General features: G+C 47.3%; 1 protein-coding gene across 1 annotated transcript; it reads left to right on the top strand.

The window, feature by feature from the left end:
• Window positions 1-811: 811 nt before the first annotated feature.
• LOC122394464 lies at window positions 812-101,260 on the top strand. Its single transcript, XM_043391352.1, has 3 exons — window positions 812-1,142; window positions 69,804-70,009; window positions 100,823-101,260. Exons 1-3 carry the CDS (start codon window positions 812-814, stop codon window positions 100,904-100,906), a joined length of 621 nt encoding a protein of 206 aa, XP_043247287.1. The 3' UTR covers window positions 100,907-101,260.
• Window positions 101,261-121,896: the final 20,636 nt, after the last annotated feature.

Raw genomic sequence — 121,896 nt, 5'->3', positions numbered from 1 at the left:
CAATCTCTTGATTCCGGCCTCGACTTTACTGCAGTCTACCTAGACATTTCAAAATATTTTGATAAAATCTGGCACAAGGACTATTGTTTAAATGTCAACATGAATTTGGAATCTCTGGTAAACTTCTTCAATGGCTCAACTCTTACCTGAACAACAGAACGCAACAAGTGAAAATTCAAAATGCTGTTTCTCATTCTCGCAAAATCAACGCAGGCTGTCTCCAGGGATCAGTTTTAGGACCTTTACTAGCGCTTATTTACCTGAACGACCTTTCTGACCGCACCGACAACGTTATGCTATTTTTCGTGGACGACACATCATTACACGCATCTCACTCATCAGCAACATTACAACAAACACAACTCTCGTTACAACGCGACCTGGACAAAATCTGCAAATACGGAGAAACATGGGCAATCACGTTTAACGAAACTAAAACCATACAACAGACCAGGGCCCAATCTTGCGTGTGCTAAGTGTGTGTGTGCGTGCGTGCGTGCGTGCGTGCGTGTGTGTGGTGTTTGTGTGGAACTTTGACTGCAGCCGTAACTGGGCATTGGCCTGTGGTTGTTTTTAGAGAAATAAACAAATAAACAACTGCTTATGTAAGCCTAATCCACGCTGAATTATATAATTTATATTGCCGCCCCTTTTGGAGTGAAATGGAAGTGAAGCTCAAGCCCCTGCCAGCCCACTCCCCTCTGGATCCGCCGGTAGCCGGAGGCCATAACAGGCTGTCTGCCCGTGACTCTGAGTAGGCTGACAACTTGGCTGCAGCTGTAAGCGCGGATGGAGTCTCTCCCATTGCGCAATGCGCCGCCGGCCGCACGGAGCGGTGGCCGCGGCCACCGGCTCGCACAGTCGCCACCGGGACGCCAGGCTCCTGCAGCGCTTGCTTACGTTATTGGCTGCTGCGCAGCTGGGGCGTTGCGTCGTTGACGTCTGGTTTGCGGCGGTGGGCGGTGGGCGCGCCGCGCCGCGGCAGCCGCGCGGCTCCTCTGCGTCTGCAGCTACCGGGCGGCAGTGCGACGCAGCGTGGGAGCTGAGGGAGCTGGACGGCGGCAGCGCGGCCAACGTGAGAGCTGAGGGAGCTGGACGGCCGCTGATCGCGGACATAACGCAACCGGCACGCGCCAGTTCAGGTTAGCGCACCAAGTGAAGTTCTACTAGCTGCCACGTCCATCAATTAAGCTGCAGATTGATATTCGCGAATATCCAGCTAAGAATTTGATATGGGGACGGGGAACGCAATAACTCAGAAACCGTTTTTGGCAAGTAGACACTCATTGGATCCTCCATTCCTAAATGCAGGTTAACAGGGATTTTTAGGTCACTAGGTCATGACCTTTTTAAGGTCAATGTTAACGGGAAACGCTTTATAGCCAAAAGTTTTTGTCTGATTGGCTTACAAATGGTCTCCATCGATCCCTCGACTCCGATTCTTGCCGGCAACGATCTTCAGGTCAAAAGGCCATGACCTCCAACGTCAAATTAAGGTCAAATGTAGGGGAACGCTCTACAGCCTAAAGTATCTGTCTGATTGGCTTACAAATGGTTTCAATCGATTCCCCAGCCCCGATTCCTTGAAGGTCATAATCTAGTGACTTGAAAATATTTGTAAATTGGAATCGGGGTCGGGGAATCGATTGAGACCTATTGCAAGCCAATCAGACAGTAAATTTAGGCTGTAGAGCGTTCTCCGTCCTTTGACTTTCACTTTCGCCTTGCAGTTCATAACCCAGTGACCTGAAAATCCTTGTGAACCTGCGTACGGTCCTTCCTCAGGTCCTTGTGAACCTGCGTACGGTTCTTCCTCAGGTCCTTGTGAACCTGCGTACGGTCCTTCCTCAGGTCCTTGTGAACCTGCGTACGGTCCTTCCTCAGGTCCTTGTGAACCTGCGTACGGTCCTTCCTCAGGTCCTTGTGAACCTGCGTACGGTCCTTCCTCAGGTCCTTGTGAACCTGCGTACGGTCCTTCCTCAGGTCCTTGTGAACCTGCGTACGGTCCTTCCTCAGGTCCTTGTGAACCTGCGCTGAGGAACGGGGAATGCAGTGAGCGCCTTATCATTGAAATCGGCTGATTGGTTAATGAGTTATTGCGTTCCCCGTCCGAATGTCAAATTCTTAGTTGGATATTCGTGAATATTAATATGCTACTTATAGGAACCCTCCCACCTTCAAAAAGCTAATGAATTGGCGTAAAAGTGATGTACCGTGGTTCAGAATAAGCAAAAATAAATATCAACCAATTTTGACAGAAAAAATATTCACCAGTTTTCAAGATAAAACGCTATTAACCCGCGCCCCAGTGGCGGTCTCAGCCAACTTCGCCCTAGTGTGTGTGTGTGGGGGGGGGGGGGAGGGGCATAAGTTACCACCCACTTCTAACTCAAAAACTAAGAGGGCTAGAAAGGCGTGGTAAAAAGAAGTCGATAGTTCTCAATGCGTATGTTTGAAAGTATTTCGATCATTTTTCATCTTAGAGCAATATTGGGGTCACTGGAGCTCATCAAAGGTCAAAATTTGCCAAATAACATTATATTTTTTTTTTTAGAAAACATTTATCTCATTTATCTCAGGAACTATCATAGCTAGAAAAACACATGTAAAAGTAATCGATAGCTATTGAACTCTTCTTTCGATAGGGTCATCATCAAAATTGACCTCAGGTCAATGGTTTAGCCTCCAAAGGGCAAAACTACAAAATAGCTGTTTTTTATGAAAAGTGTTTTTCAACAATAACTTTTGACCAAAAAACGCCATGACATTTCTATTGCCAGAATCATGTTCCTCTCGCTGAGACGCGTCGAATGAATTATAATTTGACCTTGAAAGGTCAACTGGAAAATTTGACCTCAGGTCTGACCTGACCGGAAAGGTCATGTTGCATATCAATCGATGCGTCTCGGCAAGACAAACACAATGAGACCGTCCCCAGCGTTCTATCTCTTTCCAATCGCGAGTTATTGGCAAAAATCTGTTTGTAGCCTCAAATGACCTCGGATGACCTTTCTAGAGGCTGATCAGCAAAAAAAAAAACACCTTGGTCGTCACGGGTGGTTCAAATCATTGTTATTCTGAAATATTTGGACTGTTCCTATGCGTACACACGGATCTAGAGGCATTTTCATTTTTCTCCATTGACATATAATGGTAAGGTCACGCCACTGGCCTGACCTTAGGTCACGGATATAAAAATTCGAGATATTCAAATTATAGGCGCCCATAACATCATGCAATCCACCAAGTTTAAAATCTTTCTGTTCTGACAAACACTGCAGGCTGAGTGGACATGATTGCATTTTTTTTTTTGCTTGGTTAGTTAACTTGACCTGGTGACCTGACCTGACATGACCTGGGGTCAAAAATTTCACACATTGTCCAAAATTGATGTACAAAAAAGCTACTCCAAGCGGCGCGGCGCTATGCGCCGCGGTTTTTTATTCACACGCAAAAAAAGCAACAGGGTGGTAACACATGCTCCCCCCACTGGGGCGAAGGTCAAGACTATTCTGTATTGTTGGGGACCTCCGCTGCTCCTATGACGTCATTTGGGAACAATAATTTGGCATCCTAAAAGTGCGGCAGGTATTGTGTGCAAAGCAGTATATACCACCACGTTTTACTAAAAGGCTTAGTAAAAGCTTTAAAAATCTTTAGATCTGCGCTGACATCACAAATTCTAAGGGAGCATTCCAATGCATTAGCCTCTCAGAGTCCGAAAACTGCAGACTTTGAACTTTAATATCTCGGAAATAAGGCATTTCTCGATGCTGTGAGTGCCCAAACCGGTAACTGCAAGCCAGGGAACCCAATTTGACGATCTCAACTCAAAACTAATGTTAACCCTCGCCCGTATTGGTGTTTTACCAAACGCAAACGTATAAGGGGGGGGGGGGGTCCGTTGGACCTCCCCTTGCTGTTTCACCCTTGATCGAGCTAGAGCTTCGCGGAAAAATCGAGCGTGCTGCCCGTGACGAGCGGAAGCAGTTGATACCCAATTTTAAGGTCCTAAGTCATTGGTTGACCTTCCAGGTCAGGTCAATGACCCAAAAGTCGGAAAAATTTAGACCCGTCAAAATGTCGTAAACCGTGGCTGTTATGGAGTTTTCCGGGGTGCTGATCACGAATGTCATGTTAGTTGCGATCACAGATTATGTCTTCATGCATTTTGGTGAGGTCGGGTCAGTTCACTGGTCAGGTGAGCCTGTGTGAGCACAAGGAGCTCCATGGCGCCTGTGTGAGCACTAGGCACACACAGGCGCCATCGAGCCCCTTGGAGCTGGCCTTGTGCTTGACCTGGCAAAAAGGTCATTTTACTGTTTTAATCTGTATGAAGTGTGAGTGAGCACTGGGTGCATGTTGCCCAAGTGCTTTACCTGGCAGATGGGTCATTTTACCATGTTTAAACTTGTGTTTGGTGTGAGTGGGCACTATTCCTTGCTTACTGGCACCATGATGCGGTATCTGACTAGGTGTGCTGTTTGGGCTACGTGTGCAACTTGCTTCTCTTAATCGGATAGGTTCACATCAAATCTACGATAAAATCCATCTATTGGGTTGCCTACATTTGTGCAATATTTAGCTATTGGAAGTTACATATGATAAGCTTGAAAGCACGCCACACAGCCATTGTTTGCTTTCCTCAACATTCATAATCTCATTTTTCTTTTTATTTTCTGTATCCTCAAATTATTTTCCTAATAAACTTTAACATTCATAGCCACTGTGCTCTCATCCTGCACCCCCTCCCCACTTCCCTGTCAGCTCGCCCTTAGATCTGATGCATAGATTGCAGTATCTATGTACCACACATGGTGACATTATGTCACTCCCACAGACACACGTGAGCAGCAGCCTTTGTCTGGCTTTGAACATTGTTGCTTCTTTTATACCTACCCCCTGGACCTGTTCAGCGGTGCTTCTGCACTTTGTTTCTGGCCGCGCTGCCGTGGCTGGTTGCGGTTGCGGTGGCTGAGTCCGGACTGGGCCCGTCCTCCGACCCTAATAGGCACCTGACTTGCCTCAGCGCCATCTACGTGAAACTCCCTAGATGTCGCTGTCCTCTCGGCCTCGCGGATTGTCTCCCATTCGTGTGGACTGTGGAGGCCTGTTGAGGCCTGTGTGTAACCGGCGATAATGACTGCATACTTGCCTACGCCCACTGCATACCTTGGTTTCTATTTCACTTATACTGAGGAGTGCCAAACGCCTTCTGGTGTTACTTGGTAACATGGTTAGCTCCCTTCATGGAAATTATCTAATGTCACCAGCTGACTACTGCACAAACCACTCCGTAATATGTGCTATGTAGTAAAAGCGTCTGGGTGAAAACAGTGCATGATATTGCGCGGGGTGCAGAATTAGGAAGGAAAATGATGTAAGTTTGGTGTCGTGTCGTGTTGGGCGGCCTTGGTGTTGGGGGAGAGAGCATGAGGGATTGAATGGCAATGCATATTTGTGGACTGAATCGAATACAGTAAAGATAACGAACGGGGTAACATATCTACCACAAGCTATTTCGGCTTTCTATGACGAGCACTACCTACTTACCTCACCATGGCGACATTTGATGTTCGGTTAGTACCCGAATTCAGCGGTGTCGATGGTGATCTGTCTGTAGCCGAGTGGTACAGTGGATCGGATAAGCGACGTGGATCTGCAAACTAAACAAAGTCACCGATCTGGCTCTTGTCATGCCTCTCCGTCTTACTGGCCATGCATATAGAATATATGACCAGCTTGAAGAAAAAGACAAGTTGGATATCGAGGCGGTCAAGCGGTCATTATTCAAAGCGTTCGAGGCAGATCCATTTAGAGCGTACGAGCGACTCCACGACCGCCGTCTTGAACGAGGAGAACCGGTGGACGCCTATCTTGCCGATCTGAAGCGCCTGGCTACGCTAGCTGGAGGCCTAAGTGTGACAGGGGCGTCAGTCTAAAATATAACGTCATGTTCATGCATGATTTACTAGGTGTTGCAAAATACGAGTATAAGAACCATTTTTCATAAAATCCAATCAATGCAATTTGCAGCCCGGTGTCTTTTTTTAATAAAAAACCTTCATCTTGGTGCAGTTTTAGCATGATATAGGAAACGAGCTCAGACTACGGACATTTTATTCTCAAAATACGCATCCATGCGAATTCGAAGCGGTAAAATATACGTTGATCGATAGGCACAATCTATATACTTTGCAAAAAAAAATATACCGGCTCACTCACTGATCCAAAGTGACCTGTGGGCTGCAGCCTGTGGTCGATCGGGGTGGCCGTGCTTAGAATCTCAAACCGCACGTATTTAGGATTCACGCTGCGACTAATTGCCTAAATTGGGATTAGGGAAAGACTTCAAACATTTAAGACTATGATATCCACCATGAGATCCCAAGTCATTGTCATACCAGCAGCGACTGCAGTCAGAGGCGACCGAACGCTGACATACGTTCTTGATTTTTTTCTCCACAAATCACCTTAACAATTCGATGTCTAGTGCGTACAGCCCGTACTTGTGGACACTGGACATGCATGAATGCCTTCAGTGACTGACTGTCACTAGCCTCCAGAGGGCAAAAACTCCAAAAAATAGCAGTTTTTATTAAAAGCATTTTTCTGCAATAACTTTTGACTCAAGACAGTGACGACATTTATTTTGCCAGCATCGTATTCCTCTCGTCAAAACGCGTCGAATGAACTATTCGTTGACCTTGAAAGGTCATTTACAAAATTTGACCTCAAGTGAGGTCAAGGCCATGACGCGTGACCTGACCGGAAAGGGTCATGCTGCATATCAGTCGATCCGTATCGTCAAGCTGAACACATCTGACGTGTTTTCACCGCTCTAGCATGTCTCTATCAAAAGTTATAGTCAAAGAACTGCTGGTGACCGTTCACGACCTGAGATGACCTCAGAGGCACACAGAAGGGTCAAAATTGCATTTTTCCGATTCAGTGTGTTATGTTTTGTTTACCTATGAACCAATGTTTCAGAGGGTTTTGAACCACATTCGTTCAAAAGAGGCGCATTTCAATTTTCTCCAATTGACTTATGATTGAGAGGTCGCAAAATTGACCTGACCTTAGGTATAGATATAATTGATCAAAAGTCCAAGATAAACATTTTCTACATATGTTTGTTCTTACCAATATCTGAAAGTTTCAAAAGTGACCGTTCAGTCGGTGTAGCTATAGCGAGGCTTTTAACTTTTTCTGAGGTAAGGTCACTTGACGTGACCTGACCTTTGACGACCCGGGTCTGAAATTTTCAGAAGATGTATTGAAAAGATATATGAACAGGTGTACCAAAAACAGCGGCGCTGCGCGACGCTGTTTTTTTAAGATATTCGCAAAAAACTGGGGGGGGGGGGGCGTAAAAACGCCCCACCCCCAGCACGGCACGGGTTAATGGGAGAAAATTGAAATGCTTTTCTTTTGAAAGAAAACACCCTCAAACATCTGGGTACAAGTAAATATGACACATTTAATCGGAAAATTTCACTCGTGATTGGACCACTTTTATGTTACTGCGGTCATATCAGGCCATGAAAGGTCTTCAGTAGTTTTTGGACAATAACTTTTGATAGAGATATGGTAGAACAATGAAACACCTTACATAATTATTTTCCTTCTCGACAATACGGATCGACTAATTGACCTGACCTTCGACCAGTTCGACCTAACCTTAACCCTCGCGGGCCCAGGGGGGCGTTTTTCGCCCCCCTAGCGAATATTTGCGATAGCTCCCGAACGCTTAGGGATAGGAAAGCGAAACTTTCAGTACCTTTTCTCCCATCAATTTCACATCTTCTGAAGTAAAAAATTTGGACCTAGCCCTCTTGATGATGTCACAAGGTCGATTTCTCTAGACCCCTGCACGGCAAACTTCGGCGTCACGGACGCGAACTTCAAATAGCTGCTAAAAACAGTTTTAGAGATAAAGACAAATTACGAGCACGGTTGTGTAGCGTTTGACCTAGAGAAAAATAGAAAAATAGTTTTGGTGACCTGAGGTCAGAGGTCAGGTCAACGACCCCGAAGTGTGGTTTTAGTTTTTTCGCAAATAACTTCGACAAAAATAGTCCTAGAGCTATGGCAGTGGTACCATCGCATTCGCCTTATCAAGCCGCGTCGAATGATATATATTTTGTTTAGAAAAGGTCAAGTTTTATGTTGACCTCATGTGACCTCGAATGACCTTTGGTTGACCTTGACACATGAAGGGTCGTTTATGATGGGTTTGTACCAGCTGATCACGAATCTGGCATCTATTTTCCTCTAAGCCTTCATTTAGAGCTTCCGGATGGCAAAATTGTCTTATTTATTATTACTAACTTGAATCAGTGAAATAGCCTAAGGATACTCTTCTGTGACCTTGACCTTTGAGCAGCTTTGTATCGTAAGATGAACCACAAATAGGGAACTGATAAGCCTCAAAACATTTCAAAACATCTTGGAAGTTAGCACGCAAGATGTACGAAAAAGTGCAAAGTTTGAGGTCATGTTTGAGCGTGACCTTGACCTTGACCTTTAATTTTGAGCACATTTTCGGAATTCTCAGATTCTCTTCTTTCGTTTGACACCCAATTTTGCCGGTTTGATGCATCTTGCCGTCCTCAAGAAGGCTTACTTTGAGATCACTACACATGTGCCGGTTTTCGCCTTTGACCTTGTCCTCTGACCTTGAAAATTGACCTAAGGTCAAAAATTTTAGGTGCTTTAGAATCGTCTCGTAAGGACCTTTCGTTTGGTATCGCTTTTGTTTCCGTAGCTCCCTTATTTACGGAGTTAGACAGGGGGGGGCGAAAAACGCCCCCCGGGCTGCGGTGGTTGGGATTACCCCCGGGCCCGGCCGGGTTAACCCGCGCATGACTGGGGTATTTTCCATAACGCGAGTGACTGAGGGGGGCTCTCCCGAGCCCCCCTCCTATCTCCGAAACTACTGGGCCGATCGTCAAAATTCAAACGGCGTCTGATAGCCCTGGAAAAACTGTCGACCGAAACCTATTTTCATTAACCTCGAGGTCAACGATGACGTCACAGGTCAAGTCAAAGTAAAAATGATCGGCATTTTTGCTTGTTTACAATTTAGGCTCTGGCCGCCGACTGACAAGTCCGATCAGGCTCATTTTTGGTTTACGCACTCCTTGATATATGTCTTAGATACCCTGAGGGTACCGAACTTCAAAAGCTTTGCTTAAATCGAGAGATGCCAAAAGGCATATGTCACCCTTGTCGAGCGAAGATCGTATTGATTCTGTCAGGGTAATGAGGGCATGATCTACCGAGTGGTGTGGTCGGAAACCAAACTGGTTGTCTGCCAACACACAACATTCATTTAAATAAGATCTAAGCTGGAGAGAAATAAGACCTTCGAGGATCTTGGACACAACACATAACAGGGATGTAGGCCTATACTTTGATGCCAATCCTTGGTCACCCTTGCCTTTATATACATATATATAGGTACAATTTCTGCGACTTTCCAGTACGAAGGTATAAATAACGCCTTCAGCTATTGAAGCGTTAAAAACATGGTGAAGTGGTCTCGCAAAACTACCAACAAATGATTTGTAAAAAGATGCAGGCAGGCCGTCCACACCAGCTGCTGTGTGACCTTTTAAAGAATAATACACTTGTCGAAGTTCAGCATATGTAGCTGCACGAAGCGTAAATTTAGTGGACAACACTCTTGAAATGCAACCATTCACGGCGTAAAGACTGGCTCTGTGATTAATATTATTCATTTGCGGTCTGTTCCCACTGAACTGAAAAACTCATTGAAGGATCGTGCCGCGCTACTACCCAAAGGCTGGCTGTTTTTGGATTTGCCTAGTGTAGAATTTACGAGACTCCATATGTCCCTGCTCGATTTTTTCATTCTAATAGATGACTCAAATTTTGAACGCCGCCCAAAAGCTATGTCACGCCGCACTTGACGCCGCATGCTTTTATATAAAGTCGGGTCGGATGAAGCTTAAGATCGTCGAAAAGTGTGCAACTGTGCAGCTGTTGAGCGAATCAAGCTTTTGGCTTCACGGGAGATTCCAAAACCCGACTTATGCCTTAGTGTTTTGGTTACAACCGGAGCATATCGGTCAATAACAGGAAGGACCAGATCTAGCCAGCTCTGCCAAGCGTCATCTGGATTCTCACTTTCTAGTACACGAGACCCAGAAATATTACACAATTCATTCCTAAATACAGAATGGTCAATACCTTCCCACCTACGAAAAGTTATTGTTTTTGTTCTTAGGTGTTGTTTTTATCCGCTGGGACTGAGAGCCTGAGATGATGTTTTTCGTACTCCAGCGTAGATGGTTAGCCATACGGCTTCCACGGTTGACAGTGATGACTAAGTGATGTCATCACTCACATCGAAATAAGCTTATTAATAACCTTCCCGTAAGCGATTAGCTATCGCTGCTGACAAAATCTTTTGCGTAGTATTCAACAGCGAGATAGGCCTCCAGTTTGCTATTTTTTCTTTGGGCTTCCCTGTCTTTGGCACAAGCACAATCGTACCTTGTCTTTGTGTTTCCGATAGAGAGCCTTTTACAAAACCTTCGTTCAATGACCGAACTAAAAAACTTCCCAGTTCATTCCAGAAAGTCTTAAAGAAAAGCTTTGAAAAACCATCAGGCCCTGGAGACTTATCATTATTCAGCTTTTCCAATGCTAGGCTGGCTTCCTGCACAGACAGAGGGCCTTCTAAACTCAACTTTTCTTCGCTATTTAGCGTAGGAAATGCATCACCTAGTAAGTGTTTTATATCATCTAGCGTTTTTGTCCTCTCACTTAAATGAAACACACCTTTAAAGTGATCATACAAACATGTCATGATTTCATCTTGGTCCCTGATAGTTTTTTCTCCTATTTCTAAGCAACCTATGTATGTACTTCTTTGTATACTGACGTTTCTCCATGCCGCAGAAGTATCGAGTTGGCCGCTCACCTTCCTCAATCCACCTACCCCTTGCTCTTACTAGTACGCCTTTCATTATATCCCTACGTCTGAGATGGAGTTCCTCTTTACACTTTGCTAGCTCTTTCGCTACGTTTTCATCTGACGTGGCTAAGTCTTCCAGCTGCTGTATTCTAGCTATTAGTTCATTTTCCTGCCTCTCCGAAGCTCTTTTCTTTCTGCTCCCATACTGTACACATATACCCCTTAAGTGGCACATCATGGTCTCAAAGAATAGCTGATGACTGATAGTGAACTGAATACGTTGATATTTTTAACAGTTATTCCGTATTTCGATGACCTTTTGTGGCAAGTGGGTACACTTTGAAGTGATGATAGCTGACACATTAAGCTGCCCGTAGCGGGGATGTGGCCACATGCATCATTCAGTCTAAAAAACCCAAAACTTTACTTGCAAGCAGTTGCCAAGTGTTTCTGGAACCTGCCCTGTTTAAGTTTAGTCGAGATTTGTCCAAGCCTTGGAAGTCGCTTTCATTTTGTCTCCGGCGTAAGTCGATGAAGCGGATACCCTCACTCTCACAGAGACACGCAAGTTGATCATTCAGATCTTTCCGTGTCGTAGCATGAAACTTTTCCAGCATGGATGGGTCTTGGGGGATTGAGCAAATGACATTCCCATACGCCGAGATATCCCTTTAGCATTATCCTAGCCGTGCGGTAAACATTTGCACGTGATCTTTCCTGCACTGTTTTCCGGCACGGGTTGATGACCTACAGTCCTGGTGATTTTTTGATAAAAATCTTAGAAAAGGTGATTTCAGTAATCAAATTGTGAGTTTCTGAATAGATATTAAACGACGTATGGGAAATATCTTATTGAACTTGCTCTGGAAAGAAAAATCGAAACCTCGGTCTTCAAAAAATCTCCGGCACTCGGCTACGCCTCGTGCCTACAATTTTTTAAAGACCTCGGTTCCATTTTTCTTTCCCAGAGCCGTTCAGTAATATATAATCTCCCTTACCTTCTTGATGAGCATCGCAGATTTGATGAGCTCTGCTATACATTCCAGGGTATACTCTTTTTTCGCTTTATTGTATGCTTTATTGTCTCACACACGATTCAGTAATCAAAACAAAACAAAAAATCATACCATACAGTCGCTACCAGCGGCAACACTACATCATGTAACGACAACACAGCGAATTATCCAGAGTCACAGACGTTCTCTGGACTCGGCGCTCCCGAGAGGAAACACTATCCCTCCCCTCCCATCAACAGCCGACATACACAATGGCTAAACAGCGGCAAGGGCAACGGCTGAACCTGCGGCGACGCCCGTACGCTCTCCCCCCCGCCCCTCCCCCCCCTCCCGCCCCCGGACCCGGGTCGACGCATGCCCCGGGCAGCTAGGCACAAACCACAAGCCGCGAGACGCGGTGCCGACGAGGCTCGATAACACGTTATTCGAACACGCGACGAAAGGCCTCAGGCGCAGCGGAGCGGCACGACGGCACGACGACGCGACGGCACCGACCGCGGGGCCGGCAGCCACCACCAGACCCGACGCAACTGTCGCGGCGGTCTTACCCGGTCTCTGGATCGACTCTAGCAGCACAGTCCCGTCAAGCCTCTGACCGGGCTCACGGCACTTCCGGCGTCCCACCGCACAGTGTGGCCAAACACCAGTTTAGCGCGAATTAAATCCCAGCGCTGCTCGGATCCGTTGAAAATGGTTCCCTGGTTTCAAAATTGACACTTAAACCTATGTGAGACCTTTTACGATGCATTATAAATGCTTGCTGACATATAATGGCATAGTTATGCCTCTTAAAGTAAGGAGAACTAGCTTACGACGGGTGATGTGCTTACCAGGCCAGGGCTGTGAAGTCGATGGAGTTACTCCGACTCCTACTACGGCTTTCAAAAGTCAATTTCAACTCTGATTCCGGGCAAAACTGTCGACTTATACGATCGACTCGGACTCTGACTCCGCAGCCATGGCAAGTCCACGCGGTCGATGGATTTTCGGTGACTCAGACTACGAGTCTTGGTCCGGATTCCAAAATCGATTCCGATTCCGACTCTGACTGCAGGGTCAGAACTGTTGACTCCGAACGACTCCGACTCTGATTACGAAATCCTGGAATTTAACCGCAAATAAGTGGCATAAAATTGTGGGTCCCAGCAATGATGGGCATGTTAGGAGGAGGAATCGGTTACGAAATTCCCATCATTTCTCTGGTAAATTCTTATGATTGTCCAAAGTTTGCTTGAAAAAAATCAACATCTAATTATGTTTCTGTGTGAATGTTCCTGGTGAAGCACATGAATCGAATAGATGGTTGCTGAAATACACGCACCGATAGGACTGAACCTCAGCAATGGGAGTAAAAACAAAGGCTTACCTACACCATAAGCACCTTCATGTCATCAACCCTCGCCCGTATTGGTGTTTTGCTAGCCGCGAACGTAGGTCGGGTTAGGTCAGGTCAGGCCAACCAGTCCTGCCGGGTATTCATAATTAATAGGTGTCAACCGCCAGTGACACCTTCTGTTCTGACCAGTGACACCAACCGCCAGCTTCGTTGCATGTTACGAAAGCACCAAAACTTCTTCCTAAATGTTCAAATGGTTACTAAATTCGAAATCAGCTCCAAAAACTAGCCTGGAAGCATGTAGAACTAAAAAAGGTGAAACGAGGTCATCAAAGGTCATTGAACTGACCTGAACCTGACCTTCAAGTGATCTTGACACCGACCATAATGCATGGGATCAACATCATAATATCACATGTTTAGACGCTTGAAACCACGAAAAGACTGCAAACGCGCGGCTAATGCAAGCAAACATACGCCCAATCGCGCTTCCGGCCAAACATGGTCTCGAGAAATAGGTCACAGGTCAAAGGTCATTGGGGTCAGGGTCGTGAAATTTAATGGGTAGGTGTAAAATTGATAAACTCGAGGGTACTGAAAGTTTCGTCGCGATCGGCCGCTTTTTACATGATCTTTTTGCGAAAAACCGAGAGGGGTCCTTTCGACCCCCACCCTCACCCCCTAAATGGGCGAGGGTTGAAAAATTATCAAGATTTATTCATTGGCGACCGTATTCTGCAATATAACAAGTCAGAAATACAGCGGTTGAGCCATCCGCGTAACGTTATACGGAGCCGCCGCCGCGCCCACCTTGTAGCCGGACCTCCCCGGGCGGGACAACCCGATACGTTCAAAGCTGAGCCAAAGGCCGGGGGGCAGGTTGGGGCAGGGTTTCTTGAATGGATCATGTCCAGAAAAGTGTGGCGAATCTTCTCATGGTAGATTTAGCGTGGAGTTTTTTGGCCATTTTCTTATATCTCTACGTTTTTAAGATGGACAGTGTTTTCAGGGGATGTTTGAAAAGGTCATTTTCAAATGAGCATAACTCATCGGTTAGTCCAAGGATACCTATAGAATTCGGGTATACTATCAAATATAGGCTCAGTAGTCATATGCCACTCCAATTATTTCCAAACCTTTCCGACAATTACGCCAGAATGTGTTGTAAACATGACGCGGGTTTTCGACGATTTCAGCACAGCCGGGACCGGCATTGCGTATGTCCACTTTAGCTAGCTTTTTGGACACCGAAAGGAAGACATTGAACCAAAGTATTGTGATATTGACATACTTTGGACAATTTCCTATCGACTGATAGTTATAAAAAGTCAAAATTCCAAAATTCGTTTTTTGATTAAATTCGCGCTAATCTGGCGTTTGGCCACACTGTGCACCGGCCCGTACGCTCGCCGCGGGGGGGGGAGGGGTTATAGGACAGGTAAATAGTCGGCTTGTGAGAATGGAGTAGGTTGTGAGTGTGTATGTGAGAGTGTTTGTAGAGGTATAGGGGGTCTCTGTGGAGGTGAAGCGTGTGTAAGTGTATTGGTGTTGATGTTATTTTTGCATTGTTCGTTGATAAACCTCGTCATTGGTGTCCATTTTTTCCAGAAAACATCTTTTTGACCTCGTAGCTGGGCAGTTTGGAATTCCACCTCAATTTCCCAGGTTAGCTTGTTTCTTAAGCTGGGCGAACTCTCGTTTATTCGTGCCTCATATATAACGACCTTCGCGAGTGTAATTATTAATGTTTCCATTGTAGTTAAATTTGTGGGGAAGAACCAACTATCTTTTTTAATTTCAAGCTTCAAAATATATTTATGAAGTAGATTGGTTCTAATACTTCGTATGAATGATTGTACTTAATTGCACTCCCAGAACAGGTGTACTAGGGTTTCTGTTTCTCGATTGCAAAATGTGCACCTATCGTCCTCCTTTATATTGATCATTTTTAAGTACTTGTCAGTTGCAATTATTCTGTTAGACAATTTGTATTGGAAGGCTTTCATTCTGTTCGATTTCGTGGCATTAATCACCGCAAATACACTGTTTTCTTCGAAAGCTCCGATATCCCTGAGCCATTTTTGTTTTAGCTTTGCATCTGATTGCATTGTCTCTTTGCTTTTATATTCTACATATGTCTTGTATAGTCTCTCTTGAAAGTATCGCGACTCTGAGGGAAGGCGCCACCTGTCCCAGCCGCGGTTGAGCGGAAAGGTTTGAGAGCCGCTGGTAGCACTGACCGAAGTCTGACACGCGGAGGCAGCCGGCGCGGCGGGGCGAGGGGAGTGGTTGCGGAATGCGGATTGCGGAGGGATAGGGGGAGGTGGCAGTCGCCATCCGGTAACTTGTGGTGGCAGCTAAGCATGTGGTCAACGGAAGCCACCCTACTCGCAGAGGATTTGTTTAGATTTGTTTCATTGCAAAGTTAGCAATTTGACTCGTCATCGGCACGACTGTCATATTTTTCTGGGGAGGGGGGGGGGGTAAAATCCGGAAACTCGTGCGCATATACCTACCCAAAAAATCATCAGTTGCACCCGCTAACAGAATGCATCCGTGCTTGCACATGCACTCGTAAGCGGTTTCAAAAACAAGAATTATCTCTCTAGCCAGTGCGCCAATTCGCTGTCTAGCCATTTAGTCCTGTATTTGAAGTTCTCTCTTTTTAATGAGCCGGTTAGTGAACGGCGACAAAAAAGAAAAGAAGTGCTGTTCAGTCATGTTCTTTTTAAAACTTATTTGATGCCAGGCTTCCCCCCCGCATGACCTGTTTACGTCATTCAGAAGGCCTCATCACAGTTAGGGTTATGGCGGAACTTCGCTTCGTTGTGATTTTACGCGTCACGCACACTGAGTGATTGGCGCCCAGTAAGGCACACCCTTGGGCACACCAATGAGCGCCCGGCTGGTGAGCCCAAGAGGCACCGGTATCCGCCTAGGGCGGTGGACGGGGTCAAAACACATTGCTCCAACAGACGGTAAATAACTTTTGAAAATACCCATCTCCAATTTTAGTGTTTTCTGAACCAAATTTTTGCGAGGAATCCGATGGTGTGGTCCCCGAAATCTGAAAAATTTCCATTTTTGAGATAGTACCTATTTTTTTGAAAAATAAATATTCGTCAGGCATAATAGTCAAATAAATTGAAAATATAATGAGTTATTTTTTGTAACAACACTAGAATGTGTCGAACATGAATTAGATATATTTTAGCTGAGATGATACTATATGAGTTGTAATGTGACGATTATTTCATAAATATGCAAGATGAAATAATAATGAATAATAAATAATAATGAAACAAGACACTAACCTTACGGACTTACTTCGGGAACTGAACTTAGTGGATCCTGCGATTCAGTTCACTGTCGAGGAGGAGGAGAACGGCCGGTTACCATTCTTAGACACTCTATTGTTACGGACGGGCGACTCACTTAAATTCACGGTCTACCGTAAGCTCACTAATAGGAATGACCTCATACATTATTTCTCGGGACACAGTCAGAAGGTAAAGTCCGGGGTCGTTATCGGATTCTTCTTGCGCGCCCTTCGAATTTGCTCACAAGACCTGCTACAGGAAGAAATTGATTACATAACCAATACATTCTCACAGCTGAGATATCCTTTGGCCAAACTCATATCCCTCAGGGACAAAGCTAAACGGATTTGGTCTCAATCTAACACTAGGGTAGCTGACGTATCTGAAAGGCACGCGCAGAATACACTGTCGGTGATAGCCCCTTATTCCCCTCTTACTGAACAGGTACAAAAGCTGGTGGGCCCGGCCCTATCCATTGTTGCAAAAGGAGGACAGAAAATAGGCGGAATTTTCAAGCGAAACAAAAGAGAGTCAAACAGAGATAGCGTAGTATATAAAATTCCTTGCGGTGGATGCCCACGCGTGTACTACGGGGAAACGGGAAGGGGTCTAAAAACGAGGGTTCGCGAGCACAAGGGAGACATGCGCAATCATAGAGTTTCGAACGCCTTTGTTGTTCACGCAGAGGAAGAAGGGCATCTGCCTAACTGGACAGGGGCTACAAGTGTCGACAGGAATTTTTCCAAAGTTCAGCGAAAAGTTGTAGAGGCGGCATTTATCGCTACTGGTCAAACTTTGAATATTTCAAATGGATTTTTTAGGCTTGCTTCTGTGGCCGCATCTTTAGTCAGGAGAGATTATGATTTGTGAATTGTTTCTTTGTGACCTGTTTGCAGACAGGAAGTGTTACTACGAAGAATTGCCCGCGCTGTTACACATCCCATGTTCTCGTAGATAAATGTGTGTCTTTTCATTACCCTTGAAAAAGTTATAATAAACGAAACGTCGGGTAATTTTTGTTGTAATATCTTGCATATTTATGAAATGATACTATATCTGCGCATACATGTACATAAACTAGTACATTAACCCTCGCCGGCCGAGAAGGGGTGGGGCGGATGCCGCCTCATAGGGTTTTTCGCGATAGCTCAAAAGACGCTGAGGGTAGACAGCTGAAACTTTGCATACCTAATATTTTATTCAAGCTGGATCTTTTGACACCAACTGTGTTTTCAGGTCAGGTCAGGTCACTGACCTATGACGTCATAAATGAACCTCTGCGCGGTCCTCAGAAGTTGCAACTTTGCAACGCCCTCATTGCCAGAGGAACTTTCACAGGAAGATGAAACTTACAGGACGTAGTATCCTCTAGAGGTCTCACAAATTGTATATCTAGGATTTTTCCCAAATGTCACATGAGGTCAGTTCGGTCACGTGACCTCACCATAATAAGTCAATGGGGGAAATATGAAAACTGTTATTTTGGCGCCGGAAATTGTCTAAAACTGTCCCAAGCACATGAAATCGTGGTTTCATGCACTCTTTGTAAGGTCCGATCATGAAACCACGATTTCATGTGCTTGGGATAGTTTTAGATCATTTCCGGCGCCAAAATAACAGTCTCAATATTTCCCCCATTGACTTATAATGGTGAGGTCACGTGACCGACCTGACCTCATGTGACATCTAGGTTAAATCCGAGATATACAAGTTGTGAGACCTCAGAAGGATACTACGTCCTGTAACTTTCATCTTCCTGTGAAAGTTCCTCTGGCACTGAGGGCGTTGCAAAGTTGCAACATCTGAGGACCTCGCAGAGGTTTATTTATGACGTCATAGGTCAGTGACCTGACCTGACCTGAAAACGCAGTTGAGGTCAAAAGATCCAGTTTGAATAAAAGATTATGTATGCCAAGTTTCAGCTGTCTACCCTAGGCGGGTTTTAAGCTATCGCAAAAGCCCTATGAGGCGGCACCCGCCCTACCCCTTCTCGGCCGACGAGGGTTAATGTACTAGTTCATGTACATGTATGCGCAGATATAGTATCATCTCAGCTAAAATATATCTTTAATTGATGTTTGACACATTCTAGTGTTGTTACAAAAATTAACTCATTATATTTTCAATTTATTTGACTATTATGCCTGACGAATATTTATTTTTCAAAAATAGTTGCTATCTCAAAAATGGAAATTTTTCAGATCTCGGGGACCACACCATCGGATTCCTCGCAAAATTTTGGTCCAGAAAACACTAAAATTGGAGATGGGTATTTTCAAAAGTTATTTACCGTCTTTTGGGGCAATGTGAAAAGAGAGCGATACGAGCATGACCTTTGGCCGGCCTCAGACTGTTTTGACCCAGTTGTCAGCCGCTGGGGCCTGCGTCATATAGCAGTTTTCCTTCTACCGCTGGCGTGAAATCGTGTTACAGCGTACTTTTTATGATACAGGCCATGACCTCCCTACTGGGGTCCTCAAATGGAATAGTTCGCTGAGCCGCCGCAGCCCAGGACGCGATGCTTTCAAGAGAGACTATACGCTAGGTGCGTAAGCTTTGCGTGATTTTGCACTAGATTCATCCGCAATGGCATGATGGGACCATGAATTTTGTTTACTGATGTGACCTTCAAACTATCGGGTAAACTCCTTACCAAGCTCATATAACAAAGAATTGTCATTTTTATATCAAATGTTTATTATTGTTTATTGAACACTTAAGAACTCATCCATACAACATGGCTATTCTTGAGTTCGTGTCATAGGAGGTGAAAAAGTAAATACAAGGGGATGGTGACGCAATCAAGCACACATAAAAAATACATAGTCCACAAGCACGCATACTTTCTAAAATTGGCCCAGACGCCGTTTCACATTCCTTTTAAAAGCGCCCGGTGGTTGCTCCCTGACAGCGAGAGGCAGGGCATTGAAAGCCGACACAGCACGGTACAAAAATCTCCTTCGGCCGGACTCGGATCTTATCCGTGGAAGAGCGAGGTCTGCGTCCTGCCGTGTGTTGCGCTCTCTCCCCTCTCCTACTGTGGAGAGCTGCTCGGCGATATCCTGAGGAGCGCCGGTCACCAACATGCGCTTGAGTAGGCACAGAGTGTGGTAAGTGACCAGTTCACGAGCCGGGAGCCAGGTGAGAGTTCTAAGTGCGTCACTCACGCGGTCATGCTTGCGCCGCCCCGTGATAACTCGTGCACCGAAGTTAATCACCTTTTGAACACGAGACATGTTTTTGGCGACCGCAGTACCATAGACACTGATACAATATCTCACGGTTGACAGAACCAATGCGTTGACAATAGTGATGAGAGTCTCTTTCGGTAGTCTATATCTGGCATGATATATGTTCTCTCTAAACTCTCTTTTGTATGCAGCTTTCCGGTGTCGGAGTCAATTAGGTCCGATAGGAAGCGTATCCCATTCTCGTCCCATCTCTTTATGATAGATAGTTTAAATTTAGTGAACTCGGAATAACATACTCCTTCTGCAAGCAATTCCTCTACTTCAGGTTGGAAGGTACTACTGAAATTTGCGAAAGCTTCCAACACGTCTTTCCAGAATAAATTGTTTACACTTTCACTCATTTTAAATATTTTCTTACTTCCATATTTCATGATTTCTTTTAGATTAGGAATTTCACTCGTGATAACTTTGTCCCACATATTGTTACTTGTAAACCTTTTGATCCATGATATTTTCATGCTTTTTACGAACGATAGCAAGTCTAGCATTTTGAGCCCACCACGAGAAAAATCTTGCACAACCTTTGCTCTCTTAACTGGGTCACGTCTACCGTCCCACAGAAAATTAAAGAATAGTTGTTCAAGCCTTTTTAAATCTTTTTGGGAAGGATTTGGAAGCGCAGTAAGTAAATGGACAAATTTCGATATGAAAAGAGACTTCATTACTGTAATGCGGCCTATAGGGGTAATGTTTCGTCTTCGCCATTGTTCCATCTCCCTCTCAATTTGTGAAATTTTCGGCTCAAAATTGTTTCGCGTGATATCGATATTATCATTTGTAAACGTTATCCCGAGTAACTTCATGCTAGATACCCATTTGATTCCTTGATTATTACTATCATGCTCCGTATTTTGTGATCCGATTTGCATGCAGGAACTTTTATCTATGTTTAGTCGAAGCCCTGACACTTCAGAAAATGTTTTTAATTCATTCAGGGCTTCTTGTAAGTTAGATGATGAGTTTTCAAGAAATAAATTGGTATCATCTGCATATTGCGATATCTTAATCTCTTCGTTTTCAGTTATGTTTATTCCTGTTACCGCTCTCGATCGTTTTATTTGTTGCGCTAGAATATTCACTGCGAGGTTTAATATGTAACCGGATGCAGGATCTCCCTGTCTGATTCCGCATTTTAATTGTATTTTTTCTCCTAGGTACCCGTTCAACATTATGCGTGCGAAGTTGTTAGAGTTAGTGTACAGCATGTTAATCATTTTCCTAAATTGTGTTCCGAATCCATAGTGATACAAGACTCTGTCTACGAAATTCCACGACAGCGAGTCGAATGCCGCCTCTATATCGACCGAAAGGATGAGTCCTTTGCTTTTTCTGTCCCTGATATGGTTAATGACGTCGTAGACTAATCTTGTATTTTCACCAATAAACCGTCCTTTCATATATGCCGTTTGACATGGATCGATCAGCTTGCTTGATACTTTTTGTAGTCTTGCCGCTAGTGCCGCTGACATTATTTTGAAATCCACATTCAGTAGAGTAATTGGCCCGCCAGCCCTTAACATTATCCTGGGGTTTACCGGCTTTCGGTATCATTGTTATTATACCTTCTCGGTGTGTCATTAACCCGCGCCCGGCTGGGGGTCCTGGATTTCCACGCCCTGCTGGGGGGGGGGGGGGTGTTTGAACACCCCCCTTCTAACTCGGCTCCTGGGCCACGTAGCGATACGCGGAAGGCGGCGTTCGAAAGAGCGTCAAAAATAATGAGGAAATCACTTTGGTCAATTTTTTGGTCAGGTCAAAGGTCAGGTCACCAGAGGTCATTTAAGGTAAAATTTCGCCGATTTCCAGGTCGAATGTCGACAATTTCCAAGAAGCCAACGCATAACTCGGGAACCAAAAGAGCTACAGCGCCGCGGAAAAGCGCACTCGATAGCCCTATTAACGCCCTTTCTGAATAATTCTCTCAGATTTGACCTAACGTCAACGGTTTTGCCTGCAGGGGGCAAAAACTGCAAAAATAGGCGATTTTTTCGGAAACAGTTTTTCTGCAATAACTTTCGACCCAAGCCTTGTACGAGCTTACTTTTACCGGCATCGTGTTCCTCTCGTCAAGACACATCGAATGAACTATAATTTGACCTTGAAAGGTCAACTTGAAAATTTGACCTCAGGTCAAGGTCATGACCTGACCGGAAAGGGTCATGTTGCATATCAGTCGATCCGTATCGTCGAGCTGAACACATCTAAGGCGTTTTCATCGCTCTAGCATGCCTCTATCAAAAGTTATTTGCGAAAAACTGTTAGATACCATTCGTGACCTAAGATGACCTCAGGGCATAAACAGGGGTCACGGACACCATTTTCATGTTCAGTGTGTCTAAAACACTTGTAATTCAGTGTTTGGGAGTGTTTATAATGTCTTTCGTCCAAAAGAGGCGCATTTCAATTTTCTCCCATTGACTTATAATGGGGAGGTCGCAAAATTGACCTGACCTTAGGTCATTGATATCAAAATTCTGAGATATACATTTTGTACATGCTATTTCTCTTAGCAATCGCTGAAAGTTTCAAAGCGATCGATCACTCGGTGTAGCTATGACAGACCTTGAAACTTTTTATGAGGTGAGGTCACTTCAAGTGACCTGGTGACCTGACCTTGAATGACCTTGGTCTTAAATTTTCACAACATGTGTAGAATTGATGTATGATAAGGTGTACCAAAAACGGCGGCGCTCCGCGCCGCCGTTTTTGAGATATTCGCCAAAAACCACAAGGGGGGGGGGTGTTCAAACACCCCCCAGCAGGGCGCGGGTTAACGACTGTTCGTTTTGCGCGCAAAACATAAATGATCTGTACAAAAAGGGACGAAGCTTTTTCCAAAACTTTCTAAAAAAAAAAACAGGCGGTAAAACCATTTGAGCCAGGTGATTTTCCTTTCTTCATTTTGAATAAGGCTTCTGTTAGTTCTTCCAACGTCACTGGTTCTTCAAGCGCATCGCGCTCGACTTTATCAAGGGTATCGTAAACGTTATTTTCAATAAATTCGTCTGCAGCTCTTTGTATGTTGTGTACTTTGCCATACTTTTTGGCTAGATCGTCTGTGAATTTTCTTAAAATCACCGGAGTTTCTGCGAATATCATACCATCATGTTTGAGGAATGTAGCTGTTTTCCGTACTGCATTCCTTTTCTCTAAACCGAGGAAATATTTCGATGATTTCTCACCATCCTCATACCACCGTACTTTTGACCGAACAATCAAACCGTCGATTATAGGTTTTCTAAGTTTTTCTAGCTCTTCCTTCAGCGCTCCTAACTGTATTCCACTTTCTTCATTCTGATTTTGTGAAAACTGCGAGTTAACCCGCGCCCAGCTGGGGGTCCTGGATTTCCACGCCCTGCTGGGGGGGGGGGGTGTTTGAACACCCCCCCTTGTAACTCGGCTCCTGGGCCACGTAGCGATACGCGGAAGGCGGCGTTCGAAAGAGCGTCAAAAATAATGACGAAATTACTTCAGTCAATTTTTTGGTCAGGTCAAAGGTCAGGTCACCAGAGGTCATTGAAGGCAAAATTTCGCCGATTTCCAGGTCGAATGTCGAAAATTTCCAAGAAGCCAACGCATAACTCGGGAACCAATAGAGCTACAGCGCCGCGGAAAAGCGCACTCAATAGCCCTATTAACGCCCTTTCTGATTAATTCTCTCAGATTTGACCTAACGTCAACGGTTTTGCCTGCAGGGGGCAAAAACTGCAAAAATAGCCGATTTTTTCGGAAACAGTTTTTCTGCAATAACTTTTGACCCAAGCCCTGTACGAGCTTACTTTTACCGGCATCGTGTTCCTCTCGTCAAGACACATCGAATGAACTATAACTTGACCTTGAAAGGTCAACTTGAAAATTTGACCTCAGGTCAAGGTCATGACCTGACCGGAAAGGGTCATGTTGCATATCAGTCGATCCGTATCGTCGAGCTGAACACATCTAAGGCGTTTTCATCGCTCTAGCACTTGGAATTCTCTAGCACTAAACCACTTGGAATTCGGTGTTTAGGAGTGTTTATAATGTCTTTCGTCCAAAAGAGGCGCATTTCAATTTTCTCCCATTGACAATTATAATGGGGAGGTCGCAAAATTGACCTGACCTTAGGTCATCGATATCAAAATTCTGAGATATACGTTTTGTACATGCTATTGCTCTTAGCAATCGCTGAAAGTTTCAAAGCGATCGGTCACTCGGTGTAGCTATGACAGACATTGAAACTTTTTATGAGGTGAGGTCACTTCAAGTGACCTGGTGACCTGACCTTGAATGACCTTGGTCTGAAATTTTCACAACATGTGTAGAATTGATGTATGATAAGGTGTACCAAAAACGGCGGCGCTCCGCGCCGCCGTTTTTGAGATATTCACGAAAAACCACAAGGGGGGTGTTCAAACACCCCCCAGCAGGGCGCGGGTTAAGACGTGCTACTTGCGCCTCAAGCTCGGTTTCTCTAGTTCTCCTTTGGCGGGCCTTATGTTTAGAATACTTGACCGTCTCCCCTCTTATAAGCATTATGAGAGTTTCGTAGAATAAACTGTCATTCGTTTGGAACTGGATGTTTAGATAATTATCATCGTTTGCTAGAAATTCTGGTGAGTAGACTGGCAAGGCGTATTCTTCTACTGTTTTAGCAATACACTTATTTACTATGTCGATATATTTGTCGTCAGTTAATAAAGATTCGTTCAATTTCCACAATCCCGGCCCTCTCTGCGATAAGCTTGTTTGTAAATGCAAAGTTATTATATTGTTGGATGATGATGTAAATAATAAACCAAATTATTACAAATGCATTCAAATATATTCAAAAAGACACACAAAGCTTTCGGTTCATGGAACCTTGATCACGAACCGAAAGCTTTGTGTGTCTTTTTGAATATATTTGAATGCATTCGTAATAATTTGGTTTATTATTTACATCATCATCCAACCTGTCATGGATACTCAACAATTATTATATTGTGATCTGTTCTGTACCCCGGAAGTATCTCAAGCTCGCTACAGCAATTGATCAAATGATTACTAACAAAAAACATATCCAAACGTGATCCTTTGTCATGTGAAGGTGTGAACCATGTACATGCTTGTTGTGTGGGGTTTTGATACCGCCAAATGTCTGTCAAGTTATGTTTATTACAAACGGCTGCGAATTTCTTATTTGCGTTAATATTATTTTCGTGTACGTACCCAAAGCTGTCTTTTTCAGCATTAATAACGAAATTAAAATCACCACCGAGCAAGACGTGATCAAACTCCGAGTTGTCTAGAATTTCCTCAAGTTGTTGATAGAACTGAGGTTCGTCCTTGTTGGGGCCGTATATGCTACCCAGCAAGTATGTTTCGGTCGCGATTCTGCAGCGCAAGATCAAATAATTTCCCTTATCGCATGAGAGCGTGTCTACGTTTTCGTGTTGCACGTTGCTGCTGAGCAGGACTGATGATCCTCTGCTACAATTCCTATAACAAGAGTGATACGCCTTTCCTCTCCATAGAGAGTTAAATGCTGATACTTTGTTTGGAATTAAATGAGTGTCTTGTAATACCCTAGCGAAAAAGTCCTATAGGACTGGCGAACTGTCCTATAGGACCAATAGGATTCCTATAGCAATTTGTCCTATAGGACACTCTTCTACAGGACTACTATAGGATTTCTATAGGATATAGGACAATATCCTGTAGGACTTAATAGGACACCTGTAGGACACTTCCCTATAGGACACTGTCCTATAAGAGTGCTATAGGAATCCTATATGGCAGTTTCCTATTGGAGACTCTCCTATAGGAGTGCTGTAGGACTCCTATATGACAGTTAGCTTTAGGATACTGCCCTATAGATAGGAGTGTTATAAGACTCATATATGATACTTTACTTTCCTATAAACACCCATCTGACAATGTCCCAAAGGATTCTAAAGGTAATCCTATAGGATATGCCTATTGGACACTTTCCTATAGGAGTCCTACAGGACACTGACTATCATATATGATTCCCATAGGACTCCTTTCGCAAGCGTAACTTGTATCATAGGGGTGGGTCTTCGCGCCAGATATACATGTGTGAGAAGCATGGGATCTTTGGAAATAAAAACGACGGATGATCACTGAGATTTTTGTTTGTGTACGTATGTTGTAGTTTGCATGTGCGTGCCCGCAATATACACTATTTCACGCTCCTGCGTGGCGCCGTTCCGGCGCAAAACACCCAGATGTGGATGACACTTTTCATTTGTTACAGACGGACCGACAACTTTTTTTATAATATGTACACTATTCTGTATTCTGTATTTGGTACAACCGTCAACAGAACATGACCAATTAATCCGGCGCAAAACACCCAGATGTGGATGACACTTTTCGTTTGTTACAGACGGACCGACAACTTTTTTTATAATATGTACACTATTCTGTATTCTGTATTTGGTACAACCGTCAACAGAACATGACCAATTAATGACGCGGAGTCATATACCGACAGTTAGCTTAGCGTACCATCAACACTTATCCTATGTACCTACCAGTAAAACGCCTTTTGGGCGAAGAACGAGCGAGCGAGATAGTGAGCCCTGCACGTGCGGAAGGGCGAGAGGGTACTTCCAACGGGCTTGTGCAAAGCACCCTTCTAACCGGTCGCTAGCGGTGTGCCAAATTTGAACGTAATCGGCCCAGCCGTTCCTGAGATCTGGAAGCGGCATTCTGCACGTGCGCACGTGCAAACGGGGTCCAAAATGACTTTTGCACGGCACCCTACTAACCGGTCCCCAACCGTGTACCAAATTTGAGCGCAATCGGCCCAGCCGTTCTCGAGATCTGGAAACGCCCCCTGCACGTGCGCACGTGCAGTAGCACCCTAACCGCAACACATGGGAATGCATTGCCTGGTGGGTGCCTACCTGTATGCCAAGTTTCAGCGAAATCGCCCCAGTAATTACCGAGTTACTGAAATGGGAACAAACTAGGGTTACCCGCGTGCTCCGCAACGCGAAGAAGGGTTATTTTTGACCAGTGGGTATTGGGTTGGTCTGTGTCGATTTGGTTGGTATCCATTTCGTTCGATTTCTTTTTGACGGCCAAGCATTTTGTAATAAAACAAAAAAGATACATCGCATCGAGGTGCCCGTGTCGTATTATCATGCGTTCTACTTTAGAATGATTCGAAAACTGACGTGAAGTCTTTTGAGGGCCATCGATGAATTCCGGTAAAAATGACAATGTAATGGTTTGGAACATTTACATTTTTAAGAATACTGTTGATCATCATGCAAAAATGAAGGCTGAGCCTTGGACAGAATTGAATGCTCTTTCCAACGGTGCCATTTTTAATTGCCAGAGATATCAGATCATTGAGCAAAACCTGTGTGATTAATAAAGTGGCACAAAATTGACAAACACCATTTTCTTCCGTGATTTGTACCACCTTGATTTGGAGCAATCAGCTTTTCACAATTTTCTCATGAGAGGCGGTACATTTCTCTTGCCAACAGGCGTTGTTCCAACTCGCTCCGTTTAACGGTCACCTAAAAATAAAATCAATTCCAAAATCCGTCCAAAACGTCAATTTTCCACATAAAAGTGCCCTCCTCGGTGCACGTGGCGCGTGCCATCCTCTACATCGTACACCATTCGATAGCCCGTTCAATTATCTACACGGTGCTGTTTTTCCCGTTCCGGTCAGACCCCTGGTCACCAAGATATTGCGCGGGAACCGGACCCGTGTCGGCCAAAATTTGCCGTTTTCGCCCGATTTCGCACGCCGATTTATACATGTAAGGTCTATGACGCGAATTTGCACTTTTTGGGCACGTGTCACACGCTCCCTATCAATCCGATCGAGCTGAGACCCCTCAAAGGCACGTCGCGCATCCTTGATCTATAAGTTGTGCAAATTTCACCGCGCTAGGTGCAACGGTCTGGCCTGTAGTCCACGCAAAGCACCACCAAGTCGGGACCTCGGTAACGGACAGACGCACCCTCCTCAAATAGTAATATAGACAAGCGGCTGCGCCACTTGCTTTGCTGCGTGGTAGGATAAATTGCGGCACCAGCCAATTTGCTTTCGAATGGTATTTGATTCATGTCGATGTGTCGTCTAGAAGCATAGATATGGACGGAAATGTAAAGAGAATTTAAAAAAGAACTGTTCTGAGGGCGTTGTTGGATGAAATTTGGGTGATACGGGGTCAATACGGGTCAAAGGGGTCAGCCCCGGTCACTTTGGGTCAGGCCAGGTCACATAGGTCACCTCTCGTCCGCTGGGATCAGCCCGGGCCACTGTTCTGCTTTTGTCTCCACCACTACCCCTTCCCCTACCACTACCCCTACCACTACCCCTACCCTACCACTACCCCTACCCCTACCCCTACCCCTACCCCTACCACTACCCCTACCACTACCCCTACCACTACTACTACCCATACTCCTACCCCTACCACTACCCCTACCCCTATTACTACTCCTACCACTACCCCTACCCCTACTAACACCGCTGGGTCATGTCAGGTCACAGAATAATTCGTGCCATTCCATTGCCCTTACTCGATTTTGTCGGAAATGGCGCTTTGTGGCAAATGTGGCGCATTGCGGCAAATGCGGCGCATCTGTACCTGTTGTTTGAGCATGCACCCTTGCACCAAATTGTACCCTTATCGGGCCATATTTGACAAAACTGTGCGAGCTGCGGCAAAAATGGCGCCCTGTGACCAATGTGACGCATTGCGGCAAACGCGGTGCATTTGTAAATTCCTTTCACAAACTGTACCCATTTAGTGACAATCAACACATTCTCTCGCCACCTTTCATTCAAATTAATAACTTGCCCATCCGCCAATGCGAGGCACCCGCCGCCGATCGGCATGCATTTAGCTCACAAAGTTTGTCGAGCCCGGCTCTCAATGAAGATCTACGAACCGATCAAAATTTCATTGGCGTACTTCCAGCGCGCCCCACGCGCGAACCGTGCACCCCAGCGAGTGGAAACCTAGAAAAGGCGCTGACCCGCTCTGTCACCTATAAGGTGTGCAAATTTCAACCCCCTACGATATACCGTCTGCCCTGTAGGCCGGCTGAATTGAACCCACTACACGGCGTGGCGGACAAACAGACAGACAGACAGATGGATCCTGTTCAAATAGTAAGATAGATTTGGCACCTCTTATTGTTGAATTTTGCACGTGCAGTGGGGGTCACTCACATAGATGAAGAGTATCCGACCTTTGGTAGAAAGGATGCAGCTACCCTATAAAAATGACCGCAAGACAATCGCTCTAGCCGCTGCTGAGATATGGGCCTCTCAAAATCATTACTTTTGCAAAACTGCTTGAACACCCTTGACTTTTCACGTGGCACGTGCCACGACGGTCACTGAGATGTATCAAAAGTAGTCAATTACGGGGTAGAAGGGATGGGGCTACCCAGCAAAAAAGACCGCAGGCCAATCGGTCCAGCGGTTGCTGAGATATAAGCCTCTCAAAAGCGTTACAGGCCGGGCCGGGCCGGGCCGGGCCGGGCCGCTCATACTGAGATTTTTCCGTTATATTGAAAAGACTTCACTTCGCTCGCTGCGCTCGCTCGCTCGTAACCAAGATACCTATGTACCTACCAAGGTACATAGGTACCATCAGGTCAACTCATGCATACATGCTAAATGTAGCTACAGCAGCTTAAAACATTAGGAGGGTACAGGTACCTACCCAGGACAAGGTTTGTGCCCACTCCACGATTCCATCACTGCGTACACCAAATGCCTTTTCAGTCGAGAACACCTAGATCTCGCTTCTCGGAGACGCGCTCTAATACTAAATGGTTGATGTAATAAGATTACATTTTCAGGCTATTGACAGGCTGGACCATTTATGCAGTCACTGTCGTTAAGAGCTATGTTATAATTCCTTTACCGTATCATAGCAACCACTAGTCCTGGTGGCGCAGTTAGTTAAGGCGTTGATCTGCTGTGCGGAGGGTCCTGGGTTCGATTCCCGTGTATGACCGGACCGCTGTTATTTACGTTTCCTATAGGATTCCTATAGGACTCCTATATAAAATTCCTATAGGACACCGAAAAATACTATAGGACAGCCACTACGTTCTATAGGATGCCTAAAGGACTATGTAAAGGTCCTATAGGATTCCTATCACACGTCCTATCGAACAACACGTCCTATAGGTATCCTATAGGTATCCTACAGGTATCCTATAGGCATCCTATAGGAATCCTATAGGATTCCTATTGATAAGTCCTACATAATTTCTAAAGGACAGTCCTATAGGACTCAATAGGACTTTTTTGCTAGGGTAGTATTATGTCACATTTTATTTTGTTCAAGTAATTCATTACGTCACGTCTCTTATGTTGGGTCCCGAGGCCCCTTGCATTAATGGACATTACTTTTAGCTTAGCCATCTTTACCAGATATATATATATATATATATATATATATATATATATATATATATATATATATATATATATATATATATATATATATATAAGAATCAGCAGGTGGCCATTAAAATTATAAAAGAAAAAGCTTCAGACGTTTCGATAAGTATTATTATCTTCGTCAGAATAAATGGCCTCATCGTTTCGCCGCACAACACAACACATACGTGGCGCACATATCAACATGAGCGTGATAAACATATTCGTGCACGTCCAATAAAATGTACGCATTAAAACAGAACAGGAAATTCAGACAATATACGTACTACGTGGTCTCCTACCAAACGAAAACGACTCAAATTTACACACGATGACATACACGCCTATTCCATAATCACCAGATCCCTCCGGCCGCGTTGCGGTTCCAAATTTTGTGAAGACATTTTAATTTAAGATTTTGTGGTAGGCTGGAACTGCAATTTCCAATAATTTGGAACCGCAACGCGGCCGGAGGGATCTGGTGATTATGGAATAGGCGTGTATGTCATCGTGTGTAAATTTGAGTCGTTTTCGTTTGGTAGGAGACCACGTAGTACGTATATTGTCTGAATTTCCTGTTCTGTTTTAATGCGTACATTTTATTGGACGTGCACGAATATGTTTATCACGCTCATGTTGATATGTGCGCCACGTATGTGTTGTGTTGTGCGGCGAAACGATGAGGCCATTTATTCTGACGAAGATAATAATACTTATCGAAACGTCTGAAGCTTTTTCTCTTATATATATATATATATATATATATATATATATATATATATATATATATATATATATATATATATATATATATATATATATATATATATATCCCATGGGCTATGACTCATTGTTCGACATGGGAGCTCGTCCATAAAGAGATGGGAAGAGTAAAACAGATTTTGACTAACAACAACTACCCTGTGCTAGCAATCGACAAACACATACGTGACGCAGTGACAGTGTACACACAAGGACGGCAGACCCCTGTACAAGACGCTAGTGTCCATAAACTTTTCTACAAGAACACAATGTCACCGGCCTACAAAGCGGACGAGCGAGTTTTGAGGTCGATAGTACGGCGACACTGTAGACCAGTGACACAAGGTGACCAACTGCAACTGATCATTTTCTACCAAAATCCCACCACCCGATCACTTCTGATGAAAAACAATCCGACGCGTGACACAGACCTCTTGAAACAGACCAACGTAATATACAGTTACAAATGCACTCTTGGAGACTGTGCGCTCCGACCAAACTGTAATTACATTGGACTGACCACAACCTCACTTAGTCGGCGCATTACGATGCATTTGCAAAGTGGAGGCCCAAAAACTCACAGTGACACTCACCACGGACATAGACTAACCAGACAGGACATGACCAAAAACACTTCCATCCTCGACAAATGCTCAGACGTTCGACGGCTACACATCCTGGAAGCCGTTTACATTCGTGATCGGGACCCGCTCATTAACCGACAAGTTAATGCAAGGGGCACCTTGGCCCTCTATGAGGGAGCACCACTAGGCGCCAGGTGATTTAGTGGTTCATATAACAGGGCTGTCAATTGCGAGGTGACGTGTTAGAAGTTCGTGTTCAATGTAAGCACGTTATGTTTTTGTTTTTTGTTTTTCGGCTTAGGTATTCTGTCTCCTTTCTTCTTGCGCGATATTCGCATTGGCCTGGGGATTTACTGTAATTTGCTGCCTGTATCTAACTGATAATGATGATTAAGTGTACCATGACCGGTGTTACTTGATTGCCTATAATTGTAATGTCATGCAACGTATTTAGTCTTGATAATGTCATTAGATATGACGAAACGTCGACATATGTAAAATACAGAAAAACCATGAAGTGTATGATACCGACAATCTTTACAATTATGAGTTTCACTTCCATTCTAAGCAGATTCTCACCCGAAAACAAACGGCTAGTTCGACACATCGAAGGTGTATCAAGGAAGATAATCAACAATGAAGCTGCTGTCACATTCAATATATATATATATATATATATATATATATATATATATATATATTACAGGGAGTATGCGATTTCAGTTAGTTTGCAACGACCCTAGGGTGGTTGTAACCTCCCTGAACGATCAGTTTGTTTGCAACGACCCTAGGGACGTTACAAAATAACTGCTCGTTCCGGGACGTTGTAACGAAACTAGGGTCGTTGCAACCTCCCTAGTTAGTATGCAACGAACCTAGGGTTGTTACAAAATAACTAGGGAGTTTAAGAATTCATAGAGTCTCGTTTCACAGGAGGTCCGTCAACAAGCTTGTCCAATGAAAATATTGTTCAAACTAGTTCAGTTTAAAAGAAAAGAAGAACAAAATTTGAACATTCAGCTCACGAGTATATGTGGTGCCCGGGACAAAGCACGTAACTGTGATAATTTTGGCTGCATTATATCGCCAGCATATGCTTACATGTAGAAGATATAGTTACTGGGGTAGGTGTGATGGATATTCGTTGCTATCCGTGTGCGGGTTATCCCTCACACATTGAGGGGTTCGGGCCGAATAAAACCAAATAAAACCCTTGTTTTTTCGTGATTTTCTCGCGCTAAAAGCGGCCGATCGTGACAAAACTTTCGAGTGTCCTCTACGTTACTGGTTACACATTCCCTATACAGTTAATGATCCCGAAACCAATGACCTTTGACCTTTGATCTGATTTCTGAGACCATGGCAGACCGAAATGATTTGCCGTTTATGTGAGCGCACATAAAATTGCGTTTCCAGACTTCTATTGTGATTACATATAAACGTGCCAACACATGTGAACTGATGGTTGACACATGCATCATGATGGGTTTCAAGTTGACTTGCCAGTTGTCGGCCAGGTCAAGGTCATTGACGTTTGGTGACTTCGGGTGACTGTTTCAAATTTTACGATTTTAAGGGATTTTTTTAAAGCTTATTTCGAATCCAGCATTCGTTGAGACAATTGAGAAGTACGTATAGTTGTGGTGCCAATGCAACTTGCTACGAAGCTGTCGCTGGTGCCTGGTGGTTTAGGTACACCTCCTATAAACAGGTGGTGCGGGTGGGACCCCTACTACTTGACCCAAACTTACCCAACTCAGCCTAGCTTAATCCTCGCCCCCCCCCCCCCTAGTTTTTTTCGCGATAGCTCCAAACATGCCAGCTACAGAGAGCTGAAACTAGGCATACCTGACCTTTGATTCAAGCCGGATCTTGTGACACCAACCAGATTTTCAGGTCAGGTCAGGTTACTGACCTATGACGTCATAAGTGGACGTTCCTCAGATGCCGCAACTTCGCAACGCCCTCAGTCCCAGAGGAGCTTTTACAGGAGGATGAACTTACAGTACGTGCATCTTCTAGAAGTCTCACAACTTGTACCTCTAGGATTTTTCCTAAAGATCACATGAGGTCAGGTCGGTCACATGACCTCACCACTATAAGCCAATGGATAAAAATGAAAACTGCTATTCTGGCGCCGGGAACGATCTCAAACTATCTCAAGCACACGGATCGTGATTTCATGCACTCCTTGCAAGGTTAGATGCTTCAATTTGGCAGCTTTTCGTTAATAACTCCCGATCAAACTGAACTAGCGAGTCGGTCAAGCCATCAATGGCCTGAGGAAGACCTGCCGAATCGAATAATATGCCACACGACCTCCTTTGACCAATTTCGCGACCTAGGGGTCTCTGACCTGACCTTGACCCGAGGTAAACACCTCAGGTTGACCTCACCCGAACAAAAAGTATAACATTCGACGCGCCTGAGCAAGGCGAGCACATTGATGCTAAAATCGTGTTCTGCGACTGTTTTTTTAAAGAAGTTGTTAATCAAAAATCGAACCCATGTCTTAGGTCACTTGACCTGACCTCAGAGGACACCGGTTGACCTGAGACCTTAAAATCGGGTACTAGTTGCTGTGTCTCCTAACGGCACACATGCTCGTTTTTTTTCTGCGACGCTCTAGCTCCATCAGGGGGCGAAGAACGACGATGGGGTCGTACGAACCCTCCCCCCGGCCGGTGCGTATGTAGAAAACCAACAGGTACTGCGGGGTCGACTCTCGTCCTTATTGGTGTTTTGCTAGCCGAAAACGCACATGGCGGGGCTAGGTTATTGGCTGACGTTCCATGTCAGGTCAGTGACTCAAAAGTCGGGAAAATCGGGACCTGTTAAAACTTTGGAGAGTTAGGTTGTTACGAGGCTTTTCGGGGCGCTGATCACGAATTTCATGTTAGTTTTGATCACCGATGATGTCTTGATGTTTTTAGGCCAGGTCGGGTCAGGTCAGGTCAGGTCAACCAGTAGGCGTCTTGCTAGCTGTCCATAGTAGATGTCAACCAACACTGACAGCTTCGTGACATGGTACGAAGGCAAGGCTCCAAAATTACTTCGTAAATGTTCAAATGGGTGCTAAATTCGAAATCAGCTCCAAAAACTAGCCTAAAAAATATATGAACCCAGAAGAAGTGAACTAAGGTCATCAAAGGTCAATGACATTGACCTGACCTTCACGTGACCTTGACACCCACCATAATGCATGGGACCACCAGTATTTCACATGTGTGAACGTTTATAATCACAAAAAGACTGGAAACGAGCGGATAATGGCCGTTTTTACGAAGGGCTTCCTGGCGAATGCCCACCTAATTTGTACAAATCTGCACCAAATGTGCACCTAATCGGCACAAAATGTGTACTAGATGGCCGTCGTGAAATACTCCTGAGCTGAATGTTCAAATGTTGTTCTCCTTTTCTTTTAAACTGAACTAGATTGAACAAGATCTTCATTGTTCAAGATTGTTGACGGCCCTCCTGTGAAACGAGACTCGATGAATTCTTAAACTCCCTAGTTATTTTGGGACGCCATTTAATTGCGTCCCAGAAAAGCTATTTCTGGCACCTAAAAGCTGACTCGCCCCAAAATTGGTCCTCAGCACCTATTTGGTGGATACCAGCACCAATCATGGAAAATGACCTTAATTAGCTGTTTCTGGCACCTATTCATCGGTACGCCTTACTCTTTTTTTCTGAATCTGGCACCTAAATGCTGAGCGTAGCACCAATCTAGTAGAAAAATGAACTACTGGCTGGTAGAATCATGTTGTTCTGGTATAATGACCCCTGGAGTCTAGCCTAAAGGTTGCCAGTGCAGCTACACTCTAAGACAGCCCCGTAGTGATCTCAGCATTGTATATGACGTTTAAGTAAGCAAATAATATTAATTTGTTTGAAAAAACAATGTCATTTAAATATGTAAAAGTATTTATTTGTAATGCTTAAAGGGAAACATTTTTGTGAGTAATTGTCTCGATTTTGACCATTAAAACGGGTATTGTATTTTTTGACGTCATCAAATAGCTCCAAAAAAGAAATTTAATGTTTTCATTCCGTTCAAGGCCGCTGAAGAAACGCGGGATCTTGCGTGGGACATTGTCCGTTGTTTGCCGCGCAGAGTTGTGCCGTGGTTGTGCCTTTTTCATCCGTTTCTTACTTATGTGTGCATGAAGCTTTGATTTTGTTTTTGGTTATTGTGTGGCCGGTCAGTCAAACGCCCCTGTAGAAACCGGACGCTGCGTTTGATCGAGATGGAGTCAGACGATGATTGCAGAAAGCCAGAAAGCTAATAATATTGAAAAGAGGGCCGGTTGCCTGGCATGTCTGTTCAGAGTTGACATTTTGCTTTACTCCAGTTTATTACCTGAGAGCCTGGCTGGAAGTGACGGATCCAAACTTGTCACGTTAAAATGGCTGAGGGTGCAATAATATCTACATAGCGGGCTGGTATAGGAGCGTCTTGCTATGCTGCACCATAGCTGGCTAGTGATTCTCTTTTGGCTAGAAATGGCATTTATCATTATCTCCACTGGCGAAAATGGCACTTGACATCACCGAATGCAACGTTCATGTTTGTTAGGATACATAAAATCAGGAAGATTACGCGAATTAGGTAGGCAAACGTGGAATAAAATAGGTGCTGGATGTTTTGGTTTTGGTGCTGAATCAGCAAACAGCAAATACGGAGTTCAACTAGACGATCTGGCAACTTTAGGCTGTGTGGGAGCAATTAGGTGCCAGATTCAGATATTAGGGTCGAATAAGCATTTTGGGGCTGATCAGCAATTAGGTGCCAGAAACAGCTTTTTAGGGACCAGAAACAAATATTCCCCGTTATTTTGTAACAACCCTAGGTTCGTTGCATACTAACTAGGGAGGTTGCAACGACCCTAGTTTCGTTACAACGTCCCGGAACGAGCAGTTATTTTGTAACGTCCCTAGGGTCGTTGCAAACAAACTGATCGTTCAGGGAGGTTACAACCACCCTAGGGTCGTTGCAAACTAACTGAAATCGCATACTCCCTGTAACATATATATATATATATATATATATATATATATATATATATATATATATATATATATATATATATATATATATATATATATATATATATATATATATATATATATATATATATATATATATATATATATATATATATATATATATATATATATATATATATATATATATATATATATATATATATATATGAACGTCTTGTTTTGTGATTGAGTTGTTAACATTTGAAGTGTGAGTGTGATTGATTCAGTGGTGGAGTGGTTACTAACCGAGCATTGAGTAAGGAGCGAGGACAGGAACCCACGACGAGCGCCGCCAGCCGGCGGAGACGTCGGCAGCCACGAAGCACCGGCGAGACGACAGGACGCACGCAGCGCCAATCCAGCGGCCGCCGCGAGAAACAGACACGCCAGATCCAGAGCAGCCGCCAGCCCCGCCGCCGCCGCCGCCGCAGTCGCCACCGCCGCCGCCGCCGCTGCCGCCAACACTCCGCCCAGCCTGTAGCACACAATCAGAAGCGGCAACAACGATCTCTGCCGAAGCGCTAGATCAAGCATTGACTCGCTGTGCATGGCAATTCAAACTAGTTCCTCTGAGTAAGAAAAGAACAAAGAAATAAAATAAAAATAAAAACTAACAAAAACAGAAAAAACACAACAAAAATAAGTTTTACAATCTGCGTGGAGCCAGTGACAGCTACACACGGCTAAGATTTTACAGAACAAAACTGCAAGCGAATGGGGAGACGATCTGGCTCAGGAACTCCGAAACACGAGCTGACGGACACAAAGACTACGTTACTTGACCCTGGAAGCAAGCGGATGTGCTTTGCAGGGCACGAAACAAAATAAAAAAGAACAGCGAGGTGAAGTTAACATACATACTAAGAGCACAGACACTAAATTGGTTATCACAGCAAGAACAGCGAGAAGTGGGTGAGCTATCTTATCCTAAATAAACCGTCAGACGGTACGCCTGAAACTCACAACAGCACACCCGCAGTTACGTCATGGTCTTGCACGAGTCTATGTAGTCCCCGCTCGCCGCGCACGATCACCAGGTCGAGCGTCACCTAGCCTTCAGCGCTCCAGGACTGTGAAGCCCAGCTCCCGTACCTTATCCAACGAATCCACTCTTGTACTTACACCGTGTTGCTTGTCTTTAAACAAGACCTGGCCGCCACGGGAGAAGACCGTGTAGATTCGCTTCTCGCGCTTCGCAGCGAGCAGCGACCGGAAGATGAGACTGCGCAGCCTGGTCAGGGACTCACTGATGAAGAGCTCCCGGCCGCGCAGTTCCAGCCGTCGGGTCCAGACTCGGTCCCGGGCGCTGCCCTGGCCGGACCTCACGAAGCGCACAATGACGCGGTTGTTTGGCCCAGGCAGCCTGTGGGCTCGATCAATCTGGTCCTCGGAGATGTTCAGACCGGGCATGTTCCGGTTGAGCGTGTCGATCACCAGCGCGTTGATGTTCTCCTCCCAGCTTCCGTCTCGCCGTCCACGACCGCTCCCGGCAGAGCCCGGCGCTCCCTCCGCTCTCTCCTCGGCAGCCGGCTGGCCGGCGGGCTGTGACGTCACACCGGCGGGACCTCGCGCGGGGTCAGCGGGCGCGGCGAAATGAGCGCCACCGCTCGCCGCCGCTGGGTGCGGCTCCAGCCGCGCTGAGTTGCGGGGCGCCATGGCTGCGCCCGACAAAACCAGGCACGGGAGACGGGAGTTGATCTCGGCGTCCTCCGCTCGAGCCTGCAGCGCCGCCACCTGCTCCCTCGACTGCTGGAGATCGTCGGACAGCTGGGCGATGGTGCAGTCCCTGTCCTGGCGCTCGAGGTCCTTCACCCTGTCACAGAGACGCTCTATTTCCTCCGACAGAGACGTACGAAATTCGTACAGGTCACGTTGCAGAGACCGTGTGAGGCGAGTCTCCAGGTCGTCAAAGGCGATCTCCATGGTCTCCTTCACAGTCCTGTCCTTCGCTGTCAGTGGACTCCGAGCAGGCACACCATCGCGGTCCCTGGCGCCACGCTTGTTGGCCGGAGCCGCGTCACCGGATTCAGATCTGTCCCGTTTCTGTCCGTCGCTGCTGTGTGAGTCGTCGTAACTTCTCACCAAGTCACTCACGGACAGGCGCTCGCTCGACGGATCGGTACCGTCTTCCCCGGCTTCGGCACCCGTGAGCCGCAGCTCGCTCAGCTCAGACATGCTGAGAGGTTCTCCTCGCACAAACACAATCCGTCACCAAACTCACTCACGGCTAGAGGCTGATCGCCGTCACAGGCTCCACGCAAAAAAAAAACGAGCTCACATCGTGCCATCACGCGGGCTCGCACAAGACGCACTTACCGGGGTTACATGAGCGATCCGTTCCAAATACGCACTACGCTAATGCGCATCAGCTCCCCACAAACGTATCTACGGCACCGGTTACATGAGACTAATTCGTTTTATCTACGTCAAACGGATCTTGTTTGGCTCACCCGGGCTGACTCCTCGAAAGTCGGTAATTCGCATCACAAACGGAATAGGATTAGCGTACAGTCATGGCGCAGTTGCGGCATTTACCGGGACGACTGAACTAATTTTAAATACTTTTATCATTTGATAGGCTCAAAAACATTTAAAATTAACATGAAATCAAAAAATGAAAACAAAGTTTTCTTGTTTTAAGTCACTGTGCACTGATTCGCCATGCAGCGACAGCAGGTTGGTCAGAAAAAAAAATTATCTATCAAAATATTTCATTCATTTTATTTTTGATCTTTATCAAATTCACCTTCAAAGACTTAACCGAAATACCAACATTTCTTTTTGCTATTTTCTACGAGGCAGCCAATAAAAAAAACGCTTAGTATTTTGCATTTTGACGCTTCCATTCAGCAAAGAATAGTTCTTGTGAAATACGGCCCGAATCGTGTGCCTCGTTACATGAGCGATCCGTTCCAAATACGCACTACGCTAATTCGCATCAGCTCCCCAAGAACGCATTCAGTGCACCGACTACATGAGCAAATTCGTATCAGTGACGTCAAACGGATCCAGTTTGCCTCTCGGCCTGACGGAAGGTAGTGCGCACTACAAACGGAATAGCATACAAATGTGGCGCACTTCCGTAGCAATAGAGGTGACTGAATTAAAAACTTAATATCTTATGTCTTTTTTGCATTTAATCTGCTCAAAACATTCTCAATTACCTTAACAAAAAAAAGTTAAACATAAAGTTGTCTTGCTTTGACTCATTGAGCACTTGCCTCTCTTGATTCGTCTGTAGTGCTGAAGTACTTTGATATTTTCTTTTTGGTTTTCACTATATTTATTTTTGAAAACTTGACAAAATACCGACATAGTTTTTTAATTATTATTTCAAAAGAAGCAAATGAAAAAATACCGATTATTTTGCATTTTAATGTTTCTTTTTGGAAAGAAATAGTTCCTGTAATGTATCGTGTCAGACATTGTGATATTTATTCACTTTCGATGATAACACAAAAGAGAATGGTTGAAAAATGTCCAGGTCATGTGTATTTTGAAAGTGTAAAAGATTATATTGATTTATTTATTAATGTATTAGTATCTCGGTATTGTCACTGACGAAGGCACCCTGTGGCCGAAACGTCTGTCTATTTAGAATATTTGCTTTTGTGTTATCATCGAAAGTGAATAAATATCACAGTTCCTGTAATACTGTTCCAGATACCGGTTGAGAGAAGTGCCTGTGTATATTTCTCTCGCGGACGGCTAACTACTAATGTAGGAAAGACTATTGGGATGGAAGGGGTGATGGCTTGAAAGTGGTGTGTGTAGTGATATATGGCCGAGAAGAAAAATGGGCATGTTTTGTGTAGATTAGCGTGTCGCTATTTTTAATTGCCGGTACAGTCTTTTGTTCATTGTGCAATAAACGTTCACTTAATTGTAACAACTGGTGTCAGAAGTGGGATTTAATGAACGTAATCCGGTTAACTAGTGGTGAAGAACAACGGCGCTAATTTCACTAGACAATCTAAGGAACTTAAAACCCAAGTACTAAATACCGGCGTAATTTTTAACGTAAGCGTACCTACCTGCATAAGTTGACAATTATATGAGTAAAGGGACAATGTCTACCGACAACGTAAGCTCTAGAACACGGTCGAAAAGTCGTCAGCGTAGAAGTGACGGAAATGAGGTCCATAATTCAAGGAATTCTGTTGTGGTGAACGTTCAAATTCCCGGACGAAGTGAGGATAACGTAGAGACTGCCACATTAGACGACTTAGAAGAGTGGAGTGATGCGAATGGTGGAATGCCGACATCCGCTGATGAAAACCTCAGAGGTCGAGATCACTGTGCGACTACGTCTTCCGATGACGCGGCTGGCCTGGCCTCAGAGACATCGAGTCAACATGACTTAGTGCAAACGATAGTAGCCATCATCACACCACTAGACAAGAAAATGGATCTAGTCCGGCAGGAAGTCTCGAACATGAAAACGTCTATCAGAATGGAGTTTCAAGAGGAGTTACAGAAGTTAGAGAGCCAGATCACCGCCACCAACGACAGAATGGATAGAATCGATGAACTACTACTGGCTCAACAACGGCATCAGCAGGATAAACAGACGGTTTTTTCCGTCGAAGCGACACCGTTCGAGCCGATGGAAACACCTACACTGTTGACTACACACGAACCGGTGAGATACCAACAGCGGGTACCAAGGTACGATGGAAGTGCTGTATGGGAAGCGTACCTCGCTCAGTTCAGCATCCTAGCGCAGGAACACCGCTGGTCTGATGAGGAAAAGGCGTTTTTCCTTAGCACCAGCCTCGACGGGAAAGCGCTCACGGTGCTGGCCAACATGACACCGCTGGACAGGAAGGTCTTTGTGAAGCTAGTGGATGCGCTAGAAAACCGTTTTGGTGCGCGCCATAAACAACAGCAGAGCAGGATGTTTCTCAGCACTAGCAAGAGGCACGAAGAACCTCTGCAAGAGTTTGCGGAAAGTCTAAAGCGACATGTCATGCTAGCCTATCCAAGCGCGGCCAGCGACATGCAGGACGCCTTAGCACTACACCATCTTACTGACGCAGTGGACGCAAGAGCGCGGTCGGAAATCATCAGGCAGAAGCCAAAAACACTCCAAGAAGCTCTTGAAATCGTAGCAACCGAGGACGCGATCAGGATTTGCTGCAGTGGATCGAACAAATCGAGCGCCAGCGCGCCAGTACGCACCATTCAGGAAGACATGGCTGAGGTCGTCGAACCAGGCGGCACAGGAGCTTCCGAGTCGGATATCAGTAAAATAGCAGGTGTAGTGAACGAAATCAAAGGAGTACTGCAGCTTCTAAAGCAGCAAGTTCCCCAAAACGCCAGTCAAGCTGGGCCCCGTCCGTACAGCTTCAGAGGGTCCTGCTGGTATTGCCAAAAGGCGGGCCACATGAAGCGAGACTGTCGCAAATGGCAGTCAGATTTGAAAAGGGGAGCTCAGCCCCGCCAGTCAGAACAGGGAAATGCGGAAAACTAAAACGAGTCGAGTTTGATGAGCGGAGCTCGACTTTTGGTGACAATCAAGCTCAGTCTTGTACGTCCACAGTGCATTCAGTCAACGGAAAGAGTGACGATGCGTTATTTATTGACGGCAAAATCGACGGGGTACCAGTGCACTTGCTCATCGACAGTGGAGCGGCTGTATCCGTGATCAGTTCCAAGACTTGTTCGAAGATTACCTCAGCCACCGGAAAAAATGTCAGTCCTACAACGTGGCAAGTAAAGTCTGCTTCTGGCGACAAACTTACTGTGTATGGTCAGCTAGAAGTGCAGCTGGCAGCTGCCCAAGAGAACTGGCCTCTCACAGCACTTGTGGTAGACGTCAGCGAAGACGGAATCCTGGGAATGGATTTCTTGGGTGAGGCCATCATTGACTGCAAACGGAAGTCCCTGAGCTTGAATAAAAAAAACGGTGCCACTAGTCGGAAAAAACGAAACCGAATTCTACAAGCCCTGCTACAAGATTTACCGGGATGAAACCGTAGAGATGAAAGAACACAGCGAGCTTTTGGTGACTGCGAAGATTCATTATGATGAGAGAATATCAGGACCAATAGTCGTAGAACAGAGCAAGTTCAAAAGTGATTTCATCGTAGAAGATGCCATAGTAGACACAGACGACGATAGAACGGTGACACTTAAACTACTGAACACACAAGATCAACCCCTGAAAGTAAAGAAAGGTACTCAAGTGGCGCATTGTGAAGAGCTAACCGACCCTGTGGTGGAAGTAAAGCTCATAAAAACGGCGGGAAAGGAGAAGAAAAATCTTCCAAACCATCTCACAGATCTGTTCGAAAAAAGCACCGAGTTTCTAGTTGACAGTGAAGCAGCAAAAGTCAGGAGAATTCTGCTTCAGTTTCAGCAAGTTTTCTCTGCCGGCCCAAGTGATCTAGGAAGAACGGAACTTGTCCAGCACAAAATTGACACAAGTGACGCTCGCCCCGTGCGCATCGCTCCGCGGAGAATTCCGTTGGCAAAACGAGCTGACGCACAACAATGTGTGGAAGAGATGAAAAAAACAGCAAATTATCGTGCCATCGAACAGCCCATGGTCGGCGCCTATCGTCTTAGTGAGGAAAAAAGACGGCACCACGCGCTTCTGCGTGGATTACAGGGGGCTAAACGAAGTTACCAAGAAAGATTCGTTCCCACTGCCCAGAATCGACGATGTGTTGGACTCTCTGGCGGGCTCTTCCTGGTTCAGCATCCTGGATTTAAAGAGCGGCTATTGGCAGGTCGGGATGGACTCCAGAGATCAAGAGAAAACGGCCTTTTCAGCCCTCAACCAGCTGTGGGAATTTTGCGTGATGCCATTTGGACTGTGCAACAGTCCTGCTACATTTTCAAGGCTGATGGAGCAGGTGCTACGGGATGTGCCACCGACTGCCTGCCTCGTTTACCTGGATGATCTAATTGTGCACGGCAGCACTTTCGATGAAATGGTTGTCCATCTTCAACAGGTGTTCGAGAAGCTGGAGAGCGCCGGACTGAAACTTAACCCTAAAAAGTGCAGCTTGTTTCAGCGGCAGGTCAGCTATCTCGGCCATACGATCAGCGCAAAGGGTGTCTCCACAGATCCGGCGAAAATCCAGGTGGTCATGCAATGGCCCCAGCCTAAGAACAAAAAAGAAGTGAAAAGCTTTTTAGGACTCTGTTCTTACTACAGGAGGTTTGTGCCAGAATTTGCGGATGTCGCGAGGCCTCTGCACGAAGTGGCTGAGGAGCGCAGCTCCTTCGTCTGGACAGAGAGATGTCAAAAGACCTTCGAAGAGCTGAAGAGCAGGCTTACTAACGCGCCGATCCTGGCACTCCCTGGAGATGGGGAATTCATGCTGGACACCGATACCAGCGATGTCGGAGTGGGGGCAGTCCTGTCCCAGTTGACAGATGGACAGGAGAGGGTGGTGGCGTACTACAGTCAGGCGCTGAACAAGGCGGAGAAAAACTACTGCGTCACCAGACGAGAACTTCTTGCAATGATAAAGGCCATAAGACATTTTCATCATTACCTGTATGGAAGGAGGTTTGTCATCAGGGTAGATCATTCAGCGCTTCAGTGGCTAATGAAGTTTAAGAACCCTGAAGGTCAAATAGCCAGATGGATCCAGGCGGTTCAAGAATATGACTTTCAGATCATCCATCGAGCTGGACAGAAACATAGCAACGCTGATGCTATGTCGAGGAGGCCATGTCCTGAAAACTGTAAGCATTGCAACCAGGCTGAGGCGAGCCAATCGACAGAATTGAAACGGAATGAGACAAAACTGCAAATCAACAGAACGGCACTGCTCCCGGAAGTGAAGTCTACTCGCTCTCTGGAAGAGTTAACCCGCGCCCTGATGGGGGGGGGCCATTTTGGCCCCCCCCCCTGTGGTTTTTCTTAAATAGCGAGAAAACGGCGGCGCGCAGCGCCGCCAAATTTTGGGTACCTTACCGGACATCAATTTGACACCTTCACACAAAATTTCAAGTCACAGGTCACCTCAGGTCAGGAGTTATTGAGGTCAAACTGAGGTCATGTTCGAGTAAAAATGAGCAAAAAACATGACATCTTGAAACGCTCACCAATTCTACAGTTCACAAGCAATTTTAAAGTTCTTTATGTGGTTGTGTAGAGAAAAGACGGCGCTACAAAACTGCTATCTCGGATTTTTGAAATTTTTGGATTTTGACCCCCAAAAATCAAAAAAATTGATTTTTTTAGAAAAACTCAAAAAATTTCCAAAATTTTTTTTCGAATTTCGAAAAAACCGGAATATATGTGATAGTCCCTGCGCTCTTCGATATACATACCAAATTTTAGATCGATACCTCTTTTTTTGGCCAAGTTATAGCGAAAAAACTGTTAAAAATTGATGACGTCAAATTTTTTAACTCAATTTTTAGCAATTCTAGACCTCGCAGCGCAAAACGGAGACCACCATTGAACTCCCCGTGACGAGCTGCATCGAATCGATACCCATTTTATGCAAAAATATCAACTTGGAAATTTGACCTAATTTGACCTGACCTTGACCTGACCTTGACCTGACCTTGACCAAAACGTGACCTAAGCTGGCCCTAAAGTCTGTCTGACCCACATAATCGCATTTGTCATGTAAAATGGACCATAAAACATGTATCACACGACACTTTCATATTGTGACCCCCCAGTGACCTGACCTCTGTGACCTGACCTGGTATCAGTGACCTCAAATAGCAAAATATGTGTTTGAAGAACATTTCCCCATCGATGATTTTCAATGAAATGCATTTTACACGATTTTACAACGCATTTCTTGAAATGCCTGTAAACGGTGAAAATTCGACCTTTGACCTGACCTGTGACGTCATCGGTTTGACCGAGGTCAATGAAATTGGGTCACAAGGTAGTTCCCTGTTGGGGCTATCCAACACCGTTTACCGCTTGTCGCTATGTTGCGTGGTTCCCGAGATCTGAGGGGGGGGGCCAAAATGCCCCCCCCCCCATCAGACCGCGTTGCTCGGCAGACCCCATCTGGGCGCGGGTTAAGAGTGCATCAGCAACAGGATCCAGCACTGAGAGCAATAATTTCATTGATTCAAGAGAGACAAGAGCGGCCGGACTGGAAGGAATTAGGACCGCAAAGTCAAGAATTGAAAAGCTATTGAAGGCTATGGAACTCATTGCAGCTGCAAGATGGAGTGCTCTTCTACCGGTGGGAGTCTGCATCTGGCACCCGTCCTGTACTGCTCCGAATTCTACCTGAAACGATGAGGCACGACGCGTGGGAGCAGCTTCACGCTGATCCTGTGGGAGGCCATCTGGGGGTCCAAAAGACGATGAGCAAACTGAGAGCTCGGTTCTTTTGGGTTGGACAGCGCCTTGACGTCAAGAAATGGTGTGAATCTTGTCAAATTTGTCAGTCAAAGAAGGGTCCGTCAATCAGGAGAAGAGCGCCAATGCAGCAGTATAATGTGGGCTTTCCCGGGGAACGCATAGCCATTGATGTGCTAGGACCCCTGCCAGAATCCAATGCAGGCAACCGATACCTGTTGGTTTTGATGGATTATTTCACTAAATGGCCCGAGGCCTATGCATTGCCAAACCAAGAGGCTACTACGGTGGCGACAGCGATCCTACAGGGATTTGTGTCACGTTTCGGGATCCCCCATGAATTACATTCCGATCAAGGGCGGAATTTCGAATCAGCGGTGTTCAAGGGGATGTGTGATGCGCTGGGCATCACGAAAACAAGGACAACGCCACTCCATCCACAATCTGATGGGATGGTCGAACGGTATAATCGAACCATTGGCAATCAACTGGCTATGTACGCTCAAGATAACCCTGCCGACTGGGACCAGCATGTACCACTATTGCTACTGGCGTACCGGTCTGCCATGCACGAGACTACGGGGGAAACACCTGCCAAGCTTATGCTGGGCAGAGAACTGACACTTCCCATTGACTTCTTCTATGGTCTGCCAGAAAACAAAACAATGCAGACCATTCCTGAGTACCTGCAAAGTTTGGATGAAATGATCCGGAAAGTCCATGAATTCGCAAGAAAGAACATTGTGAATATGAGTAACAGGGCGAAGGGACGGTATGACCTGCGAGCATCAAGCCGGCAGTTTGACCCCGGTGATCATGTCTGGTTGTACAGCCCCCAGCGCAAAAAAGGAGTCAGTCCAAAGCTGACGTGTCCATGGAAGGGACCCTTCCTGATCGTCACCCGCATAAACGACGTCGTTTACCGAGTGAAAGAAAATGGCGGCAAGAAGCCGTTGATTGTACATAGTGACCGATTGAAGAAGTATGTCGGACCTGGTTAGAGCTTTCTCCGGGACGGTTAGAAAGCTTAGAGGGGGGTGGTGTTCCAGATACCGGTTGAGAGAAGTGCCTGTGTATATTTCTCTCGCGGACGGCTAACTACTAATGTAGGAAAGACTATTGGGATGGAAGGGGTGATGGCTTGAAAGTGGTGTGTGTAGTGATATATGGCCGAGAAGAAAAATGGGCATGTTTTGTGTAGATTAGCGTGTCGCTATTTTTAATTGCCGGTACAGTCTTTTGTTCATTGTGCAATAAACGTTCACTTAATTGTAACAATACGTATCTTGGTCCTATTCGCTTCTAAGCCTCTTTCCCAGCGGATTTTGTTCGGACCGCCGATTCGTATTAGCAGGTGGATACATGAGTCGGTAGTACGCTCCTGATTCGCATTAGCGGTGAATCCGATCGTGATACGTATTTGTTTTGCTCATGTAACCGCGGATCGGATCGCCGATTCGTACTAGCAGATGGCTACATGAGTCGGTAATGCGTTCCTAATTCGAATTAGCGGCTAAATACGTATTTACTGTGCTCATGTAACCCCGATAACTGTGCTGGCCGGTCTCGCTCGCCCGGCCACGCACACCGCGGCACGCTCAGAGGGGCGGAGCGGCACGCGCGCGACCGACCCCGACCGCCAAGGTCAGCTGACTGTGCCAGAGTATACTCGACGCTGTAAGAGGACAGGTCATTGCCGCCGACATGCAGAACAAGGTCCGTTTTGAGCGCCCTCCACGAGGCGACTGCTCCATGTACTTACAGCACCTAGAATGGCGCGCACAGTGCCTCCTCGGAGACTCCTAAACACCACGTGATTACCTAGAAGGAATTCTTCCCTTGCGGCACAGGCGCTTCGACGCACGTTCTGACAGTCAAGCATCACTGCTCCGATGGCTGTAGCAGCGTCGCTCTGGGTACGTCTGCGTCTTTTAAGAGATGTTGCGGTTGTCCAACGTTCATTGTTCGAGGGACACGTCAATGAAGGAGAAGAGTTTCCCGGTAAAACACGTTCAGTCGTCTTATGAGACTCGGCGCATGTGTAGGAAGCCTGAGATTTTGGCGTAACTATTATACGTTTGGATGCAGAGCAGCTATCCGTTGGCGCTTGAGCAGATAACGACGTGCCTGGACGTGCAGCATCCGTGACCGCTTGCGACAGCTCTTCCACTTTGCACGAGAGACAATCAATTTGCAGTTGTGTTAAGCGAATAGCCTCCATAACAACCATGAGCGTGACCCCTGAGAATGCTGGGCCAGGTGGACTTTGTTCTCCGGAGGCGGGGCCAGGATTCAGCTCTATAGGTACTCCTCCTGTATTACTAGTAGTCATAATGAGGGCCAGTCCTAAAGCGTTAGCATCGTGATGCAGGCCGCCTTTAAAATGGAGTCGGCTGTTCCCACGGATGAAAAATATCCCTACTCGGACTCGGTAGGTTTGTGGGGCAATCATATTCAGACCGTGACTCACGTGCTTTGTTCCATTTTTTTCCGCTGATGGACTCTTAACCCTCGCCGGCACAGGGGGGGGGGGGGGTTGGTGCAACCTCCCCTAAGGTTTTTCGCGAATAACTCGCGTAAAAAGCGGCCGATCGCGACGAAACTTTCAGTATTTTCGCATTGATTGATTTTACACCTACCCTGAAAATTTCATGACCCTGACCCCAATGACCTTTGACCTGTGACCTCTTTTCCGTGACCATGTTTGGCCGAAATCGCGATTCGGCGTATGTCGGCTCGCATTAGCCGCGCGTTTACAAGCTTTTCGTGGTTTCAAACCTTCAAACATGTGATTTGATGCTACTCCCATACATTAGGGTGGGTGTCAAGGTCACCTGAAGGTCAGGTCAAGTCATTGACTTTTGGTGACCTCGGGTGACCTCGGTTCACTTTTTCGAGTTTTACATGTTTCTAGGTTAGTTTTTGGAACTGAATTCGAATTTAGCAACCATTTGAACATTTACGAAGTAGTTTTGGTGCCTTCGTAACATGTTACGAAGCTGTCAGAGGCGGTTGACACGTATTACGAATAGCCGTCACAACCCCTACCGGTTGACCTGACCTGACCTGACCCGACCTGGTCTAAATGCTTAAATACATCATCTCTGATCAAAACTAACACGATATTCGTGATCAGCACCCCGAAAAACCACATAGCAGCCACACTTTACGACTTTCTAACAGGTCCCGATTTTCCCGGTTTTCGGGTCATTGACCTGACCTGGAAGGTCACCCGATGACCTGGGACCTTAAAATTGGGTATCATCGGCTTCGTCTCGTGACGGGCAACACGCTCGTTTTTTCCGCGCAGCTCTAGCTCGATCAGGGGCCAAACGCGTGGGGGGTCGTACCACCCCCCTCCCCTTGTGCCGTCGAAGGACGCAAAATGGCCTGTGCCGGCGAGGGTTAAGGCTGAAACAGACTCTTTCCGCGTTCAGAAAATCGCATGCGAGAGCCTATTCAAATACATTGTAATTCTTCTCGCATCAATCGCTTGCGGGAGGTGCGTGCGATTGATGCGAGCGTGCTTCCATGTATTTGGATAGGCTCTCGCATGCGATTTCCTGACTGCGGAAAGAGTCTGTTTCAGGCTTTAATAATTTCTTCTTGTCGATAAATACACAGTGATTTGCAACGCTTGCAACTGCAATATCTGTATAAACAACGTCACGTTCTTTTCGTAAGAAATTGGCAGGGATTAACTCTCAGGAAAATCAGGCTCTTACCAAAATTCACGAAAATATGACATTCAAAAAAATGATTTCTTACATATAGGTTACAATGGATACAATATAATACACAGATACCTAACGCTAAAGCTCAGCTAAACACGATATAGCAGAGCACTGGGTCACACCGCGCACCTGGGTCACACCGCGCATGATTTCTTCTCCTTCACATCATTATTCAAGCTCAAGTGGCGCCTTCTGATGTAGAATTGAATAAGCTATCAAAGTGATAAGCTTTTATGCAACAACACTCACGAAAACCACTACTATGCTGCGTCAAAATCGGGAGCGCCGCATTGAGGTGCGATTAGCTGGCGCTAAGCCAACGAAATCACCACATACTGGGGGGCATGACATACTGTATTGTGGTGCCCCCTAGCATTTGGTGTCCCCCTAAAAAATCCACGGATTTCAGGGATGGTGTCCCTGAGACCTCGGGAGGTGCCCCCTCAGATCCGGGGAGAGTGCACCTTCAGACCTCGGATTTCGGAATAGTGCCCCTGGAAACTTGGAATGGTGCCCCCGGAGACCTCGGGATGGTGCCCCAGACCTCGCGATGGTGACACCGGAGACCTCGGGATGGTGCCCCCTCCTACCTTGGGATGGTGCCCACGGAGAACTCGGGATAGTACCCCCGGAGATCTCGAGATGGTGCCCCCGCGGACCTCGGGATGGAAATAGATGGACAATATTAAACTAAAAAACCCGAGGCGAGTGACAGAAATGGGCCTCCGGGAGACCCCGAAAACGGCACCCTATTCCGATAGACCTTCTGGATGGTGTCTCTTTAGGAGACCTCTGGGTTCAAGCTACCGTCGGTGACCTACGCGATGAATTAAAAAAACTCCGTGATGGTGCCCCCGGGAGGCCCAAGGGGGGGGGGGGGCATGGCCCCCATGCCCCCCTCTGGATCCGCCACTGAAATGATCTGACCCAAGATCTGACCTAAACACGACCAAAAGCCTTCCTTCATTGTCCGAAAACCGCTGACAGTTGATAGCTCAATGACACTAGAGCCGTGCATAGAGCCGTGCATAAGGAACACTCTCCTCATCTCGATCTATTACGAGAGGGCCATGTCATGGCGTGAGAAAGGTGTTCTCAAAATAGATGGCACTGTATGAATGAGTAAATAATCCGCGCCCCGTTAGGCTATTGGCGGACCCTACCACCTGATGGGGTGGTGCAGCCGTTTCGCCCTCCACCTGAGATCTCGGAAAGTTACCGACCGATTTTGTTACCAGGTTTCGTTGACCTAGGTGCAACCCGTGACGTCATAAGTCAGGTCAAAGGTAGCATTTGTTTTCACCGATTTAGTCTAAGGAATGCGCTACAGTCAGTTAACACATCAAATAAAAGGAATGTTATCGAAAAACATCGATTGAGCGTTGGTTGCCTAATACATATGTTGCCTAAAGAGGTCACTGTTGCCAGGGCCTCGTTTCATAAAACTCTGCCGTAACTTACACCTTTCCGTAATTCACACCCTTTCAAACTACGGAGCGCAAATGAAGCCGTTTCATAAAGCCACAACTGGAATTGTTTACACTTCCGTAACTAAGCACAGTTGCGTAGTTGCCGTAATTTATCAAGCGTCCTACAAATTACAATTTCATGTCAAAACTTATTTATTTACGAGAAATTATAAAACAGTTATGTTGATTTCAAATATTAAAAATATTTATGAAAAAACAATATGATTTTGCTGACCATCCTTTATTAAATCAATTTAATGAAAACAGCAGAAAGTCAGCTAAGCAGAAGTGTCTAACTACGAAAGTGGCGCGGCGCGGCGAATAAACAAAATTCCGATAGTGGCCACAAAAAATCGACTGGTACAGAAGATTTGCAGTTCCTTTTTCGCCTTCCGGCTGTTCTTTCTTCCTCTCGGGCTCAACATTATAAAATGGATTAACCCGCGCCCCGTAGGGCTACCGGCGGACCCTACCACCCGTAGGGGGGGGGGGGGCGTATCGGCCCCCCCCTAAGATCTCGGAAAGTTACCGGCCGATTTTCAAAATTCAAACGGCGTTCGATAGCCCCACCCGGGAACTACCTTGTGACCAAATTTCATTGACCTAGGTCAAACCGATGACGTCACAGGTCAGGTCAAAGGTCAGATTTTCACCGTTCACAGGCAATTCAAGAAATGTGCTGTGAAAGCGAGTAAATTGGTAATTTATTGAAAACCATCGATGGTACATTGCTCGTCAAACACATACTTTGCTATCTGAGGTCACTGATACCAGGTCAGGTCACAGCGAGGTCAGGTCACGGGGGTCACAATATGAATGTGTCGTGTGATGCATGTTTTATGGTCCATTTTACATGACAAATGCGATTATGTGGGTTAGGCAGCCTTTGGGGCCAGCCTAGGTCACGTTTTTGTGAAGGTCAGGTCAAGGTCAGGTCAAATTAGGTCAAATTTCAAAGTTAATATTTTTGCATAAAATGGGTATCGATTCGATGCAGCTCGTCACGGGGAGTCTAATGGTGGTCTTTGTTTTGCTCTACGAGTTCTAGAATTGCCAAAAATTGAGTTTGAAAATTTGACGTCATCATTTTTGAACAGTTTTTTCGCTATAACTTGGCCAAAAAACGAGGTATCGATCTGAAATTTGGTATGTAGATAGAAGACGGTAGGCACTATCACATATATTCCGGTTTTTTCGAAACTCAAAAAACTTTTTGGATTTTTGGCGAATATATCCAAAAAAATGCTTTTTTGATTTTTGGGGGTCAAAACTCAAAAATGTCAAAAATTCGAGATAGCAGTTTTGTAGCCCTGTCAATTCTACACCTTTTATGTCTTGATCATTTTTCTGTATCTTCAAAGCTGTAGTCCTGACAAGTCTTCTCGCGAAGGTCTTTTTTCGGTCGAAAATGACAGAACATGACGTCACTCTGACGTCATTTGTGGCCAACCTATCATAGCCTCTGGAAAAATTTTTGGTCACAATGTGTAAAATTGATGCCCGGAGGGGTCCTGAAAGTTTGGTGGCAATATCTCCAGCCGTTTAGGAGATATCGACCGAAAAGGACAGGGGGGGGCCGTTTCGGCCCCCCCCCCTACGGGGCGCGGGTTAAAAATTGGCTTCGAATCTCAACATTTATTCAAATTCACGCAACATTTTTGTGCGTAGCTTACACCACTGATATCAAGAAAATGATAAAATATTTGGCGTTAATTACGTCGTTTTATGAAACCCAAATGGCATCAATTGGCCCGGAATCGAGCATTTGTCGTAAATGAAGCTCCGTAATTTCGATGGCGTGAATTACTCCGGTCTCCGGCTTTATGAAACCGAATTGGCATCAAATACGCCAAATCTGGCATGATTGACGGAATGCCGTAAGTAATTCCCTTTATGAAACGAGGCCCAGGTCAGGTCACAGAGGTCAGGTCACTAAGGGTCACAATATGAACCCAACTATGCTAGGGTCGTGTGATACATGTTTTGTGGTCAATTTTACACTTGAATTTCAATGGTGTGGGCTAGACGGCCATTGGGGCTGGTTTAGATTACGTTCTGTTGGAGGTCAGGTCAAGGTCAGGTCAAGGAAGGTTAAATTTCAAAGTTGATATGTTGCATAAAAGGGGCATCTATTCAATGCAGCTGATCACGGGAAATCCAATGGTGGTCTTTGTCTTGCTCTGTGTGTTCTGTGACGGCTAAAAATTGAGCTTGAAAATTTTACGTAATACATTTTGGGTAGTTTTTTTTTTGCTATAACTTTGCTGAAAATGGAGCTATCGAATTTAAGTTCGGCATATCTAGAGCAGATGCCAGATAGTTCTATAACATATATTCCAGTTTTAATTTGGAAAGTTGTTGGTATTTTCGGGGTGTTATACTTCTACATTTTTTATGGGCGAAATCAATTTTTGTTTAGAAATCAGAGTTAGCAGTTTTGTAGCGCTGTTTATTTTACATCTTTTTTATCTTGAATATTTTTCGTTATCTTCAAAACTGTAAGCGTGATAACTGACAGCTCTTCCCGCTAAACCTTTTGTTGGGTCGAAGATGACAGAACATGACGTCACTCTGACGTCATTTGTGACTAACCTTTCATAAGAGCTCACAAGAAAAGTTTGGAAAAATTTGGAAAAATTTGGTCACAAGGTGAAAAAATGATACCCGAGGGGTCTTGAAAGTTTAGTGGCGACATTTGCTATACTTTAGGAGATATCGACTGAAAAGGAGAGTGGGGGCCGTTTCGCGCCCCCTCCCCCAACAGGGCTCGAGGCTTTCAGTTGCTGCTCTCACATAACTCTTGGTTATATTACAACGTAGTGGAATTCTACCAGCGCCGGACCAGAGTTGAAACATGCAGACTGAATTTTAACATTTAACTTTTAAATTTTTAAACCGTTGAGCTTTTTAGAAGTTGGATGAACTTTTCAGCTCCTTTTTTGGTCCATCACAGCGGGCTTGTATGTCATTTTTTAATCAAAAATCAAAATCGAATTAAAAACTTTTTATTGGGTGTGGTTACCTAGCCAACTTCTTAACTGAATCGTTTAGCAGCTTTTGATTGGGCACTGCCCACGTTGTCTGTCTAACTTTTCGTGTCATAGACACTGTCATGACGCAAGAAGAGGCTGCTTACATCGTTTGTCGCGGTTAGATAATACCATTCCACGTCGCAGTGGCTGCTCGATCGCACTTTCCCTGGCCCACCTCTCCCGGCCACCAGGCTAGACTTTGCCCGGCACAGCCGTCGCCTCAGTGCCGCGGGCGGTGACCCGTTCAAAGCCCAAAGGGGCTCACAATTCGTATGGTGCCGTGGCTCTCAAACCAATACAGAACAGTGAAACGCGCAGGCTCACTTTCCATATAAGGCGAACAGCTGATTATGGCGCCGGCGGGCTTCATTCATGCTAAGGCACCCAATCACGGCGCCGCATTTCAGTTAGTGATCGGGGTTACATGAGCACAGTAAATACGTATTTAGCCGCTAATTCGAATTAGGAACGCATTACCGACTCATGTAGCCACCTGCTAGTACGAATCGGCGATCCGATCCGCGGTTACATGAGCAAAGCAAATACGTATCACGATCGGATTCACCGCTAATGCGAATCAGGAGCGTACTACCGACTCATGTATCCACCTGCTAATACGAATCGACGGTCCGAACAAAATCCGCAGGGAAAGAGGCTTAGAAGCGAATAGGACCAAGATACGTATTACAGGAACTATAACTTCCCAAAAAGAAGCCTTAAAATGAAAAATACAAGGTATCTTGTCATTTGTTGCTTTTGAAATAATAATTTAAAAAATATGTCGGTATTTTGTCAAGTTTTCAAAAATAAATATAGTGAAAACCAAAAAGAAAATATCAAAGTACTTTCAGTTGAAACATTTTTCTGACAGCACTACAGACGAATCAAGAGAGGCAAGTGCTCAATGAGTCAAAGCAAGACAACTTTATCTTTAACTTTTTTTTGTTAAGTTAATTGAGAATGTTTTGAGCAGATTTAATGCAAAAAAAAAGACATAAAATATTAAGTTTTTAATTCAGTCACCTCTATTGCTAAGGAAGTGCGCCACATTTGTATGCTATTCCGTTTGTAGTGCGCATTACCTTCCGTCAGGCCGAGAGCCAAACTGGATCCGTTTGACGTCACTGATACGAATTTGCTCATGTAGTCGGTGCACTGAATGCGTTCTTGGGGAGCTGATGCGAATTAGCGTAGTGCGTATTTGGAACGGATCGCTCATGTAACAGAGGCACACGATTCGGGCCGTATTTCACAAGAACTATTCTTTGCTGACTGGAAGCGTCAAAATGCAGAATACTAAGCATTTTTTATTGGCTGCCTCGTAGAAAATAGCAAAAAAAGTTGGTATTTTGGTTTAGTCTTTGCATGTGAAATATAATGAATGAAATATTTTGATAGATAATTTTTTCTGACCACCCTGCTTTCGCTGCATGGCGAATCAGTGCCACTGACTTAAAACAAGAAAATTTTGTTTTCATTTTTTGATTTCATGTTAATCTTAAAATGTTTTTGAGCCTATCGAATGATATAAGTATTTAAAATTTAGTTCAGTCGTCCCGGTAAATGCCGCAACTGCGCCATGACTGTACGCTAATCCTATTCCGTTTGTGATGCGAATTACCGGCCGTCGAGGAGTCAGCCCGGGTGAGCCAAACAAGATCCGTTTGACGTAGATAAAACGAATTAGTCTCATGTAACCGGTGCCGTAGATACGTTTGTGGGGAGCTGATGCGCATTAGCCGCGTAGTGCGTATTTGGAACGGATCGCTCATGTAACCCCGGTAAGTGTCGGGCGCAAAAGCTACTATGCTCGGCCCCTCCATCACGTGACCCCGCCCTCACGTGGCCTCAGTCACGTGGTGTTTCCACTTCTTGGCGCATGGCGGCGCTAGTCTCGCAGGGGCGGTGGTAGCTTGCTCCCCCGCCGTCCGGGGGTGATGGGTAGCAACCAGGGCTGCGGAGTTGGAGTCGGAGTCGGAGTCGGAGTCGGTCGGAGTCGACAGTTGTGACCGGAGTCGGAGTCGAAGTCGGAGTCGATTTTAGAAACCCGAGCTGGAGTCGGAGTCGGAGTCACCGAAAATCTGTCGACTCCGCAGCCCTGCTAGGTCTGCGGAGTCGGAGTCGGGAGTTGGAGTCGGTCGGAGTCGACAATCTGCCCGGAGTCGGAGTCGGAGTCGGAGCTGGAGCTGGTTTTTGAAAGCCGGAGTCGGAGTCGGAGTCGGAGTCGCCAAAAGTCCATCGACTCCGCAGCCCTGGTAGCAACTGCTGGTGACTGTAGGGGAAGTTGGGGGAACGCCGAAGACTTTTTTTCTGACGCCCGTAGCACGCAAGGTAGACAACATGAGCTATTCTTGTTGGCGTCATTCGAGAGGCCAGTCTTTTGCCTTTCAAACATACCAGGCGCATTTGATGAATTCGCATACCGTTAAGCGCACAAACTAAAAATATCAAAGAAGTGACTTTTTCGGCGTTGCCCCGGACTGCGGGGAAAGCTGAAAATGGGAGAAATGATCTACGGGGAATGCCGACATTGATGTTTTGCCATTTTATCTCAAACTTTATCCAGAATTGATCAAAGCTGACACGCGTTTTAAGAGCTTGAGGACGCGGTGCACACTGGAAGTTATAATTGTGTGATATAATAAGAACATGCCAGGTAAATCATTCCCTATAGGTAACAGGCCGTTGTGTCGGTTGAAAGTGTAATTTGTGTGACTAAAAATACGCGTTGCTATTCTACAGCAGTTAAGTCCACGTAGCGTGCTTTCAACACGTGCGTAATCGCACCTTTTCGGCATTACCCCAGCCTGCCATACTTTCATTTGCAGGCCCATAACTTTTCAACGTGCTGTATAAATTTCAAATAGGCAGCACACTTATGCAAAGACATGCTAAAGATTACTTGACCGAATTAGCCAGACAAACGGTAGCATAATGAGTAAGAAATGCAGCTTCAAAGGCGCATGTAGTACAAGGGAAACGTACCTTGAAAACGCTCTTGGCGCCCTCACAGTCGAAGTATTCCGAATGACGACTCTGAGTCGTAACAAACATGCGATAATTGTAGTCACTTAAGCTTCAGAGCATCACTGACAGGTGGCATCCATGTCTTACGGTTTTCGAAATATCTCGAATTTCGGCTTTGCCCCAACTCCGGCATTGCCCCAACTTTCCCTACTTCCGAAGCAGCCAAGCTAGGCACACACTAATAGAACCATCGTGATCCTTTTGTCAATCCACATCGAAGCATATGTGTTGACTTCGAAAGGTCAAAATCAAAGGTTGATCTAAGGTCACGTGACCTCAAAGTCTTTATGTATATCATTCGATGCGCCTTGACGAGCTGAACACAATCATGAGACTATTCGGGCGGCTGTATCTCAATCCTGTAAGGACTTCCCTAGCGAAAAAGTCCTATAGGACTGGCGAACTGTCCTATAGGACCAATAGGATTCCTATAGGAATTTGTCCTATAGGACACTCTTCTACAGGACTCCTATAGGATTTCTATAGGATATTGTCCTATAGGACAATTTCCTGTAGGACTCAATAGGACACCTGTAGGACACTTTCCTATAGGACACTGTCCTATAAGAGTGCTATAGGAATCCTATATGGCAATTTCCTATTGGAGACTCTCCTACAGGAGTGCTGTAGGACTCTTATATGACAGTTACCTTTAGGATACTGCCCTATAGATAGGAGTGTTGAAGACTCATATATGATACTTTCCTATAAACACCCATCTGACAATGTCCCAAAGGATTCTAAAGGTAATCCTATAGGATATGCCTATTGGACACTTTCCTATAGGAGTCCTACAGGAAACTGACTATCATATATGATTCCTGTAGGACTCCTTTCGCAAGCGTAACTTGTAGCATAGGGGTGGGTCTTCGCGCCAGATATACATGTGTGTGAAGCATGGGATCTTTGGAAATACCTAAAAACGACGGATGATCACTGAAATTTTTGTTTGTGTGCGTATGTTGTAGTTTGCATGTGCGTGCCCGCTATATACACTATTCTGTATTCTGTATTTGGTACAGCCGTCAACAGAACATGACCAATTAATGACGCGGAGTCATATACGTAAATAGGTATACCATCAGGTCAACTCATGCGTACATGCTAAATGTAGATACAGCAGCTTAAAAAATTAGGAGGGTACATAGGTAGGTACCCAGGACTAGGTTTGTGCCCACTCCACGACTCCATCACTGCGTACACCAAATGCCATTTGAGTCGAGAACACCTAGATATCGCATCTCGGAGACGCGCTCTAATACTAAATGGTTGATGTAATAAGATTACATTTTCAGGCTATTGACAGGTTGGACGATTTATGTAGTCACTGTCGTTAAGAGCTATGTTATCATTCCTTTACCGTAACCTAAAGACCACTAGTCCTGGTGGCGCAGTTAATTAGGGCGTTGGTCTGCTATGCGAAGGGTCCTGGGTTCGATTCCCGTGTATAACCGGACCGCTGTTATTTACGTTTCCTATAGGATTCCTATAGGACTCCTATTTAAGATACCTATAGGACACCGAAAAATACTATAGGACAGCCACAACGTTCTATAGGATGCCTAAAGGACTATGTAAAGGTCCTATAGGATTCCTATCACAAGTCCTATCGAACAACACGTCCTATAGGAATCCTATAGGTATCCTATAGGTATCCTATAGGTATCCTATAGGTATCCTGTAGGTATCCTATAGGCATCCTATAGCGATAGGCGTTATCACAAGTGTATTCGCGGCCATTGGGGCGACGTAAGAAAAGAAGAAAACAACTGGCCCCAAGAACTTTAAATTATCAGTTAGCATGCACCTTTTCCTTGATATGTAGGGAATTTACCATTAATTGTTAGAGAAAATTGCATTTAAAATCTTCCCTTTATGCTTTTTTTCATCGTTTGCACAGTATGTTCTTTTACTAAGCTAGAAACACTAATTATAAATAGTTCCCGCATCATCAAGAACAATAGGAAAGGCTTGAAGTGAATACAATAATCTAAACGGTTTTGTAATCCATGTGAAGACACTTCTAAAATTGCCTGTAGAAATATTAAAGGCAAAAGTTCAACTTTTTCACAAGACGGATGGCTATAAACCTATTCAACGTGTGACAACTTAGCCGGTATTTCGTCGCCTACAGCCCAGCTTTTCCTAGTGACCGATAGAGGCGCTGCTATCGATGTCCGCCCGTGCCGCCTAACGGGAATCCTATAGGATTCCTATTGAGAAATCCTACACAATTTCCATAGGACTGTCCTATAGGACTCAATAGGACTTTTTGCTAGGGTTATTTGCAAAAAAAAACTTTTGGTGACTTTTGATGGCGTCATATGACCTCACAGAATACAGCTGCCCAAGAGCAAACAAGACCTCAAGGTAGTTAAGGTTGATCATATATAGTGCGCCATTACTAGGTGTTTCAGTGAAAAAATTAGGCAGCTGATTTTGTAGCAAGGTAAAGAAAGAAAAAGAAAGAGAACTGCATCTTGAGGTTCATCAATCACCGCGGTCCACTGTCATTTGGCTGTTGTAGCCGAAGAGAGAGCACTTTGCTGCTGTAATGACTCGATAGTAGAGCTGGTAGAACAGGGGAGCTTGAGCGTCTTGGAAAAGATCCCGAGAGAGATCTAGAGAGAGATCCAGATAGTGATGAGATCATGAGATAGATTTAGAAAGGGATCTTGATAGTGATGAGATCCACCTGATAGAGATGTGGGCATCCAGATATGAGATCTTGAGATGACGTCCACCTGGGAGAGATGTAGATACCGATCCACCTTGCATACAAATACATCTGATGGAAGATGCTTTTTGATTTAGAGGCTTGATGATTCTGTTCATTGCATAGACCATGATGCACGAGATGCTTCTTCACTGCTCGGATTAGGGATAGAGGGATCTGATCAGCTGGGTTTGCGGCACAGTTGGGCAGGTGAAGGACAGGGCATTCGAAGTCCCGATGACCACTGCCAAACTTATGGGTGGTAATTACATTGATTAATTGAATGTGATCATTCGTCCAGTCACCCATTCCTATATCACTGGCCTTCCCATTACGAAAATTGCCCACTTAATTCGTATTAGCGTTGCTGGATTAGTTGCCCTCGATAATCATTAGCTGGACTGCCCAACCTGAGTCCTGCTTAACTCCTATCGGCCTTATCCTAAGATTTATCCTTCATCATTCCTACGCTCATCCACACAAAGCATTTGCCCTCCATTCACTCACCCCAATCGATTTAGCAGCCCCCGAAATTCCCTCCGATAGTGTTAGGTGTCTGGCTGACGACGATCTCCCCGGCGAGATAAATGTCTCTTTCCGAAATCCATATGTATGCTCCGCTAACCGGCGACAAAGATACATACTTATCGCAGGGCCGTCCAGAATAATTGCACAAATATCCACCCTACTAATTTATGGGATTCCCACACGTCCGATAGACTCATGGTACACACATACACGATTTACATCCGACTTATCTCTCTATCCGGGAGAGATTACCTATGCCCTCTTCCGGTCCGCGTGTAACACCTCCGTTCACGACCCAGGGACCACCGTTCATATCCTGGAACTCTCCTCAGGAACTCTCCTTAAACCCTGGGATTTACTTTCAAGGCCTTACGTGTTCTGGAGTACATCGTTACCTCCCCTGAGGCTGTCCAGTACCGATTAAGGTACCCTTACAAAATAAGTATGAGGACTTATTCGGGACACTACAGCTTGCCTTATCCGCCCTTCGGGTGACTCACCCCTGACCTTCGGCTTCTTACCTTTGGCATAGCTCCAACTTACTCTCCAACTGCACTGTACCAGTCTTCCCCTTCCCCTGCCATAGAAACCTCTCACTGCCTCGTTACCCAGTATTACCTAAGCGGGAAATCTAACAGTAGCCGGATACTACTGGCGGAAAACGTGCATATGCCCTGCATACGTGACGGTGTGTCCTTCCTATCATTCCGGTCTGGACGTAAATGTATAGAAGTGCATCTGTGTCTCATACGGTCATGCTGGTAAACGTTACGCCATAGGAGACGGGCAAACAAGCCGTCTGTGCCTCACAATGCCCTGTGCCAATATTGGTGGAGTAATTATTGGCGCTAACTCGCAAGAACGCGAATAACAGAAACGCATTATTGATCCAAACCTAATCGTAATCTCAAGTCCTAATTGCTGCTGCACGCGTGAACCTAATCATCAGTTCTCGTATACAATCCTAGCAGGCCTTGAACTGCTCTTGATTTAATCAGATGATCTAGAACCAATTAGTACGTACCGATCAATCGTCTGGTTGTGATCCACCGTATCATATTAAATTACTGAATGCTCAACGGAAATGACTCCTTGAAACTCGTTCGATAGCTTCTGATGGACTACTAGTTGCCTATACAAATTATCTTCATAGAGCGCCAGAATATTGTCATAGGGGTCCCTAGCCTTTCATAGAAAATATAATTTAAATCATCCTATTAGCAGTAAACAATGCACATCAAACGAAGTGCAGTCCTAAATATCAAATAGCATGTCATATTTTAAAATTATGCATTAACTGTTTACGTTCTTTTCCCGTTGCAACTTTCCACAACTAACCATGCTCCTATACAATGACCTTCACCTACCGCACGCGCCCCAATTACGGTTAGCCCACTGCCCTACTGTGGCCGCTGCTCCACTCCCGACGCTGCTCTCATGTGCCATCTAGCGGCGCACGGTCCCGCGTCGCGAACGACGATTACCACGGCTGCCGGCCGGCGCCGCGTCGACAGTCGACAGTTGTCAAGGCCGCGCCGCGATGGGCGCGTCATCACTCGCGGTGCAGTACTGGTGTGTGCGGTCTCTTCGGGCCGGGTAGATTCAACGAATGTGTCAGTGAGTGTGAATCTGGTAAAATATCGCTGCAATATCTCCCTGTTCGACATCTCATCAGCTTCATTCCACGTAAGTTTTTTTTTAGCTCCGTATCCCCTTCGATCTTTCCCAAAAGATATGATTTTTCTAGTATTTTATTCTACAAAAGCACAACGATCGGTACCTATATTAGTCGCATATTAGTTCTAACCACAAACAATTCTACATCTACCTATTACCTACTCGACATTTCGCAACTACAATGACGCAAAGTACAAGGACCATCTCAAGTCGCAAAGTGTCAGACCGTCGACCTCAAACCACTACTCTCAACTCTGCACCTAAGTAACAGAAGAAATTCCGCCGTAAGCTCAAGCATTCGCATCTGTCGAAAATCATAACTCATAGCCATATTCATAGATCGATTGCATGAATCAGTCGCCACCTTAAAATATTTCATTCCTTTTCAAACGTATTTACCTGTTCTATAATTGACTTCGACTTCGCAATTAATTCCTACAGGAATATTACCAATGATTTCGCAATGCAACTTTTAGTGAGTACAGCATGAATCTACACCCTTAATTTCACAAACTTCCCAACCTCAAATCTTAATCGCACCTGACTACCCCGATAATAAATCAACGAACCAGCTTGGCCAAACACAAAGACATATTCATTATTCAATGCTGACATGCATCATGTCATCAATCTCAACGTTCGTGACAATGAGCTGCTTATTCAAATTTTAGCATCTCGCTCCCGGCCTAATCGTGAACTCCAACTGACAATCTATATTACTATTTGTGGTGACGTAGTTTCTGTCTATAACCGAGGTCGCGACATGGTGCTACGTAGCGCGGGTTACAGGTCACACCGTTGCACCTACCGCGCTGAAGTTTGCGCAACTCATAGAACAAGGATGGACAACGTGCCTTTGATGGGTCTCAGCTCGATCGGATCGATAGCGAGCGCGTGGCGCGTGCCCAAAAAGTGCAAATTCGCGTCATAGACTTTACATGTATTAATCGGCTGGCAAAAACGGGCGAAAACAGCCAAATTTGCCCGACACGGGTCCGGTCCCGGTGCAATATCTCGGTAACCGTGGGCCCGACCGGTACGGGGAAAACAGCATCGTGTAGAGAATCGAACGGGCTATCGAATGGTGTGCGGTCCAGGGGTTGGCACGCGCCACGTGCACCGGGGAGGACACTTTCTTTTGAAAAATGGACGTTTTGGACGGATTTTGGAATTTATATTAATTTCAGGTGATCGTCAGACGGAATGAGTTGAAACAGCGCCTATTAGCAATAAAAATGTACCGTCTCTCATGGAAAAATTGTGAAAAGCTAATTGATCAAAAACAATGTGGAAAAAATCGCTGAATTAAATGGTATTTGTCCAAAATGTGCCACTAAATAATTACACGGATTTTGCTGCTTAACTTGATACGTTTGACAATTGAAAATGCTATCATTGGAAAGAGCATTAAATTCTCTCCAAGATCCAATCATCACGTTTGCATGACAAGCAACAGTATTCTTAAAAATATAAATGTTTCAAACCTCTGCAAAACGATTTTTAGTGAAAATTATCTACGCCTTTAATTTGTCATAAAACTACGCGCCTAAATTATAAAGCACATTTGACAGATTCTGAAGTGGAAAGCATGCTTATTAGACACGGGCACCTCGATGCGGTGGATATTTTTTTCCACAAACCAAAACGTTTAGCCGTCAAAAAGCAATCGACCGAAATGGATAGATAACCCAACCGACACAAGAACAAACGAACACCCGCCGATCAAAAATATCCCTTTTCGCGTTGCGGAGCACGCGGGTCACCCTAGTAACGTATTATTGCTTCCAAATTAAGCTTGATCCTCACTTCGCTCCAGTACTGTAGTGAATACCCTACCGAAGCCCGAGTTTTACCGAGATACCCGGCTCGGCGAGCCGTGCACGGTAGGCCAGAGGTTTAACATCCGGGGCCTTGTGACATCCGGGAGTTTCAAACGCGCGGGTAGGGGTGCGGACGTGACCTGTGGTCGGTCAGCGATCGGCGATTTTGGCCTCGGGCGCCTCTGGCGTCAGAAGCATTACTCGAGGCTCGGGCGCAGCGCCCGGCGAGAGACGGGCCGCGCGGCCGCAACCGTGGTGCAGCTGGACGCGCGATCGGAACAGAATTCAGCCAGGACACGCATCGTAGGTCAAAGGTCAAGGGCACATGTGGCCGGCGGGCGAGACCAACGGTCGAAACAGAAGTCGCTGTAAGGCGAGGGAAGTGATCCGACCCCGGCCCGGGCCTGGACGGTGTCTGGTAATGTTTTTTTTTTTTTTTTTGCTCTGCTGCGGGGTGCTTTGACTGCGCTAGTTTTAATATTGCGTTTAATAATCAAAACCACAGGTTTATTTATAACAATAATGCCAATATAATCGTAACATATATTATAAATATTTATATTTACCCGCGCCAGGCAGGTGCTCGGCGCCAACCACGTCGCACCCCCCCCCCTAATTTTCTAGCCCGCAACAAGCCCAACCAGCGCTCCCCCGGTCATCGGCCTGACCACTGCACTGTGGCGCTCTCATCGTCCCTGATTGGATAGAATGGGTCAGCTATGCGTCACGCTCAAGTGCCCGCCATTATCACAGGTCACACCCGTGTCCCCGCCCCAGGCGCGGACTGACAGTCACAAGGTCGACGCACTGCTTCAGTCTGACACGCACCTCACCGGGACAGCTACCCTGACGATACGGGAGGGGCTCGGGAGGGTATTCAATGCAGTACTAGAGCCAGACGCGAATCAAGCTTAATTTGGAAGCAATAGTACCTATTTACTGGCGGCTCTGACATGACCTCACAATTCAGATCCTAATATGCAACTAGGGTGTCTGGACCAATAAGTTCAAAGTAATTTAAGTTTTCCAATTCCAATTGAGAGTGCATTGTATGGCAACCGAAAATGTTTGGCAGTCGTCACTGGCACGGCAACCGGGCAGAGGGGGGGGGGGGGGTTCAAGGATTGGGATTGAGCAGACTTTTCAACAACACTCACATTCTGGAGTTTCTCAGTGTGGTCACAAGCGTCGGCGGTTGTCCTCCGGCTCTGATCACTCGAACTGAAGAGGCTTCTCGCGGGTGACCCCGGACTGACGGTGGCTCCCAGATGGCGTCTCCGGCTCCAGCTGTGGACTGTGACTCTCGGCTGCTCGACTCTGACTCCTTTTCTGGTTGGGTGGTGCACCCTTTTATAGCTTGGGGGGAGGGGGTGACTGCAGGGCCTCGGCTAACATGTTAACTGGTGGGCCAAATGGCCCACCAGTGACCCGAAATGGCCCACCAGCCTCAAAGATTTGGCCCACCAGTAATTTTCCGAAAAAATCTAAGTTTTCACATTTTTCACATTTCAAATTGAATTAGCAGATCTTATCATACATTTTCAGGCTGTAAAGTACACAACGGTGAAACATATTCTTGTGAAAAACTTCAACCTATTGTTTGCAATATCCTCTTGGGGTAAAAAGTGGACTATAGTACCCGCAACTTAAAAAAAAAAATTATCGTCCTTGCCCGCCTAATACCATCACCATTCCCGGTTTCTTGAGACAGCCGTAGGTTAAGCCTCGGTCACACTTCACCGGATTGGACCAATGGACGAGAAACGGACGGCGTCCGGTGATGTCCGGGGGATGTCCGTTCGTTTCCGTTGGACGTCCGTTTCTCATCCGTTAATATCCGTTCCATGTCCGGTTGTGTCCGGTGTGCTCAACCGGACACCACCGGACATGGAACGGATATACCTAAACGGATGACAAACGGACGTCCAACGGAAACAAACGAACATCACCGGACGCTGACAGTTCTCGTCCGTTTCTCGTCCTTTGGTCCAATCCGGTGAAGTGTGACCGAGGCTTTAAATTTTATGCAATAATCGTGAAAGACATCTGCCTCTGTCAATTACAGATAGTGTCGGCGGCTTCCAGCCGATCGAGGTCTGCGAGAGTTCTTGCAAGCTTTCCGATCGATCGAGTGGTTGCAGTCACATAAGCATCTGCCGCAGACGAGTCGGTTACAAGAAAAACTGCGAATAAAGAACAGACCAGTTCAGACGGTCGGGGATAAGCCTGCGAGCGATCTCAGACGGCTCGCCGATAGACACGATACAAGCTAGTCAAACTAGACTATGTAGAGGTAGTGTCGGCGACTTCCAGCCGATTGAAATCTGCAAGCTATATTATGCGTCTTCACGACCGGTATGATGCTTGCAGTCACACATCTGACCAGTCGGACGAATTTCGAACCGTTCACAGTCAGCGTTCTAAAAATCTCTCATTTGAGCTGAAGATGACACTCAAGAATAAGAATGGATAATTTTCCACTCTCACATTTTGGGTGGCTAGAATTTTCCACTCAGACACCCAAGAGAAATCTGAACTTTGGGACACTGTTCACCAGATGTGTACATAACTTTTTTAAAGAAAATATTAGGTTTGCGCAGTGCGCTTGGGCTTTTGAGTCAATTCTTTTCCATGCGACACCAATAGGCTTAATGATCATTTTCAGAGATGTTGGGGTTGCTGTTACAACCCCCTTTTGGGGTTCCTGCTACAACCCACTTTATATATAAAGTTGCACTCGTGCTGTTCACAATTCCTCCCGATCCACCCGACAACGTCCGATCCCGTCCGACCGACTCTCCGACTCTCCGACTAGTCGGCGAGCGATCCACTCAGGGCTCGCTGATTTTTAATCCGACCGGCCGTAAGTAATCGTCCAAAGTTTTATAATCTGCGTCAATATTTTGTGCATACTTGTACGATTTTATGTGCACCGCCGGAGTATCACCACTGAGAGGGTTGTGCGTGCGTCCCTACTCTCACCTCTCTGAAGAGTCGGGGGGGGGGGGGAGGGGGGAGCCCCGTTTTTTTACATTTTTTAATGCCATCCTGACGTTTTTTTTTTTGCAGAATAAAGTGGCCGATATCTGGCGAGAACTCGAAAATTGGGGGGGGGGGGCGGGCTATGGCTACGAAGGTTAGTCCATGTCGCTGCCCAAGTGGCCCACCAGTCAAAATTCCTTAGCCGAGGCCCTGGGTGACTGCCACGCCCTTGCGCCGTCATCTTCCTCTGCCTTCCTTTTGTGGGTGGGCCCGTAAGATGGCGCCCTCTCTCCTGTTTAGTCACCTTGCTCCTCTGTGTCTGCAATTTTTGGCCGTCGAATCGTCTTCGTGTTGAGTGCTTTATCATCTTAGTAGTCGCTGGCATAAACCAATCCCCGAAAGGTTGGTGATTTTTGAGTTTTAATTTTGATTCTTCAGTTTCATTTTATTCAAACTTTTGTTTCCTTCCGTTTCGTCTGCCGGCAACGCCCCTTGTGACGTCACTCTTGCTCCGCCCACTGACGTCATCTTGGTTTGGAGGGTCTGTAGAACAGCGCCTTCTGTCCGCGGTGGGGACGTCCTGAGCTACGTTTGTTTCGGACAACAGCGCTTTCTGTCCGCAGTGGAGACGTCCTGAACTAACGTCTGTTTCGGAGGCTGTTTGCTAAGTTTAGCAGATTCCGTTGCAGTGAGACGCACTGTTGTGCTACCATGGCTACGTGAGACCCAATGTGCTACGTGCCTTAAGCCTGCGCGTGGTCTCACAGTGTGCCGACGTTTGCTTGTAGCTTCAGCTGCTTTGTAATGACTACCAATGACTCATCCTGATGTGACTGTCTTCAGAGGTGCTTGTCTTAATTGGAGTTTAATGGCGGCCTATTCTGTGCGGACAGTGAGAAATGATTGGGGAGGGTGGACCTGGGGACTGGTGAAAGGAGGGAGGGAATAATGACAAGGGAGGGAAGCGTGCGGCAGCGCTCTGCTCAGCTGCGCGTCACCGGGCCGGCCGTGCCGAAAAGATACTACGTTAGATGGTCAAGATGTAGCGTGCTACAATTTTCCCCCTTTCACTTGTAACGGTAGGCCAAGAAATTGGCCTGTTCATAGGTCTTCGATATCAAATTCACAATATACCTACACATTGTAACTACTAAAGACCTCATTACATCCTGCAACTTTCAAAGGAATCTGTAGTCGACTGTAGCTCTGACACGGTTGCAAAGTTGCAAAAAAGTGATTGGAGGTCGGGTCATTCCAAGTGACCACTGTGACCTGGTGACCTGACTGAAAAGGTAGGAGGCTCAAACTTGCACATCGTGTGTAAAATTGAAGTGGAAATAATCATGCCGAATTTCGTATTTCGTAGCGCTGCGGTTTTCCGCTATTTACGTAAGCCCTCGGGGGGTGTGCGGGTGCGCGGTGCGTCGGTGCGCAGGTTAACCCGCGCCCCGTAGGGCTATCGGCGGACCCTACCACCCGTAGTGGGGGGGGGGGGGTTTCGGCCCCCCTAAGATCTCGGAAATTTACCGGCCGATTTTCAAAATTCAAACGGCGTTCGATAGCCCCACCCGGGAACTACCTTGTGACCAAATTTCATTGACCTAGGTCAAACCGATGACGTCACAGGTCAGGTCAAAGGTGGGATTTTCATCGTTCACAGGCATTTCAAGAAATGTGTTGTGAAATCGAGACTCGAGTAAATTGGTACTTTATTGAAAACCATCGATGGTACATTGTTCGTCAAACACATACTTTGCTATCTGAGGTCACTGATACCAGGTCAGGTCACAGAGGTCAGGTCACTGGGGGTCACAATATGAAAGTGTCGTGTGATACATGTTTTATGGTCCATTTTACATGACAAATGCGATTATGTGGGTTAGGCAGCCTTTGGGGCCAGCTTTGGTCACGTTTGGTGAAGGTCAGGTCAAGGTCAGGTCAAATTAGGTCAAATTTCAAAGTTGATATTTTTGCATAAAATGGGTATCGATTCGATGCAGCTCGTCACGGGCAGTCTAATGGTGGACTTTGTTTTGCTCTACGAGGTCTAGAATTGCCAAGAATTGAGTTTAAAAATTTGAGGTCATCATTTTTGAAGTTTTTTTTTGCTATAACTTGGCCAAAAAACGAGGTATTGATCTGAAATTCAGTATGTAGATAGAAGACGGTAGGTACTATCACATGTATTCCGGTTTTTCGAAACTCAAAAACTTTTTTGATTTTTTGGCTAATATAGCCAAAAAATGCTTTTTTGAATTTTGGGCGTCAAAACTCAACAATTTCAAAAAACCGAGATAGTAGTTTTGTAGACCTGTCAATTCTACACCGTTTATGTCTGATAATTTTTTCTGTATCTTCAAAGCTGTAGGCCTGACAGGTCTTCTCGCGAAGGTCTTTTTTCGGTCGAAAATGACAGAACATGACGTCATTCTGACGTCATTTGTGGCCAACCTATCAAAGCCTCTGGAAAATTTTGTGTCACAATGTGTAAAATTGATGCCCAGAGGGGTCCTGAAAGTTTGGTGGCGATATCTCCAGCCGTTTAGGAGATATCGACGGAAAAGGACAGGGGGGCCGTTTCGGCCCCCCTACCGGGCGCGGGTTAATTAAGCTGACCCCACCATGTTTTAGAGTCGACTGACCCCTTCCACGTATTAGATTCGATTGAGCCCTTGATGATTTAGATTCGACTGACCCCACTACTACCACCATGTGTTAGATTCGATTGACTCCCTAGATTTTTCAGATTCGACTGACCCCCCCCCCCCCCGGCGCTGCAGTGCATTTCGACTGGCCCAGGCCTTCCCTTTCGATGTTATATTGATTCCATTGACCACTCTCCCTAGATGCGGTACTGATTCGACTGGCCGTCCTCGATCTGCTGCCGATTCCTGTCAGCGCGATGGGCAGCGGCGCGGGCTCAGTCGGATGCGTCTTCTGGGGTCTGATCTGGCTGGCGATTCTGGTGTTTATCAGTTTTGTTCTGGCCGGCTTCTGCGCCGGCTGGTACATTATCCTGCTGCCTCTGACCGTCTGCATCGGCGGCCTGTCGGTGAGTGGTCCGTACATTATCCTACTGTTTCTCACCGCCTGCATCCGGCGAGTCGTCCGTACATTATCCTACTGCTTCTGACCGCCTGCATCCGGCGAGTCGTCCGTACATTATCCTACTGCCTCTGAACGTCTGCATCCGGCGAGTCGTCCGTATGCATCCGGCGAGTCGTCCGTACATTATCCTGCTGCTTCTGACCGTCTGCATCCGGCGAGTCGTCCGTACATTATCCTGCTGCTTCTGACCGTCTGCATCCGGTGAGTCGTCCGTACATTATCCTACTGCCTCTGACCGTCTGCATCCGGCGAGTCGTCCGTACATTATCCTACTGCCTCTGACCGTCTGCATCCGGTGAGTCGTCCGTACATTATCCTACTGCCTCTGACGGTCTGCATCCGGTGAGTCGTCCGTACATTATCCTACTGCCTCTGACCGTCTGCATCCGGTGAGTCGTCCGTACATTATCCTACTGCCTCTGACCGTCTGCATCCGGCGAGTCGTCCGTACATTATCCTGCTGCTTCTGACCGTCTGCATCCGGTGAGTCGTCCGTACATTATCCTACTGCCTATGACCGTCTGCATCCGGCGAGTCGTCCGTACATTATCCTACTGCCTCTGACCGCCTGCATCCGACGAGTCGTCCGTACATTATCCTACTGCCTCTGACCGTCTGCATCCGATGAGTCGTCCGTACATTATCCTACTGCCTCTGACCGCCTGCATCGGCGGCCTGCGGGCGAGTCGTCGGCACGGCCGCTGGGTGGCCGGCCAGTCGGTGAACGGTTCTGTCCATATGGCGACACTGTTCTGTCTGTCAGCGGGAAGTTCAAATGGCTACGGATTTGAGGATATACTCAATATGCATCACTTCAACCCTCGCCCGTATTGGTGTTTTGCCAGCCGCGATCGTAAAGGGGGGGGGGGGGTCCGCTGCCCTCCTTGCCATTCGGTCCCTGATCGACGTAGAGATTTGCAGAAAAACGAGCGTGTTACCCGTGAGGAGAGGCAGCCGATGATACGCAATTTTTAAGTCCTAGGTCATCGGTTGACCTTCCAGGTCAGGTCAATGACCCAAATGTTTGGAAAATCGGACCTGTTAGAACGTCGTAAATTGTGGCTGCCAAGGGGTTTTCCGGGGCGCTGATCACGAATATCTTGCTAATATTGACAACAGTTTATGTCTCTATGCACTTAGGGCAGGTCGGGTCAGGTCAGGTCCGTTCAACCAGCAGGGGTCCTGCCGGGTTTCGTAGTACGTGTCAACCGCCCTGAAAGATTCGTTATACCCGGGCAGCGCTTGTCGAACAGCACTGCGGATCCGAAGGTTGGGACTTTAATTGTGAAAAACCGCCCGCCCGCCGCCAAACGCAAAACCGCAAAACGCACGCCCAAAACGCAAACGCAAACTTCGCAAAAAAACAATGGCCCGCCCGCCAAAAACCGCAGAAAAAACGCAAAAAAACGCCGCAAAAAACGCCCGTCCGCCGCAAAACGCAAACACCGCCTCCGCAAAAAACGCATCGCCCGCCGCCAACCGCGCAACGCCGCAAAAAAAACGGACGCCCGCCGCAAACCGCAAATCCGCAAATAAAGGCCGGCCGCCGGCAACCGCAAAACGCCGCAAAAAACGGCCGCCCACCGCAAACCGCAAAACGCCGCAAAAAACGGCCGCCCGCCGCAAACCGCCGCAAAAAAAACGGCCGCCCGCCGCAAACCGCAAAACGCCGCAAAAAACGGCCGCCCGCCGCAAACCGCCGCAAAAAAAACGGCCGCCCGCCGCAAACCGCAAAACGCCGCAAAAAAAACGGCCGCCCACCGCAAACCGCCGCTAAAACGGCCGCCCGCCGCCAAACGCAAACGCCGCAAAAACACCCGCATCGCCCTCCCGCCCGCCGCCAAACACAAAAACCGCAAAAAACGCAAACACCACCGCAAAAAAACGCCCGCAACGCACGCACGCCCGCCGCCAACCGCAAAACGCCGCAAAAAACGGCCGCCCGCCGCCAAACGCAAACACCGCCAAAAACGCTAAAACGGCCGCCCGCCGTCAAACGCAAACCCCGAAAAAACGCAAACGCTGCCGCAAAAAAACGCCCGCCGTAGGCAAAACGCAAACACTGACGCATTAAGACAAATATGGCGCCCTGCGGCAAATGTAGTGCATTCATATCTGCCGTTTAAGCAGCCATCCCTCAATCAAAGCGCACCCTAATCGTCCCATGTTCGACAAAGTTACGCACATTCTGCGATTTGCGGCAAAAATGGCGCTTTGAGACAAACGTGGCGCACTGCAACAAACATGGCGCATTCGTTCATGTCGGTTAACAATTCATCCACTCACCAAATTCTAGCCCAATCGGACTTAAACTTACAAAGTTATGTACATTTGAATATTTCACTATAAAATATCTCCGCAGCGGAGGTGCCCAGATTTGCACGTGTGCCACGTGACCACCGGTCGTGCAAGCAGGGCTTGTCCCCTCACCGATTGTTCCATTTCAGGCTTCCTGACTGCTGCTGTTTTCGTGCTATAAGGCCACAAGTTGGCTTATACACGATAATCTGGGAGGTACTCCACTCAAACACGTGGCCACGTGGCACGTGCCGGACCTGTGACAGCTTCACCGTTCACGCCACGTAATGACCCATCGACGTAGCCATCAGCATGTAAAAGATGATCCCGGCCGGTGTCACCGTTGATGAACAGTGGACGGCTAAACTCGAAAAACGAGAAAATTTAGGGAAATTTCACCTTTCTAATATATAATTTCCCTAGAATTCTTAATTTTTCATTTTACAAAAAATCCGAGATAGCAGTTTTCTAGCACCGTTCATTTTGTGTCTATACCCGTATTCAGATCGACTCTATCATAAAAACTGACGGCCTGAAGGCTATTTCCCCCATTCCTTGCATTTCACAATGCTAGTATATTTAAGCACCAAAATTGACCACGTGCCACGGCACGTGCAATTGCACGTGCGCCACGTGACCACTAGTGCGACAAGCTGGAGTCATCTGCTCACCGGCTGCGTTGATTTGGTGTCGCTAGATGAAGTCGTTTCCATGCCATAGGACCCCCAGTTGGCCAATGTCGGATTTTCCCGGAGGTTACCCCATCAAACACGTTTGCACGTGGCACGTGCTTTTCAATCGCCCCATATCTGACCCATACCATGTGGTAGCCGACACCCCGGTGCACAACATATTGGAACTTTTTCAAAATCTAACGTGGAAATTTCTGGCAAAATTGATTTGAAAATAATTTTTCGAAATCGCCATAGGCTCAGCATGGGGTAACTGTCCGTCAAGATTACCCGAAACTGTACCCTATGATTTTTAAATAATTACCCCCAGAAGGTGAGGTGCCAGCCCTAGATCCGATCCTAAAAATATTAGCAAATATAATTGACGAAATTTTTCGCAAATCAAATTTCCAATTTTCCCCCATGTTAACCCTATGGGAAAATGCACGTGCCGATTACCCCAAAACGTGTCAATTATATTTTTTGTAACTTTGCCACAAGGTAGCTCCCCCACACGGGACCAAACGCTGAAAATGGCAAGAAAATCTAACTAGCCGTTTTTGCCCCAATCAAAATGTCCAAAATCGCGGCCGAAACGCTAAACACCCCCCTAGAGAGGTAGCTCAGGTTGGGATTTTCAATAGAAAATCACAATTCTAAAGAATAGTGATTGTCTCATTGAAAAGTCCCAACCTTCGGATAGGCCCGGGCAGCGCTTGTCGAACAGCACTGCGGATCCGAAGGTTGGGACTTTAAGGCCCGGGCAGCGCTTGTCGAACAGCTCTGCGGATCCGAAGGTTGGGACTTTAATTGTGAAAAACCGGCCGGCCGCCGCCAAACGCAATCACCGCCAAACGCACGCCCAAAACGCAAACGCAAACTTCGCAAAAAAACAATCGCCCGCCCGCCGAAAACCGCAGAAAAAAACGCAAAAAAAACGCCGCAAAAAACGCCCGCCCGCCGCAAACCGCAACAACGCAAATAACGCCCGGCCGCCGTCAACCGCAAACGCCGCAAAAAAAACGGCCGCCCGCCGCAAACCACAAAAAACGCCGCAAAAAAACGGCCGCCCGCTGCAAACCGCCGCTAAAACGGCCGCCCGCCGCAAACCGCTAAACGCCGCAAAAAAACGACCGCCCGCCGCTAACCGCAAATAACGGCCGGCCGCCGGCAACCGCAAAACGCCGTAAAAAACGGCCGCCCGCCGCAAACCACAAAACGCCGCAAAAAACGGCCGCCCGCCGCAAACCGCAAAACGCCGCAAAAACGGCCGCCCGCCGCAAACCGCCGCTAAAACGGCCGCCCGCCGCCAAACGCAAACAGCAAAAACACCCGCATCGCCCGCCCGCCCGCCGCCAAACACAAAAACCGCAAAAAACGCAAACACCGCCGCAAAAAAAAACACCCGCAACGCACGCACGCCCGCCGCCAACCGCAAAACGCCGCAAAAAACAGCCGCCCGCCGCCAAACGCAAACACCGCCAAAAACGCATAAACGGCCGCCCGCCGTCAAACGCAAACCCCGAAAAAAAAACGCAAACACCGCCGCAAAAAACGCCCGCCGTAAGAAAAACGCTAACACTGACGCATTAAGACAAATATGGCGCCCTGCGGCAAGTGTGGTGCAATCATATCTGCCGTTTAAGCAGCCATCCCTTAATTACAGCGCATCCTAATCGTCCAATGTTCGACAAAGTTACGCACGTTCTGCGCTTTGCGGCAAAAATGGCGCTTTGAGACAAACGTGGCGCACTGCAACAAACATGGCGCATTCGTTCATGTCGCTTAACAATTCATCCACCCACCAAATTCTAGCCCAATCGGACTTAAACTGAAAAAGTTATGTAGGTACATTTGAATATTTCACTATAAAATATCTCCGCAACGGAGGTGCCCAGATTTGCACGTGTGCCACGTGACCACCGGTGGTGCAAGCAGGACTTGTCCCCTCACTGATTGCACCATTTCAGTGTTCCTGGCTTGTGCTGTTTTGGTGCTATAAGGCCCAGGGGCGGATCCAGCATTTTGCCAAGGGAGGGGCTATTCCGAATCGGGGGCCCCCCATCGATGGGGGCCCTACCTACCCCCAAAAGTTTAAGCCTGGATTTCGTCCACTTTATTTTTGGGGGCCCCCTATCATGCTTTTTTTGCAAAAAAAAAGAAAATGAGAAAGTCGCCCGGGGGGGGGGGCGCTATAGTCCCTATCGCCCCCCTGGATCCGCCCCTGCTAGGAGGCCTTGTATGTGAACTAGGAAGCCCTCTGTGATAGCTAGGAGGCCCTCTGTGCAGATGCGAGCGCAGGCCCTCAGTACAGACTTGGAGACCCTTTGTGTGGATGCGAGTGGAGGCCCTCTGTGGAGATTAAGAGGTCCTGTGTTGGCGAAGAGGATATCTGTGCAGGCTTGGAGTCCCTCTGTGCAGGATAGGAGACCTTCTGTGTGAGTTAGGAGGCCCTCTGTGTTGGCTAGGAGGCCCTTTGTTCGGATGCGAGTGGAGGCCTCTGTGTAGGCTAAGAGATTTTGTGTTTGTTAGGACATCTGTGCAGGCTTGGAGGCCCTCTGTGCAGGTTAGGAGGCCCTGTAAAAGTGGTCATCTCTGTGAGTATAAGACGATAGGCGTTATCACAAGTGTATTCGCGGCCATTGGGGCGACGTAAGAAAAGAAGAAAACAACTGGCCCCAAGAACTTTAAATTATCATTTAGCATGCACCTGTTCCTTGATATGTAGAGAATTTACCATTAATTGTTAGAGAAAATTGCAATTCATGCTTTTTTCATCGTTTGCACAGTATGTTCTTTTACTAAGCTAGAAACACTAATTAGAAATAGTTCCCGCATCATCAAGAACAATAGGGAAGGCTTGAAGTGAATACAATAATCTAAACGGTTTTGTAATCCATGTGAGGACACTTCTGAAATTGCCTGTAGAAATATTTAAGGCAAAAGTTCAACCTTTTCACAAGACTGATGGCTATAAACCTACTCAACGTGTGACAACTCAGCCGGTATTTCGTCGCCTACAGCCCAGCTTTCCCTAGTGACCGATAGAGGCGCTGCTATCGATGTCCGCCCGTGCCGCCTAACGAGACCTCCAAGTTATGAAAAGCTTTACCAATCTTCTAACAAAGAAGTCTTCTCAGCTAGTCTTCTAAGAAATAACTAAGTGGGTAGGTTAAAAAAAACTCATCGGATTTCGGCCACTTTATTTTCAGGAGGCCCCCTTTTCAGCTTTTTAACTTTTTATTTTATTTTTGAAAAAAAAAATCGGCCAAGGGGGGGGCCATGGCCCCCATGGCCCCCCCCTTGTATCCGCGCCTGATAAGGCCACAAATCGGCAAACACACGATAATCTGGGAGGTACGCGACTCAAACACGTGGCCACGTGGCACGTGCCGGACCTTTGATAGCTTCACCGTTCACGCCACGTGATGACCCATCGACGTGGCCATCAGCATATAAAAGATGACCCCGGCCGGTGTCACCGTCCCTGAACAGTGGACGGCTAAACTCGAAAAACGGGAAAATTTAGGGAAATTTCACCTTTCGAATATATAATTTCCCCAGAATTTTGAATTTTTCATTTTACAAAAAATCCGAGATAGCAGTTTTTTAGCCCCCTTCATTCTTTGCCTACACCCGTTTTCAGATCGACCCTATCATAAAATCTGACGGCCTGACGGCCATTTCCCCCATTCCTTGCATTTCACATTGTTGGTGTATTTAAGCACAAAAATTGACCTCGTGCCACGGCACGTGCAATAGCACGTGCGCCACGTGACCACTAGTGCGACAAGCTGGACTCATCTGCTCACCGGCTGCGTTGATTTGGTGTCGCTAGGTGGAGTGGTTTCCACGCCATAGGACCCCCAGTTGGCCAATGTCGGATTTTCCCGGAGGTTACCCCATCAAACACGTTTGCACGTGGCACGTGCTTTTCAATCGCCCATATCTGACCCATACCACTTGGTAGCCGACACCCTGGTGCACAACATATTGGAACTTTTTCAAAATCTAACGTGGAAATTTTTTGCAAAATCGATTTGAAAATAATTTTTCGAAATCGCCATAGGCTCAGCATGGGGTAACTGTCCGTCACGATTACCCGAAACTGTACCCTATGATTTTTAAATAATTACCCCCAGAAGGTGAGGTGCCAGCTCAAGAACTGACCCTAAAAAAGTGGGCAAATATTACTGAACAGATTTTGCGCAAATCGCATTTTTAATTTTTCCCCATGTTAACCCTATGGGAAAATGCACGTGCCGATTACCCCAAAACGTGTCAATTATATTTTTTGTAACTTTGCCAGCAGGTAGCTCCCCCACACGGGACCAAACGGTGAAAATGGCAAGAAAATCTAACTATCCGTTTTTGCGGGAGTCAAAATGACCCAAATCGCGGCCGAAACGCTAAACACCCCCCTAGAGAGGTAGCTCAGGTTGGGATTTTCAATAGAAAATCACAATTCTAAAGAATAGTGATTGTTCTTAATTGAAAAGTCCCAACCTTCGGATAGGCCCGGGCAGCGCTTGTCGAACAGCTCTGCGGATCCGAAGGTTGGGACTTTAATTGTGAAAAACCGGCCGCCCGCCGCAAAACGCAAACACCGCAAAACGCGCAAAACGCACGCCCAAAACGCCAACGCAAATGCCGCAAAAAAAACACGCCACGCCAAACACGCACGCCAAAAAACGCCCGTCCGCCGCAAAACACAAACACCGCAAAAAAACGCAAACACCGCCGCCGCAAAAAAACGCCCGCTGCCAACCGCAAAACGCCGCAAAAAAACGGCCGCCCGCCGCTAACCGCAAAACGCCGCAAAAAACGGCCGTCCGCCGCTAACCGCAAAACGCCGAAAAAAACGGCCGCCCACCGGCAACCGCAAAACGCTGCAAAAAAAACGGCCGCCCGCCGGCAACCGCATACCGCAAAACGCCGCCCGCCTCAAACTGCCGCAAAAAAACGGCCGCCCGCCGCGAACCGCCGCCCGCCGCCAAACACAAACAACGCAAAAAACGCAAATACCGTCGCAAAAACGCCCGCCCACCGGCAACCGCAAAACGCTGCAAAAAACGGCCGCCCGCCGCAAACCGCAAAACACCGCAAAAAACGGCCGCCCGCCGGCAACCGCAAACCGCAAAACGCCGCCCGCCTCAAACTGCCGCCCGCCGCCAAACACAAACAACGCAAAAAACGCAAATACCGTCGCAAAAACGCCCGCCCGCCGCCAACCGCAAAACGCCGCAAAAACGGCCGCCCGCCGCGAAACGCAAACACCACAAAAAAACGGAAAAGTCCCGCCCGCCACCAAACGCAAACCCCGCCGCAAAAAACACACGCCGTCCGCAAAACGCAAACACTGACCTATTAAGACAAATATGGCGCCGTGCGGCAAGTGTGGTGCATTTATTTCTGCCGTTTAAGCAGCCACCCTCAATCAAAGCGCATCCTCGGATTTTCCACGAAGTTCCTCATCAAACACGTTTCCACGTGGCACGTGCTTTTCAATCGCCCCATATCTGACCCATACCATGTGGTAGCCGTATAAAAATGTCTTATTGTATTGCCCGGCAACGGTCTGTCCCGTCTGTCCTGGCACGTGGCATAATTTTGGAGATAGGTATATCCTGTATGCTATTTGCGTGTAGTAATGAATACAACAAACACTAAGAATAGCTTGAGATAGCGGGATACGTTTAGTGAGATGGTTGCGTGCGAAAGTTATTTTTAACAACAGTTAGCTGCTAGAAACGTGCTGGGTATCAACAATTATCAAGCGTCAAGAAGTCTCATTATAAAGCGCAATACAAGTCGTACATTTATGATCGTATGAGACGTTCTGCATTGATCTTATAACCACTTTTCAAACAGACAAAATAGAAACTAAAAAAATAATTATGCAGCGAACTGCTATGTGAACTTCATTCGAAGTCAGGCAACCATCTCTCCGGGGGCGCCACGAGGAGGCATCCCACAGTGTGGCATATCGGCAAACACAGATCTGCTGTAGCAGGTGAATATTATTTACCCTGCCAATGGCATTGGCAGCAATAGCCGATATTCCCACTGTCCGCCCCCATAAATTTTGCCTGTGGCAATGCAAGCCACTCCATTCATTATGAATGGTTTACCTTATTGTTCAACATCAAAACTGATAATGGGTCAGCTACTCAGGACGAGTCAGCACCACCTAGCCTTACGTAACATACATTGCTTTTTTGCGAATAGTTGATGAATGCGTCTATAGCTTCAATTTAAAATCGGACGTCATTTACCTCAAGAAAAACTTTTAAAAGAATATTACTCAATTAGATAGTGACTACTTCAAATTTGGCGAAAAGTTTGCTGAATGGATATCAATGAGATAGGTCATTAGAACGCTTCTTTGAAGTTTCAGATTTAGACGTTGCAGCCACTAAAAACGGTTATATCGGGGATCAGAACCCAAACGGAGCTAGGAATCTGATGCAACTCGCTTTTGTACCTTTCTTGACGTAATTACACTTAGTTTGCACAATACGTTCGTGGAACTGGTTAAGATAGACTTATTATATTACTGACACGTTTATATCGGGGGATCAAAAGCCGAACGTAGATAACAGCCTGATGCAGCTGGTCATTGTACGTGTCTTGACGCAATTAGGATTAGCTTTCAAAAGAAATGGAACTGGTTCAAGTGTACATTTTTGCCCAAAGTACAAGATATTGACGTCCCAAAACCTGCCATAACCAACAAATTTAACTAAAGAAGAAATGAGGTACATGCATTCTCAAAAAGACCATGCGAGCACACATGCAGTACATGGAAACACGAATGCATTAAAAAAAAAAATGAATTTAAAGGGACTATCCCACCTTCAAAAAAGTCCCGTTTAGGATTCGGAAATGTTACTCATGATATTGTGACGAATTCTGCAAGTTTTTACGCGTTTTCATCGTATACTTTTTGAGATATTGCGACTTTTATATTTCATCGTGACGTCATTTAGATCGGATCTGTGACGTAATGAAGGATTTACTTCATGTCAGTGTGGGGGAAATTTGGCAGCAAATATAGGTATTTGCTCTCAAATATGACTCGGCTCATACAATATCAAAAGTGTCTCTGATTGGCTTATTCGTAAATCAAGTGATACTTCACTTGACCAGGCGTTCAAAAGGCAAATGGCGTCATCAGATTACCGTTAATGGTTAAGAGACTGGGCCTTGCGCAGGGCTCATTTTCAAATGAAGGGAACGAATTTCTTCAACACCACGAGGCCGCGGCGGTTGCAACCAAGATAGATAGTGGTTTCTGGGCCTCGCCGCAAACTTGGCTATCTCAACTCAAACCTAATGTAAATGTGAGATAGTCCCTTTAAGGTGGCATGCAAGCACACATGCAAGACATGGAAGCACGTAAGTTTTTTTTTTTGAGGGTGGCATGCAAGCACGGAAAGTTTTGTTTGTGGAAAATGGCATGTGACTCAGGGCTGCGGAGTCGATGGATTTTCGGCGACTCTGACTCCGACTCCGACTTTCAAAAACCAACTCCGACCCCGACTCCGACTCCGCGCAGAACTGTCGACTCCGACCGACTCCAACTCCCGACTCCGACTCCGCAGCACTGCCAGGACTGCGGAGTCGATTGATTTTCGGTGACTCCAACTCCGACTCCAGATCCGGTTTCCAAAATCGACTCCGACTCCGACTCGACTCCAGGCAGATCTGTCGACTCCGACCGACTCCGACTCCGCAGCCCTGATGTGACTCAGGGCTGCGGAGTCGATGGATTTTCGGCGACTCTGACTCCGACTTTCAAAAACAACTCCGACCCCGACTCCGACTCCGCGCAGAACTGTCGACTCCGACCAACTCCAGCTCCCGACTCCGACTCCGCAGCGCTGCCAGGACTGCGGAGTCGATTGATTTTCGGTGACTCCAACTCCGACTCCTGATCCGGTTTCCAAAATCGACTCCGACTCGACTCCGGGCAGATCTGTCGACTCCGACCGACTCCGACTCCGCAGCCCTGAATTGTGACTCAGGGCTGCGGAGTCGATGGATTTTCGGCGACTCTCACTCCGACTCCGACTTTCAAAAACAACTCCGACCCCGACTCCGACTCCGCGCAGAAGTGTCAACTCCGACCGACTCCAACTCCCGACTCCGACGCCGCAGCACTGCCAGGACAGCGGAGTCGATTGATTTTCGGTGACTCAAACTCCGACTCCAGATCCGGTTTCCAAAATCGACTCCGACTCCGACTCCGCAGCCCTGCGAAGCACACATGCAATCGTACACGCAAGCACATATACATTTTTAAAAAATGAATTTAAGGTGGCATGCAAGCACACATGCAAGACACGCAAGCACGGAAAGTTCTTTTTTTTGTTTTTTTTTTTAATGGAAAATGACATGCAAGCACAAATGCAGTCTCTGAGTGTTGGAATTGGAATAGATTGCTTAATGTCGTTTCGTTTTTAGCCTACCTAAGGTTCAGTAAACCCCTCATTTAATTACGGCGACGGGGTGAGGGATAGCAGTCTCTAGGCAGAACTTACGTCACCTTCCCACTATCCGTATACCTACTTCATTCGATCTAACCTAATTTACCTAAGGGCCTCGCCTGCAATCTCCGGCGAACCGGAGAGCTGTGACTAGCCGTGACGATTCAAAGATCTAATATTCATCCCACGCCTGGGCAAGGTTCCGTAAGTTCATACCTTGGAGACTGCTATGGGAGAAGAACAATGAGCGGGGACAGTGCAGCCTCGAGATTTTTCACCTATGTACTTATTTTCAGGCTCTTTACATCCTCCTACCTAGGTATAATAGAATGAACGCCTAGCGACCTAGTACCACTTTTTTGACAGCTTCCTACCAGTGACGCGTATTGACCAGCTGGTGCATACACCATGAGCGTTATTAATGGCACCGGACCAGCGTAAAAATGTGCAGTTGTGCACTGCTGATGGGTGTGTTAAGGAAAGAAACTCCGGAAGCTCCTACGGTAGAAAGGGCTAAGGGCAGAAAGAAAGAAATACCGGTTGGCCTAGGCCTCCCAGACCCCGAATTCAACACCGACCTGTGTGATATTCTGCTTCCAAACACGTAACGTAACCACCTTGTGGAGCCCATTGACACGCGCGTGACATAGTGTCGGTCGTATTCTATCCGATGAAAAGATAGCATTACTGTGCAGGCCTACCAGTTTTGCGACCCCGCTTGGCGGGTCGTCCGCGACTAACTGAAGTGGACGCTGGCCTTTTAGCCCCGGTTGAAGACCGCTTACGCTTGGGAACACTCATCTCTAGCTGTCTGTGTTTGGACTGAGTCAAATAGATGGGCCTGGCGAGTATCAGGCTTTCTTCTGTAGCTAACATTTTGTTTATAACCGCTACGACTTCCACCATTTGTACATGTCTGCCGGAAGCAGCGAGACATTGCAAAACAATTTCACCTACGTCCTGAACATGATGCTGTCTCCACGCCCTGTGTACGTAATCTGCAATCAAATTTTGCTCCCGTGACCATTCAGCTCCGCCCTCTATCTCTACGTAAAGACGCCACGTTTTGGCGGCATTAATGCGCATTTGGCGCTCAAAAATTTCTGCTTCAATGACGTCATCATTAAGGCGCTGAACATTTATTTCCTGCGCGGTAGGCCATTCTGTCTCAGGAATGTACATGTGCTTTGGATGTTTAACGCGCGAAACTACGACAGTCCAAAAGCCCGGATTGCCCACCCATTCCTTTACTTTAACTTCTACCCGAGACAAAGTGGCACCCTGGCCTTTAAAGCCGGTAAACGCGCTGCCCCCCTCGAGCGGAAAACCTACGCGAAATTCAGAACAGTTATCTTCAGAAACAGCGCTGCCCTTTTTGCGAGATGCACGGCCGCGTTTCACTGCACGGATGGGAACAAGATCATCTGCGTCTTTTATGCCTAGAACGTTTTGACCACCGTTGGCGGTATAGCCAGGAACACGAACGACAATAAACTCGGGCAAATGAGGCGCACACTTTGGTGTGCGCAAAACTAGCTTAACAGGGTCCGCGGTGGCCACTAGTTCATCCAGACAGTTACCCTCTAAATCATTGCCATTTACTTTAACGATGACGCTTCCCACCGGCACCTGATAAACGTTTTCCCTATCTGAATGGGGCGTGTCGATAGGCTCCACAAGTGTCACACCTTCAACACGTACTTTTTCCGCAAAGTCGCGACGGCTAATAGTCACGAGCAAATCATCTTCTAGATATAGGGGACCCACAAACTCTACCTGAGACCCGTTAAATAGCCCGAAGCTGGGTGCTACATTTTCTAGCAGCATCAGCGGCAGACCCCTACACGCAAAGAGAACCGAAGGCACCGCGCGAAACTCTTTTGCCGATAATTTTTGTAATTTCTGAGCCTTCCTGGCTGGCATGTGCTGTGAATTTACGGCCATGACGTGAGCGCTCCTATCTGCAGCAAAATTAACCAGAGCACGAGCATTATCAGATTCTACTGTTGAACGGTTTGCAGCCCACTCACTAAACCAGTGATACCCATGTAACGTTATAGCACATTTCCACGCAGGATCGGCAGACAAATCCTCAGTTGTGGCACAGTTTTCCTTGAGCCACTGAATTTTCTCCGGGGTGGCCTTACCGTATCTCATGGACGGAAGAATCTCCTTAGTAAATTTTGCGGCTACCTCGTCATTTTCAACAGTACGACGCACCTCATTTAAATAAACAGTTTCATAGTCGCCGTCGTACGCGGCGGCGCGAAAACGAGCTACTTCCGCACGTACGCGGTCACTAAGATCAGCGCGGTTTACACCTAGCGTTTTTCTCCACGTTTCATACCCTGGCAAAGTGTCAAGCGCCGGCATTCTGAAAAGTTCACGGAAAGATGCCATACCCAAAATAGAGGCCTCACAGCATGCATTACCGTCGTCCGAGCGCTGACGCAAGCTCCAAATAGGAACATCCCCGATTGGAAAAATTTGCGCTGGATCACCGACAAACAGGACACCTATGTGATCCATGTTAACACCTGCCTGACCGAGACGCTGCATTACCCAACGTATCATGCGACGCTGAATCATTGAAAATTCGTCAAAAATTATCAAACCTAGCTCAGTACTAAGGCTATCACAAAGCTGCAAAAAGCGACGGCTATCCTCGGCCAGCGGCTCGTCCCCTGTTTGGCCCACGCTGATGGCGTATAAGCGGTGAATGGTAGTGGCGCCATGCGCCATGTGAAAAGACGCACATCCTGTCGGCGCCGACAATTTAACTACATCCGTCCACTTGGCAAAATCATCACCTAACATTTCACTGAGCTGATGCACGGCCGAACGCAAAGTAAAAGATTTGCCGGCACCGGGATCTCCTAGCAAGAACGCGCGCAGTGCCTTCGGCGGCGTTTGCCGCAAGTCTACAATATCCGGTCTGACGGGTGGGACCTGACGCGATGAGCCCGCCAGACGCCACTGCTTAACCTGCCTATCGTATGTATCCCACTGGCGACGCGAGCAAGCAAATTCCCTCTGTTGCGTTAAATAGCGCTTTAAAACCGCCGACAGCACGCGCTGACGCCCTGAGAGGGCAGCCAGCGGTGCGTGTGCGACGTCTCCTGTACCGCTAGCGACTAGCCTACGATAATTGCGACGCACTAGGTCGGGATTAACTGGCCTGTCTCCTAGCCAGTCTGCCTGAAAATCAAAACCAGCCGGATTGGCAATGCCGGCCGCGGCCACCCCTGGTACGCAATTTGCTTCCCCATCATCCGCCGACCTATCATCCCCCCGATTACCTAGCATGGCGTCTAGAGCCGTCTGATAAAAACGATCGGGCAAACGCGTCGCATTCGCCTCCGGCTCCACTGGTTCATTTTGTTCTAAAACAACTTCATCTTCGGGATCCGGGTCGTCGCTATCCGACGACTCGGACGCACTCGAATCGTCGTTGGCGTCAGACGGGTGAAAGTGATTATAATACCGCCGCACAAAAGCCGGAACGTCTAAGCCTGTTGACAGCAGACGATGGTACCTACAGATCCAATGGATGCACACCTCAGCCGGTGAAGCCTGCTGAGACGGCATCAGGTCCTCTGCGAGCAAGCAGGGTTCACACCAAAGAACAATATCGCGGGCGTATTTCCAGAAGCCCTGCCTGGACGGATTGGCGCTACTTTTACCGTAGTGTGGCGTCAGACGGACGCACACACGTGACCCGCAAACCTGGTGACGCCGACGGCCAATTGTCATTACCTTTTGATCACCTATCTTTTTCTCAGAGACTACAAAAGTATCAAAAAATTGACGCACCGACATAACGCGCTGAAACTCGTCGGCAGCTATGCCGCCATGATGCACATTATCATTTAGACGCGCGTTGAAATGCTCCAGACGGCTAGCAAACACATACTCTCCGGCATCTTCCGCAGAAATTGGCCGCAGAAGGCGAGTACCACTAAAGCCGAAACCGCGCGCGCGAATATTCCTATACAGCAGAGGCAGCTGCCAATTTTTGTGCATTGCCTGAAAGATTGATTGACACCTAGCCGACGAAACTGCATTATACATTCTCATAACTACGCCAGCGTCTATATTTGCGGTGGCGCCGCGCGTCTCCAGAGCCGTAAGAAGAACATCGGCCGGAGTTCGCACGGGAGCAACTGGCTTAAAGCCGTACTTTAGCGCGTATTCTACGTTAGCATCACCTGACCCAATTGCCAACTGCATTGTGAAAGAAAAGGCTACACCATCGTCTGTAGTTACGCTTTCCCAAACGACAGACGGCGGCCGCGCCAGCCACGCCGGCACGACCGCTTTATCGTCTACGTTATTCAAAATGTGCAAGACGGCGAATGGATCATGCCCTCCCATCCACACGTCATTGCACGCCGTTTCACACTGTTTTATACGCCTATCGTGAGAGTCTGACGCAACGACCGATTCAGTCCGAAGACGACGAGGCATCCGCCTTTTGCACCGAACAACCTCTTTCTTCACTGGTGCCGCGTTAGGATTTACTCTACGTGCTTCCGCGGTGGCTGCCTTGTCGACTTTCAGACGTTTAACTGCACATCCGTCTTTCAGCGACGGTGCTGTACCCCTACCGCTGTGACCCGTGTGGCGAAGTGTACCGTTAATTACGCTCACATACAGCTGGTCAATATAAGCAAAGTCACCGGAGGACATGGCCCTATCGAGCTCGGCGGCCATTCGCGCGCGACAAACGGTTGTTTTCCTATCGTAGGCAAATTCAAATGTGCGCCGACCACCCTTAGTAAAGCCCGCGTTCCAATTTGTGTACATGTTCTCAATGCGCCTAATGTAGGACTGCTGACAAGACTGCCACGCCGCGCGCACCTGTGTCTCGACCGCGCTGCGGGACGTGTCCCGTGCCAGCGTTGGGTCCTCGTTGCGCGCCGCGCGGTCAATCCTTTCAGCCTCAATGCGAAGCTGAACCTGAAGACGATGCAAGAAAGTAGAAAACGATTCACTAATTATATTACGGTGAATGTGAGGATTGGCGTTCGCGCCCCACTCCGCACGCACAATATGGTACGTGGCGGAGTAACGCACGCGCGCCAACGCAAGGGTGTCCATTTCCCCAATGAACGCTGTGACCCACGAAACGATGCCCGGATGCTTAAGGGTGTTGGCAAATCGAGCGTGTAAATACTGCTCGTCACTAAGTGTTTCGCTGGCGGCTGCGCCGTCAGACAGACGATGAATAGCGGGATGGTGGTTATACGGGACGGCCCTAGTTTGCCAAAGATGAACTACGAGCGGAATGTCACCAACCCGCCATGACGGCGGGTCTTCTAGATCACGAATAGCGCCTATCATTTCGTGCTTGTGTGCACGCCAAAATGCATCCGAATCATCCAATTTTGTTTGAAAACAGAGCAGAGAGCGAGCCAGCGTGCGGCACAATTGGGGATCGTCTACTAGCTGCTGTTTTGTGGGGAGACCATCTGGAAAATCGGTCAGATTTAGAGCGACGGTGGCATCGCGATTTGAAGAGTCCCTACTCTTTTGGTTGCTTATTACAAATTGTAGCTCAATATTACCCTCGGATTCTGGCTGCTGGGCTAGCCAGTGCAAATACGTCTGACGCCAAGTCGTTATCGGTTGGCGAATAAGAACAGGCCGCTCCTGAAACGGGTCGGCATCACCAGTTAAAAAGACGTCTGGAAAACAGAGCTGAAAATAGCCGGGCGTCCACTCCGGCAATGGATGCTCGCGGTCGGCCGGAGGCATGCTAATACGGTGCAAGGCTGTCTGTGCCAGTCCTCGCTGACGAATGTCCTCCGGCCGTTCACTTTCGGGTGCGGCAACGCCGCCTACCGCCACGCCGCTGGCTCCGCCCTCGTCATTACCAAATTCACGGCTTAGAATTTCGAGTTCCTCGCAGCACATCAGCAGAAGCGTAGAACCGCGAGGAACAGTGCCTGCCGCCTCGTCTTCGACGGACGGCGCTAACAACCAGTGACGCTCCACCGCGCACTGAACTACGTGTCGTATCGTTACGTTAACATCGTCATCGTCTTCCGACCCGTCGTCCCGTGACTCCCTGACAGCATTGCGAATTTCATCCCAAAGATTTTTCAAGCAAGTCTCGCTCGTGTCCGCGCCCTCACCCCCGTGCTCCAGTGAGTAGCTGGTGCGGAGTATGTCCGCCATCGGAAAGCCCGACTCTAGCCAGTTAACAAACTGATTAAAATGTAAAACTTTATTGACGCGCGCGTGGACCTCATCTACGTTAAGCACGCGCAGACCGTGTGGCTGGCAGGGACGGTTGCGTTCGGGAAGGCGACTCTGAAGCTCCCGCAAATTTTCATTGGAAAATGGCACCCACTGCTCGGCCACGAAGCGATAGAACGGCCGCGTGTTTCGCGGATTGTACTTGCACGGCATTAGCCTTTCCATGAGGTGCCTAGCTTTTAGAATTGTCTCCATGTTAACCATAGCCTCGCAATGGGTGCCGTCACGCCTGTTTTGTTGAACGACAATGAACGGCAGCTGGGCAAAATCGTACCAAGGCAGACGCGCGGCTTGGACGGGACGCTTCATGGGATAGCAAATTGATCCGTGCTTTGTGAAAGGTACGTTATTCGCCCTGGATCTGAGCACGGCAACAGTAAGATGAACGGGGCGCAGAATCATGGTTTCCGCACGGGTCCACGAATTAACAAAGAGACGGTACTCATCATCACCATAAACGTCAGTAGACATTAAATTTCGTGCAGAATAGGGGCAAATGTGAGTACGGGGACCATTTAGCTCCTCAGAATCCTGACTATCGCCGGCAACGTCTGCCATATCGGCAGACGCACCGGCCTGTGAAGACGGCAGCGACTGGTCCGTGTCGGACACAAGTGGTCGCGGCACGATATTATTCAAAGGGTCAATTTGGAATGAGGGGGAGCACGTTACGCAGACGCCTAAGGCTTCGCGGTCGGTTAAAACGGTGCCGTTGGCACCGAAGAATTCCGGATCTAACCTAACCGTACACTTGTTATCTCTACGCAAAATTTCTGAATTTGACAGCGCGTCGTCTACGATACCTCCCGGCACGAGCTGGACCATGTTGCCGCGTTCCGGGACACGAACTACCCAGCCCGGATGCGGCAGCCCTGGCGTTTGTTTTTTACAAATGATACAACGAACTTGACGAAGCGAATCATACACGGCATGCAGGTCTCTGAGCACCTGCAAAGAGCCTACGGTTAACTCTACCGACGGATCCTCGTGGTCAATGCCGTCCCCAATAGGATCGTGCCAAGCCTGACAACACTTGGCCTCGCGCGGAGTGGCCACCGTGAAGCGAGCGGCCGTGAAAGGTAAGTTCCGCATTGCCTGAAAACGTTTACGGCGCGACATTAAACCTACAGTTACTTTACCTACCGGTGAGGTCCGCGTCACGAGCGAGCCGCGGTCACGCCACACGACGGATCCCGAATCCCCGCGATGGCAGTAGGAGCCCATAATTTGATTTTCCTCCTTACAATCCCCAGAGTCCAGTACCCGCAATGTCTGTAGCCGGATGACGGCCGGCGGCAAATGGTCACCGAGCTCGCTGACAGCTAACGCTACCCATGTTGAGGGTTTCTCTTGGCGGCTGCACTGCGCAATGTCTATGGCTGTGCCGCAGGTAGTACCTACCAGACGGTCACAAGTGAACTTTATGGTTTGTTTCCCACCGGCGTAGGTGTAAGAGCCTAACGGATATTTGGCGGCAGCTCTGCCGTCTATCACGCGAAGTTTATCACATTCACAGCAGCGACGAATGAAAAAGGTTGGGAATTCACGGCCTACATCGTCGCTGCTGACGTCTGCGGTCTGCTGCGAACCGGCGAGCGGCGGACGGTTGCGACCGCCGCCCGGCGCACTAGCCTGATGTGAAGTAAATTTAAGGTCATAACCTATGCGAGTTGTGTAGGCCCTATCTTCATGACATTGGGGACCCGCAAAAGTTTCAAAGAGGTGTGTATAACGGGCATGATTTTTCCTAATTTTTTCATGAACTTGCCTGATTAGCTGCTCAAAGTGTTGCTCGGACACTGTGTCCGTCTGAGGATTGGCCTGAAATTGCTCCCATCCGTCCCGTCCGTACATATTAGAAAATTCTTCCTGGAGTGTAGTCTTTCTATAATACATATACCACCCCCTACCGTAATAATAAAGCTTAAGCAAGTTGTACGCATCCTCCCAGCGTTGTGGCCCTCTGTGCGGTTCTAGACCCTCCTGCTCTACATAGCGAGCGTGTACTGAATAGTAACGGTTAACTTCACCAAGAATTTTCATGAAAAGATATTCACTGTCAAGGACGTCTGCCACTGAGTGGCCAGACTTCTTTGCGAAATCTTTAAACCTCAACCAGGAATAAAACCTAAAGTTAACAAGACTTCCCCGAGACGGATCACAAAAGCCCCGCTTACAAAGATTGCGCCAAATGGTCCGGCGCCGCTCTCCTATCTCCCCGGTTAGATAAGTGATAACCACCTTCGTACTATCCCTGTACGCCCAGGGACCGTTAAGATCGGATGTTGCGCCTAAAAGGTCAGTCTGAACGGATTCTATAACTATATCACTATTGCTGCGCTCTTCCAGCTCTTCGAGCATGGCGCGCGTCAAAAATGAAACTCTGTTCAAGTCTGAGGGGTTAGTTAGCCTATATGACACAGGACGATTTGTATCTGGTTCGCTGTGCACTGGTGATGCACTTTCCCTGTCGGACCCTATCTCAGGGGGTGTCTGACATGCATTGGTATCTAATCCCGCATCCTCCGCGAATGTGTCTGCGAGTGTATCACTGGCAGCGGTCATCTCTTCATTGGGAGCGCTGCCAGTCGAGGGACGCCCCGTTCGCCACCCACGATTCCTTCCCTTACCCCTCCCACGTCGAACCCTGTCAGATGAGGCCGATGGCTCAGAAGCCGGGGAGCGAATCGTTGAAAGGCTAACGTTCAAATCATTGGGACTCACACTACGCGACGGCGCCCGCTTTGTCGGCTGCCTACCTTTCTTTCCCCTGCCACGAACCCCGAAAACTCCACGGGCCCTTCCCCTAACCGGAGGCCCACCTACAGCCCTTGCTTCTGGCTGAACCACTATTGCCCGCGGGGGGAACTGTATCTGCGCGGCGCCGTCTTCAAGAATATCTACAGTTACAGCACGATTGGGAGAAAGTCCGCTTTGTTCAGCCCTCCCACCCTTGCCACGGCCACGCTTAACCCTACCAACCTCCACCCACGGCGCGTCAGCCGGCTTCTGAGCCTCGGAGCCGACAACGGTGCTAGCTTCTGGCTCTTTTGCTGTAACCAGGGGGGACTGTGCACTATGTGCAGACGGCAGTGTCGGCACTGAGCTCGACACTTGGACGTCAATTTTTTCGGGGACCTCTACATATGTGGTGGACATTACGGGGGAAGATACGACAGGCTCAGATGGAGCCGGGACCGCCTGATTGATGCCTACACTACCTATCACGAGATCGAACGCCTCCTTATGGGAGGCGAACGTCCTTTTCCCCCTACCCCGCATCGTTTTAACTGTCTTTGCGCGTTTGGAACGGCGCGAGGTAGACACTGGAGGGATCTTGCCGCTTTCAGTGGAGGGTTTCTCGACCTGCGCTTCGCGGGCCGCCTGAGATGGCTGAGGGGATGGTGACCTCGGCGGCACAGCATAGAGGTCATAGTGACCTCCGTCGATTACCCCCGTGTACCGCACGTGAATTTCGGGGTGGTCCGGGTTCCCATGGCGCTGCATAACCTGCCCATTGCGCCAGACAACGATCCGGCGCCTCACAACTGCAGCCGCCGCGGTCAGCTCTGGCTCGGCGCCCCACTCTGCCCTAGGCACCACCCTCCTGTTCAAGTACTCCCCAAAGTCTCCCACGATGAAGCCCTCAAAGTCGGCGCGGTTAGCCCACATGTAAGTAACCACCATGAAACGCAACATCTCCGCGTCGATGACCCCACCTCCGACGCCGCGCGAGATAGCATGGAACATACAGTCCCCATCCATGGGCATGTTGATGATGTTTAGGTTCTGGGGACCACTTCCCGTTTTGACTACCTCCGCATAGGTGTTGAGCGCCATTTTCTTTGCTTTTTATGGAAATACAACTAGAACAAAAAGCCAACTGGCTAACTGATCTGCGAACAAGTGCAAATCCAAGCGAGAAAAGGTTTGGAAAAAACAAGGTGCGTGCAGAAAGGAACTAGAAACTGGCGCAACAGGCGCAACAACAAGAGGAAGTTTGCAGAGTGGCGTCTGGTGGTGAGCCTCTCAGCACTGCTCGGCAGATAGGACAGGACAGGCCTGGAAAAGGAAACATCCCATCAGGTGTTAGGACCGCTGATAGATGCATCCTCGTGGGGTGCTATCCGTGAAAGGAGAGGTGGGGCACTTGCCGTGAGTTTTAGACACAACTGCAAGAAGTATTAGTCGAAAAGTGACCGTGTTGCGCACAAAATGCATACACAATACACATGAATAGACCTCTGTCAAGCAGCGTTATGATTTGCAGTGTCCTTGGACGGTGACAAGAACTAACTGCTAGTATGAATCAGTATGCTGACTGACAAACATTTGCTAACAAAACGAGTAATTCAGCGAGTATTACAAATCAGTTATCAGTATCAGAAAAATCTCATATACCGTAAAATGGGGTGTTAAGGGACAGTGGGGTGATAACTGATAAGGAACAGTTGCGTGGGAAAAACTTTGAGTCATGTTAGGTTCCTAATTTGAGAAGGTTAAATAAAAACTTGAGTGTGGTAGTTGACACTGTTTTGTTCTTGACTATAGGACAAAACAGCAATGTTTTTCATGCAAGTGATTTGGTTCAAAAATGGTTATGAAAATAATGCTACATTTTCAAAAATTGAGACATCTCCAAAACTCTGTGTGTACCACATAAACTAGTAGGTGTACAGGTAAAATGAATGCATAGGTGTATTGTCACATGTAATGCACATGTTTTCTGAAAAACTTATACAAATCCACCCATTCATCATCCTCTTCCTCTTTTCCGGACACATGCATATTTTGAGGTGGATGTGGGGTGCTAAGGGACAGGGAAGAAAAAAAAATTCTAAATATAATTTCATAAAGTTTTCTTTCAGTAGGCATGGAAAACACCAAATTCCGCATAAAATGCTGGCAAGTTCATGCTTTCATCTCTAACACATCTTAAGTTATATGTATAACAAAACACCTCAAAACTCCCTTAACACTCTTTTACAATGATGGGTCAATGAAGACTGATGTAGGTAAATGTGATGTCATCATAAAAATGCCCAAACAAAGAGGGCAACATAATGACAAGTGACTAGCTTCAAAATGGGTTTTTGTTGATGACAGAAGGGTACTTTTTGGTTTTGTTTACCTTATAATTAGCACATGCAAAACATTTCAATAAATAGATGGTGTGCCCATTCACACTCCAACTGTAGGAATTTGATGACCATTTCTTGGAATAATATAGGTGTCCCTTATCCTTAACACCCCACATTGGGGTGCTAAGGGACAGTAATGAAAAATAAGAAAAATAATATGCATGTATATATTTTTAAAACTTTAATGTAGCAGGCATGTAAAGCACCAAATTCCACATAAAATGCTGACAAGTTGATGCTTCTATCCCCAACCCTTCTGGAGTTATATAACAAAACACCTCAAAACTGTCCCTTAACACCCCATTTTACGGTAATAGGGGAACAGTTCAAGTCTGCACGAACTGACAACAGTTTTTGGTGATTTCCACCTCTGCACCCTTCAAAAAAAAACTGAAGGAAATTGACGAAACAAAAACATGAACATAAGAGAACACATTCTTTAAAGCTTGAAAAGTGAGAGCACACATCAATACTTGTGATACTTTTCACAAAACATTTATAAGCTTCACCCAACCACACATCAAGTCAGGTAAGGTTATGTTATGTTAGGTAAGGTTGGGTCAGGTTAGATTAGATTTTGTATTTTCTGCTTGTATGTACCTAGTGTATCTGATATAGTTAGCAATAAAAACTGCATGAAGTTTTCTGGGTTGAAATATCATGCATTGTTACAATATGGTATGGGTTTTACTTAATTTTGAGCCTAGGGTGCAAAAGTGCAGTTTCACCACTACCTTTTTGTGTTTTGCTTCAAAACTTTGTTACTTTTGCAGCAGCAGAAATAAGGTATACACAATGCAAATTTACCATTAGTTGTTTGAGCCTACTTACCTACAGCCTACTTTCTACAACCTAAAACCTATGGCATTAGTAGAGCAGACATCATACAAAAGGCTATGAAAAGCTATTTAACAAATTTCAGCATATAGACCAAAGTCTGTAACAGTCGTCAGTCAGGCAGGCGTAGCACAAGCTGCCATATGCGAAACCATGGATTAGGAATACTTCATCTATGGCGACACCATAGGTTGAAGGTTGTAGGTCAGCTTAGGTAAGGTTCGGTTAATTTGTTTTGGTTTGGTTAGAAAGACATTCCTGCACATATGGCAGCTTGTGCTACGTCTAACCTAGTGATACCCCCAAGTCTCAGTCTAGAGACCTAGATGTAGACTTTCAGCTGTGACTCGAGTGGCAACCCATCGTGGCGTCTGCTCTACCAATTGCCAACCTACAACCTACGGTGTTTCATGTCAGCTCGTGCCATTAGTAATCATAAAGCAGGCGTCACACTTCTTTTTGCAACCAAGGTGAGGCTACCCAGATGTGCTTTCTAAACAAACCAAACCTAACCTAACCTACAGCCTAAACCTACCACCTAAAACTAAAAAAATATCACCTAACCTACAGCGCCTCTCCTTGGTTGCAGAAACAAGTGTGACGCCTACTTTACTACAACCGTGCCGCCTGCGTTAGTTACCTACTGCTACCTACCAAAGACTGGAGCCTAGCACTTTCATCACCTACTATAAGAATAGTTGCCCTAAATGCTTTACAAAAACTGACTACTGAGGCTAGCAATTTTTCACAAACATGGCAGCACCTGAGACACCTGCTTTAGGAATACCTATCTACCTTAAATGCTTTATCTCAGCATTTTACAGCAACATCCAGCATATAGTTCAACAAATCGGGTTGTGGTATTAACTGGATTATTTGCCAGCTTGCGCCGTACAATGGCACTAGCAGAACTTGTTGCATATCAATGCTAGATATAAAAGAATAAATATCCACCCAACAATTTCAGTTTTTAAGCCATTTTTAATGTTTATGTCCATCATACCTTGCTATATCGCACGTCGCCAGCTGGCTAGCCAGCTCACGCAATCCATATATTACCAAAGCCCAATGGAAATGTTTCAGTTTTAATACACCTAGCAACACCTGTGACAAGAACTCCATAAATGCTTTATCTCAGCATTTTACATCAACATCCAGCACGTACCTAGTCCAACAGACCAGGAAAAATAAGTGCTTCCATTTTAAACGCGTTATATGCGTCGCAATTGCCGCATCATAACCTTTTAGCCTGAAATAACTTCACTTTGGGAGAAAAGCGGGAAACAACATTATCCATGTTATGCGCAACCAATTCAAGAAATCCTGGCGGTAAAGATACACTGCATAGTAGCAAATTTCCACTTAAATAACTATCCGGAAAAAACGTCGACCACCTACCTTCGAGCTCAAGCAAAGCAGGCCGTTGGCCGTTAGAATTGGCGGGGAAGTGGATATTCAAATTTTTGGTAGCAAAAAAAGACCGTCAGAGCCTTATTTACTTGTACATATTCTTTGAATTTATCGTTTTTTGAATATTCAAGGCAAAAAAGCATGAAACATCTGTCATATTTAAAAAAAAAAATATACAAACCCCTTAAATTAGGTTATTATTTAAGTCTTTGATGAAATTACATGAGCTGCAACCTGGCGCATACGTTACAATAATGACCCATTGTAAACATTTTGACGGGTGCATATTTTTTTAATCCCTCTACAAAATGACAAACAAGTTCTCTGCTGGGCCACTCCCCGGGCGTGTTTAAAAAGCAGACGAGATTAGCAAACATGACAATGCTCCGAAACTACTGAACCGATGTCAATGACACCTTCACCATTCGACGCCACGTGCTCCGAAACGACGCCCATATTGATGACATGGACGTAGCCAAGGGGGGGGGGGGCAGTGGCGGCGGAAGGTAATTTTGGACGGGTGGCAAAGTTTTCTCAAGGGGCCCCTCTGGAAGTTTGGGCCCCCTTTCATTTTTTAGAGTGATATTGTATCGAGCCCCACGAGGCGGCGTTCGAAAGGTCTCTATGAGACCTTCCCAAAGCACTCTTAACACGCGCACTGCAGCGGGTCTGAGCCGAACACGAACTGCAGGGGGGGGGGTTAAAACAACCCCCCTGAGATCTCAAAAACGGCGCAACGTAGCGACAAGCGGTAAACGGCGTTGGATAGGTTGAGATGAGATCTACAAGAAATACTAAGATCATTTTTGGGTCAGGTCAAAAACGAGGTCACCAGAGGTCACCGAAGACAAAATGTTACGATTTTCACAACAGGAATTTCGCGGTAGTTTTTCTTGAATAACTTGTCTTGCACACAAGACAGAGGATCGATTCGAACGCCATCGTTCTTAGCTCGTCAAGGCGCATCGAATGATGCGAGAGCCCTTTGAGGTCCTCTGAGGGCCATTTGACGTCAGCTGAGGGTGCTTTGGCCCTAGCTGATGGCCCTTTAAGCCTTCTGACCGCCATTTGACGCCAGCTGAGGGCCATTTGATGTCCGCTGAGGGTCCTCTGACACCTGCTGGGGGCCCTCTGACACCAACTAAGAGTCCTTTGAGGCCTTCGTAGGGCCGTTTGACGTCAGCTGAGGGTGCTTTGGCCCTAGCTGATGGCCCTTTAAAGGTAGTGTGCCAGCTTTCTTGGACCGTATGGAGTTAATGGCCCAGATAAGGAGAACCGGATTTTTAGAACTTATCCATACCTTCAAAACTCATGGAAACGTCTTAAATTCTTCAAATTTTGAGTACCCCAGTGCGAAATTCGCCCCGACGGGTTGTCGGTCGTACCCCAACCACATTTCACACCACTATGAACAATAAATGCACACACTGAAATCGCTATTACCGATATGCTCATCCAATCAAGTTTCGATAAACCCGTTCATCATCATCTCCTGCGGTTTCGAACAAGCCTGTTAGGTGGCTTCTGATGCTCGTCGAGGTCGGAATTTCCAAATACGCGTGGTGCGTCGGGCCGCGCGCTCTGACTTCGGCCAAGAAAAATGCGTCAGCTGATCATTGTCATTTCTGCCACTTGCGTGTGGTGAAATGGGGTCATAACTTATAAGACGGCTTTTTCATATCAATTATTTTACATAAAATCATATTTCAAACCATAAATAATGTTCGACAGCCAAATAAAAGAAACAATACCAATACGGGCTTACAGTTTAAGGCTCGACATTGTGTTGTCTACGATTAGACAGCTGATAACTCATTCCCGTACGTCGTATGGTCGTAACACTATAATGACCTTTGCTTATTGTCACAAGTGCGCCGCATTCGCGATTGTTGCCCGACGCCTGTTTGCAGGTGAGCCCACTACAGTTGTTATACATATCTAAAAACCGAAAAACTTTTAGGCGAAAAAGGCACTATTCCAGGCCCATTTTTGATTTTTTTTACGATATTAGGTAAAAACAGAAGCTTCTTATCCTAGGAAAAATAAAATGGGAAATCTTTCAAAGGTGGCACACTACCTTTAAGGCCTTCTGACCGCCATTTGACGCCAGCTGAGGGCCATTTGATGTCAGCTGAGGGTCCTCTGACACCTGCTGGGGGCCCTCTGACACCAACTAAGAGTCCTTTGAGGCCTTCGTAGGGCCGTTTGACGTCAGTTGAGAGCCCTTTGCGGCCTGCTGAGGGCTCTTTGATACGACAATCACGCAGCATCACGCAGCATCATGCAAGCATCGATCGGCCCAGTAGTTCCTGAGTTATAGAATGGCTGCCATAGGCGACAACGGTCATGTGACCTCCCAAGGTCACCGAGGTCACCTGAGAGGCTGAGATCACCATTTTCGAAACGGCTGATGAAATCGCATACGCTGAGTCGACTGGTGGCGTTTTCGTCTCGATCGGCCCAGTAGTTCCTGAGTTATAGAATGGCTGCAATAGGCGCGTCAATAGCCGTTTTCACGACGGCCATCTGATACACATTTGGTGCAGATTAGGTGCAGATTTGGTCAAATTAGGTTCAGTGTATCTCTTAGTAGCTATCAGCTAGGGTTGCAATAATTACTTATACCTAGGCCTGCTTTGTCATATCAGAGAGTATCATCGATTAAAATTATAAATTCATAAAATGAAGATATTTGCTGCACCAGAGATTACGTGCAGATTTGGTCAAATAAGGTGCACTCGCCGGATAGCCCGTCGTGAAAACGGCTAATGCCAAGTTGACCTTTTGAGGTTACCCAGGTGCAGGTCACTTGAGGTCATCATCATCGAAACGGCTGACAAAATCGTATCCCCTAATTCGAATGGTGTTTCGTTCATCCCGATCGGTCCAGTGGTTCCTGAGTTATAGAATGCTGCAAGGGTGGCGGTCGAATAGTGTTGCCCCTATTTGGCAAAGTTGTGGACTGGTGCGTTTTGCGGCATAAATGGCGCACTGTTACAATTGTGGCGCATTGCGGCAAGGGCAGTCCTTTGTATGTGTTGTGCATCCGTCCCCAAAATTGAATCCAAATCGGATCATGTTTGACAAAGTTACAAACATTTTGCGATTTCGGGCGATTATGGCGCATAATGACAAATGTGGCGCGGTGCATCAAACGCGGCTCAGTTGTCATTGACGCTTAACAATGCAGCCACCCACCAAATTTGAACCCAATCGGACCATATTTGAGAAAGTTATGGACATTTGAATATTTCACGATAAAATATCTCCGCAAAGGAGGAGCCCAGCTGAACACGTGTGCCACGTGACCACCGGTGGTACAAGCAGGACTTGTCCCCTCACCGATTGTGCCCTTTCAGGCTTCCTGACTGGTGCTGTTTTCGTGCTATAAGGCCACAAGTCGGCAAACACACGATAATCTGGGAGGTACGTGACTCAAACACGTGGCCACGTGGCACGTGCCGGACCTCTGACAGCTTCACCGTTCACGCCACGTGATGACCCATCGACGTGGCCATTAGCATGTAAAAGATGACCCCGGCCGGTGTCATCGTCACTGAACAGTGGACGGCTAAACTTGAAAAACGGGAAAATTTAGGGAAATTTCACCTTTCTAATATATAATTTCCCTAGAATTTTAAATTTTTCGTTTTACAAAAAATCCGAGATAGCAGTTTTTTAGCGCCGTTCATTCTGTGTCTACACCCGTTTTCAGATCGACTCTATCATAAAAACTGACGGCCTGACGGCTATTTCCCCCATTCCTTGCATTTCACAATGTTGGTGTATTTAAGAACAAAAATTGACCCCGTGCCACGGCACGTGCAATAGCACGTGCGCCACGTGACCACTGGTGCGACAAGCTGGACTCATCTGCTCACCGGCTGCATTGATTTGGTGTCGCTAGATGAAGTCGTTTCCGCGCCATAGGACCCCCAGTTGGACAATGTCGGATTTTCCCGGAGGTTACCCCATCAAACACGTTTGCACGTGGCACGTGCTTTTCAATCGCCCCATATCTGACCCATACCATGTGGTAGCCGACACCCCGGGGCACAACATATTGGAACATTTTCAAAATCTAACGTGGAAATTTTTTGCAAAATCGATTTGAAAATAATTTTTCGAAATCGCCATAGGCTCAACATGGGGTAACTGTCCGTCACGATTACCCGAAACTGTACCCTATGATTTTTAAATAATTACCCCCAGAAGGTGAGGTGCCAGCCCAAGAACTGACCCTAAAAAAGTGGACAAATATTACTGAACAGATTTTGCGCAAATCGCATTTTTAATTTTTCCCCATGTTAACCCTATGGGAAAATGCACGTGCCGATTACCCCAAAACGGGTTAATTATATTTCAAGCGACCGGTACCAGCCGGTAGCTCCCCCACACGGGACCAAACGCTGAAAATGGCAAGAAAATCTACCGAGCCGTTTCGGCGGCGATCAAAATGACCCAAATCGCGGCAGAAACGCTAAACACCCCCCTAGAGAGGTAGCTCAGGTTGGGATTTTCAATAGAAAATCACAATTCTAAAGAATAGTGATTGTTCTTAATTGAAAAGTCCCAACCTTCGGATACGTCATAAAGGTTTGAATGGTTGCTAAATTCGAATTCAGCTCCAGAAACTAGCCTAGAAACATGTAAAACTCGAAAAAGTGAACCAAGGTCATCAAAGGTCAATGACCTGACCTGACCTGACCTTCTGGTGACCTTGACATACACCCTATTGCCTGGGAGCAGCATCAAATCACATGTTTGAACGCTTGAAACCACGAAATGACTGCAAACGCGCGGCTAATGCGAGCCGACACACGTCGAATCGCGATTCCGGCCAAACATGGTCTGGAAAAGTAGGTCACAGGTCAAAGGTCATTTGAGGGTCATGAAATTTTTAGGATAGGTGTAAAATGGATTAACGCATGGGTACTGAGAGTTTCGTTGCGATCTGTTGCTTTTTACGCAAGTTATTTGCGAAAAACCTTAGGGGGTGCATCCTGCACCCCGCCTGTTCCGGCGAGGATTAGAACATTATCTCTGATCAAAACTTATATGAAATTTGTAATTAGCAGTCAGCACCCCGAAAACCCCCATTAAAGCTTCACTTAACTAAGTTCCAATAGGTCCCGATTTTCCTGACGTTTGGGTCATTGACCTGACCTGGAAGGTCAACCAATAACCTAGGAACTTAAAATTGGATGTCCTCGGCTTCCTTTCGTCACAGGCAACACGCTCGTATTTTCGCGAAGCTCTAGCTCGATCAGCGGCCAAACGGCAAGGGGGGGGGGGGGCGTTCGCGGCTGGTACGGCAAGGGGGTTCAACGGACTCCACCTCCCCCTTCCCGGCCCCTTTTACGTTAGCGGCTGGCATAAATACGGGCGAGGGTTAAGGTGATTAATGCAAACAAAGAACAACATTTAAGGTGCTTCTGATAGCTTTCAGCGATTTGGCAAATCGGCGAAATTGGATGAAATTGTTTGGGCCAAACATCTTGAGCCGAGTGTAGATAATTAGCCATGCGTTATTTGCTATGTGGGCGGAGCCTGGTTCAGAGGGGACCGGCCAAACCGCTGAGCCGTGTTTCCTGACGACAACCGACCAGCCGCCCTGATACGATTCTCAGCGCAGCCTGTCCTGTTTCAGGGCTTGACCGACACACTGCTCACCGGTATACAATTTCCGAAGACATGTGCCGAAAATATGTTGGCTGGCACGCCCCTCTGCTAAGTTGCAGTGGAAGCTCTCGCCGCTGGTGGTCGTCTTCGCCGGCGCCGGCTGGTCGGCCGTGCGAGCTGTCTCGGAGCTGGTGCCTGCGCCCTGTGCTGTGTGCCGGGGCGGCTGGTCGGCCGGACAGCCCCAGTGTGCTCGTTCTGTAGCGATCACTGGCGGCGGCGGCGCGGCGGGACGGCTCTGCGCGGCGCCCAATGGGCCAACAGCAACATCCGTCCCGACCAGACAGGTGCACCAGCATGAGAACATGCATCTGGGTTTTAATACCACGTAATACCCTGATCTGGGATCCTATTCGATTGCTGTTCCGTTTTAAAATGTCGATTCCGCACGACTCTTAATTCCAAGTATGTATGTGTTACGGGTCATATGCTAACTTGGGCAGTATGCAAACTGCCCGGGCAGTATGCATACTACCCAACAGCCCGGGCAGTATGCATACCGCCCGGGTAGTATGCATACTACCCGACCCCTTGGGCAGTATGCATACCGCCCGGGCAGTATGCATACCTCCCGGGTAGTAGGTATGCATACCACCCACCTTTCTTCTCACGGGCAAGATGTTTACTCGGGCAGTATGTTGACTACACTTCGTGAGGCTTGTTAATGCAATAACTCGCGTATATATGTGAATGACAAACGTTTTAACCTTCTGGGTGGTGGGGGGGGTATTTTTTGTCCCCCCCTAGTTTTTTCGATATATCTCCAGAATTCCGCTGCGCCGATTGCCACCAAACTTTCAGTACCCTCCCGGGATCGTAGCTATTACACATTGTGACCAAAAAATTTCCAAAGGCTATGATAGGTTGGCCGCTAATGACGTCGGAGTGACGTCATTTCTGCCATTTTCGACCCAAAAAAGGTTTCGCGGGAAGAGCTGTCAGGCCTACAGCTTTATAGATACAGAAAATGTTTAAGAATAGGTATAAAAGGTGTCGAATTAGAGGGCTACAAAACTGCTATTTCGGATTTTTTAAATTTTTAGATTTTGACCCCCGCCAAATCAAAAAAGTAATTTTTTGAATATAATAGGCAAAAAATCCAAAAAGTTTTTTTTTGAATTTCGAAAAAAAAACGGAAAATATGTGAGTCCCTACCGCCTTCTATCCACATACCAAATTTGAGATTGATTCCTCTTTTTTGGCAAAGTTATAGCGAAAAAAGAACTGTTCAAAATTCATGACGTCAAATTTTGTCGTCGTCGTTTCATTTTACTCAGTTCACGCTTCACAATGACAATGACTTGTTGGCCACTGGTTATTCAACAATGGATTTGGGAAAAAAGTAATTTCAACACTTTATTCCAATCCTCATTCTATCCTACGATCGATCAATCACGTTTGACGACAAAATTCTTCTCGGTCGCTCTATTGTTATCTAGAGAGCCATTTATATTCTTAATGTGGACATGGATTACACAACTTTAAGTCGGAAAGCGGGCAGTATGCAAACTGCCCAAGCTTTTGGGCGGTATGCATACTGCCCAAGGGGTCGGGTAGTATGCATACTACCCGGGCGGTATGCATACTGCCCGGGCTGTTGGGTAGTATGCATACTGCCCGGGTAGTTTGCATACTGCCCAAGTTAGCATATGACCCGTAACATATGTACTTAGTGGGAAGTGACACGATAGCCCACGATGGATAATGGTTCCTAGTGCTGCGTGCTGTGCGAATCAGCGTCCCTGCAGTGTGTTCCTGGCTGTTCTTATCAGATCGGACATCAGGCATATGTTTTCCACCTAGGATCCAATGGTTTATAAGTAGGTACTTACTGAAGTTCCGTAAGTGATTCGCTGCAACGGCAGCTGTCTAGCGCTCAGATACGTATGTTTGGGACATGCACGTGTCTGACCCCAGGTTAATTAATGGAGCTTCGATGCACGAATACTAAGTTCATATATACGAGGGGTTATCGAAAATTTCTGTTCGTCACTATGAATAATAAATGAAAGAAATTTGATTTTTACGTGATATTCTTCACTCCTCCACAAAGTCACCACACATGGCTACAAACTTCTTCCATCGTTTCTTTAGCTGCCTCAGGTCGTCCATGCACTGTAGAGCCTTTCCGATCAGGGGCGTAGCCAGGATTTCCTCAGGGGGGGGGGGGCAAAGTTACAGGGGCCCAAGGTAACCCCACTCAAAATCCAAAAAGTCATCGGATTTCATTCACTATTTTTGGAGGGGCCCAAATAAACAGAAAAATATTTATTAAAAAAATGTTAGAACTGAGGGGGTAAGCAGTCCATGGGCCCTGTTAGATAGGCCCACGAATAGCTTCATAGAGTTGCCAGTCGGTTTTGAGGGCGGTCTGAGGGCCCGTAGGTCGGATGAGGGTTCTTCAGACCGCCACAGGCCCCTACAGCCCATGAGAGCCTCGCAATCCATCTGAGGGTCATGTAAGCCGTCTAAGGGCCACTCCGTCTGAGGGTCCTTTAAAGGGCCACTCAGTCAGGGGCGCCTAGCCAGGATTTTCCTCAGACGGGGGAGGGGGGCCGGGGGCAATCAAACCGAAAGGGGCCCACGTGGGCGAAGGGGCTCAACATTTTCTCAATTGTATGACGTAGTTTGGGTTAACATTCATGGAATACGAACGCGAAATGAACGGGTGCATTACATATGCAACGCATTGTGTCATCTCAGGAATAATTGTAGTTTCTCAAAACCAGCGTTACTAGGACCCGCCACCAGTGTATTTACACAGAACAAACATAAGCAATACACAGCACAGTGCTGCTCTCGGCGACCCGGAGCTCCCCCAAAACCACTACCCGGGACCAATTGTTACGAACGAGGCCCAATTATCACTAAATCTCTGGTAGCTTCTTGCCCCAGTCGCAACTAACGACCAATAAAAGACTGTAAATTTGGCTCCTCACGTATTCTTATTGAACAAAACAAAACAGGCAACATACAGCCAAACTGTGCAATGCGACGACAGGTATGTAATGTGAATGATCGGCAGAAGGCCGACCCTACCCGTGAAAATACCTCCCTTGAAAACGGTTAAACCGTGGTTTATAAGTGACACCTCCGCAGAGGACCGTCCGTGGACCAATATGACTCAGAGTATATTGACCATGGGCAGTGGCCGGGACCAGGCACCAAGACGTCTGGTTAAGAGGTTGGACTACAGTCCCGCCTCTCCCATTTGGACCGCCCCATGCAGTTTGGCCAGAAGCTTTCGACAAGACGAGAGTCCCATCTGACAGCCGCCAACGAAACTACATTGAACAAGCCGCGAAGGGCGCTACTAGCGGGCCAGAACTCCCGCACCAGCAGCCCAACACAGCGGTCCACCCGGCCCCGACCGACTCTCGACCAAGAGTGACATGCCGCTGCGGCCCCCGACCCCACATCGCGTACGGTCAGGTCACGTGCTCTCCGACCAATAAGCCCACCGCGCGGGCGCCCGCCGGGTAGGCTGTGCCGCCCGCCGCTCGCTGCAGCGGCGGCGGCCAGCCGTACCACCCGGCTCCCGTAACATAATCTTAACATACTCCCCACCAAAATGTGGGAACTCACTGGTTAACACATTTTCAAAATGAGATTAACACAACGCGCGCACAATTCACAACAAAGCACACATCACACCACGAGCCGCACGTTTGCCTGCTTGCGGCCGTCGTTGCGGGTCTCAGTCCTCCCGCAGCTGGCCATTGGTCCTAGGACCGGAGGCCAGCGTCCTCGGCTACGTCCTCTTCTTTCTTCTCTTCCACAGGCGTGGGAACGCCGGGCAGTGAGACGGCGCTTCCGGTGGGGCAGACGTCCTCCAGCTCCGGCTCCAGCTCCATCTAAGGCCGTCGCTCCTCCAGCGGCTCCGCAGACGTCGACTCTTTGGAGACGGCTGCCGATGGCATCCCAGCGTCGATGCCGACAGGCACCGTGGAGGCCGCCGGGGTGCTTCAGCACACCATTGGCTCCGGCCCATCCCGTCCACCGCGGATGATGGAACGATCTCCTCAGGAGGATGTGGGGAGGGCTTCACGCCCTGACACCGGGCAGCAGCCCAGGAGTCACGTCTGCCCGGCATCAGCCCGGCGCCGCTCTCATCATTGGGTTCTGAGTCAGCATTCGACTCCTTGAAGGAGAGAGTCATCTCTCCATTGTTTGTCATCATTTCATCCTGCTCATCACACAGGTGATGTTTTTCTGCATCGAGCAGCTGTGTCTGCGCCTTTGCGGAACCATGATGGAATGGTGGACTTTCATCCGACTCCAAGGACACAGTCTTATTGGAACAGTCCACTGGCTCGTTACAGTGTGGCTCGGATAGAATGTCATCCACGTTCATGGCCTCATTCTGGCCGACCCCAGTCTCGTTCAGCTTCAGCACCTGTCTCAGCTGACATTGGGAAGACTGATGAACGGGCTGAATCGGCGAATCATCGCCGCGGTTCCCGTGAATCGCGTAGCCAAAGACCGTCTCTATGGCTCGCAGACCCTCTCCCAGCTCAAACTGCTCCCACAACACAACACGATACATGTTATCGATGCCGATCAGGAGGTCCACCTCCCCACCGTCAAAATCATCGGCCATCAAATCCGGCAGTCCGGAAGGCACTTTGGGTGGTGAGGTGGCAGGGAGAGGTGAGCACAGCGACTCAGTGCTCCACATTTTCATGGATACGGGATCACCCCCGAACCGACTCCTGAGAGTCACTTCAACCTGGTCGTATTGCCTGGCTTCTTCCGTCTTCTCCTGAAAGCCGATACAGGCGAACGTACCTGTACCGGTGACTGGGAGCGCCAGCTCCTTAGCCAGTGTGTCTCTTATGTAAGAGGAGTCAGAACCTCCGTCAATTAGGAGGCGTGCCCTTTGCTTGCCTCTGGGCCCCTCCACCTCAACCAATGCCGTCTGGAAAAACGTTTTGTTTCCAGGCATGCCGCTGGCATTGTAGCGGTGGTGACCCTTGTGGTTGGCGTTTCGGGGTTCTGGATCAAAGTGAGCACCCTGAGCTGTGGCCTGGGCAGGAGAAAAGGGTGGAGCTTCGGGTGACAACCCGTGCCTCCGATCACATTCACCGGTCTCCTGCGGAGCAGCGCTGGCATAGTGGAGCAGCGAGTGGTGCCTTTTCCCGCATATGGTACACGCGTCGCCTCGACAAGCTCCGGCCAGATGGCCCGCCCTAAGACATTGGTAACAGACTTTACCAGCTCTGGCGCTCTCCCATCGGGCCTCTATCGACAGCTTCTGGAACCTTGTGCACTGGTCCAGACTGTGGGACCCGTGTCCGCAACACCCGCACGGCGGTGCACTGGGTTTACTCCCTGTGCGAGTCAGACGCTGGGCGTGCAGACTGCTGGTCACGGACGGCTCAGAGATCAGAATATCGGATGAGGCAGTAGAGACTGATCCCCCTCTGGCCGACTCCCTGACTCTGATTTCGTGCTGCAGGAACTCAAGAAACTCAGAAAAGTCACTGCGCTCCCGCCTTGCCCACTCGAGACGCCAGCTCTCGGGAATTTTGTCCTTCACGACGGGTAGCATCAGAGTCGAAAAACTGTCCGAAGTGATTCCCAGAATGCTCAGGGCGCGAGTATGCGTGGTCAAGTGATCGATGAGAGACCTCATGGCCTTGAGATCGTTCTGACGGACTGCCGGCATGTTCAGCATGTCTTTCATTAGCGTCTCACGACGGACGTCATCACGCTCGAAGCGCTGTTTGAGAGCTGACACTGCTTCAGCGTATCCGTCTCTCGAAACAGGGATGCCCTCAACGCATTTCAGAGCCACTCCAGCCAAGTGTGATTTTAGGACCACAAACCTCTGGACGTCAGCGAAGCCAGGGTGGCTGTGCACCGATATCTCAAATAACTCCCAGAATTCCGACCACTTCATGATGTCACCGTAAAACGTTGGAATTTTCACGGTGATAGAAGATTTGAAGTCAGCGTTTCCCGACACAGTCGGTGGCTCAGCCCTTTCCTTTACTTCCTCAGCCCTTTCAAGGCGGGTGAGGAGGCGAGAGCCAAGAAACACCTCATCCTCCATAGTCTGCACGTGACCAGTGTCATCTGCCTGCCCCAATTTGTCGAGCTCAGCCTGAGTGCTGTGTAGCTCGCTCTGCACCTTCTGGACATGGTGGAGCTTGAGGGCAAGCAGGTCTGGGTCCAGGTGTTTGCGGTCACCTTCTCGGTAAGTTCGGAGTTCATTGCAAAGTTTTGTTGCCTTGGAACGAAGTTTCGTTCGAATACTCAATAATTCATCCATAGTTGCAATCAAAGAAGCAAAAGTTTCATTCAGAAATTCAAAATAATTGTGTAAGCAAATTAAACCAAATTCATTTAATCGAATGACAATTCGACCAAATGGAAACGCGTTCAAATTTGGAATATAATTTGAACAAAATAGCAACCGAAAGTCAGTCCAATCGTTTGGACGAGAGTCCCAACGAAAGAAAAGACTATCCGGCCCCCGGAGGACTATGTTACGAACGAGGCCCAATTATCACTAAATCTCTGGTAGCTTCTTGCCCCAGTCGCAACTAACGACCAATAAAAGACTGTAAATTTGGCTCCTCACGTATTCTTATTGAACAAAACAAAACAGGCAACATACAGCCAAACTGTGCAATGCGACGACAGGTATGTAATGTGAATGATCGGCAGAAGGCCGACCCTACCCGTGAAAATACCTCCCTTGAAAACGGTTAAGCCGTGGTTTATAAGTGACACCTCCGCAGAGGACCGTCCGTGGACCAATATGACTCAGAGTATATTGACCATGGGCAGTGGCCGGGACCAGGCACCAAGACGTCTGGTTAAGAGGTTGGACTACAGTCCCGCCTCTCCCATTTGGACCGCCCCATGCAGTTTGGCCAGAAGCTTTCGACAAGACGAGAGTCCCATCTGACAGCCGCCAACGAAACTACATTGAACAAGCCGCGAAGGGCGCTACTAGCGGGCCAGAACTCCCGCACCAGCAGCCCAACACAGCGGTCCACCCGGCCCCGACCGACTCTCGACCAAGAGTGACATGCCGCTGCGGCCCCCGACCCCACATCGCGTACGGTCAGGTCACGTGCTCTCCGACCAATAAGCCCACCGCGCGGGCGCCCGCCGGGTAGGCTGTGCCGCCCGCCGCTCGCTGCAGCGGCGGCGGCCAGCCGTACCACCCGGCTCCCGTAACACAATCTTAACACCAATAGTTACAGCACAGCTGCCATCATTCCACCTCGGCTGAGCTAGCACGCACTGCTGCGGTGTGGGCTAGGCGCACGCCACCAGCACACCCTTGCGGCGGGTCCCGTAACTAAGGTTTCTCAAAACCAGCGTGAGCTAGCACTAGAGGTGGCAAAATGTGGACCCGAGGACCCGGTCCAAAGAACCAGTCTGGACCCATCTGGGTCCAGACCGGTTCCTGGAAATTTTCTGACGGGTCCAACCGGGTCCTACCATAAACTGTACATCTTGCACACTACACATTATTGCAAAATATGAAGTGAATGTTTCTTTGCACACAGTAGCTCATGAGTATTCCCAGTGGAAAATAGATAGGCTGTTTACATGATGCAACTAATGATACCTAGGTACAAGTAGTTTGTATTAATTGACCTTTGAGAAACGGGTCCAACTGGTTCCGATTCCAACTAAGACCGGGTCCGACTGGTTCCAGAAATGTCCAGCCGGGTCTGGTTCGAGTCTGGTTCCCAAAATTTTCATCTTTTGCCACCTCTAGCTAGCACCACAGGGGAGTGGTAGTGTCTAACGGTGGCGGCCATATTGCGCAGACCAGGAACCGGCCGCCGCCTGTGTTGAGGAATAGGGAATTCGGGACATCGATTTACGTTTGCGGCCGCCGCGTTCGTTACGTTTAAGTAACGTAGATACGGACGGAACCCGCCATCTTACGGGGAATTGAGTGGGGAACACGATCAAATCTTCAGAATTTCTCCAATCCACTCGCCGGACCATCGTCCTTCTACATTTTCCCCGGCCGAGAGGGTTGATTGAACCCACCTCGCTAATGCGCCGCTAATTCAACTAGAATTTAGCGGTGAAGTGGTCGTATGCGGCAGAGTACGACGCAGAGTGACTGGTAGGAATTCGTTTTAAAGGTCTCATGTCAACCAGCGACCTCTGAGGTCAGGTCAAGTGACCTAATTGGCACGGGTTCGGTTTTGGCAAATAACATCGCCACAAATGACCGTAGAGCCGCGATTTTGGCATCATCGTGTTTACCTAGCTCAGGCGCATCGAGTGATACACTTTTTGTTCCGGTGAGGTCAATTTAAAGGTAGTGTGCCACCTTCCAATGATTTCCCATTTTATTTTTCCTAGGATAAGAAGCTTCTGTTTTTACCTAATATCGCAAAAAAATCAAAAATGGGCCTGGAATACTGCCTTTTTCGCCTAAAAGTTTATCGGTTTTTCGATATGTATAACAACTGTAGTGGGCTAACCTATAAACAGGCGTCAGCAACAATCGCGAATGCGGCGCACATGTGGCAATAAGCAAAGGTCATTATAGAGTTACGAGTACGACGTACGGGAATGAGTTATCAGCTGTCTAATCGTAGACAACACAATGTCGAGCCTTAAACTGTAAGCCTGTATTGGTATTGTTTCTTTTATTTGGCTGTCGAACATTATTTATGGTTTGAAATATGATTTTATATAAAATAATTGATATGAAAAAGCCGTCTCTTAAGTTATGACCCCATTTCACCACACGCAAGTGGCAGAAATGACAATGATCAGCTGACGCATTTTTCTTGGCCGAAGTCAGAGCGCGCGGCCCGACGCACCACCACCGCACCACAAAGTATGAGCGGAAGCCGCGCCCAAAGCCAGGGCCCCGGTAACGTGAGGTAGCCGAGTCGGGGCAGCGTGCGCTGACCCAAGCCGGGGCCGCGGCTTTGGGCGCGGTCTACCGCATCCCCGCGGGCAGCCCCGGGCTATCACATGACACCGGGAGGACGCGCGGCCCCGGCTTGGGTCAGCGCACGCTGCCCCGACTCGGCTACCTCACGTTACCGGGGCCCGGGCTTTGGGCGCGGTCTACCGCACCACCTAACAGGCGTGTTCGAAACCGCAGGAGATGATGATGAACGGGTTTATCGAAACTTGATTGGATGAGCCTATCGGTAATAGCAATTTCAGTGTGTGCATTTATTGTTCATAGTGGTGTGAAATGTGGTTGGGGTACGACCGACAACCCGTCGGGGCGAATTTCGCACTGGGGTACTCAAAATTTGAAGAATTTAAGACGTTTCCATGAGTTTTGAAGGTATGGATAAGTTCTAAAAATCCGGTTCTCCTTATCTGGGCCATTAACTCCATACGGTCCAGGAAAGCTGGCACACTACCTTTAAGCAATCGCACACAACGTGTAGTGTTAAATGGCAAGCAGTCCGCCTGGATCCCAGTCCGATCTGGTGTCCCAGAAGGGAGTGTCCTGGGACCACTGCTCTTCGCGTGTTATTTGGCAGACCTACCCAGTCACATGACATGTGAATGCATCATGTACGCTGATGATGTTAAACTCTATCGCAACATTGATAGCAGTTCAGATTGTGCCGCGCTACAATCCGATTTGGACCGCCTCTGTGCCTGGACTAAGACCTGGAGATTGAACCTCAATGCTGCGAAATGCAAGACAATATCATTTACACTCCGTTCCTCTCCTGTCGTACACACGTACACTATAGAGGGTCAGGGCCTAGAAATGTGTGACCAGGTTCGTGACCTTGGTGTTATATTGGACAGAAAGCTTACCTTTGCTGCGCATGTCGATTCTACGGTCACTAAAGCTAACAGGATGCTTGGCATGCTGATGCGTAGTGTGCAAATGCCAGCATGCCCACGCCGAGTGCGACTGAATCAAGTGGCTCTGATAAGTGCATTTAACGCTCACGTAAGATCAATTATAGAATACGGAAGTGTAATTTGGAGCGGTGCCGCTATCACACACCTCGCTCGGTTTGAGCGGCGCGGCTCCAGCACAGGTATCTCATGTGGATGGCGTCTAACACGCGTCACAGGTGTCCTCCTCTGGAATACGACAGTCTTTTGTCGCATTTCCGCGTCCCATCCATAAAGGCCCGATTCGTACAGACGGACCTTATATTCCTACATAACATATTCCACGATAGGTTAGACTGTCCTCACCTGACATCACTGTTCGGACTGGCGACACCTGGCAGACGTTCGCGTCACACGGGACTGCTCCATGTCCCGTTTGGCAGAGTGAACGCTGTCAGGTCCGCCTTCCCTACCCGCATTTCTGGAATGTGTAACCGGCTCCTGCAGGACATCCCAAGTGCCGACCTCTTCCATCCATCATTTAGATCTGACGTTCGAAACTTCGTCAGCACACTGGGTACCTTCATCTCTTAGGTGGCATATCATTGCGTTCACATATAGTTTTAAAGATATATGCTCGTGCGCGTTTGTGTGTTTTGTATTGTGTGTGATGTATTTATCTTTTTTAACTCTGACTGCATCCGTAAATGGGTAATGTGCCTGTGGATTGCTTTTATGAAATAAACAAATAAACAAATAAACTGTTAGAAAGTCGTGGTGTGGCTGCTAAGGGGTTTTTCGGGTTGCTGATCACGAATATCGTGTTAGTTTTGATCATAGATGATGTCTTCATGCATTTAGACCAGGTCGGGTCAGGTCAGGTCAACCAGGTCGTGACGGGATTTCGTAGTACGTGTCAACCGCCTCTGACAGCTTCGTAACATGTTACAAAGGCACCAAAACTACTTCTTAAATGTTCAAATGGTTGTTAAATTCAAATTCAGCTCCAAAAACTGGCCTCATAGGCGCGGGAACTACTTTCAGACTGGGGGGGGGGCACACCATAATGGAAATGAACCTAGGGTACCCCCAAATCTAGTTTTCTCACCGGTTTTAGGCCACTTATTTTTCATCCCTTGGCTTTTTCAACAAAAAAGAAAAACGTTTGCAAAAAAGTGCAGTATTTCGTCTCAAAGTTGTGGGGGCACCGCCCCCACGGCCCTAGAGTTGGGGGGGGGGGCAAGCTGCCCCCACTGCCCCCCCACCCCGGCTCCCGCGCCTATGACTGGCCTAGAAACATGTACAGCTCAAAAAAGTGAACCGAGGTCACCAAAGGTCAATGACCTGACCTGACCTTCAGGTGACCTTGACATCCACCCAAATGCATGGGAGCAACATCACATCTCATGTTTGAGCGTTTGAAACCACGAGAAGCTTGCAAACGCGCGGCTAATGCGAGCCGACATACGCCGAATCGCGATTCCGGCCAAACATGGCCTCGAGAAATAGGTCACAGGCAGGGGCGGCGCCACAGGGGGGGGGGGCAGGAGGGGCAGCCGCCCCCCCAACTCTGAACACTGGGGCCTTCTTTCAGCCAGCAGGTCAGGTATGAACGGAATACTCTCCGGCTGTGCAGAAAGAAGACTTCTGGGCAGAGCTGTAGAAATGGCTTCAGGAGTGGGGAATCAAGCCAAAGGGGGCCTTCTCAAGGTGCTGCCGCCAAGATAAAACTTACGGGCTTTGGCCCATAATTTTGGAAAAGGGCCCAATTTAGCAAAAAAAAGTGAAAGAAAATCATGTATTTTGTATCTTGGGTAATTGTGGCCTTGTCCTATCTTCCCAGGCTGTAGAAAGGGCCCGGGACAAAGAGGGCCCATGCCACGTCTGAGAGGGCCCATTCAATATATGAAGGGGCCCAGGCAAGGTCTGGGAGGTACCATATTAAGCCTGAGAAGGAGAGGGCCCATACCAGTCATGACAGGGCCCGCAGCGGTGCTGAGATGGCCCTTGGAAGTAGTGCGAGAGCCTGTAAAATGCCTGAGAGGGCCCATACCAGCCGTATCAGTACTGAGAGAGCCCACAGCAGAGCCCATAACAGTACTGAGGGGGACACCACAAGTTATGTGAAGGCCCGTACCCTGACATATTACTGAGGGTTATGTCAGTCAATGGCAATCATGGAAGGGCCCCCAGCAGTACTGAGAGGACTGTACTGTTGCAATGACTAGGAGGGCCCGTACCATACCTGAGAGGGCCCATACCACTCATGCGAGGGCCTGCACTCATAGGGTCCCTATGATATCGAAATCGCCCGCGAGTACGCCGCACTAAATCCTGGCCGCCGGTCAATCTTCGGTCGGAGTCAACCATAGGTACCATACTTGAGAGGGCCCATACCACTCATGCGAGGGCCTTTAGGCCAACAAGGGCATTACCCGAGGCGCCGCTCCTGTGTCATGTGTGTACCGGTGTTTTTGGGCCGGCCCTGTTGAGCCGAGCTCCTGTTTGAGCCACTGTCCGTCCGAGTCACTTCCCAGCCGAGAGGCGGGGCATGATAAGCTCGAGTATTGAAAACACGCTTTTGTTCAGAATTTTGGCTGCTCAGGCCGATTCAGGATGTTTAAGTGGAATTCGTTGGTCAGGATAGTAAACAGCTTCCCACAAAAAAGGTTACCTATTCATGTTACCACAAGAACAATGTATTGCCTGTTGTCGAACGGATCCCCTCGGTTTTTCGCGAATAACTCAAGACGCAAAGAGAAGCTGATCGCAACGAAACTTTCAGTACCCTCGCATTAATCAATTTTACACCTACCCTGAAAATTTCATGACCCTGACCCGAATGACCTTTGACCTGTGGCCTACTTTTCGAGACTATGTTTGGCCGGAATAGCGATTCGGCGTATGTCGGCTCCCATTAGTCACGCGTTTGCAGTATTTTCGTGGTTTTAAACGTTCAAACATGGGATATGATGTTGCTCCCATGCATTAGGGTGGGTGTCAAGGTCACCGGAAGGTCAGGTCAGGTAATTGACCTTTGATGACCTCGATTCACTTTTTCGAGTTTTACATGTTTCTAGGCTGGTTTGGGAGCTGAATTCGAATTTAGCAACCATTTGAACATTTACGATGTAGTTTTGGTGCCTTCTTTACCTACATGTTACGAAGCTGTCAGCGGCGGTTGCCACCTACTACGAATACCCGGCAAAACCCTTACTGGTTGACCTGACCTGACTCGATCTGGCCTAAATGCATGAAGACATCATCTATGATCATAACTAACATGATATTCGTGATCATCATTCATCACCCCGAAAAAAACATAGCAGCCACCCTTTACGACGTTCTAACATGTCCCGATTTTCCCGACTTTTGGGTCATTGACCTGACCTGGAAGGTTAGCCGATGACCATTGACCAAGTACCTTAACCCTCGCCCGTATTGGTGTTTTTTCCAGCTGCGAACGTATAAGGGGGGGGGGGGGGTCCGTTGGACCCCCCCTTGCCGTTTCGCCCCTGATCGAGCTAGAGCTTCGCGGAAAAAACGAGCGTGTTGCCCGTGACGAGAGGAAGCCGATGATACCCAATTTTATGGTCCTAGATCATTGGTTGACCTTGCAGGTCAGGTCAATGACCCCAAAGGCGGGAAAATCGGGACCTGTTAGAACGTCGTAAAGTGTGGCTGCTATGGGGTTTTTCGGGGTGCTGATCACGAATATCATGTTAGTTGTGATCACAGATGATGTCTTCATGTATTTAGGCCAGGTCGGGTCAGGTCAGGTCAGGTCAACCAGTAAGGGTATTCGTAGTAGGTGGCAACCGCCTCTTACAGCTTCGTAACATGTTACGAGGGCACCAAAACTACTTCGTAAATGTTCATATGGTTACTAAATTCGAATTCAGCTCCAAAAACTGGCCTAGAAACATGTAAAACTCGAAAAAGTGAACCGAGGTCATCAAAGGTCAATGACCTGACCTGACCTTCAGGTGACCTTGACACCCACCGTAATGCATGGGGGCAACATCATATCACATGTTTGAACGCTTGAAACCACGAAAACACTGCAAACGCGCGGCTAATGCGAGCCGACATACGCCGAATCGCGATTCCAGCCAAACATGGTCTCGAAAAGTAGGTCACAGGTCAAAGGTCATTTGGGTCAGGGTCATGAAATTTTCAGGGTAGGTGTGAAATTGATGAACGCGAGGGTACTGAAAGTTTCGTCGCGATCGGCCGCTTTTTACGCGAGTTATTCGCGAAAAACCATGGGGGGGGTCCGTTCGACCCCCCCCTATACGGGCGAGGGTTAAAATTGGGTATCATAGGCTTCCTCTCGTCACGGGCAGCACGCTCGTTTTTTTCTGCGAAGGCTAGCTTGATCAGGGGCGAAACGGCAGGGGGGGGCAACGGACTCCCGCCCCCTATGCGTTCGTGGCTGGAAAAACACCAATACGGGCGAGGGTTAAAAGTGTGTCTTTTAACACAAAAGTTATTGTGTAGAAGGCAACGGTTGTGGGAATGGTAGGTCAAGGTACAAATAAAGGCTTGCATAGTATTGACGGTATTGACGATATTTCGGAAAGTTTGGGCCCCCATCTTGTTCGGGCCCTTTTTCTGAAAACCTGCCCCTGCAAGGCGAAATCCGTGGCGCCGTCCCTGGTCACAGGTCAAAGGTCACTTGGGTCAGGGTCATGAAATTTTCAGAGGAGGTGTAAAATTGATCAAGTGGAGGTTACTAAAAGTTTCGTCGCGATCGGCCGCTTTTTGCGCGAGTTATTCGCGAAAAACCATGGGGGGTCCATCCGACACCCCTACACATGCGAGGGTTAGAATAGGGGAGAGTGGGGTAAGATACCCAGGGTTTTAAAACCTCATACATTATTCGAAAATGACGATCGGAAAGCAAAAACTTGGAGTTTCAACGGAAACCGACATCATTTTTCTCCAAAAAAATAACACACTTTCGTGCCTGAAATATGATGCTATAGCTTTTATACTATTAAGCATTTTCCTGAAGAAGTGAAAGGGGGCATCTTACTCCACATGATGGGAAAGACGCCCCCTGGCGTTGGGGAAGATGTCCCCTGCACTATAAGTGACATAAATGGGCACGTGAATCGCCTGAACGAATTAGTAGTCCCTTCGAGCCTGCAATAGATACTAAACGTCATCGTAAGGGCCCTCAAAAGTAGTCGTAAGGGGCTTCAGAGGTCATCGTCAGGGCCATCATAGCTCAGGCGCGGCCAAGCAAGCCTCCGTGGTGGCGTTCGGAGACCGCTGTGGGGCCCTTATAGGTCTTCATGATGCTTGAGGGCCCTCGAGCCCATCGTGGGGACCTCAGATGCCAGCGCGGCCCGTGGAGCCAACGTGGGAGCCCTCAAAGGATGTCGTGAGGGGCCTTGGAGCCAATAATGGGGCCCACAGCGGCCGTCGTGAGGGCTCTCAGAGTCAGATGCCGCCCAAAAAGTCGCTGTGTGGGCCGAGAGACCGGCATGGGGAGCAGCCGACCGTACTGGACTCTCGATAGTCCCAGATCGGCTTTTGTCTCTCATCACAAGTATGTAATAAATGATTTGACGGGTTCATTGAAGGCCAGCCTACGGATTTAGGGGGCGTCTTTCCCCATCAGGGCAGGGGGCATCTTACCCCAAGGTACCGAATTAATATTAAATCAGTACAATTTGTTAGCCATAACACTACACCCTGAAACAAACTGTTTGGGACACAGTACACGCATGTTAACCCGCGCCCGGCTGGGGTCCTGGATTTCCACGCCCTGCTGGGGGGGGGGGTGTTTGAACACCCCCCTTCTAACTCGGCTCCTGGGCCACGTAGCGATACGCGGAAGGCGGCGTTCGAAAGAGCGCCAAAAATAATGACGAAATCACTTCTGTCACTTTTTTGGTCAGGTCAAAGGTCAGGTCACCAGAGGTCATTGAAGGCAAAATTTCGCCGATTTTCAGGTCAAATGTCGACAATTTCCAGGAAGCCAACGCATAACTCGGGAACCAATAGAGCTACAGCGCCGCGGAAAAGCGCATTCAATAGCCCTATTAACGCCCTTTCTGAGTGATTCTCTCAGATTTGACCTAACGTCAACGGTTTTGCCTGCAGGGGGCAAAAACTGCAAAAATAGCCGATTTTTTCGGAAACAGTTTTTCTGCAATAGCTATTGACCCAAGCCTTGTAAGAGCTTACTTTTACCGGCATCGTGTTCCTCTCGTCAGGACGCAGCGAATGAACTATAACTTGACCTTGAAAGGTCAACTTGAAAATTTGACCTCAGGTCAAGGTCATGACCTGACCGGAAAGGGTCATGTTGCATATCAGTCGATCCGCATCGTCGAGCTGAGCACATCTAAGGCGTTTTCACCGCTCTAACATGCCTCTACCAAAAGTTATTTGCGAAAAACTGCTAGACACCATTCGTGACCTGAGATGACCTCAGGGGCATAAATAGGGGTCACGGACACCATTTTCATGTTCAGTGTGTCTAAACCACTTGTAATTCAGTGTTAGGGAGTGTTTATATTGTCTTTCGTCCAAAAGAGGCGCATTTCAATTTTCTCTCATTGACTTATAATGGAGAGGTCGCAAAATTGACCTGACCTTAGGTCACCCATATCAAAATTCCGAGATATACATTTTATAGATACTGTTACCCTTATCAATCGCTGAAAGTTTCAAAGCGATCGGTCACTCGGTGTAGCTATGGCAGACATTGAAACCTTTTATGAGGTGAGGTCACCTCAAGTGACCTGGTGACCTGACCTTGAATGACCTTGGTCTGAAACTTTCACAACATGTGTAGAATTGATGTATGATAAGGTGTACCAAAAACGGCGGCGCTCCGCGCCGCCGTTTTTGAGATATTCGCGAAAACCCACAAGGGGGGGTTCAAACATCCCCAGCAGGGCGCGGGTTAACCCGCGCCCCGCTGGGGGGGGGCAGAATCTGCCCCCCCTCCCGTTTTTCGCCAATAACTTCTAAACGCGTTACGCCAGCGACGTCAAACTTTCAGTACCTTATCATACATCAATTTGACACGTTCCCTGAAAATTTGAGCGAAATCCGTCGGAAAATTTCCGAGAAAATGACGTTTTAGTGACGTCATGTTCACCATTTTCGCCTAAAAAATCGCAAAATTTCAAACGCCGCTAACATCTTCATTTTTAAAGAAATCAAGACGTAACAGAAAAGGATATACGTGATTCTACTTTGTCTATCAAATGGCTATCTCCGTTTTTTGAAAATTTTGGATTTTGACCCAATTTTTTCAAAAAACCGACTTTTTTGGGAAAAAAATTTAAAATCCAAAATTTTGAGTGTATCGAAAAAACCGGAATATATGTCAGAGAAGTGGTCTTTGTGCACCTACATACCAATTTTGAGAAGAATCGGTTCAAAAATGTGGGAGTTATTCAAAATTTTATGACGTCACTACACACAAATTTTTTGAAAAAAATGAATTTTTTGGAACTTCTAGACCTCGCACGGAAACAAAAATAGCACCATTCGACTCGCCGTGAAAAACTACATCAGATAGACACCTTTTTAGGCCTTAACAACCAACTTCAAAATTTGACCTCACTTGACCTGACCTTGACCTGACCTCGACCTGAAATTCATCCAGAGGTGGTCCATATCACTAATTGAGTGTGCCTATTGAATTATATGAATAAAATGGCCCATAAAACATGTGTCGCACATGCCCTTTTCTATATTTTGTTTTTGGTGACCTGATCTGACCTGACCTGACCTTGACCATGACCTTTGAATGATATTGTATGCAACGAATATTGTCTTGGTAGCCTAAGAACACGTTTTGGGCAATCAGTCTCAGTCCATTCTTCGGCAATTACGGTGCAAGGCCGATACTGTAGAAACTTGCATTTTGTACCCTTGACCAGACCTTGACCTGACCTCTGACCTTTTTAAGCAAAAAAATTTGAGCTCTTAAGATTCGCCTCGTTGAGAGCTTTCCATTGCCGTTTTCCCCGTCTTTCTACGACCATTGGTTCGGAAGTTAGACAGGGGGGGCAGAATCTGCCCCCCCAGGAGGGCGCGTATGGCTGAATAGCCCAGCGGGGCGCGGGTTAATGTATCACGACCATAGCAAGGGACATAAAATCATTTACCTTCTTTGATATTTACAATGTTTTGACACCAAAATATTTGTTGGAAGAAGCAAATAAAAAACATATGTACAATCACCAGCCAGCCGTTGCCCAACTGAGCTTCGCAAATTTTTGTGCAGTTAACAAGGCAGTCTTCCACTTGACGCTAAGAACATTAATTTCCAGGTTCGATTCTTTGTTTCGCCGCTAGAGGGGGTGGGGCGTCTTTCCCACCCTGGGCATCTTACCCCACTCTCCCCCTACCTGCGTTCTTTGGTGGATCCAAGGGGGCATCAGGGGCAAATGCCCTCTGCAGCGTCCAAATCTCATGAAAATTTGCCGTTTTCCTCGTATAGAAAGACACAGTTTTATTTAAACACATTTTCTGAGGTTTGTTTAGAATGACACAGCAACGCCTAAGTGAGTCAAATCCGAAATTGTGCTCTAATTTATAAAAAAAAAACTTTTGGGTCATTATGGCACCCGCAGCGTCCGACGTCCGCTGGATCCACCAATGAGTCCACCAATGAGAAAACCGCTGGATCCACCAATGAGAAAACCGCTGGATCCACCAATGAGTATGATATGATCAAAATTCAGTTATGTTCAAAATTCAAAACGCAGACCGGAGGGACTAGCCTTTATGCCGCGAGAATCGTAGTTGGTACGTCTGCAGATGCCGGGAGTACCTACTTGCATTATTAATTTGGAGTTGGGAAGGACAGAATTCACGCCACGCCAGGATTTAGGAACTTACCCGGCCTCGTGTACCGGTGTAGCGCAGCGCTCCAGCTACCTGGGGGCCGGGCTCCAACTACCTGGGGGCCGGGGAACCCGTGCTCGTTCAGCCGCCATTACATAGTTGATTGATTTAGAAGTCATGATCAACTAATGTCCGTTATGCGCCAGGCGCGGCCATAGCGCGAGACGCGACGCCAGCGCCGCCTATCGGCAACGCCAGAGAACTAAGGTCAGCGAGAGCACGGAATTTGGTGGGTAATAGGCTAGCGCAGTATGAAAAAAATAGGCAAGTTACGTAAAAATGTCGCTTTACTTAGGTATAGTTCACCATCTGAGCAACACATTTATGTATTTTTTATCCATGGTGGATAAACATTGGACCTGGGATCTCCGCTCTGGCCATGGAAGAAAAAAATGTTGGTCAGTGTACCGTGTATTTGGAAATTCCGACCTCGACGAGCATCCGTGGTAGAAAACCGCCACTTAGGTAGGGAAAACTACTGCTGTCTGCTACCATTTGCACTGCATGTGTCGCTATAGCTGCGACATCTATGCATATACATATATACACCGCGACCTCTGTGTGCGCTGATTCTAGTTAGCGATTAGATAGGGCACCAGGGTGGATCCAGACTTTCAGTTTGAGGCAGGGTCGGAGCCGGAGCTGGAGCCGGAGCCGGCATATTTTGACCGGAGCTGGAGCCGAAGCCGTGAAACAATATAGCCCGGAGCCGGAGCCGGAGCCGGAGCTGTCAAAAAAGGGGACGACTCCGGCTCTTTTTTTAAGAGGAAAAAAATTATTGACCTAGTTCGGTTTGTCAAACTGAAGCGAACTGCCTTGAACTTGCAGTTCCAGGCAGTAAAACATGCGGTATTCAAAGTTTGAAAATAGCCTTGTTATGCAAATGCAGAAGCAACGTGCACCAATCCCATCTTCTTTTTTTTTCTGCCGCCCGTATTTAATATGTACTGAGTATTGGAGCCGGAACCGCCGGAGCCGGACCATTTTACTCGGAGCCGGAGCCGGAGCCGCCATGGCATTTCACCCGGAGCCGGAGCCGGAGTCGGAGCCGTCTGAAATTTCCACAGCTCCGCATCCCTGGTAAGGGTGGGGGAACTCATGGCCGGCCCTCGATCCCCTGCAGTCCGGTTGCTGAGCGGGGCGGGGGGGGGGGAGGTCCAATATGATGCCACGCCTATTGCCTATAGGCATATACTCGTACGTATGTATTGGTACGTATTGGTATTGAAGTTAAAGCTAAAAGTTATCAAACAAGTTAAAAAAAAACGACACGGAGCGCTGCCGTTTTTAAGATATCCGCGAAAAACAAATCGTCAACTTGATTAATCGATAAAAATCACTAACATCTCAGGAGGCACACTGCTGAGTGCTGATACCAATACCTACATACGTCTATAACCTATTGGCAATAGGCATGTCTTTTGTGGCATCATATTGGACCTTCCTCCCCCCCCCCCCCCCGTTCAACAACTTTGACTGACGGGGATCGGGCCGGCCATGAGTCCCCCCAGCCCCACCCTCAAACTGAAAGTCTGGATCCACCCTGGTGCCCTAACTAATCGCTAACTAGAATCAGCACACACACGTCGCGGTTTAGGTATATGCATATTGTATACGCATAGATGTCGCAGCTATAGCGACACATGCAGTGCAAATGGTAGCAGACAGCAGTAGTTTCCCCTACCAAAGTGGTGGTTTTCTACCACAGATGCTCGTCGAGGTCGGAATTTCCAAATACGCCAGTGTACGTACCTAAGCACGGATTTTCGTGGAAATGAGCACAGTGTGAGAAAATAGGGAAGTTACATAAAAATGTCGCTATACTACGCTGTAGTTCGCTATCTGTGCAATATATCTATGTATTTTTTATCCATGACGGATAAAAATTGAACCTGGGATCTGGCCATGTAGGTAAGAAAAAATGTTGGTCGGCTTAAGGCTTAAGCACGGATTTTCGTGGAAATGAGCAAGGAAGTTACATAAAAATGTCGCTATACTACGCTGTAGATCACCATCTGAGCTACATAGTTACGCATTTTTTTTTATCCATAGCGGATAAAAATTGGACCTGGGACCTGGCCGCGGAAGGAAAAATATTGGTCAGTGAAAGCACGGATTTTCGTGGAAACTAGCACAGTATAAAAAAAATACGCAGCTTGCATAAAAATGTCACTATACTACGCTGTAGCTCACTAACTGAGCAACATATGGTATTAGTATATATTAGGTCCGAGTGGCGAACCGATAATGAAAAGCACACTATACGATGTATTTTGACCTCCTGATTTCATATCTGATAGTTATTCATTCTGGAACCAAGTATCAAAGCACCTATGAAATACTTACAGTTACCGCAAA

The sequence above is a fragment of the Amphibalanus amphitrite genome, unplaced genomic scaffold (assembly GCF_019059575.1).
Source record: "Amphibalanus amphitrite isolate SeventyFive unplaced genomic scaffold, NRLGWU_Aamphi_draft 000593F_arrow, whole genome shotgun sequence".
NCBI lineage: Eukaryota > Metazoa > Arthropoda > Thecostraca > Balanomorpha > Balanidae > Amphibalanus > Amphibalanus amphitrite.
The sequence above is the reverse complement of the archived record's forward strand: the minus strand, read 5'-3'. Positions and strand labels throughout refer to the sequence as shown.

Coding starts and splice junctions, on each gene's coding strand:
- LOC122394464 (XM_043391352.1), top strand. CDS start 812: ATGCGCCGCCGGCCGCACGGAGCGGTGGCCGCGGCCACCGGCTCGCAC. Junction 1,143..69,803: donor ACCGGCACGCGCCAGTTCAG/GTTAGCGCACCA, acceptor CACTCTCCCTAG/ATGCGGTACTGATTCGACTG. Junction 70,010..100,822: donor TCTGCATCGGCGGCCTGTCG/GTGAGTGGTCCG, acceptor GTCCTGTTTCAG/GGCTTGACCGACACACTGCT.